This window comes from Cryptomeria japonica, chromosome 3 (assembly GCF_030272615.1).
Source record: "Cryptomeria japonica chromosome 3, Sugi_1.0, whole genome shotgun sequence".
Taxonomy (NCBI): Eukaryota; Viridiplantae; Streptophyta; class Pinopsida; order Cupressales; family Cupressaceae; genus Cryptomeria; species Cryptomeria japonica.
Window position 1 is genome coordinate 455,467,947 of NC_081407.1, and position 144,179 is coordinate 455,612,125.

Sequence of the window (144,179 nt, forward strand, 5' to 3'; positions counted from 1 at the left end):
TGGATACACACACACAACTTTTGCCAACAACCTCAAAAAGAGACACAACATCGACCTTATAGGAAAATAGATAGGTCGGTAGCATAAACCCTAAACCCTAAACCTGTTAGGTTAAGGAATTCAAATGGTTCAATCCTGATCATTGAGCACACTGCATTAAATGCAACAATTCTTGATCCAATCTCAAGACATTCTCCATCGTCCATTTCCACCGATTTCTTGGTGGCTGATAACCCATCACACATTATCACCATTTTACAGACTTTGCACATTCCCGAGGTAGATAGGAACAATCTCCTTCATGTAAGATCCTTCACTTGCACAAGGCTTACATGGCAACATGATCTGTTCTTTGTTACCATGCTAACTCATCACACAAAGTCATTGGTTGAGCCACACAGGCTTGAAGCACTTCAATCTGAAACCCTGAAGTTGAGACTACCAATTGGTAGTCATACAATGCTTCCATGTGCTGGTTCCCATAACCATATGCCGGTTCACCTTGGACAAACATACCGCTCTACTTTGGCACAAATGCCGGTTCACAATGTTATACCGGTTCTCACATATGCCGGTTCTCACCTCTTCAGCATATTGACATCAATGACAACATACAGTGTTATTATGTCCTCATACTGGTTCACATAATGCCAACAAAGGGTCCTTAAAAGCTTTGTGATCAACATTTGGTGGGTGATTCCCAACAACAATTTTACCAGCGTCATGAGATCTTGAATCTCATGCTTGAGCTTCATGCATTTGTTTGTGTTATGACCTTTGTTTCGATGGTACTCACAGAATTCATTTTCTCTCCACCATTTTGGTTTGACTTCGGTATCATATGGCCTAGAATTGTCTGGTAAGGTTATTAGATCGTTTGCCAATACAGTTCTGAAAGTAGATTCGTATGATTCTTCCAGAGGAGTGAATTCGCATCTAGGTTTCGAAAGTCAAGGTTTCTCTTTGAACCACTCTTTTACTATCTTTGGAGGATTTTCTGCTGCGGTTTCATCTTCTTTGAGTGCTTGTGTGCCACTAGCCAAGTTAAATATCGTGGATTTTGTTTTTTCTTTAATAGTGTCTACCACTCCATTATTATCGACGTTTTTGTTGTTGTCTTTGCCATATTTCCAATATTTGTTCTTTTCTTTGGAACTAGATCTCGGTTGTGTTTCTTTCCAAAGTGAGATATCTCCCTTCTTTATAAGCACATCTTCCATCCTGAGGGCATTATCTACCATTTTGTTGAATGAAGGATGCACTTGCATTTGGATACTATATTTCAATTCAGGGATTAAGTTGTTGATGAAGATATCCATCTTCTCAGAATCTGGAACAGGCTGTGAATATCTAGAGAACATCTTTCTCCATCATTGGAGAAAAGTGAGAAAAGGCTCCCCTGTTTTCTGTTTAGTATTGCAAAGCTCGATCATAGTAACGAGGTGTTGAATGTTATAGGAGTATTATTATAGAAACAGTTGGATTAATTCTTCAAAAGTTTTTATTCCCATAGGTAGGCTTGAGAACCATTCCATAGCTTGCCCCCCTAAACTTCTTAGGAAAAGGCACATGAGATACATTTGGTCGTGCATGAACTCCATACATAAAGAACACAATTCTCTAATATGGTCTTGGGGATCTGAGGTACCATCATATTTGTCAAATTTTGGGATCTCAACTTGTGAAGGAAATGGAGGCATGTATAGGTTTTTGTCAAATGGAAATGGGCATATTGTCTCCAGAGAATATTGTTTTGGGGATTTATCCTTGTTTTTCAGTTTTGTGATCTCAGTCCATAAGGCTTGTAATTGTACATAATTGTCCGTGTATAATTATTATAGGTGATTCTTCATTTTTAGTGATGAGAGTCTGAACGTCATAACTAGTAGGAAGTTTAGCGCCTTGTTTTGCTAGTTCTAGAAAATAGTCTTCTTGTTCTCTAGCCATGATAACCTTCATCATTTTTTCAGAAATCTTTATCCTTTTGACATCTATGAATATCAGTTTCTGGAGGTTCAGAGTCTTTAGATTCACTTGATGAGGAATCATTGTCAGTACCATTAATATTGAGGTTATCTTCGACATTTTGTTCTGTTCTAGGTATAGTGGGAGATAAAGGTTGATAAAAACTTGGCATATCTGATGATGAAGGTTTATCAGTGAAGGGGTCCTTTATGTAAAATGGGCTATCTTGATATGAAAAGGATTTCCCTTTGCCTTTGGCATCTTTCTTACGAGAACTTCTGGTTTGAATAGGCATTTTTCTTACTGATGTGACCTAAATATGTTTGTGATGCAGAAGTCAAGATCAAATTTGGAGCCCATTGTTCGTTTAACATACCGATTGAGAGAAGCAACTAAGATTTAGTTTGGTTTTAGGAACAATCTATCCTCTATAAGATGTTTATCTAAGTTATCTAGTTTGATTTAAGAGAAGCGACTAAGACTCAGTCTAGTTTCATGAACGATCTATCTTGTGTAAGACATTATCTAAGTGACTTAAGTTTGATAAATGTTTGATTGAACTAGCTGAAAGATGATCGACAAAATCGTGCAACACAAATAGAAAAGGTACACTGTTTTGATCTGTTTATGCTCAGGATGATGATAACCAATTTTATGCTCACTATAGACTATTTTAGGCAAGTTTGGTTGTTCTAGACTGACAAAATCAAAGATTCATACGACAACTTTTATAGGATCAGACGACATTGTAATAGCTTCAAGACGATGACAATAGTCTTTTGTACGAGTTGCTGCCTAGTACCGTACGACACATGGGTAAGTCTGAAATGACAAACTGATCAATGTAATAATTTATCGTATGATATAGAATGCATGCTCAAACGATAGTTCCCTAAATAGGACAACAGATAATTAGGTATCGTACGACATAGAATGCAGGCTCAAATGACAGACTGTTAGGATTGATGGAATTTCGTATGACACAAATATGTAATAGGATGATAAATCAGAAGACGTGTACAATTGTTTATTGGAAAGAGGCAAAATTCTTAGTTTTTAATGACTGAGTATGACCAGTTTTGAGGTGGAATGAGTTTTGACTAGGATAGACTAGTTTTTGACATGGACAAATTTTTGACTAAGATAAACTAGTTTTGACACGGACAAAGTTTTGACTAGGATAGACTAGTTTTGACACGGACATAGTTTCGACTAGGATAGACTAGTTTTAACATGGACAAAGTTTCGATCACTGAGTTTGTTTCTTGTTTTCTCTAGTTTTGGTATTCCAGTTTTAGTTTTAGGGATGAAAACACAAAAAAAATGTAATATGAATAATAACTCCAATCACGACATGCAAACCCTATGGAAATTGGTGAGAGAAGAAAACCTTTTCTTGTAGACTTAGGTAAACACCCAATAGCTAATCAGAATACGGCCACTGAGTCTCACACAATGGATTCTCAACGCCGTATTAGCCAACTCCAAACGCTAATGGGGGCACGAAATGATAAGTATCTTGGGAGAGTTACTATCTCTCTTGCACAAAGATTATCCCCCCTTTCAGAGGTGAACTAGGTAGCTTCTAATTTTAATTGGAACTAGTAAGGGATCCGTTCGGTGCATCAAGGTATAAATTCAATTAAGAGGTCTCCCAGCCTTGAAAACCAAGGTTTAATATACCCGAAGGTACAGAGAAGAGCTATTCCCGAGCACTACCGTTGACTTGATTTTCATCAAATCATGTTTGTTTTATAGTGGGTTGGAGTACTTGGCATTTAGCCATTCCCACTTGGGTCGTTCCCCTCTCACCAACCGTAATGGCTATAGAGTTATTAGCTCCTCCGGAGGGTAGGCCTGCTAAAGATATACAAATCTCAAACTTAAAGAAAATGCCTCAAGGGTCTAGATTTCTGATTGTCTATGCAGACAAGAGCATACTCTCCTACCTCTCAGAATTTTCTTAAAACATGAAATATAAATTTATTCTTTAACCAGATAGAAAGTTAGGTGCCTAAAAAATGAATTTAATGAATACATATTATTTACTTGAATCTCCCCAGGCAACCTGCAAAGACAACGAATCAATAGTCATATTGTCTTTGTGCATCAAGCATATTCTTCAACAGGCGTTCTGCAAAAACTGTTTACGCTGTAAACATTTCTCTGATAGATAGATAACAAGGTAGGGTCAACATCATTATAATTAAAATTGAATAGAGAACCTGAAGAATGAAATCTACTTTTTTTAACCAAAAAATATAGATCCGTACGACTATTTTCACCGACTTGTATGATAATTCATACAGGATCATACGATAATTGCAGTTTGTCGTCTGACACTGTGGGAAAACTCATATGATGATTCGCAGAAACTGTACAGATGAAAAATCTGAAAAAATAAAAATCTAAAAAAAAAAAAAGTTAGTCTCTGAGGCTGAAAAATGTAATCTTCTGCCCCACGGTGGGTACCAAAAATGTGTTTGTGAAAAAGTGGAATAAGTCTATAAGCTACAAGACACAACACTTCAATTAAGTCATTACATGTATGGTTAGACAGATATAAGCATGAATAATAAAACCATAACAAATCGACTAATTGCCTTCTAAAAGATGTGAGTATAAGATTGCTCTCAGATTTGTATAAGCAATACCAGTGACTAGGATACACCAAGATGAAGGATTTAATCTATATGAGCATGATATTAAGCTAAATGGATGCAATATGGATGAAAGATTCAAGCAATATGGATTCAAGCAATATGGAGTAAACTAAATATGCAAAAAAGCTAAACTAAGATGCAATAATCTCAAAAAGAAAGCACAATATATTCAATGACTCTAGAGCAAAAAGTGTATAATAATAAATCTCCAGGGTGTTCTGAATGAGAGATGAAGGCTGAATGTATAGAGAATCACAAGAGAGATGAAGAAAAAGCACAATTTAGGATTAATTGAAATAATTGAGAAATCAGATTCAGTTAACCTTGAGATAGATTCCATTTATAGTTTAATTGAAATGCATTCAGAAAAGAAGTTTGAGTTTGCATTAGAGATAAGAATTAATTAATTCCATGCACTTGAGATAAAAATAGGCAATTCTTTGATTTATTCAAGAAAAGAATCTTTTCAATGCAGTTGAACTTCTTTTCTCAAAAGCTTTGAGTTCCAATTTTAGAGAATGATTAAATTCGTTTTAATTGCTTTTTTGATTTCAAGTTATCAATTTAGAAGAAAAAAATAATATCTCAAGTTTGATTTCTCTCTCAATTTAATTATTTTATTTTATTTCCAATTTAACTCTTGCTTTGTGATTAATTCCTCTTTTGCAATAAATTAATTCCCTTTTTGCATGATTAAATGGCAAATTTATTAATTAATTAAATATGCTAGGATATTTAATAAATTAAACAGAATAATTGATCAAAATGATTTTCTTGGAATGATTCAATTAATTAAATAAATATTTAATTAATATTGAGTTATTGATTTGCCATGTGACATTTGATGATTAAAGAATTAATAATGTCCTCAAGATTGATTTAATTGCCTTTGGTTAGGACCTTGGTGATGCTGTCGAGATTAGGGGCCCATGGTTTAGATGACCAATTTTAGGGTATTACACTAATGAGCAAGTTAAATATTGAGGAATTTTCCAATGATAGCATAGGCTACAAAAATGGATATATATCTTTGAGAATCCTCATCACAAATGATGATCTCCACTCCATAACTTGCCTTGTTGGTGCCTTCATGGTCACTAACCTTATGTCCTTTGAATTTCAAGCTAATGCACTTTTCAGTGACCTTTAGAAGCATTTCAGTGGTATTCAAATTTTTGCCTTTTTTGGATGTGTGCAATATTTTTTTAACATATAAAATAAACATGCATAAAAGAAACATACTATTGGTTGATGAAAACAACACAATTATGATGTGTGATGAATTTGATAATAGATTGAAAGTTGAAAGATTTTTTTTGGTATGTGCCATATTTTTGTTATCCCCTTGTACCCCCATCACACACAAGAAGCAAATTATTGTTTGATGAAAATAACAAAAAGATGATGTGTAATAAATTTGGTATTGGGTTGAAGTTGGCAGTTCAAGATTTACTGGAGGTGAGTTGGAAGCTTTTGAATTCGTATGGGTAGCAGGGCACATTCCAAATGATAAATGGTCTTTCTTCAGATGAACTCTACATTTATATTCTAGTGCAATTTTCCCTTTTAATGGAGTGGTGGTGGACACTAATCATTTATTATAGAAGTGAGGACACAATAAACAAACTTAAAAAGAACTCATATATGCACTATGGGTGCATTTTTAGTTGTACATTTGTAGTCCATATTCACCTAGTTAAGTTGATATACAACTTTGTCCACACTCATTGTGAACTAACCCCTATTTGTATTTAGAATAAGAATTGAGAATTGTAGGCGAGTGTTGAAAATCATCCTTTATATCTATATATTTTTTAAATCAAATGAAAAATGAAAAATTGTAGGTGAGTTGAAGATATTCTTTATAATATGTAATAAATAATATCCACAAATAAAATGTATATCACATTACCAACTTAAAATGCTAGGTGACAATTTGACAACTACTAAATATGGTTAATGGGATATAATCTTATAAAAGAACTAGATGGATATCCAACACTAACTAAATATGGGTTAACTAGATAGATCCTAACGAGAGAACAATGAAAGGAAGGATTCATTTGTGTGAATTGTGATGTATTTTTACAAAGTTTGTAGATTATGAACAAGTAATTATGGGTAATGAGAATTAAATTAAATATTGAATGATTGCATTGTAGAATTTTTTTCATGACTCTTATGTTTTAATTTGACTGATAAATCATAATATATTCAACTTTATTTCTTATAGAAACAAGTTATATATATAATATATATATTTTAATTTATTTCTCATAAAAGTTTATAAAAAAAATTGTAATTTTATTTTCTTTGTAAAAGATGAGGTGGCAAACTAGCTGGTCATGACAACATATTACTGATATGTTTTAATGATGTGGTGATGAAAGAATGTAATGAAAAACATCCCCTAGGATGTGGGAATGTAATTGCCCTTATATGTGAAGATTGCTTGAAATTCACATGATGTGATGGAACAAGAAAGGAAGTACTTAGCTCACATTCTTCTACATCTTACTTTATAGTGTATATTTCTAGCCCAAAGTAGGTGTGCTTTGTGAAAGGAAAGTTCAAGGTAGGAAAGTCTAAGTTTTATTTTAATGTTAATGACCACTTGTTTTCCATCATTGGGAAGATTGAGGTATCATCATGTTATACTTCAATAATCAATTGTCGAATATTATAGTATATAAATTGTAACTACGAAACTAAGAAAGTTAGTTGATCTAAATGAACTTGTAGAGTTTGCATTTAGATTGATGCATGTGCAACAACCACCAAAGATTGAGAGAGGGTTGAGAGGGGAAGAAGTTCCAAAATTTATTTGAATAATATGGTTTACACAAACTTCTTTTGAGCCCAATTGAAAATCACCACCATTGATATTGAGAGTGAAATTATTAAGACAAGTAGATAATTTTTCATCTCTTTTTTTCTAGTGGGATAGTTGAAATATCTAAATGGTTTGATATGTTGGCAAGTTTTAGGTTTTGGTTTGCTTTAGCTATCTTGAAGCTGCATTTTTACTAGAAGGTGACTGATGTTGTTGTAATTTTTAATTTGTATAGATCTTATGGTCTTTTAAAAATCAACTTATTATTAATCAAAACAATTATGATATTTCCATATGTGTGGGTCTATAACTACCATATTTAATGAATTGGCACTAAATGGTTCCAACATCTATTTAACCATTATTGTCATTATTTGATGGATGAATTAGAAGGAGTATAACTATATCTGTATGTTCATCCATTTAATCCATCTAGACATACAATCTGTGTGAACCTACTCTATATCTTACTATTATATAAATGTTTTATTAAAGATTCCCTACATCTTCACAAATATTAAATTTTAATATATTAAAATATATTCATTATTATGCCAAAAATCTAATTATATTGTGAATATTATTGGGAGAACTTTCGGAAATGGCGAGCGAAGGTGGTGAATTCGGTAGAGGTAGCGGCAACAACAGGCTTCTAACTGGCGAGCAGATTGTAGTGGTTCTGATCAATGGTAAGGGAGGTCAGGGGAAGATCAGATCATGGAGTGATGAAGCTGATGAAGCCTTTCCAATCGAAGCAATAAGGAACCATACTACTGGCAAGCGACCAACTTTTAAATCATCAGCATGGAATGATCAAACCCCAGGTCAGCCGTAGAAGGTGGATGCACCTAATCCTATGTGGAGAGGAAGGAGGGATCTTAGAACATAGAAGAAATCATATATTAGTCACCACTACACAACTAGTAATCTCAAGCCAATAAATTCACAAGCATGGAAGAAGAATGACTTTTCTTGGAGCAATGATGGTTGGTTTCAATCTGTGAAGCTTCCTACTTCTGATTTAGCGCGCAATCGAAACTCAATCTTAAAACCTAATCCCTCTGTATTGGAGATGGGAATATTTAACATCCCTAATGGTCATTAGCAAGATTTCAACCCTCCTCTAGGTTATGGCCCTTATAAGTTTTAGAATGGGAGGTTTAGGCAAGATAGAGCCTCGCGAGCCGATCGAGAAGAGGCCTGACACTCCACTGCCCCAACCAGAAATCAACGATCTAATCTGGATTGAGTTGGGAAAAATGAACCCGAGAAAAGATACCAATCAACGGTTTATCTAGACATCCACAAACTAGTAAGGAAAATCGTGAGACCCACTACTATTTTGGATGACAACAAGATCAATTTGGCTAGGTCAAATCTTCAAGATTTCTATTTTTTTACTAAATGGGGTGGAGGCAAATGGTTAAGGGGCAATTTTGAGAAATGGTGTAGATCGCAATGGGGGGAGAATATTAACATTAATGTCCTTCCGAATGATTATTATCTTATTGATTTTATGAAAAATGAGGACATGTTTAAAGCTAAAAATAAAGGTCCTTATACTTTGTACGAGATTGGGGTGCACATCATTGATTGAAAACCAAATTTTAATCCCCGGCTCCATTCCTTACCAGAAAACACATTTTGGTTAAGGTTATACAACTGCCCATCGGACTATTGGCACATTTAGATTATTAAAGAAATCTGCAAAGAGCTTGGCACCTTTGTATTTGTGGATGATATTTTGGAGGATAGGGTTTGGGGTTGCTTTATTAGGATTTGCATTAACACCAGCCAAATTTCTAGTATCCCAAAGGAAGTCAAAATTGTTGGTGCCAGTAAGGCTTGGATTCAAAGGATTGACAGAGAAGATTAGTTGAACCTTTTCCCCAAATGCTTCTTAAGGGAGCACATAGGTCTTGATTGCGAAGTTTCAGCCTCCATCCTTAAAAGTTATGCTTGTGTGCAAACTAAGTCGACTGCCATGTAGTTATATAAGGAAAATACAAAAAAATGGGAAACAAATGATGTAGAACAATCCTCGGCTTCAAGTATGAAGGTGGGAGAAATGAATAACTCTATTATTAATTCTCCTCTTGTTGTGACTAGTCATCAACAAATCCTTACTGACAACAGTGAGAGTACTCAAGCTCTTCTGAATCTCTTGGATGATGCTAAATCCCTTCAAAAGGACATTACAAAAGAGCTTGCAACTTCTCTTTCCTTAGTACCCAATAAGGCCGATGATTTTAGTGTGATGGAGGATAAGATTATTTCCCCTTCGCCATCTGATCCAATCACCTCTAGTGATTTGGGCAAGAAAGACCCCACCATTGACCTGGAAGAAGGAGAAATTGATTCCTCTGCCTCAGAATGGGAAGAAGATCTTGAACCGGTTGCCAGCTTGATATTGGATAATACAACAAAAGGTTTTGGTAAGTCCGCATCAAATATTATTGTACGAAAATTCAATCCAAAGGGCAAAAGGGGGCGCAAATCAAGGAAAACAATGCTGAAAATCGTAGGCGCAACTAGTGGGTAGTCCAAACTTAATTTAGGGAAGGGGAAACCCCTTCCCCAGGACCCATGAGACTACTATCCTGGAATGTCAGGGGCCTCAATGCCCCTAACAAATGGCACTTAATTAAGCATCAGATTGATGAGACTAAGAGAGATATTTGGGTATTGTAGGAGACTAAATGGAGTCAATTTGAGATTATACTAAAAATGAAAGCATGGAAACAATGGAAAGGTCTATTTGATAACTCAATGATGAACGGATAGTACCAAACCGGTATGAAGAGGGGGGGGGGGAAGACACTGTGCATTGATAGACAAACAGTAACATCGGTCTTTAAATAAAGTACAACCGGCAAAACTCAGAAAAATCGAGACAAGCATAAACCGGTTGACACTTATCTTCTCATACAATCTAACACTTCATTTCCATTTCACCCTAATGCATGAACAAGTAATCTATCATCAAAGATATATATATCAACAACTAGATCAACATGATTCACCGCTTGATAGAAAACAACATAGCATCACATGAAGAAGACATCACATATGACACACATATTTTTCACATGGAAACCCAACTGGGAAAAACCACGGTGGGGATGAATACCCACAAGCTTGTTTTTGAACTCTTTAGAAGTCCACTCTGTTAGGAGCCTGTCCGGTTAAAGACTGATACAATAGTTTCTGTTAGGAACCGATCTTGTTAGGGATCACCCGGTTAAGGGATGGCAAGAATACCCGGTTAAGGGTTAAACCCTGTTAAAGGTTACCTTGTTAGAGGATTTCAAGAACTTAATGGTTTTGAGTCACCCTGTTAAAGGATTTACAACAAGCTAGTTAAAGCTACCCTGTTAAGGGATTTTCCAACTGTTGAGGTGGTTAGAGATCAACAGGTATTACAATGATCTGGTAACAGTACTAAATGCCAATGCAGATCCACTTTAGCTCCTCTTCACCTTCTGCACTTACACTCTGTAGGTATCACTTCTCTCCTCTAGTCTGGCAAGAATCACATATCACTTCTCTTGGATACACACACACAACTTTTGCCAACAACCTCATAAAGAAACACAACATCGACCTTATAGGAAAACAGATAGGTCGATAGCATAAACCCTAAACCCTAAACTTGTTAGGTTAAGGAATTCAAATGATTCAATCCTAACCGTTGAGCACACTACATTAAATGCAACAGTCTTGATCCAATCTCAAGACATTCTCTATCATTTGTTTTCCATTGATTTCATGGCGGTTGATAACCCATCACACATTATCACCGTTTACAGACTTTGCACATTCCTGAGGTAGATAGGAACAATCTCCTTCATGCACAATCCTTCATGCACACAAGGCTTATGTGGAAACATGATCTGTTCTTCATTACCATGCTAACTCATCACACAAAGTCACCGGTTGAGCCACACAAGCTTGAAGCACTTCAACCGGAAACCTTGAAGTTGAGACTACCAACTGGTAGTCATACAACGCTTCCATGTGCCAGTTCCCATAACCATATGCCAGTTCACCTTGAACAAACACACCACTTCACTTTGGCACCAATGTCGGTTCACAATGGTATACCGATTCTCTTCTCTTCATCATATTGACATCAATGACAACACACAATGTCATTATGTCCTCATACCGGTTCACATAATGCCAACAATCTCCCCCTTTGACATTGATGGCAATATACAAAGATATCTCTCCGCTTCACATCTTCTCCCCCAATTTCTGCAGATATCTTCTTTACTTCACATCTTCTCCCCCTTTGACAACAATGCCAAAGTGGAGGCACAAGCTTCCCTACTCCATTATGCTTCTCCCCCTAAGGAGTAGCACCCTTCAACACATCAATCCAAAAAAAAATTGACTATGCAATACCTGACTGATGTGGAGCATATGACTTTAGTTTACCTCCTGAAGGGGCAAAACCCCTAATTCACCTCTTAAGTACATAAATGTAGCCTTTGGGAGAGGCTTGGTGAATATTAATGCTAACTGCTCCTTACTGGAAACATGTTCCAGTGCAATCTCTTTGTTCTGAACCTTTTCCCTCAAGAAATGATACTTAAGCTCAAAGTGATTTGTTCTAGAATGTAAAACCAGATTCTTGGAGATGTTAATTGCACTAGTATTGTCACAAAATATACTTACCGGTTCAGATACAGGAACTTTGAAGCCATTTAACACATGCTTCATCCAAATTGTCTGAGTGCAGTTCATGAAAGCTGTAACATACTTTGCTTCTGCTGTGGACTGAGAGATACAACTTTGATTCTTACTCATCCATCAGACCAATCTACCACCGAGAAATAATGCACCACCGGTTGTGCTTTTCCAGTCATCTACATTACCTGCCCAATCAGCATCTGTGTACACTTTCAAGTTGAAATCCTTGCTATATGGATACCACAATCCATAATCAACAGTTCCCTTCAGATACCTAAGAATCCACTTGACTGCAACCAAGTGGGATTCTCTTGGGCTTTTCTGGAACCTTGCAGTAATGCCAACTGCATGTGTAATATCTGGTCTTGTATGCACTACATAATGTAACTTACCAATCATTGATCGGTATTCCTTCTCATCAACCGATGCTGAGTCATCCTCTTTGGATAGTTTACAACCAGTCACCATCGATGTACCAACCGGTTTGCTATCTTCCATACCAAAGGTCTTCACCACCTCTTTGACATACTTGGACTGAGTGATAAATATTCCATCTTTCATTTGCTGGATCTACAGTCCAATGAAGAACTTAATCTCCCCTATGAGTGACATCTCAAACTCTTTCTTCATCTCATCAGCAAACTCATGACTCATCTCCACCAAAGATAATGTCATCAACAAATACGTCACAAATCAGGATTTGATCTCCTTCAGACTTCAAGTAGATATTACTATCTTCACTTGTTCTCTCAAATCCAATCTTCACAAGATGGGAATGCAAGCATTCATACCATGCTCTAGGTACCTTCTTTAGACCATATAAGGCTTTATGTAGCTTACACACCATGTCACTATCTTTAGATAGGGCAAACCCATCTGGTTTCTCTATATACACTTCCTCTTCAAGTACACCATTTAGGAATGCAGATTTTACATCCATTTGATATACTTTGAATCCTTTAAAAGCTGCATATGCAAGAAGCATACAAACTCCTTCCAATCTGGCTATAGGAGCAAAGGTTTCTCCATAGTCATCTCCTTCTTCTTGGGCATATCCTTTGCACACCAATCTGGCTTTGTTCCTAATCACTGTGCCATCCTCATTCAGCTTATTTCTGAAGACCCATTTAGTACCAATGACTTTTTTATGCACCGGTCTGGGTACCAAAGACCATGTACCATTTTTCTCTATCTGGTCAAGTTCCTCTTCCATTGCCTTGATCCAGTCATCATCTTTATGTGCCTCTTTGAATGATTTAGGCTCAAATTCAGAGATCATACATGATTTTTCTCTGACCTTTCTTCTTGTAAGGATTCCTGCATCCTTATCTCCTATGATTTGCTTAGGATCATGATTCAACTTGACATACCAAGGAATGGTCTTGATAGATTCCTCTTGCTTTTCTTCTTCATCCTTATCTCCATCAGTATCAGCATCTACATCTATCGGTGCAGGAACACTGTTACTGGTACTTGATTGATAGAGAATCGGTTTCCAGAAGGTTACAACCGGTTCATTTACCACTTGCTCACTGCTGGTTTCCTCAGTTTTCTCAGAGGTTTAATCAACTCTTACATTGATGCTTTCCATAAATCTCTGAGTCCTATTATTGAAACACTTGAGAGCTTTGCTCTTGGTGGAATACCCTAGGAATATTCCTTCATCACATTTCGCATCAAATTTTCTTTGGTGTTCACTCCTCTTGATGTAACATTTGCTACCAAACACTCTAAAGTAGCTAATGATAGGTGTCTTACCAGTCCAATACTCATAAGGAGTTTTATCCTTACCTTTCTTGATGAGTACCCGGTTCATTATCTAGACTACAGTGCTCACCGCTTCTCTCCAAAAGGTGTGGGCTACCTTTCCTTGAATCAACATAGTTCTAGCTACTTCAACCACAGTCTAGTTATTCCTCTCTGCTAGGCCATTCTATTGTGGAGTCCGAGGGGTAGACAGTTGTCTCTTGATGCCATGTTCTTCACTGTACTTGTTGAATTCACCATAAGTGAATTTCCCTCCTTGATCACTTCTCAAGCACTTGATCCTTTTACCGCTTTCCTTCTCAAGTAATGCTCTGAAAGCTTTGAACTTTACAAAAGCTTTAGACTTATCTTTCAAGAATGTGACCCACATCATTCTAGAGCAGTCATTAGTGAGAATCATGAAGTACCTATCACCCTACACACTCCTAGTTTTCATAGGACCACACAAATCAGTATGCACAAGATCAAGCAAATTGTTAGTAGTTAATGATTTACCTTTAAAGGTTGAAGAAGAGATTCTCCCCTATTGACACTCTTTGCACAAGGTATTATCTGGTTTTCTTAGCACCGACAACCCTCTATCTGCCTTGATCTTACTAGCCTTCACAATGTTATCAAAGTTTACATGGCAGAGTCTCCTATGCCATATCCAACTATCATCAAATTTAGCCATAAGACATGTACTTATATTTGCATTTAGCTGAAATAGGTTACCTTTGGTCTGCATGCCGATGGCCACCAATTCACCATTCTTTCCTTTGATTCTGCACACTCCATTCTTGAATTCCAGAGTGAGACCATTGTCATTCAGTTGGGCAACACTCAGAAGGTTGTGTCTGGGACCATCAACCCAATACACATTGTTAGCACTACTCTTTCCATTCAGAGAGATGGACTCTCTGCCTTTGACCATGCATGATGCATCATTACCAAAGTGAACCACACCACCATCATACTCTTCCAAGGATAGAAACTTGCTCTGGTCACCAGTAATATGGTGAGAACAACCACTGTTAATAATCCACTTATTGGAGTTATCAAACTGGGAGACAAGAGCCTTCTTGTTTGACACATCTTCCTTGATAGCAACAAACACAATATCTTCATTTTCTTCATCTTCTGATTCTTCATCTGTGACACCTTCATCAACTGCCACAAAATAGTTTCTCCAGTTTCCTCCTTTGAATTTCTTGAACATTTCCAGTTTGTCCTTGTTGTTGCCATTAGGACAGTTTACAACAATATGTCCTATATGGTTATAAGAAAAGCATTTCAAAGGAAGCTTACCTCTATATTTACCGGTTCCCTTAGGAAGTTTCCTAGCAAGAAGAGCTTCAAATGCCATCAAAATCTCCTCATCGTCCAATTCTCTGCTTTGTCTTGGTTCACCACTAGTGCTAGCTTCTTTTCCTTTTCTGGATGGTACAACAAAAGCTTTGAAAGATGATTCAGTCTTTTGAACACTACCATCGAAACTGTTTAGCTCATAGGCTATCAACTTTGCAATGATGGAGTTTAGGGATACCTTAGTCTTGTCTATTGATCTCAGCTCCTGAATAGAAGCAACCCTTATTACATAGACCGATAATAAGGATTTCAGGACTTTGCTTACCACAATGGAGTCTTCCATTTTACCACCTACACTCTTGATATCTCCAACAACGGTTTTGATTCTTATTCCATACTGTTGAATGGTCTCACCTTCAACCATCTGCATGTCTTCAAACTTCCCTCTAAGGCTTTCTTCCTTGGCTTGTTTTACATGCTCATCACTGCCATAGATATTTTCAAGAGTATCCCATACCTCTTTGGGATTTACCTTATCTTGGATATCAATAAACTCAATGTCAGATAAACTACTAATTAGGGCTTCCATGACTTGCCCATTCTCCTGCATCTCTCTCTTTTGGTCATCGGTGAGAGTACCGGTAGGGGCAATATAGGCATTCTCAACATAGCTCCAGGGTTGAGCAGCCATGCTTCTAATGTATATCTTCATTCTGTCTTTCCATATACTGAAGTTTTCTCTATTAAACTTTGGACCTTCCCTCTTCATCATTAGACTGGGATCTTTACCTCAAGTGGTTAAGCTTATAACACTAAGGACCTGGAGGATGCTCTGATACCAATTGATAACTATATGATGAATGGATAGGACCAAACTGGTACTGAGAGGGGGGCTGAATCAGTACAGATAAAAACCCAATCTTAAATCGGTTTGTCAGCAGACACTGTGCATTGACAGATAAATACTAACACTAGTCTTTAAATAGAGTACAACCGACAAAACTCAAAATAACTGAGACAAGCATAAACCGGTTGACACTTATCTTCTCATACAATCTAACACTTTATTTCCATTTCACCCTAATGCATGAACAGGTAATCTATCATCAAAGATATATATATATATATATATATATATATATATATATATATATATATATATACAACTAGATCAACATGATTCACTGCTTGACAGAAAACAACATAGCATCACATGAAGAAGACATCACATATGACACACATATTTTTCACATGGAAACCCAACTGGGAAAAACCACGGTGGGGATGAATACCCACAACCTTGTTTTTGAACTCTTTAGAAGTTTGCTCTGTTAGGAGCCTTGTCCGGTTAAAGACTGATACAATAGGTTCTGTTAGGAACCTATCCTGTTAGGGATCACCTGGTTAAGGGATGGCTAGAATACCCGGTTAAGGGTTAAACCCTATTAAAGGTTACCTTGTTAGAGGGTTTCAAGAACTCAATGGTTTTGAGTCACCCTGTTAAAGGATTTACAGCAAGTCGGTTAAAGCTACCCTGTTAAGGGATTTTTGAACTATTGAGGTGGTTAGAGATCAACAGGTATTACAATGATCTGGTAACAACACTCAATGCCAATGCAGATCCGCTTTAGCTTCTCTTCACCTTCTGCACTTACACTTTGTAGGTATCACTTCTCTCTAGTCTGGCAAGAATCACGTATCACTTCTCTTGGATACACACCCACAATTTTTTCCAACAACCTTAGAAAGAAACACAACATTGACCTTATAGGAAAACAGATAGGTCGGTAGCATAAACCCTCAACCCTAAACCTGTTATATTAAGGAATTCAAATGGTTCAATCTTAACCATTGATTACACTACATTAAATGCAATAGTCTTGATCTATTCTCAAGACATTCTCTATTCTTCATTTTCCACCGATTTCATGGTGGTTGATAACCCATCACACGTTATCGCCATTTACAGACTTCGCACATTCCCGAGGTAGATAGGAACAATCTCCTTCATGCACGATCCTTCACGCACACAAGGCTTACGTGGCAACATGATCTATTCTTTCTTACCATGCTAACTCATCACACAAAGTCACCGGTTGAGCCACGTAGGATTGAAGCACTTTAACCGAAAACCTTGAAGTTGAGACTACCAACCGGTAGTCATACAATGCTTCCATGTGCCGGTTCCCATAACCATATGCCGGTTCACCTTGAACAAACACACCACTTGACTTTGGCACCAATGTCGGTTCATAGTGTTATACCAGTTCTCTTCTCTTCATCATATTGACATCAATGACAACACACAATGTCATTTTGTCCTCATACCGGTTCACATAAGGCCAACACTATTGAGGCAATCTAAGGGGGCATTAGGTGGCATGGGAATAATATGGAACCCTGTGAATGTTCATGTCACTCTCCTTTGCGAAGATAAATATTGGTAGCATTTTTTGGTCACTAGTTTATGCAAAAATGAGAGGTTCAACCTATTTAATGTCTACAGACCTTCTACTACCAATGACAAATGCGAACTTTGGGCAATCCTATCAGACAGATTCCAAAATATTCCTTTGGGCACCTGTGTGTTTGCTGGTGACTTTAATGCTATCTTGGTAGGTAATGAAAAGAAGGGTGGTATTCGGAGGATTGGTATGGCTTAGAAATATTTCCAAGAATTTATTGATAAGAATTAGTTATTGGATATTGTCCCAAAGAATGAGACCTTTACATGGTCAAATAGGCATATTGGTTTCACTGAAATTGCAGAACGTCTAGACTGGTTTCTGGTTGCCAGTGATTGGCTAGCAAAAAATCTTATTCTTGAATCATCTATTCTACCCCTTGTAGGGTCAGACCATTTCCCTATTTACCTAAATGTGTCTTTAGGACTATCCGAGGGTGGTAGTCCTTTTCAGTTTGAATTGATGTGGCTCAGAGTGCCGGACCTACATGATTTGATAACAACATGGTGGAATGAGCTAACTCTTGGAAACAACTCGAGGCTATTCAAGCTTAATAAGAAGCTCTAGTATATTAAGATCAAAATCAAAGAGTGGAATTTGAGTCAGTTCCAAAACATCCATAAGGAGACACTTAGGATTATGACAGAGCTGGAGGTTTTAACCAATTCTGTTATAAATTTAGGCATGAATGATTAACTTTTCAGAAGGGAGAACTCTCTCAAGTCTGAACTAAATGAAATTCTTCAGTCTGAGGAAATGCACTGGAGGCAAAAATCTAGGGAACTTTGGCTCAAGGACGGGGATAGAAATACCAAGTTCTTCCACAGATCGGCTATTGCCAACCGTAGCAGGACCAGAATTTTAGAGGTTGTGAGACCAGATGGCAGTATTGCCAGAGTTTATGAGGATATTGCCCAGGAAGTAGTAAGATATTTTGAATCTTTGATGAATGGCAATTGCCAGAATGTTCAGGAAGCAAGAAATAGAATTCTAGACTTAGTCCCCTCTATAATCATTGAAAGACACAATAAAGAACTCTTTAAACCTATTGACTTAGAAGAAGTCAGGAAAGTTACCTTCCAATTGAATCCTGACAAGACGCCAGGCCCTGATGTTTTTCCTGCAACCTTCTTTCAGCATTTTGGGACATTATTGCCCAGGATTTGCACCTAGCAGTAGAAGAATCGAGGAAAAAAATGACTATGCTGGGAGCCATCAATCACACCTTTCTAGCTTTAATACCGAAAAAGAAGAACCCTCAACAAATGGGTGATTTCAGACCAATTTATTTTTGCAATTTAGTATACAAAATATTAACAAAGATCATTGCTAACAGACTGAAACCTCTTCTAAAATATATTATTTCAGATGAGCAGAGTGGCTTTGCCCTTGGTCGCTCTATTGTTGAGGGCATAATTACTACTCATGAAACCCTCCACACTGCAAGGAAAACTAAAGCTTCTTGTATGATATTAAAGCTGGATATCATGAAAGCCTATGATATGGTGGACTGAGAATTTCTTATAGAAGTATTGAGGAAAATTGGCTTCTGCAATGAATGGATCACTTGGGTTAGGAATTGTATATCAACCCTGAATTCTCAGTTTTGATTAATAGTTCATCTCATGGTTTCTTCCATTCAATAAGAGATATTCATCTAGGGGATCCTATGTCACCATTTTTGTTTATAATTATGGCTGAAGCCTTAGGTTGGCTGATTAAATCTCTTCACCATGATGGTTGCTGGCTGGGAGTCAATGTGGCTACAGGAGTTGAACACTCAACCCACTTGTAATTTGTTGATGATACTATTATTTTTGGAGCCTCTAGTAGAAGGGAGGAAAGGACCATAAATACATGCTTGGAAGACTATTGCAAGGCATCAGGGCAAAAAATCAACTCGAATAAGTCATAAATTTTCTTTATCAATACGTTGCCAAATATGCAAGGTGTCATTTCAAGGATTCTCAATTTAAGAGTGGCAAAATTTCCAGTTAAATTCCTTGGGACTCATCTTTTTAGTGCCCGTTATAAGATTTTCTTTTTGTCACATCTTATTGAGAAATGTAAACCTAGGCTCGAAAATTGGAAAGGGAAGTGGTTATCTTCTGCCGGTAAACTTAGTATAATAAAATTAGTCCTCTCTGCCATACCAGTTTTCTCCATGGCTTGCGTGAAGTTACCGGTTGCTATAGAAGAAGACTTAATTACTTTAATGAGAAATTTCCTTTGGAGTGGATTAGATGACAAAGGGAAGTTTCCCTTGATTGCCTAGAAAAAAATAAGTCAACCAAAAAGTGTAGGGGGGTACCGGTATTCGACAGATTTCTATTATGAATCTGGCTATGGGAGATAAATTGGTGTGGGAAATTTGTAGAGGAGGTAATCAGAAGTGGGCAAGAATCCTAAAACACAAATATCTAGACTCACTTGAGCCCAAAAGGATTCTCATAGTTATCAACCCTCCCAGGGGCTTGGCCATTTGGAATTTTATTCTAGAGTGCAGAGAAATCATAAGCGATCATGTCACTTGGGATGTCAGAAATGGGAGGAATGCATCCTTCTAGCTAGATTCTTGGAGTGGTGAAGAAGCCTTGTGTCATAACTCGACCCTCCAATTTATAATGAGAGAAACATGCCAGCTTTGCGGATAGAAGGTCTGTGATTATGGTCATTCAATTAAGGAGAATGGTATTGATAAATGGGTGTGGAATTCTCTGGACCCCTTAGCCTTAACCCAAAATCAAAAAGATCTATTTTCCTATATTCTAAAGGATCAAATCATTCATCCATCCCTGAATGAGGATATCATTAGATAGTGTGGCTCCTCTGATGGTAAGTATAAGGTATGTTTTGGCTATAAATTGAAAGAAGCTACAGTAGACAAGAAGGATTGGCCGGTTAGTCTATTCTGGCACAAACATCTTCTTCCCAATGCAGGTTCCTTTGCTTGGATGGCTTTTCAGAAGAAAATATTAACCGGTGAAAGACTCCTTCAAATGGGTATTAATGGACCTAGTAGATGTGTATTATGTCAGAATCAAGAGGAAACAATTGACCACCTTTTGCTTCACTGCAAATTCTCCAGCAACTGTTGGTGGCATTTTATGGGGAAGCTAAATCTAGTATGCCCTTTTCCAAAAGGTTTGGATGATTGGTTTTTACTATGGCCTAAAAAAAAATACAAGGTGTTATTTGGGGACTTATTTGTTATCCTACCCTCATTGATGATTTGGGAAATTAGGTAAGAAAGGAACAAATTTTTTTTCCAAGATAAAGAAATGGGCCAGTTAGCACTCTGTGGGAAAATAGAGAACCACCTGGTTGATCTCCTGAATGAATCAGCCAAGTCCAAATCACTGAAAAAGAATCTATATACTGATTGGGATTGGAAGCTAAAGCTAGCATTCCCAAATTTGATCATTCTCTCGCTTTTCGGAAATGGCAATCTTGAAATACTGGCTAATCCAAGGTTGGATGTTAAATGGGTAGTCCCAGAACCAGGGTGGTATAAGATTAAATTTGATGGTGCCTCTACAAGGAATCCAAGGCGGAGTGGTATTGGCTGTATTATTAGAGATTCTGACAGCATCTGTATTGAGGAAATTTCTAAAGACATTGGTTTGGCCACTAACAATGAGGCTGAATTTTGAGCGGCATTAAGAGGTTTGTAGTTGGGGATAAAAAGAAATCTATTTGGAGGGTGATTCATTAAATGTTGTCAATGCTGTTCGTAGTAACCATACCCCTAATTGGCACCTCAACCTATGGCTTCGACCTATAGTGGGGTTACTTGAGACCTTTGAAGGTTTTGAGATTAGCCATATCTATAGAGAAGGCAATATGGAAGCAGACAGACTATCTAAGATGGCAATTGCAGATGGAGGTCTTGATCTGGGTATTCGGCTAGGGCATAGATAAATTTGATTACAATGATTATTAGGGTTAAATGCCGCATCTTTTGGCTGATGAATGAATTGCTTTGGTCCCCTGATGTCTTGGTTCCTACCGGTCGATTGTTTATACCGGGAGTTGAACTCTTACCAATTATGGGTCTCTCTTGATTATGGTATTTGGGCTCCTACTAGTAAGAGTATCCATCCCGACTGCTCAACCTCTTTCGGTTGGTGATTCTGTCACTCACATAGGTCTATTGTACTTGTCCCCAACTGGTACTTACTACATTTCAATATAGGATCTCATCGGGGTTACTATAGTCCTATTGTAGATGCTGCCAGAATGATAATCTAGCAAATCTCTGATAAGTGGCAGGAATCATTTCTTTCCTTAGATACCCTGTTCGGATTGAGGCACATCTTTATTTTGATTATGGTGGTTTATAAGGCTTAAGTGATGTAACCGATCTTGTTCTACGCATAAAATGTTTGTTTCCCTAATGTATTGGCCCCTACTGGTGGTAGCACTTACCGGGAGACGTATTCTTACTGGGTCTCTTGCTTAGACTCCTATCTGTATTCTTTATGGTTTCAGTAATTTGATCTTACCGAGGCCACCAACTCCAGCTCTGGTTGAGTTATTGTCAGAAGATAATCTAATTATCATCATTACTATTAGATATCATAAAGCTGGATGACGACTGACATCAAAGAGGAAATTAATAGCGATTAAAGGTGGCATGCTTGAGATGTGCCTTGTTTGTGGGAAATAATTTGTCTCAATTAGCTAAGTCCTCGAGGTCCTCAACCTTTATGAGATTGCCGAGATAAATAAAGAATGACCTGCATATTTTTAACATATCAAGCTCTCCCTCTTTCTTGATCTACTGTCCTTACAATGGAAACACCAATTTTGTTGGAAGCATCCTACCGTTAGATGGCATTCCTAGGAAAAATCTCTGATAAGCATCTGCAATCGGTTCTTTCCTCAAGCCACCCTTTGATTCTGCACTATGTTAAAATAATTTTGGGGGAGGAATTCCTTAGTGCATACCACAGATACAAAGCCAATGTAGACATCTCGACCTTCTTCCTAGATATGCTACTCTATATGAGGATTAGCAAACATAGGGCAAAACTTATCACCCAAATTGTGTTCGAGCACTGCTTTCTTGGGGAAACTGACGGAGTGTTGGACAATGTTGACGACAATCTCAGATTGCCCTTCCCCCATAATTATTATATGAGCTTGGGAAATGGTGTGGAGGTGCGAAAAAGGTGATTGTAAACTCTCTTGACTTCAATACCTTGGAGGCCTCCTGGCCTGTTATTAACATAAATATTGAGTTCCTCTGCAAGATTGCCGGTATATTGCCAGCCTTCATGACTATCAGGAGGAGCACCTTTATCCAGGAGGAATGTCTTTTGGGTAGAGAAGACATTGGCATTATGGCCAACGATGACATAGTTCAAGGCAACTCTTGGAATCTTGGCCACGACGAAGAATGGATTCCGGATGATGTCCGCCACTCCTGGGAAAAAGAAGAATCATTGGCTCATGCTGCTTGTGGGAGTGATTCCCCAGCTATTCTAGATGCAATCACTGCTCCTGCCCCTGATGATGAGGACCCAGATTTAAATGATGAAGAATCCTGAACGTGTCCTCCTCCTTGAACCTGTGCTATGACCCTCGTTGGTTTTCCACAACTCATTTTCTTGCACTGTTCAGATAATTGTAGGTTTTGGTTTCAACCGACTTTTGTTCTCCTCCGGTTGTTTTTTCTAGCTTTTTAGGATATTTGCCTGCTTGGCTAGCCCTTTTACTGTTGGAGCAATGGTGGGGGGTTTTCTTCCTGGCTCTTCCCCCCCACGACTCTTTCTGAACTAGGTATGTATCTCTCAATTTTGATTAATACAAGGGTGCTGCCCTTTTGCAACTATTAATCTATTAAAAAAATATAAAAAAATATAATTATATTTAATCACAATTACAATTTTTATATAATATAAATAATAATAGTTTTTTTAACAATAATTTTGTATGGATTTAATGAAGTTCCCATTTGATCTTTTAATTTGCAATGAAATTGGAGGGATCAAACAAACTAGATTTTATCTTGTTGCTAGTACAATAATTTAGTCCCTGATACTTGAAAATAGATATTGATAAGTATGCAAAGGTGTCTTGAGAAATGCTTGAGTAATCTATTAGCTTTGTGAACGAAATGTAGGTCTTTATAGTATTTTTCACATGTTATTTTTTATTATTATCTACAATCGAATCCTTTTCCCTTGGCAATGCCCTATTGATCAATATTGAATATTTTATTGTGTAGATGGGGTTCAAATGAAATTATACTTTATAGAGGATTTTACTATGTGGATATGTTAAAAGAAAACACTTTATTTGATTATTTATTGTTTCCAAATTACAATTTTTTTATGTTAGTATTTGATTGTAATTTATGTTTGTAACATTCAAAATATCGATAATCACATATAGATTGTATTCAAGGGTATAGCTGATTGGTTTTTTATTATAAGTGTATTATAATTAGAATTATACATAATGTAGGTGATGTTAGGGGAGTTATCTATATATACCCTTGATTTTATATTGAAGACATACATAAAGACTGAATATTCATAGAGTTCAAATCAATCAAAGCAAAGGGTGAATAGCTCAATGTGATTTAGGTGAGATAGGGAGATATGTTAGTATGTTTGAGATCTTAAGTACTTATCCATCAATAATTTGCATGAAATTAAGAAATGGATAATATTTTGGTTCTATTCTCAGGACTTTCTTAGACTCTATGCATTGCTCATTATCAAGGTGTGGGAGATCACACTCATAGATCTCCATGACTAGTGGGAACAAGGTAGATGAGTTCATGTAGAAAAAAGTCCTTACACGTGAAAATATCAGACAATAGAATGAGAAGGAGATTTTTGACACCATATATGTAGAATTAAGGGTTGAATTATAGAACACATCTTTGATTAGCTCAAGACATAGTTAATGCAAATGAATACAAAGCACTAAGGTAAAGTAGAGTAGATGAACAAGAAGCTCATGCATGTACATGGTCGAATATGGTGTAGACTTTATATTGGACACCTTTGGATAAGCATTACAGATAGTTATGTGTTGCACCTTATTATTTTGACATACAACTCAATTGATGAGCACTTGCAAATGTTTTTCATACTAGTCAAGAGAAGATTGTGTGTTAGATAAATTTACAGGTTTGAAGTGCATTGAATCCCTCACTATGGAGTAGTCACTCACTTATGCAAAAGAATGCACAATGGAGTGGGTTGCCAAATCAAAAGTTAGGGATAATATAATGAAGGCATGGAATGTAGTAGTTCAACTATGAGTTAGTTGGATCATATAAGGCTGAATAAAAAGAGGGAAGATGCACTACAAACCTTGTAGGAGTAGTGATGCAAGAAGACACAACTGATACAAACTGTAAAATTGAAAAGTGTTGGTAGAAGATATTACAAGCATGTGCTAGAATATAGTTTGTGTATACATAGAGGTAAATGTGAAGAGGAGATGTTTTTTATTAGGTAAATCGGTTTTGAAGGAACAAAACATCATTTATATTAGATAGAGCAACTCAAAGCATGCACACCAATCCCAAAAGGGATAAAAAAATAGCTGTAGGTATGCTACCAAATGAGAATCAATATAATTGCAACTAAGTTGCTAGCTTAAATTAGTGGAACCAATTTAAACAATGTTAGACTCAACCCTATTCAATGTCGCACCCTTCACTCTAGTGTGTGATTGAAAGAGAGTTTTGGTAAGACTTTTCTTTTGCCTTTGTACAATTGTCTAGGAAATGTTACCAATCAAATCCTCAAACTTGGAAGAAGGGGATTCTCCCTTGGGATCCAGTCGATCGGTGTAATAGAATTAATTGAATGTCTAGTAGGGGAAGCCAAATGTCAATCACCCTCCTCAGAAACAAGTAGATGCTTAATCGAAATTGAGGGAAAATTTGGAGTAGAGTAAATGAGGCACTAAATAACTGAATTAGATGGTGGATGAAACTCACCAAAAGGCATTGAAGAATCCAAAGGAGCAAGACTCTTTAGAGTTGCATCAACTATAAAAGGAGCCCCCTTAGGAACATGACACTCTATAAGGAGAACAAGAAGAGATGGCCCAACATCTTGAGAATTCTCATCTTCTAGAGAGGAACCAATAACCTAAGACTCATATGTATCAATAGTCAATTGATCTTCTCAAATATTCCTCTACCATGTAGCTGCCCCCTTACACAAGCAAGTGGATGACAAAACAACATCTGAAAGGGAGACCCTTATAGTCAAGAGATTGACTCCATGATCTATCCCACCATTAAAATAATATCCTATGTGAAGAACTTTGGAGATATCCACCAAGAACAAACATAGAGCTCCCCATGAAGTAGAGTCAACCTTCAAAAAAATCAATCAATAGCACTGTCAATGGCCTCATAGAAGGGATCTTCCTCAAGTTAGAAAGATTGATTTAAAAACCACACTCAAATTGACTGAACATTGCAAAGGTTTACAGAGGGTGTTGAAGGAAATGGACCAAAGCTTGATCAAGAGAGAGAAAGTGTTCTCTCCACAGCCACAAACTACTGTTATAAACCAAATCTCTACCATGATTTTAAGATGCATTTGTGGAGGTAAAGAAGAGAGCCATAAGTTGTTGAATCTACAGAACATGCACCAAGTACATCTTGTACTCCACAAACCATCACATGGGAGGAGCCATGGTTGCATAGGACTGCTGGTGACCCATGTTCGAACCACCCGGTAACAAACCACCACTAGCAAAGTGCCCAGGAGAAATCCCAGTGATAGGAACATAAATGCCATTGTTTGCACAAGGGATGACCAAACCCAGGAACATAAGAGACTTTGTAGCAGACAACGCCAGTCATATCTCCCAAACCACTCGTAAAGGGCATGTTGGGAAAATGGGCATTCATCGAAGAGAAACTTACATGAAGATGACCTTCAAACACCTGCAATAGAGGAGAATTTACTTCACCCAGAGTTTAATAGTATTAGATATGAACTACCACAATTTCTACCTAGTTACACATATACCATGCATAATATGGTTCTTGTGAAGTCCATGTTAACTAAATTAGACAATTTTATGGAGAAGGAATATGCCTTTCATATATGGAAGTTAATGTGATTGGTGAACAAAGAATGTGATTAATGTTCTAAACAATTTTTTTTTTCTACAACCATTTTAGGAGGATGCATGTAGGATTGCTATATGCGTATGATTTGGATGTCTTAAAAATGTTTTAGATGAGGTCACAAAAAAGTTTTTTTAGGAGTTTGAGTATCAAGAGCTTGAATATGTTGATATGGTTGTTCTTAAAGAGTTAAAAATACAATGGGGAGAAATCATTTCAAAGGTATGATTAGTGGCTCATAAGCTAGGTAGTCAAGATTACATATATAATCGATTTTGTTCTTCAATGAGAATGTTTTATTGGAGTTTTGATTGCATTCATACATTGTGAATTGGTTTGGAAGACTTCTATGATCCAAAAGGAAGTGATAGACCTTGCATTATGCCTTGAAGCAATTAGACAACCACATGAATAAGAGGCATTAGTGTGATTAGAAGAAAAATGGGTCTTATGGTTGTGCAAAATGGAATGATTTTTAGGTGCACAAAATACCAAACATGGTGCATGATGCCTATATCATCATTCAAAGGGGAATATGACATGATTTTTTAATGGTAAGTGCTCAAGTGGTTAGTATTGATTAACTCCCTCCACATATTCTAGACTGTATAATATGACATTAACACCATGATATCAAATCTTATATTTTTCTATAAAATGGAAGTAGGACATAAGAAGATATAATATAGACATACAAATTTTATACATTTCAACTATGATAAACACATATCACATCCTAATGCTCTCACACACGATATTGTTAAAACAACACAATATTGTGATCCAGATGCATGGTGACACCACCAAGAGTGTAATGATATAAGGTCAATGCACACCAACATAAAATAACACCAACAAAAGACTTACATAAACATCATGGGGTGAGATCAACACATTTAGAAACAAATATAGAGCCTCCTTATAGTTGATGATAGATTGATAGACACACATCATCCACACAACACATGACAAGAATGGAAAGGATAAGATGATGCTAAAGTCCCCCTAACACATTAAAGCCTACAAGAAAACAATTCAAGGATAAATTAACTACAACTAAGCATCTCTCAAACAAGTTGCGAGCAACCAAATACACGGAGAGTAAAAAATAGCCTTAGTCTCATTGGAGACTAATCAAACACACTTAGGGACATAACTACAAAAAAAGGATCACAACTAATAAATAACAAAGGGTAATACCAAATCAAGAATATAGGCATCCAAGGCAAACCCTAAAGAGTAGTTTTATTTATAAAAAAATATTGAATAAGGTCTAGAAGTGCTCACTATCCCAAAATCACTCCTACTCAGTTCAAATCACCCAGGTTGCCAATTAGGAATCTCCTAGATGATTTGCAAATCACCCATATTTCCAATCAAGTTATGTCTCTTGTGAGATAGGTGATTTGAGATAAAGAACATGGCCTAGAGAGGTAGTGGGATTCCAAGAAGCACAAAATATGGTTCCAAGACGACACAAAGGACTCTTAACAAGCCTATCAACAAAAATAACCACCAACACATGATTCTAAATTCACATGTTAAGAAAGAATGGAAAAAAACTTTGAGATATGTGAAGGGATAAACCATTACTAGCCTATGCAACCTACACTAAACATAACAACTTACTTCTTTCAAGAGTTGTTATGCAAGGATTCATTTTTGGCAAGAATACTACTATTTATATATTGATACTCATTTTTGAAAAGAATAATACTATTTATATGCAAGGATTCACTTAAAATATGATAATAATGCATGTAATTAAATACATCTTCGAATTACAAGAAATGAAAACATAAGCATGTAAATATTGATATCAAAATAATACTACACATTTAACTTCAGGTACAATATGCTTAATCCATCAATTTAATTCAAATAATAATATTTCATTCTAAATTTTATCAAATTTCAGAATTAAATCACGACTTTATTTACCTGGTTACAAAGAAGAGGTCACATCCTAAATGTGGATAGATCTTATTCTATTTCAAATATTAGGTACATATATACAATTACCACTTTTTCATGCCTTAACAAATGTTCACCAATAATCATATATTGCAACTTTATCAATCTGATAAATTGAGATACAATGAATCAAGGAGAAATGAGATCCCCACATGCTCTCCAAGGCACATCTCCATGATTCCATTCTGCATCCCAATGGTGATCAATTTTTTAGCTTGAACATGTGGGATCCTATATCCCATCCCTTTATACTAAGAGACAAACACATGTTGCAAGCATAAACATGATACATAAGTTGGACACACACACACACACACACACACACACACACACACACACACACGCACACACACACACACACACACACACACACACACACACACACACACACAAGCACACACACACACCCACAAACACATACACAGATAGATTCTAAAAAAATTGGAATTAAATAATCAAATTAACACAAGGAATAATAAGGGTATACAAAGGAGAGGAGTGACATATGGTGATATTTCAAAGTACAAGAAATGAGAATGAGACAACACATGGCCCTAAATTAGTACTCACCTCAAGGAATACTTTTCCAATAAATGCCACACATTGATCCCTCAATGATCATTATTAATGGAAGTTCATTTTATTTCTTATTTAACCCTTGTAAATTATGCAAACTATAGGTTGATAACAATGTAATTAATACTCATTAAGTTCTAACTCAATTTTAATTTATTTCACATTACGCATTGACCAAAATGGATTGTTATCAATGTGTGTGAATTCATCTTCTTATGTATTTTTAAGTGTTCCTAAAACATAGTGATGCGCTGCAAAAAGGAATGCTAGGAACACAAGACAAGTCAAACATTGGTGTTAGTAGTATCAATCATAAACGAAAGACAAAAGAAACTACAATCCTAAGCATGCATATCAAGAGAGATATCAAACATATTATAGAAAGCATACAAAAACGGAGGAAAGACACTAAACCCTCCCAAATGCTCTCCAAAATGCTCATAGTTGCTCCTCCCTTGTTCCTCTCCTCTCCAAGTTCCACATGAGTGTATCCCTCATCTTTTTGCACTACTATGGATGTCTTATGGAGATTCAAGATTTATGAATAATGAAGATAAAAGACTATGCAAGACAAATAATCTAGATATGAGAAAATGCCTAATTAATCTATATTGATTTTAGCCAAAATAACAATTTAGATATTATTTTCTCCTAAATGCACTCTCAATTTTACTATAGGTTAGATGCATACAAGATTTCTGGATCTGCATATGAAGGAAATGGGCTCTATTTATAGGAAAAATAGGGCAATGGATGGTTGAGATTGAGTAATCTCAACAAGGGTCAGGATTGATGGGTTTATGATCCATGTGAGAGCTTTCAACCCAATCCCAGGATGACAAATGTCATCATGAGATGGCTTGAGAGGAGATGGAAGAAGCATTAAATGCTTGAGATGACATGAAGGCTAGCTTGGGAGGTAAGGTTAGGCTTGAGTTGAATGAATAAAGCCTTTTCCAATGAATAATGCTTTTATCCAATAGACAAACTCTTGTGCAAGAGTTAGTTGGGATAACCATGGTCAAAGCAATGAATGCTTGAAGAGACCCATGAGTTAAATGGAGGTTGAGTTAGAGGGAAAGCCTCTAACCATGTGGGTGAGTTGAGTTTAACCATTAATGGTTATGTAAGAGCCATAAATGGTTATGCAAGAACCATTGATGGTTTGAAAGACTTTAGGGGTTAGATTGTTGGAGACATAATGCTCGATGATGAGTTTTTTAGGAATGTGACAATAATTAGGGAGAGTGATTAGGCTAATTAGGAATGGTTTAGAATAATCTAGAATGGGTTTAGGATGCAAGTGGGTTTGGTGGGTGAGAGAAAATAGGTTAATTAAAATAAAATTACTTTATTTCAACCAAATAGGTGCAACTTGCATTTGTAGGAGAATGCAAGTGGGGGGTAGTTTAGGGATTTAAATAAGTATTTTATTATTTATTTAAAAGAGGAAAGGGGGTTAAATTAAATAAATATGTGATTTATTCATTTAATTGATTTAGAGTGTGGCTTAATGAATTAATTTAAATAAATTGAATAATTTATTTAATTAATAGGAGAAGAGTTTGAGGATGAATTAATTAAATATTAGTTTGATTAACTGATTATTGATGGTTAAATAATCAAATAAATATTAAATATAAATATTAATTTAATTAAGTGGACAAATTTATGTGACTACATTTGCCCCTCTTTGAGACGATGCAGTTTATCGTGTCGTTTCAAAGAAAGAAAAAAAATAGGTATGAAGAAATATGGCCCATAAATGTTAATTTAGTGGGTGGTATGCCCCCTCGAGAGATGGGCCAAATTTTTTTGAAAAATCGGGCAATCTCTCGAAAAAGAGAAAGAATTTGGGTGGTATAGTATAGAAGAAATGAGAAATAATGGTGAAATAATGGGAGAAAACGAAGTGAATATGGAGAAACGACAAGCTAATGAGTACCCTTAGGTCATGCAGGAGATACAGTGCAAATGTAGTGTGTGCTTTTGATTGATGCTATACAATTGATCAAAATTGGTTGGACAATCTGGGGCAATTGGTTTAATTGCCCCGGTTGAGTCAAAGTGTGACAATTGATGTCAGTTGTTCACTTGGACATGATAAAGTCTAAGTAAGTGAATCAAAGTAACCTATTGTGACTTAGACAATTGATGTAATTTCTTGATGAAGTCAAGGTATCTGAAGCAAAATAATCATTGAGACTTAGACAATTGATGTAATTTTCCGTGTTGATTGTGTTTATGTTGTAGGTTGTGTGTGGTGATTCATAGCAGCCCCGTTGAGACTAGGTCATTGTGATAAATGCCTATTGTAGTCTAGGATTTCCATAATTGATTACCTATTGAGACCCAAAGATACTTGATCAAAAAGTATATGTTGATGGTCTAGGTGTGCGTGAGTCGATGTGCTTGTATAGACAGAGTAACTCACTTGATTTGTTGATGGGAAACAATGAAGGCTATGTGATGATGACCTAGATGGGTAGGGTGAGGGGGGATTCAATTTTAGATAGAAGATATGGAGGACCTAGGACTCATTCCTATAGAAGAAGATCAAAAAAAGAGAGTATCCATTGTCATTAGTATGTATGAATGATATGCAACAATATGGATATATGGATGGATGGAATGCAACATAATGCAATATATACCGATGAGATGAAATGACGATCCATAGAGTATTCATAGTGCTTTATTTTCATCATCGAGCATGGTAGTATCGTTCTTGGCCGAGGTAGCAGGAACTAAGTTTGAGCATTTCACCTGTAAGCAAGCATTTATAGACAAAGAAAAGTTACCCTCCATTCTGGTTCATGCATAAATGGTCGAGGTATACACTGTAGTCAGCAAGCCATAGTGATCCATGACTAGATTTTGTGTAGGATCACGTAGTGTAGTGAACTTCCCATGTAGACACTATTAGTACATGCCCCAGAACTTCATTGGAATAATCCGTAGATAGAAAACAAAATGATATTTAGGAACCATCCTAGCTACTCTAATCACTTGTGGATATCCTGGAGTAGTGTAGGAACCTGATATGAATAAATAAATAACAAACGGACCAAGTTCTTATTAGCTTAAACACAATTTTCTTGTCAAAGAAAATGTAATCATGTCTTTGTGTCATGAGGAAGGATGCATCCTTGCGAAGATGATTGTGTATAGATGTTTTGACTTGGTTGGTTGATTTGATAAGTGAGCATTGTTTGAGTAGCTCAAAATGTTTGTTTGGTCTCTGTAGTGATGCGTATGTACAAAGAATATTATATGCGTTTGCAATGTTTTTTATTTTTTGATGTTTTTGACATGTTTTTGGATGTTGTGAGTGTTTTTATATGTTTTTGGTATATTTCTGATTTTTTATGAATATTTTTGGTATTATTTCCAGCCAATTTTGAATGAGGAACTCAACAAATCACAAATAATGTAGAATCTACTTCCATTAGTAGGTTAAGGGTATTGCCCCCAGTTTAAATGTTTCTCTGAAAGCAAGATGCAAGACACATGAAGTACTGACCCTGATTATAGATCAATGACAAGCCATGGTTTGAATAATAGATGAATGGGTGTGATCCCAACAATTCTGAAAGACAATGGAGCCATAGCCTTTATGAGCGGCACCTGTTTGCCAAGTTTTCACCATCGTACTTACCCAAAGTGCCACCGTAGTGGTTTTCACCATTTTGGATGAATGATTTCTCTTTACTATTTTCTTTATTTTTTTGTATTTTCTTTAGGACATTTTTCTGAATGTTTTTGGTATTTTTGGATATATTTGGAGGAGCCTGATGCTCTATGTAGCTTATGTATGAAACCATTTGAGGTGCATGCTGTTGATCAGATCTGCTAGCGGTTCCCCTTCTGAAGTTGCCAAGTGATATGCCCCAGACCCAAATACAACTGTAATAACATATGGACCCAACCAGTTGGATTCAAACTTGCCCTAATGTTCTCTATTTGGTTGGTTGCAAGGATTCTCCCTGACAACAAGATCACCTACCTCAAATGTATGAGGTTTAACCCGATGTTTGTAGCTTCTTCTCATGCACTGTTGATAGGCCTTGAGGTGGTTGCATGCAACTTGTCACCGTTCATCAAGCAGTTCCAAGTCCTGAAGATGGGAGACCCGATATGCTTCATCATCTATCAGATTGTACAAAGAGACCCATAGAGATGGTATTTCAACCTCAATAGGTAGGATGGCTTCTGCTCCATAGACAAGTGAGTAGGGGGTTGCACCTATAGGGGTTCGAATGCTAGTTCAATATGCCCATAGTGCTAGATTTAATCAAATTTGCCAATCATGACCAACATGATTGACTATCTTTGTAAGGATTCTCAATATGTTTTTGTTTGATGCTTTGGCTTGACCATTTCCTTGTGGGTAATAGGGAGTGGAAAAATAGTGTTGGATGTGAAACTTCTCACAAAGCTCACAGACATCCTGATTTTTGAAAGGAAGCCCGTTAACTATGATGATGGACATTGGTACACCATACTAGCAAATGATGTAATTAAGGATGAATGAGGCGATCTTCTTGTCGGTGACTTGGGTAAGTGAAATGGCTTCGATCTAGTTTGTGAAGTATTCAGTGGCTGTAATGATAAATTTATGGCCGTTGGATGAAGGTGGATGGATTTTACCCACAAGGTCAAGTCCCCATTGACAAAAGGGCCATGGTGTCATGATTGGTTGCAATTCCTATGTTGGGGCATGCATTAGGTCTCTGTGAACTTGGCACTTCTTGCATTTTCTGACCAAATAGTAGGAGCCTTTTTCCATGGATGGCCAATAGTATCCAGTGGGCATGATCTTCTTTGCTAGTGAAGGATGACTTGAGTGATCCCCACAAATTCCTTCATGTACCTCTTCCAAGGCCCTTGCTATCTCATCTTGTTCCAGACATCGAAGGAGAGTACCATCAAGACTTCACCTGTATAGGGTTTTGACAATGATGGTGTATCAAGCGGTTTGGCAGATGAAGGTTTTTTGTTGGTTATTGGATTGGTTAGGAGGAAGTGTGTGATCATGGAGGTAAGTGAAGAACTCATCGTACCATGGGGATTCAGAACCGACTAGGAGACATATCATTTCAGTTTTGGGGATATCATACACGAGGACCCAAAGCTATTCTACCAAGAAATCGTAGCATGTTGAATTTTATGGAAGATCTAGGAGAGATGCAATTGTAGCCATTGCGTCGACAACTCAATTCTCATCTCTAGGTACTTGCTCAAATGTGATAGTTGTAAATGATTCTTTGTAACTATCCACCATCCTTTTATACGACATGAGCTTATCATCCTTAGTTTGATACTCATCGGTGACTTGTCGGATGACTAGCTGAGAATATCCATATACCTGTAGCTCTTTTAGATGCTATTGTATAGCCAATCTGAGCCCTGTGATCAAGGCCTCATATTCTGCTATATTATTGGTGCATGGGAAAGTGAGCCTGTATGACTTTGGGATGCTGTCTCCTTGAGGTGTGATGAAAAGAATACCTACCCCTGAGCCATGTCTAGTGTATGAGCCATCAAAATAGAGCTTCCAAGATTGTGTAGCTATGATCATGAAGATCTCTTCATATGGAAAGTTGGAAACAAGAGGATGGTCACCTACAAGGGGTGCATCGACCAACTAATCTGCAATAGCTTGCCCCTTGATAGCCTTGCGGTCCACATATTCTATTTCAAATTCACTCAAGATCATAACCCATTTGGCCAAGTAGCCTGTCAATGCTGCCTTGCTAAGTAGGTACTTGAGTGGATCTATTTTGGCGATGAGTTGTACCTTGTGCATTAACATGTAGTGCCTCAATTTGGTGGCTGCTAAGATAATTGCTAGGCAAGCTCGCTCAATAGGTGTGTAATTGAGTTCATAGCCTACCAATGTACGAGAGATATAGTATACAACACATTCTTTTCCTTTTGCATTTTGTTGTGGCAATAATACTCCTAATGTCGTATTTGTAGCTGAAATATATAGCGATAGAGGTCTATTTGGATCTTGTGGGATCAACAACGGTGTATGTATTAGGTAGTCTTTAAGCATTTGGAATGCTTGCTGGCACTTTGCATCCCAATGAAAGTGGATATTCTTGTGTAACATATGTGTGAAGGGATGACATTTATCAGCCAATTGCATAATGAATCTCTAAATTGATTGTAGCCACCCTTGTAGTGTCCTTAACTAATTGATGTTCTTGGGAGGTGGCATGCCCATGATTGCTTTGACTTTCACTGGATCTACTTCAATGCCTTTGCTTGAGATAATGTATCCTAAGAGTTTCCCAAAGGTTACTCCAAAGACACATTTCTTTGGATTAAGACGAACATGATATTGCTCTAATCTGTCAAAGATTTGACTGAGTATTGCCATATGACCTTCTCTTGTTAATAATTTAGCTAGTAAATCATTGACACAATCTTCCATTATGGTGTGCATCATAGCGGGAAAGATGGTAGTCATAGCTCTTTGATAGATTTCCCCTACATTCTTCAGACCAAATGGCATCACATTCCAACAGTAGCTTCCCCATGGGCATGTGAAGGTAGTTTTATGTTGATCCTCTAGAGCAATCTTGATCTGGTTGCACCTTGGAAAGCCATCCATAAGAGAAAGCATTGCATGACCCGTTGTTAGATTGATAATCATGTTGATGTTTCGTAAGGGTAATTCATCATTAGGGAATGCCTTGTTCAAACCTCTGAAGTCTGTACAGATACAGATGCCCCCATTATGTTTGCCGATAGGTACAATGTTGGAGATCCAATCTGCATAATCGATTGGTCGGATGAAACCAACGTCCAATAGCTTTTTGAGTTCTGCCTTGACAAGAACAACAATCTGTGGATGCATCTTTCTGAGGTTTTGTTTTATAGGTTTAGCTCCTTCTGCCATGGTTAGGTGATGCATGACCAAATCATGATCTAAGCCAGGCTACAAAAAGGAATGTTAGAAACACACAATCATGCCAAGTTTACCAAATGATGCACTACAAAAAGGAATGTTAGGAACACACATCACAAGTCAAATGTTAGTGTTAGTAGTATCAATCATAAATGAAAGACAAAAGAAACTACAATCCTAAGCATGCATATCAAGAGAGATATCAAACATATTATAGAAAGCATACAAAAATGGAGGAAAGACACTAAACCCTCCCAAATGCTCTCCAAAATGCTCATAGCTACTCCTCCCTTGTTCCTCTCCTCTCCAAGTTCCACATGAGTGTAGCCTTCATCTTTCTATACTACAATGGATGTCTTATAGAGATTCAAGATTTATGAATAATGAAGATAAAAGACTATGCAAATGCAAACAAACTAGATATGAGAAAATGCCTAATTAATCTATATTAATTTTAGCCAAAATAACAATTTATATATGATTTTCTCCTAAATGCTCTCTCAATTTTACTATAGGCTAGATGCATACAAGATTTCTGGATCTAGATATGAAGGAAATGGGCTCTATTTATAAGAAAAACAGGGCAATGGATGGTTGAGATTGAGTAATCTTAACAAGGGTCAAGATTGATGGGTTTATGATCCATGTGAGAGATTTCAACCCAATCCCAGGATGACAAAGTCATCATGAGATGGATTGAGAGGAGATGGAAGAAGAATTAAATGCTTGAGATGACATGAAGGTTAGCTTGGGAGGTAAGGTTAGGCTTGAGTTGAATGAATAAAGCCTTTATCCAATGACTAATGCTTTTATCCAATAGACAAACTCTTGTGCAAGAGTTAGTGGGGATAACCATGGTCAAAGCAATGAATTCTTGAAGAGACCCATGAGTTAAATGGAGGTTGAGTTAGAGGGAAAGTCTCTAACCATGTGTGTGAGTTGAGTTAACCATTAATGGTTATGTAAGAGCTATAAATGGTCATGTAAGAACCATTAATGGTTTGGAAGACTTTAGGGGTTAACTTGTTGGAGACATAAAGCATTTAATGCTTCTCAAAGTCTTTGGAGGCTTTGAAAAGTGACTTCAAGTTTCTTAGGAATGTGACAATAATTAGGGGATGGGTATAGGCTAATTGGGAATGGTTTAGAAGAATCTAGAATGGGTTTAGGATGCAAGTGGGTTTGGTGGGTGAGAGAAAATAGGATTTTAATTAAAATAAAATTACTTTATTTCAACCAAATAGGTGCAACTTGCATTTGTAGGAGAATGCAAGTGGGGGGTAGTTTAGGGGTTTAAATAAGTATTTTATTATTTATTTAAAAGAGGAAAGGGGGTTAAATTAAATAAATACACGCTTTATTCATTTAATTGATTTAGAGTGTGGCTTAATGAATTAATTTAAATAAATTGAATAATTTATTTAATTAATAGGAGAAGAGTTTGAGGATGAATTAATTGAATATTAATGTAACTAACCGATTATTGATGGTTAAATAATCAAATAAATATTAAATATTCATTGAATTAAGTGGACAAATTAATGTGACTACACATAGTAAATCAATACATCTAGGATTGTTACCTATGTTTGCTTAAAATTTCTCAAATATTACACATCAATCCCTCAAGGATCATTATCAATGTTTGTCATTGCAAGCCTCCAGCTTGACCATCATTCCTAAGATAATCGAAGAAAATAATTTTCATAAGAAATCTCAAGGATGGCTAAAGTTTGGTTTTCCATGAAAAAACACATCCAAAAGAAAAAGCACATCATTCTATGAAAAAAAAATAAACTCCAAAAAATAATAGATCAAATCACAATTTCTAAATTCTAAAAATAAAAAATATAATATTTTCCAAAAATCTGAATTTTTTTGAGTTCCTCCATTAAAGAACTTTTGATTATCTCAAAATTGAAATACAAAAAGTCTAAAAAATTCTAAATATATCTTTTTGATCCAAATTTTCCAAATAACACACTTATGCAATCATTTAAAAAAAATAGAATCTGAAAGGGTTTGAGTATAAAATCCATATTTTTAAAATTTAATTCTATAAAATTCAAATGAAATCTACCATCTATCACTTACGACACATTGAATTCAATTTTTTTACTACAGTGAATCACAAGAAAACAAAGCCACATGCATCATTAGAAGAAATGGTAGTGTAAACACCCCAACTTTATCATTGATTCACCATACTAACTTTCCCATAAATTAATTGAATAAATAATTATTTAATTAATTACCCTTTCCCCTTAGTTTCTATTTCTTTCCTAAGAATTAGTTAAACCAATTTAATTCAATAACCTTAAATCCTAATTCCTCTAACTCCATGATTAACAAATTAATTGAGGCCAATTAATCCCAGTACTATTCCATGAATATTTAAATCCCCACCATCATTGATCCTTGTCCTTTTAAACCTAGCCATTAGATCCATCTAAGTGTATTGAAATCTAAATCCACCATCATTTTCCATGTGTTCCCTAGCCTCCCTTGCTCCAACATGTGTGAACATGCCGCCTTATCTCACTTCTTTTCTCACACATGTGGGCACACTTATTTAAAAACATATTTGATTTCCACCACAACCCACTCCATGCTCCCACATGTGTGAGCATGATAACTCACCTTCACTTATTTATTTAGACACATGTGAACATGATAAGACTCTCTCTCCTTCTTGTGACACTTGTCACAAGGCTAAGCCTTCAATCCATACCTCTATCTTCTTCAAATCCTATCCCTCCATTGATTTTACATCTTGGTCCTTAAATTTCCTCATGGATATCTAAAAATTGAAGGACTCCCCTTTCATTTTCATAATCTAATTATATGTTAAATACACATCCATTTGATCACCTACCCATACAATATTTGTTCATTGGTTCTCATGTTGGAATGCACCCTTTGGAGGATTGATGGAGTAATTTTCCTTCTAATTGACACAATGAAAACACTCCTAAGTTGCAGGTGACCTAAAAATTTGATTGAATCTCCAAAGAGAGTTGGTTCCCCTAGTGTAGCACCTAAAAATAACCTATTCTATTACTATTGCAAGGAAAAGGAATTGAAATAAGTCTGAAAATAAACTTGAAACATGAAAAAAAAGAGGTGATGCACCAAAACAATTTAGTGAATTGGACTTGCTTATGATTGCACAATAAGACCAACTAATCCAACTAACATACACAACTCATACCTGACATGTTCTTTTCATGTGTTTCATAGTAAAGTTTAAAATATATGACAACATTTGCAAGGAAGGTTTTGTCACATCTAAAACTTGCATAAATTTGATAAACATAAACAATGAGCTACAAAAAAAAATGTACTATTGAATGAAGGCAAAGAGAATGAGACAAATATTAAAGATAAAAATATCTTCTATCCCCCAAAAAGATCAATCATTCTATTATTTTGCACAAAATATAACTTATGAGAAGACAATTTGGTTCTTTATTTATAAAAAAGGCATAATATAGCCAAGAACAAGTCTATTACAATGTCTTTACTCAAGTCAAAAAAAGTTTGAAAATTGATAACAATGTCCTAGTACATCTATAGTTGTTATGTTCTAATACAATTATTTTTTTCTAACTAGGGATCCACTTTTCAAATCTAACCAACATGAGAGAATATAGCATACATGTCTTCGAAAAATTAATACATTCCTTGTCTTGACATGCCTAGTCAACCTTCTTTGGGGCTCTTAGAAAATTGATTCTTCATTTGATTATTGTGAAAGCTCCAAGAAAGGATATTTCTATGAATTGAGGAAAAGAAAACTTTAATCTTTCAAATTCTATCTCCTTTGGATGATTCTAAAATTATCCAATCAATAACTTTCACCTCGTAGATGCTTTAAAGATGTTGGAACTACTGTTACAAGCGTCTTAATTGCCTAACTTGACCCTTATTCCACTTAATTTACCTTTAATACCTTAAAATTTTTACTTGCATACATATAGGACATTTTAAAATGTTTTTGAACAAAATAGGACTCCTTGAGGATTTGGATAAGGCTTCACCATCAAGGAATCTTCTTGAAATATCTCAAGGTAAACTACATCCTTCAAACTTTGTCTCAAAACTATGTAAGTTTTTTTCTTGGAAAAGGTATTATTTATGCTATTTCATTCTATATCACACATTGTTTCATGATACAACATTGCTACTTACAACTAAGTAAGGTCATTCATAGTTGGGGAGATGTGTAGGTTCTTGACATCTTTTCCATGGATTGTCATGATATGCCTGTATGTTGTCTTAAAAATGTCTCTTAGTAATTGGGGAACAATATCTGGTATTTCTCATAGGCAAATGAACAATCATGTCACTCATAGCCTTTTCATTAGTGATAACTATCACCTATCTTTATATCATGTTTTTGGTTTGGTGTTTTGCCACAAGGTCCTTAAGCTGCCATTTTTTAGTGCATAAAATCTTTATCGTACAATTACTTGTAGGTGTGCAATATTTAAAATAAAATTTATTAACTATCTTATTCTTGATGGATTCTAGAATATTTTTTGCATACTAAGTTCCTTGACCTTGCATTGGCTAGATTTCTCTACTATTATGTTATTGCCTTCTCTGCACACTAGGCTATTACCTCATAGGACTACGTTTTGTCTCATGACTCTACTATAACTAGATTGTGTATTTAATCTTCACAAACCATTACTTGAATCATTGTATTTTTTACTTGATAAATTTTTTTTCTTTGTTGTCTTCTCTTTATTAGACGTATCTATTAATGACTACCCCTCTTATAAATTGTTGATCGTAAATCATCCTATCATCATTGGTGTAGATTGGATAACATTTTAGCCTTATATAGTAAATTGGAGTGACCTCAATATCATCTTCAAAGAATATACCAAATTATCATTAGAAGATGGATACGATCTTCCACTAATTGCCCTTAGGAGATTACCTCTTGACCTATCCTAGCTTGATGGTCATATTCCTTTCATGAGTTATCGAGTTATTCTTCTCACACTTCAAAAATGAATAAGATGGTCATGTATGAATCTTGTCAACACCACTATCATGACCTTTTCATGTGAACGGTTCAATAAAGTTCTTGTCATTTCCTTATTTCATAGTGAGCATCATTATCATATCTCATCTAACTACTTTAAGATTGTCACACTATCATTGAAGGCACACCATTGTACTAACCTCTTCATATCATGTACATGATAGAAATGGTTATGTTACCCTCTTCATATAGTCATTTTCATAATCATCTCCCATGCACTATCTTCTATGGACTATCATACCTCATTTGACTATTTCCTTTGAAGGACTACCACTATTCTTATGGATTGTCACTCATTTGACAATTCAGTTTTGGATAAACCCTTTCATAATTTTCCCTGATGATGATTTGAGTATACTCCCTTAGTTCCATGTGGTTAACTACACTTCTTTTGTGGGAAATAAACAATTTCAATACCAAAGATTGTGAAGATTGATCTTTATCCAATAAACCAATGAAAGGATGAGATTCAAGGCTTGGATGGTAGCAACATGAAAAGCTGAAACTCATATGCAAATCTAAAAATCAAGTTGCCTTAATTATATAAAACCTATAATTAGATCCTTCTTTATGATGCCAAAAAATAACCTATCAACTATTTTAGGTACTCCAAATTATCATTTTTTTGATACAATCAAAATACTAATGTAATGATGGCAACCAACAACAAGGGTTTACCAAACCAAATCCTCATCAAACAATATACAAGATCAACACATATATAACATCTCAAAGAAGAAATACATAATCAATGCTTTGATCTCAAATAACTGAGATTCGACCTCATGTTAGTATTATGCATAACAAAGATAATAAAAGATAACATGTGAATTTCCAAGACTCAAACACAAGAATCAACACTAGACCCAATTTTCCAAACAAACCCACATAGGAGTAGCCATAAATCAATAAGAACCTTCCAAGAAACCATGCAAACCTGTAAATCTCACCATCCAAAATACCTTGAATCCAGTCATACCACAAATTTTAGTTACAACCCAAGAAAGGAAGGGAAATTTGTCCAAGAGCTTAAACCATATGAAACATATCAGCTCCACGTATGTCAAAGAGGTTAGTGGCTTATCTTCTAGTACTTTCATGTAACCATGGGCTAAAACCATGAACCCAACACAAGCACCCCATTTTGTAGTCCAAACAACTGGTGTATCTCCATGTGACCAAAATGTCCAAAATCATCCAACATGAACACCTTCCCATTACATATGACCACAAGGTAAAGGGAAAAAACCACCAAACAAGAGGATACACACATATTATTAAATAAGATCTCCAAGTTACTAAACCATAACCAAATCCATGAAGCTCCACAAACATGAGCTTCAAATGCCCAACATAGATCACATTGATAATATCCATGGTTTCCAATCTCACAAATCTATAAAATAAATTTAACTCACATAACATTAATTACAGCCCCAAAAGCCACCCAACAACCTTTAATTCCTTCTAAATGATTCCCACAATCTTGCCAAGCTAAGAAACCAAAAATAGGGGAATACCCAAAACCAATAACCTTAAGCTTTGATACCAAATGTTGGGAAATAAATGGGTTCAATACCAAATATTGTGAAGATCAATCTCTATCAAATAAACTAAACAAAGGATGAGATTCAAGGCTTGGATAACAACAACATGAAAATATGAAACTCATATGCAAATTTGAAAATTAAGTTGCCTTAATTGTAGAAAACCCATGATTAGATCCTTCTTCTTTATGAGGCCAAAAATCATTCTATTAACCATGCTTAATAAACCTATCTTATGTGAAATTATAATAGTCACAAATAATACTTAACATCAACAAAAGATAGCAGCAATAAGGCATAAAAGAGCAATATAACATCTACACATAACATAGGGTTTACGTGGAGAAACCCTTGCGGGAAAAAACTCCACCAAGAAGAGAGGACAAGCTTGTACTAACAACAATAAAAATGCTTACAATACAATCAATTCCATTCTCCTCTTTGCTTTCACCATAGCAGAACCTATGTAAATGTGAAAAACCTACTTATGGCTCCCATCCATCCTTCATTCCTGCAGAGAAAGTTACATCTAACTATTCCCAATTGTTTTGTTCCACATAAAATCTACACCCAAAGGTTGAATTTATACAATGACAATAGCTCGAAAACCACCAATAAAGGTTCCCAAAGAAGAATCTTCATTACTCATGACCAAAAACCCTTGGAATGCCTCCACAAAACTGGAAAAGACATCAGTTTAGCTTCCAATACCTTATGTGCATAAGAGAAAATCTGCATATTAATAAGATCAATAGGCAACCACTAAACTTGAATCTAGTTAACTAATTCAATTGCAACTCAATAGAGAATAAAAATTGAAATCAACACAAAAGAATGAAATCATAAAATGATGAAACCAATATTGACTGCAATATTCTTTCTCTCCATTGCCCTTCTCCTTCTTGTTGGAATGTGGCTCTCAAAGCCGCACTTTGGAAGATACTTGCAATGTTATTAACACAAGAATTATAAAGATCATGGTTATCAAAAAGGGAAGATTAATGCTCAATTTATAAATTTCAAAAGGTTTGATTCAATGGCTGAGAACAATTTGGAGGCATGATTGATCAATGGTCAAGACTAGATGAGAAAGGTTGGTAGGAGAGAGTTACTCATCCTGACTAGATATGATTGAGATATTCACTCATGTGACTGAACAAGCGAGTGGAATGACTGGGGAGTGAAACTGAATTGATTGATTAGTTAAGAGAGTTGATTGATTTGTTAATTGATTTGATTGATTCCAAGACATAAATGATTTGCATTTGAGTTTTCAAAAATCTTAAATGAAATTAAAATTAATGGAAGGTGAATTGAATTTGAATTTGGAGGAAAATTTGATTTATTCAAAATGAAGGGAAATTAGATTAAATAAATTTAAGAAATTTATTTAATCAAGAGGACATGGTTAGATATAAATTGATTTAATTAAACAATACAGATCATTTAATTAAATTGAGAAATCAAAATTAAATAAGAAAATTATTTAATTAATTTAAAGGAGGAAGGGTTAATTGATTAAATGATTAAGAAGGAAATTGAATAATTAAACTGAGATGAAAAGGGGACATATTGAATTAGAAGAATGAAATTAGATTAATTAAATAATTAAAATTATTTAATTAATTTAAAATAATCATTAGCAATATTGACATAATGTAGAAGCAGGACAATTTTGAGTATCTATATTTTTCCCCTTTTTGAGACAATGCATTAATAGGCATTGTTTCAAAGAATAATCAAGAAAAACATGCCCCTATCCCAATAATAGTTGTGCCCCTTGAGAAATTGGTCAAAAAATTATGATGTGAAGACCAATTTAACGATAATGTGAATAGGATAAAAAATATGCAGTTTGGAGAAGTTTCGAGCTCATATGAATGACCTACAAGGCATTTGAAGCTGAATTTCACTGCGACAAATAGGGTGAAAAACCCTAATTAGGGTTCAATTTTGGCTATAAATAAGAATATAAGGCTTAATTTTCACCATTTGCACCCTTGGAGCTAATAGTTTTTTCAGAGTGAATTTTGAGTTAAATTTGAGCATTTCAGGAGCAATGATGGGCATCAAGAGGAGGCAACACCTATCTGTGCGAGTCAAGACATTCGATAGACCAACGAGCTTAGGCATTATGGTAAGTACCTCCTTCGTACTTGTCAATTTTTGCATTAATTTCTCATTCAAAATCTTGTGCCTAATATTAGTTTTTAAAGAATTGCCTAGTCTTAATGTGATTTTTTTTGCAATTGTGATTTCATTTTCACAATTGTTCATAGTCTTTTGCATTTGTAAACATTATGCATCTAATTGTTGATTTTCACAATTGTTTACTTGGAATTTCACAAGTGTTATTTTATTTTCGTATTTGTTTATTATGCGTTGCATTTGTTTGTAGAATCTCACAACTATGTAAGCATTTCAAATTTGATTATGAGGATTCTTGCAATTGTAAAATTAGGGCTTTTTGACAATTGCTCTTGTAATTAGGTATTTGCACTGGGTTGATTAGGGATTTTGATTGGTTTAGGATGACAACAAAATGCATTTGCAGACCGTTCTCCCAATGTTTGGTGCATGGAAGAATAGGCGTAAGGGCCTCACCTAGCATCATCAGTTGGATGAGGAGTGAGATTTCTTTTGTCAACTTGGTCTCTATCATATTTTATATGTGCCCAAGGTTACGATCAATAGAGGCTTGATTACAACACTTGCTGAGTGGTGGAATTATGAGACATGCTCCTTTCATTTACCTATTGGGGAGGCATCTATGACTCTAGAGGAGGTATGGTGGATACTTCATATTCCCATCCATGGAAAGAGGGTTATGTATGGTTGTCAATCGAAGATCGCAACATTGTGTGACTTGTATGAGTGCCAGGTGGATGAGATTGGCATAGAGGCTCTTTATGAGATTGGGTGGGGGATTATGATGATAGAGTATGACAGACTTAGTGTAGTTCTTTGTAGCTTGATTGCTAGCACTTTGGTTTTGGATCAATGAAATCATGGTTTTCCTGTTAGTTGGGATCAAGTACTTTATGGAATGATGTTTGATTGCCAATTTTATGCCTGGGGTCCCTACATTCTCGCAATGTTGTATTATTATCTTCACATAATATTTTATCTAGTTGCTTAGTCTATTAGCTATGGGATCACACTCCTTCAGGTGTGGGCTTGGGAGCATTGGTTGTTCATGTACAGTTAGAGGGTGAATAGTCTTACACCTATAGATAATCAAGTGCAACCTGTTAAAGACATATGGGTTACACCTTATATTGGTGGCACGAGATTTATGTTCTACAATATTTCATATGGAGGCCGTATAGATTGCCCCAGATGAGCAGATGATGTGCAACATTTGCCCTATTATAGGCAATAGAGGTACTTGATAAGATGGATTATGAGGTCATAGATGATTATTTATGTGCAGTTGTCAGACCATATTCTCAAATAGTTTGGGAAGGTATAGGGTGTTCCTCAAGGCACAACCTTTGATCACTTAGCTAGGGAGGTATCAGATTGTGGTCCTTGCATTAGTGAATAGGCTGCATCTACAAAATTTGATAGTATACTTCTAGTATAGTGGGGATGGGGGTCCACAATGATTGATGCTAACACGACACCATGATATGACATGCAGTGGGTGACAGACAAACCTACTCTAATAGATCTGGCAATTCCCATTATTGGTGGTATTGGGCAGTGGATGAGACAAAGGTGAGACAAACAAGGTGATGGTGGTAATGATGGTGAGGGTGGGGACAAAAGGGATTATGGATGACAAGGTAATAGATTCCAAGGGAGAGGGAGGAGGAGAGGTAAGGGGAGAGTTAGAGATGGAGGAAAAGAGGGACGTGGAGATGGAGGTGATGATGTTGTGGGGGGGGGGGATGAAGGAAAGGTTCCATGATAGGATGCCCAAATGATAGTGTCATTTTAGGTAGCAAGAGGGGGAGAGGATAGGATAGATGTGGAGATTGAGGATATGGAGGAGACAAAGGAGAATAGTGATGATAGTGATGGTACTTCCTTAGGATCTTCTAGCTCAAATGGGTTAGATTCTATTGATGATGATGATTATGAGGGGGACAATGAGGGTGAGGAGGATGATGGTGAGGATCAAGGTAATGTTGCTATGCTTGATGTATAGGTGCCAGTTGTTGGATTATAGGATACAGAAGTAGGTGGCGATGTCGCTCAGATCCTCGATCCATAAGCAGTGAGAGCACAAATATAGACTCTACAAAAATCAAATTATTGAACTTAATCTATAATTATCTACAAAGTGACATGACTGGTCCAAGGGAAGGTCATCCTTCATGTAGGATTAGGATGCATGGATACAAGACCATGATACCATTTTTATTGGGAGGTACAATTTATATATTTAGTGAGATATTATTGTTTTTTGAAAGAGATCTTTTCCTAACTAGGAGAGATGATGGAGTGGCTAGAGCATAGTATTTTTCCAACTCTTATCACCAGTACTTCATTGTGAGAATTGATGGAAAAGCCATGGCTAACTGACTTTTTGATGTTGGTAGATAGCTTATTGGAGGAGGCTTTATGAGGGTGTAGTACTTGTAGATCAGATGGCACCAAGCTACTAATATGTTTGATAGAAGAATCGGTCATAGACTCAACCATAGTCACGAGTTACTACCAGTAGTGTGGGTGTCATGGGTCCACCAACTAGGCCTCCATCACCTTCATGACATCCAAGGGTGGGTAGCAGTGATCATTGTAATGCATGTTCATGAAACATAACAACAAGTATTAACCTTCCCTAATCACATGATTCCATTTAGGTCTACATATACAAGTCTATACCATTCTTAAACATAATGAACATTTCCATAATATAAAGCATATAATATTACATCATCTTATTACATTCCAAGATCATAGTCTTTACAATATCATGTTACATGATTTTACAAATACAAGAGTACATAATCTTCTTTCATATTCACAATGCCATCATGAATACAATGTTATCCCAAATAAATAGAAATCAGCTCCACAGATCATCTGCATAATGAAGAACAATAGATTCCATAGCCATGCACGCTAACACCAATGAAAAATATCCCAATGGAAGAATACATCAAACCACCTGATCATGTGGAACCAAATAGGAACCACCCCCTATGCTAGGAGATGACATGAGGTTCCAACTCTCACTCAAGACCGATGATGACACTTGACAACCAAGGGACTCAACATGACATTACAAAGGTAAGTAACAAGAGTAAGATAACCAAATCAATTCAAAAGGCTAAACAATAAAAACCAACAAACTCTCCCAGAGGTGTAACAACAAATCAAGATATAAGGACCATGGTCATATGTAGGAGTGGAGTGTCATCACATGCTATCCTCACATAGAAGGGAACATGGCCAACCATGATAGACACATCTCTATGTGTTATCCTCACAAAGAAGGTAAATATATACCCATCGTAGTCATGCATGCTATCCTCATATAGAAGAGTAATCTATACTCCTGATATACATACAAGCTACTCTCACATAGAAGGGTAAAATCAATCCTCGATAGACATGTGGAGTCATCTCAACCTATGTGAGAACAAGGGAGATTATCCTACCATCTCAATGGCCTAAATCCAATTATTATTATCTTATTAAGTGAATCCCAACCCAATCAATTAATTGTTAATGTTATCACTTGTTTATATCAAAGAAACTTTCAATGTGCCCTGTTGGTTTAGGTTCTAAACAACCTATCTCCTTGACCTCGGTCCTCACATGAAACTCCACTCACCCTACCATATTAAAAGACCTTGGGGTGGATAATACATAAAATAACATCATCACCACATAAAGAAGGCTCACAAGTAACATAAAAGTGCTCACAACATCACTGAGAACAATCTAAACATAAAAGGGTACATATGGCCACATACAATGCGAGAGCCTTCACCAAGGCATATAAATCATGAACAAAAGAATAAACATGATTCAAAGATAATTCCAAATCAATTTATAATCCTCAATAGTGAGGTGATATGCATCCCATTGGAGCTCTAAAAATCATACCTCAACAATATGGAATTCTCCCTCTTGCTGGAGCGAAACACATATATGCAACCTCCTCAAGAGTAAGGCACAAAACCTCTTATCGGAGAATAAAAATAAATATGCAAGATCAAATGACATCAAATCCAACTTAGAGAAGATCAAAGAAATCCAAACATTCCTCTTAAGAATGCACAAATCCTAGAAAACCACTCACATAGGTCAAACTCACATTCCTTGCACCTTCGGAGAAATTCAACGCTCTTGATTCACTACTTAGCACTCTTGGAACACAAATTAGAATTTTTGGTTGATTCCCCAACATTATGTGTCTAAGGAATAGCGTTTTGGGTTGATAAGACAACATTTTGGGTTGGTGAAACAACGTTTTTGGTAAAAGTGTAGAAAATCAGGTAAAACTTGCAAATGAGGAAGGGGCACTTACCCAGGTCTACATAGGGGCTCAAGATAACATAATAGAACACCCCTGAAGATTCAATAACTCTAAAAATTATAAAGGAAACACAATGTTATGGAATTACATACTTGCAGAATAAAAATATCCTAAAAAATCTCTCTCCCACAGTGCTCAGTTTGACACTCCATTTGCACAACAAGAAGTGGGGACTAAATAACCCTGCAAAAGCTACAAGGAAGTATCAATAAGGCCACCCCAAGCCAATACACACTCCCAAACCTTCCAAATGGTCTTTTCCCAAAAATTGCAAGTCTCAGAGAAACCAAAATAACTCCCGACAAGCTACATGAAGCCCAAAACTCACCATTTCAACACTGTGACAAAAGGGAATGCAAAAAGAATAATGAAAAGTGAAATTTAATTCCATTATAATTCTATTCATCCAATATAATCATAGGAAAAATAGAAGCATGAAACTCACAGAGAAGAGATACAGGGGAACACTCCCGACAAACACAATTTCAGAATTTAAAATCAAACAATAGAATAAGATTCTCAACTTTCCCAAATCATTTCCTCAAGACAAATTGAATTCTCTAAACTCCATTCATAATTCCCAAATCAATATTTAATCAGGCATGGTGTATACAAGCTTTTTAAAATTAAAATTTTCAAAGAAGGGAACAAAAGCTCCAACCTGGAGATTGCAATCCAAACAAATGTAGATTCGAAGAAGAGAAAATCCAATAATCCAAGCAAGACAATCTTCAATCCAAGCTCCCAATCGAATTCAGAAACTAGAATGCAAATCAGAATCTTTTGAATGATAACCCGACAACATTAAGAGAATGCTCAATAAATAAAAATTGAACTCCAACTATAGAGAAATTCCAATCAATCAGAAAATTTGGAGAAACAATATATTGTACCTACCTTGTATAGTTCCGAGGCAAGTATTATTAAATAATATTATTCACTTACCTATTCGAAAATAACCAATCAAATAGAAGGGTAGGTAACTTTATAATATATCTGTTTATACAAACAATACTAATGTAACAATACAGTTACAAATAGATTATTAATCAATGATAAATAGTTAAATAATCAAAGTAAGTATTAAATCAATAGTAAAACAATAAAAAAATAATACAACTATATTAATTCAAATAAATTAATGTCAACAATAAATTTAATTATCAATAAATCAAAGCAATAAATAAATAGATAAATAAATAAATAAATCATTAAACAATAAATCAAATAAATAAATAAAATTAATCTCAATTAAATAAATACAAACCTTAATAATAAATAATTATCAATTATTTAATTAACCAAATAAATAAGCAATAGTCATACTATAGGATAAATTAATTTAAACATTAATCTTATGCCATTAATTAATCAAATAATAAACACACACCCACATCACTTCAAGCAACTCGACGAAAGGGGAACATTGACACAAGACTAGCCACCAACTTACACCATAACACAACTGACAAGGTGAACAACTAAGCCTAGAGTAAGTAAGGGAAATGTATGCCATCTCCAACAACTTGCCATTGGGATAGGACATGCTCAGACCTATGAGACCAGGTGGAGTTGATTTTTGGTACCTGCAATCTTGCAACCACAATACGATACATATACAACATATATTCATCATGATAAATAGGCAAGTGAAAAGAGAATCACAACACCTTATCATGCTTACAATGAGTGATAAGGTAGCATCTCTTTCATTAAGGCAGTCACGCAATAACAACATCAATACATTGCATGAAACCATAACAATGAAATAGGGGTTAGAACCATCATAACATCATATAGTCCACATAGGAGTATCAAGTGCACATAATCCATCCAATATAAATCCATTCATTGAGTAATCTAGAATGTTTCATGAATCACATGAATCACCAAATAGCATATGTCCATATAAAGTTTCTAGCATCATCAGTATCATCTAAATAGAAATAGAGTCATAAGTAATCATCAATACATCATTCATAAGTCTAAATAGGTCTAATAAAGGATAAATTAAAATGTGAGTCTAGGAGGGACACTACATCCTCCCACCCTTTGCTTAGGCTTACTCCTGGAAGCCTGAGAATAAATGGTGGTACAACTTTCTCATCCATACAACATCTTCCCATGTTGTTGAAGAATCATCACTTGGGTCCCACTAGACCCTTACTTGCCCTATGTCTCGATCCCTGAGGGTTAGCCCTCAATGCTAAAGAATGCACACAGGCTCCAAAGAAAGTTTCCCATCCTCGACTTGCAATGAATGCCAATCCAAAATATGTGATATATTAGGATGATAAGGTCTCAACACAGACACATGAAACACATCATGGATATAGAACAAGCTATGTAGCAAGGCAAGGTGATATGCTACAGGATAATTCTACTCCAAAATCTCAAATGGTCCAACAAATCGAGGCACCAACTTAGAGCCTTTTCCATAACAAATAGGACTCTTTTGTGGATGCACTCTCAAAAACACATTATCTCCAACCATAAATGACCCATCCACACAATGAGCATCTGCATATTTCTTCTATCTATCCTATGTTGCTGTCAAATGCTCTCTAATGTGTGCCACCTATTGGTCCATGTCCTGCAAAATCTCTGAAACAATAAGCACTCTATCCTCCAATCTATCCCAACTCAAGGGTGTACGACGCGACCGACCATATAATGCTTGGAAAGGTGACATGCCAATCAAACTATGATATCCAATGTTGTAGGAAAAATCCACCAAATAGATCTAATCCTCCCATCTAAACTGTTGATCCATGATGTACATCTGCAACATATCCAACACCTAGTTAACCCTATCCATTTGACCATCCATCTTAGGATGATATGCCGAAATAAAGTTTAGTTGTGCTCCTAAATCATGTTGAAGGGAAGTCCATAATGCTAAAGTGAACACCAGATCATGATTTGATATAATTCATCAAGGAATACCATGCAACCTCACTATCTACTCCAAGAAAATACGAGCCACCTTAGTTGTTGTGTATGAAGATCTGATCGGAGAGAAGTGTGCCACCTTGGTCAACCTATCAATGGTGACCGTGATAGAATCATAATAATGTGAAGACATAGGTAAAACAACCATAAAATCCATAGATATAATGTCCCATTTCCACTTTGGAACCATGTTTGACTGCAAAAAACCTACTGGATGTTGGTACTCTACCTTCACACACTGACACTCTATGCAACATGACACATAATCTACTATATCTCTCATCATGCCTACTCAATGATACAACTGTCATAAATCTACGCGCATCTTCTTGACACCTGGATGTGTCGAGTAAGGTGCACGATGGGACTATGATAAGACCAATGATCACAAACCATCTGAATGTGGAACATATATACGTCCCAAATGTCAAAGAAGACCATTAGACTCCAAAGAGTAACCTGCATATCTGCCATCAAAAGCTCTCCCTGATGCAATCTCTGTAGTGACCTCTTGATACCAACTATCTGAATGAAGGGCACTAAGAATCCTACTCCTCAAATCTATGCTGAGAGTCATTGTTGAAACCTCATGCCTCCTGCAACTCAAGGCATCTGCTACCACATTCTCCTTACCCTAGATGTATCTCACCTCAAAATCATACTCACACAAGACCTCCATCCAACGTCACTGCTTAGCATTCAAGTTCAATTTGTATGAAAATGTACTGCAAACTATGGTGATCACTATGCAAATCGAACCGATGCCCAAGAAGAAAATGCCTCTAATGAACCAAAGCATGAACCACTGCCACTAGCTCTAAATCATGAGTTAGATAATTCAACTCATGATCTTTGAGCTTACACAACTCATATGCTATCACTCTACAATTCTGCATCAAAATTGCTCCAAGACCCTCCAAGGATGCATTCGTACACACCACAAAATATCGCAAAGGATCTAGCTCTACTAGAATAGGTGCACTAGTCAGACGCTCCTTGAGGATTTGAAAAGTTGTCTCACACTATTCTGACCACATGAACTTCTTCCCTTTCCTCTGAAGAGAAGTGATAGGGTGAGAAATCCTTGAGAAATCCTAAACAAATTTGTGATAGTAACTTGCAAGACCCATGAAGCTATGAACCTCACCCACATTAGTGGGTATTGGCCAATCCACTATAGTCTAAATCTTAGAGTGATCCACTACGATACCCTCTCTTGATATGACATGGGCAAGATATCTCACTTGTGACTGGAAGAACTCACACTTTTCCATATTGGTGTACAAATGATTATCCTAAACACACTGCAAAACCTTCCTCATGTGCTCCTTATGCTCCTCCACCATCCTCGAGAAAACCAATATATTATCCAAGAATACAAGAACAAACCTGTTGAGATACGTCCTGAAAACTCCATTCATCAAGCTCATAAAAACTGATGGAGAATAATTAGAGAGACCAAAAGGTACCATTGTGAACTCATAGTGTCCATATGTAGTGCGGAATGTGGTACAATGAATATCCACCTCATGAATCAATAACTGATGATACCCTGAATTAAGTTCTATCTTGGAGAAGACCTTCACATCATTAATCTAATCAAACAAATCATCAATCCTCAACAAAGGATATCGATTCTTCACCGTCACCTTATTAAGTTGTCTGTAATCAATACACAACCTAAGAGATCCATCCTTCTTCACAAACAATACTAGCGCACCCCATGGAGAGACACTAGGGTGAATGAATCCCTTAGCCAACAACTCCTCCAGCTACAGTCTCAACTCGCTCAACTCCTAAATGGTCATCCGATAAGGAGCCTTAGATATAGGCTCTGCATCTAGAACCAAATCTATCTGAAAATCAATGTCTTGCTTTGATGACATACTTGGAATCTCACTAGGGAAAACATCTAAAAACTCCTGGAGAATGGGATGATGACAAAAGATATCATCACGATTCCCTCCTCCATCCAAATCATCTACTCCCATCACAAAAAACTAACAACCCTTCCATGCACACCGCTTCAACTGCATAGTAGAGATCATGAGAAGAGAAATAGGTCTCTGAACTCCCACTATCATCTATACATTGCATCCTCTTGCCACAACAACCAATACTAGCCTGATGAGACTCAAGCCAATCCATGCTTAGCACACCATCATAAGAACCCAAAGAGAGAACACGAAGATCCACTAAGGTGGTACAAACTCCCAAATCCAACTCACAACCATGTACCATGGAATTAACTGCCACCTATCATCTTTCTTTGCCACAACAAGCCCATGTTGCTCTACTACTAAAGGAGAAATGAAAGAATCAAAAGCACTTGAATCAAATAACACTGAGTAAGAGATACCATCTATCTCACCTATAGTCTAAACAACTGTAGCTCGATGCTCTTCCTAATGGTTATCAACCACCACAAATACATGATGGGACCTCCTTGCATCGCCTATTGTAGGCTCTAAAGCTGCTGGCCTTTGTCCTGACATCTATGTGGATCTCTGAGGGAAATGGGATGCATAGTGGTCCTACTGTCCACAACTAAAGAAAATCCCTCTACTAAATCCTCGAGTATTTAGACATGCATTGGACTGCCGAAACACTACCTTTACTCAACTGCTGAAAACTCTGTGCTGGCCAAGAGGGGGCTAATCGCCTATCACATTGCCTACCATGATCTCTATCCTACTGAGGTCTAGAACCACACACAAAACTCTGACTATGGGGATACTTCTTCTAATACCACAGGCCACTCTGAAGAGAAGAGAGATAACTCCTAGCAACTCCTAAAGACCACGACTGTGCACCCCACACAACTAATCTAGAAACTAGAGTACTTATTGTCTAAACACCTAGCACACCTCCCAATGCCAAAGTTAGGTTCTCCTTTGCTAAACATGCCTTCTCTATGATTTCCTCTAATGTCTATTATCTCATCATTCATCCTTCATAGCAGGAGTAAGCCACCCTATAAAATTTTATTTGGAAGTCCTTATCTTTCTAGAAATTCCTCGGTTCAATCCTTATTTTGTTTGTTAATTTGTCTTTTAATCTAAAACGCCAAGTTTAAATGGTTAGTTTGAACCCCGTGAACTCATTGAACCTTTTTGAAGCAAGTTCATAATGTTCATTTAGGTTTTGTAGGTTCTTAGGTGTCTAGGAGGTTTTCATACTAACATTCACTCAAAGTGTTTTGCAGTGGTTCTTTTTATGGTCATGTTCGGTGATGTGTTATATCATCTCTCTCCAGCTATGAACTCTTTGAACCTAGTTCAAACGGTTCGGGGGTGTTCAACATGTTCAATGTGGTTCAAAGGGTCAACAACACTTAAGATAGTTAATTCTTTCAGAAGAGAATTTTCTTGGCATGGTGTACACCTTGAACTACTTGAACTCTGGTGAAGTCAGTTCAGATTGTTCATGCGTGTTCAAATCAGGTGGTTCCCATGAGCTAAAAGACATGATGGTGAACTTATTGCCATGTATGATGAATATTGAACCATATCTCAGGTGACATCAACTATTTGAGTTTTTTAGGCAAGTAATCATTTCAGGAACTGGCGGTTACTCCAAAAATGCCGCCATGCATTCAATGCATGTATGCGATGTCCAATCCAAAAGCTCAACACATTTAAACTGACAATTGGATTTAATGCACTTAATAAGTATGTATCACTGCTTTTGCTATAAGCTATGAAGGGATTAGTTTTCTAAAAATTTGTTCCTCATTGCTGCGGAGTTACTTTTCTTGGATAGAAGGTTTTTTTGCTGGTAGTTGTCTGATTGCTCTCAACTGTGAAGGTGAGTTTCTTTCCTGTCCTCTCCAGTGATTTTTACCTTCTTTTCCTCTCTCGTAATAAGATTTTCTGAGAAAATAAGGCTTGTCATTTATGAATTATGAAGTCCACATTGCACCTTTTCGGGAACATTTTTAGTCTTGCATGTACAGAGCCCATAGTCAGTGATATAGACTTAAAAGGCGAAAATCTTGAAGTTTTAAAGGAAAGGGTGTTCAAGGGAATTGATGGTTCCTTTGGTCTGGAAATTTTGAGTAGTGGTCACATAGAAGAAACAACCTTCCCTCCATCTATCCCTGCACAAAACTGGTTAGAGAGTGTATTCCTAGGTATGATCCAATTTTCGAGACCATCAAAAGAGATAATGGTGAAACCCTCCTTCCCATTAACCACGAAGTTATTTCCTCCATTTTCAAAGTACCTGATTATCAGCTCTTCAACTTTTCTCCTGCCCAATCAATTATTGAGTTCAACGCAAATAGAACCAGGCACCAGAATAATGTAGCAAAATATTGGTTTAAGGTTCCCCAAAGGGGTGGCTCTAGGTTACCCAAGAATCCTAACAAGAACCATATGCTTCCCCACATTCATGATGTCATGTTACTATTGCACTGAGTTAGAGGCTCGGTGGAGGCCTATGGTTTCGATGATTGGATTTATTGCTATGCACAACTGGTACTAGAAGGAAAGCAATACCTTGATTGGGCAGAGCTGATTGCCGATTCCATGAGGGAGCAGCTAAGTATGGCCAATTAGTTCAAGTAGAATTTCTTCATGTCTTCATATCTAATATATTGCTTGGCATGTGTTAAGGAGATAGTGGGAATACCTAGGCACCTCACTGAGAGAGAGGTCTCTGTATATGATTTTTACCCTATGTTGCAAAAGGATAATTCTTTACAAGACTTTAGGAGGGTACATAATGCCTTCTTGGGAGATTTGTATTACGAATTAAATAACATGAAAACCAAGAGGATGTCTAAGGATGCAAGAGCATTAGTGAAGAGATTTGATAGTTTCTTTATCCAGTTCCCTCGCTTTTGCTACATAAGAGTTGGCAGTTTTGAGGAAGAGCCCTTTAAGCTTCCTCATTTTTGTTCAGATTGTTTTGTTTTGGCAAAGATTTGTAGGCAGTTGGCTACCGTGATCAAGAAGGATCAACCCAGGGATAAATGGGAGGATCATTTTCTCATTTAGTTGGGTAATTTATCCTACAGTTCAATGTCAGATGCTTTGAGCATTGGAGCGGACTTGAAAAACTTCAATTTTCCACTGTATCACAAAAGAAAAGGCTTTGACAATAAAGGTTTCTCACAAAGTCTTGGTCTGAGCCGTACCTCCCAATTCCACATCTAGAGGACTTTTGGGAAGATTGCAATGATGAGCTCGAGGTGTTCAAGAGGGCAAACATGAGAATGGTGTTGGAGCAAGTAATTTCACTGCAGGTGAAGCTCGAAATAAGTGGGCTTGAAGAAGATTATCTGGAGCTTTTTGAACTCAGATACTTAGACCAAGCTGAAATCAAAGTATCCTGCATCAAATGGGATATGGAAGAAGAGGATGACATACAGCTAGAAACAAAAAGGGTTTTGGAGAGAACCACATAATGGGTTGGCAGGAAGAGAGCAGTGAGATTAGGCACCAAGTCTAACTCTGTGAGAAATAGTGAGGTTACTCTGTGTTCACCAAAGCATTTTTCTAATCACACTTCTATGCTTGTTCATGTAGGTAAGGATAAAAATCCATCTCACATTAGGCACAAGCCTAATCCAGCTCTGGACTTCTCTGCTCCTCAACATACTAGGTCACAAAGTGCTGCGCAGAAAAGAATGGACCAAACCAAAGATATAGAGGCAAAGGATGAAATTATTGATGCTCAGATATTTGAAGTTTAAGATCTTGATAGTGACATTGTAAACACCATGGATTCCCATGCAGTTACCATAGCCATGACGCCACCCCCTAAAGTGACCAGAGGAACAACCAGTTGGAGTGCAACTCCTAAGTCGCTAACCACTTCAGTAAGAAAAAAATGGAGTTTCATTCCCATCACCATTTAGATTTAGGACATGGTAGTTAAGTACATAGAGAAGGGCCCCAAGCCAAAAAAGTTCAAAACAACTACGCGATTGGATAATGATGAAGGAACTGGAAAGTGGGTTGCCAAGATTGTCTCTTACAAGCCCAAAGATGAAGATAAGGAAGTCAGTGTAGAGGACTTTGAGATCACCAAGGTGGAGCTCAGGAACATGAGTAGGGATTCAGATAATCATTTCTTCTAGGTATCTACTAAGAAATTGCTCACCAGGTCAGAAAAAGATGGCGGGAGAGGAGAGAGCTAAAGCGTCATATAAACATTCTCGCTCAATTCATTGATAACATCGATTGCTTCAGAGAACTTCCCATATCCCATGCTACAGAGAGATTTGACCCTACTTCACCAGAGAATAAAAAGCTAATGAGTCAGGTTCAATGAGCTAAAAGCATTACAGAGGCTGTGGAGAGATGGATTGGAGGAGTAATTAAAGATGGAGAAAAGTATATCACAAGCTCCAGGAAGTTATGTGATGAGATGTAGAGCCTCATTGCAGAAATTCAAAACCATATTTTGCCATGGGAAAAAGAGGAATATAAATGGGAAAATGTCTTGCCTATGCTCACCAAAATAGAAGAGTACGGAGCCACCAGATTCCTAGCAGAACATTCAATCAACTTGATAACCGATGAATGCCAACTCTTTGTATTGAAAAATACCATAATGTGCAAGTGACTCACATTCAAGTCTATGATTTCTGATGCCAAGACTTTTATTTATGAACTTCAGGACCTCAAATGCAGTTTAGTTAATGACAACAAAGTAGTTAATCCGAATGATGATTGGCAGCTGGGGATTTGTGGGCTGAACACGTAAGATATGATAAAGGCTTTTAGAGTATACGTGGAGAAAGTTAAAGCTAAAGGCAATTTCACCCCTGAAGATATAACACAAGTCGCCCGGATCAAGTCCATTTTGTTATCAGTAACAATTAGTTACCGAAGCATGCCGTGAAAATGGTGAAGCACAGATGGGACAAAGAAGCCACAAAGGCAAAAATCAATGCTATGAAGAATCCAAGCCAATCTATAATCTAGGAACTTGCAATTGCCCACGACGCCCAGGAAAGCGGAGGAGAAGATGTCGATGGAAAAGGAGCATAATGTGTTGATAATGCTCTGTTTTTATTTTATGTATTTTTCTTGATCTTGCAAATGACTTCAGGACATCTATCCCAAATATACTCTGTTGGTTTTCATAACTGATTCAGAGGAGGTCAAGTTTTTAGGGAGACTTCTCAAGATGATAAATTAGATTTAGATGGACGGAATAGGGGTTGGATTTTGGTTAGAATTTTGTTAGTTTTTACTTACTTTTTCTAGTTTTTAGAAGTTCTATTTTGTTGAAGGAATTCATCAGACTTTAAAAATCTTGAATTGAAAAGGATTTATAAATGTATTGTTGTGTCTTTGTCACATAAGATATATATATATATATATATATATATACAATCATATTGTTTTTGGGAGAAGGAAAACCTTTGAGTTTTGAATCTGTGTAGTGATATATCTTTGCATATATTGATCTAATCAAACGATAGTGATCACCTTTACGATGCAGAATATTATTATTATTCTGGGACTCCTTCCTGTGAGATTGTAAAAGATATGTGCTTGAAAAGAGATTTTATTTCTCTTATCTGTTTTTATGAACTGTCAAACTGGTGTTCTGAACTTTGTTTCAATCACTTCCATTTCTCATGTTGAAGCATTTTGAAGAATAATTTTTCTCTAAAATATGTGTAAATCATTAGCCTCTCATCTAAGAATGAAGTAGGTAGCCTTACATGCTTTCAGGTTAAAAGCATACCAATTAAATTTAACTAGATTATTCCTTGAATAACTAATGGAGGGAGCTGTACCTATCAAAAATTTAGAGGGAAGTAGTATATGTTACACTTACCCAACTATTTCGTTGAACTTTTGTCATTTAATGAAGGTGACAAAGTTTGAAATTAATTAATTTGAAGAAAGGCAAAAATCTGTTCACTAACAGATTTTTGGTGACTTTGTTGGGGAGACGTTGAACATTTGATAGATTAGCGTGCTACGCGCATGTTATAATTGAACTCATAATCAACAATATCAACAGGTTTGCTTTGTCTGAGACAAATTTCCATAACTTGGTAATATTGTTGAGGTTGAAAGAATTATTTAAAGACCTTAGAAACCCTAGAGACGACAACACTGGATTCTCATCCTTATACCAGATCACAAAGGAGAGAGGGAGTAATTGATAATTATTTTGAAGAATTGCAAGGGTTATCATTTGCCACAAATTTCACTCTTAAGAGGAACGCTAAAAGTAGACCTTCCTCTCCTACCAGAAGCACTCCTATACCTTCCTCTTCTAGCCACTAGCAAGCACTAATGCTTACTGGAGTCCAAGCCCCTCCCCTTGTAACTATTTACCCTATTTTCATTATGGCTCAACCATGGGGTGCTGTAGTCAGACCTCTTGCCCTTGGAGCCCATAATCCACTTCCAAAAGGGGCAAGGGATGTTGTACCTAAGTTTAATGGAGATGGAAAAGTCCCAGTTGAAGAACACTTGAATTTTTTTAATGTAGCTACTGGGATACTGGCAGTACAACATGAGGATGTGGCTATTAGGCTTTTTGCTCAAACTCTTACCGAGGGAGCAGCAAATTGGTTTAGTCATTTGCAAGCGGGATCTATAACTAATTGGAAAACAAAGAAAACTAATTTTGAGAAATGGTTCAAGAGTGCTGATGATGAGCACTCACTATTGGCTCAGCTCACACAAATGAAAAAAGAAATTCATGAGCCAATGAGGGACTATGTAGCCAAGTATAATAAGATTATCCATAAAGTTCCCCAGGATAAAAGACCAACTGCTGATAATCAACAATGCTTCTTTATAAACTCTATGCCTCCTGATGTTGGTTTCTATCTCAGAAGAAATAGGCCAGCCGATCTTGATAGTGCACAAAATCAGGCTATAAAACTCGAATATGATCTAATAACAACCGGGAAATGGAGAAAGGATGTGCAAATTCCTCAAGGTCAACCTCAAGCTTCCACCTCTTCAACTGATCTAGTTGTTCAAAGGCTAGTCAATGATATGATTGCTTTGAAGAGGCAGATGTTGAAAATTGGAGTTTCCTACCCACAACCCTATCAAAATATAAGCAAAAAACAACCAAACCAGTATAATTATGGGCTATCTTTGCAATTGTCTGCTGCCCTGCAAAGATTGCAAATAGAGGCTCCTCCTGATAAGGGTGCTATGTGCTCTTTTCACCTCACTACAAATCATCATGGGAGTTCTTGTCCTGATATGATAAGGCATGTTCAAATGAAAAACACAAAGGACGAACTAGGTGATTTCACTGAAGCAGAGAAAATTCAAGAAGTACCTGGTGACTTTGGATCATTCTACCTTGAATATGAGTTAGATTCAGAAAGAGGTGGTAATATTATGGTAACTCTTGAAGACTCTGCATGTGCAATCCTTACAAGGAATCAACGAACCTCCTAACCTGCTCCTTTTGCGAGCTCTTCTGGATCTAATTTCAAAGGTAAGGACCCCACAAGTAATGATTTTTCCTCTCATGCAAAGACTCTTGAAGTTAAGATTTTACAAAGAAATCTTGAAAGTAAAAATAATTCTTCTTCTTTCTCCTCCTTTGACATAATTGAATTTTGTAAAGCTTCAACTATTTCTACTGCTAAATATTTGAAACTGAACCCGAAGGAACTAGACAAACTGGTCAAGTATGTAAAAGGAGATTCTTCTTCAGAGTCCTCAGTGCATAAATGTGTGGTGGATAGTGATTTGTTTACTGCTGAAAAACCTGCATCTGTTCCATGCCCTTCTACTGATTTGATTAATCCCTGTGCTTTTCACAATGCTGAAGATAGGCTTGACATTGAAGTTCTGAAACCCGAACCTTTTTACATCTCTCTTCTTCTAAATGGTCAGAAGCTTAGCAATTGTGTAATAGATTCAGGAGCATCAGATAACATAATGCCTTCATCTATTTCTAGGTCTTTAGGTTTAACACTCACTAAGACATTTGGGAGATGTTATTCAATGGATGGGAAGCAGGTCCCTCTTATTAAATAGGTAAAGGATGCTCAGGCAGTGCTAGCAGCATGTCTTGATAAAAGGGTAAAATTGACTATTTTGGTTGCTGACATTCCTGCAAGTTATGGGATGCTCTTAAGTATAACTTTATATAAATAACTTGGAGGTGAAATTAAGATGGATTGGTCAGAAGCTATCATCCCACTAGGAAAATAGAAAATCAAACTTGAACCCGAACTGAAAAATAAATACACAGTCTTTCCCTCCGATAATCCCAAAGCCCAGATTCTATTCCAAGAATGTGAATCTGGAAACTATCTCATCCTTGCACCTGATAAAAAAGAATTTGAAGAAGCAGTTGATGAACATGACGGATTATGGTAGATGGAATTTGATGGAAGTTGTGCCAACTCTGGCTCTGGAGCAGGGGTAGTTTTGTTGTCCCCTAATGGTAACATTTTTCCTTTTTTTTCAAGTTGGATTTCAAGAATACTAATAACATTGCAGAGTATGAGGCATTACTGTTAGGTTTAAATGAAGCCAAGTGTAAGGGTATAAAATTGCTCAAGGTTAAAGGGGATGCAGAGCTGATTGTCAGATAGGTAAGAAATGTCTATTCAGTTAAGAATGATAGATTGAAACATTATAGAAATAGGGTTTGGGATGAGATAGAGTTTTTTGATGCTTTCTCAATTGAAGCTATACCAAGGGATCAAAACACTAGGGTAGATTCATTGGCCATTTCAGCTTCTCTTTTGTTACCTCACCCAGACTTTAAGGATGATTGTTATAGGATTGAAATGATTTATAGGCCTAGTGTCCCTGATAATGTAAACCATTGGCAAGTATTTGATAGAGATGCTCAGATTAAACATTTTTTGGAGTACACTCATTCATTTACCCAATCATATTTTGAAGGTTCCGAAGATAGTTGCAAGGAATTTAGTCCAGATCTGGGTATTGATTCTGATGAGAATTTCATTCAGCTTAAAGGGAATGAAATTTCGAAAGGGATAGTGACTCTAGAGAGGTTTTTCACCTATAATGATGTGTTCAAAGGCAAGAAAGCTCCTAATGATGGCGGAAAAAGGAAGTTGTGAAAAGATTAATCTTGGTGATGAATCTAATCCTAAAATGGTAACAAATGGAAAATGTTTCTCTTCTGAGGAAATATGAATACTTAGTGGGTTACTGAAGGAATACATTGATGTATTCGCTTGGTCTTATGATGATTTGAAGGAGTTTAGGAATGGGTAGTTTCAACATCAAATTCTGTTGAAGCCTAGTGTTTCTCCTTTTAGACAAAAATTGAGAAATTTCAATCCCATGATGCCAGGCACAATTTTTAAAGAGGTAGATAAAATGCTTAAAGCCAAAATTATACATCCAATTCATCACTCTACCTAGGTAGCCAATATTGTGCTTGTGAGGAAGAAGAATGGGGAAATTTGAATTTGTGTAGATTTTCGCAATCTAAATCAGGCAAGTCTTAAGGATAACTATGCTTTACCCAATATGGATCATATTTTGCAGACAGTATCTAGGTCAGAAATGATGTCAATGTTAGATGGTTTTTCTGGTTACAATCAAATTAGTGTTGAAGAGAATGAACAACACAAGAGAGCATTCATCACTCCATGGGGAACATTTGCATATAATCGTATGCCATTTGGTTTGATAAATGTCGGAGCAACTTTTCAAAGGGCCATGGATTCTTCTTTTAGGGATTTTCATGACAGAATTATTGTTGTTTACCTAGATGACTTGACAGTGTTTTCTAAAGATAAGAAGAATCATCTCAAAGATCTGAGGGCAGTTCTGCAACGTTGTCGAGAGCATGGTATCTCCTTGAACCCAAAGAAGTCAGTTTTCTGTGTAACTGAGGGTAAATTATTGGGGCATATCGTTTCAAAAGAAGGTGTCAAGATTGATCCTGAGAGAGTCAATGTAATTCAACATCTTAGCTTACCTTCAGATCAAACTGGAGTAAGGTCTTTCTTTGGCTAGGTGAATTTCCTAAGATGATTTGTACCTGAATTTGTAGAAACTACCAAGCATATCATCAACTTGTTGAGCGAAAGGCATCCTTTCAAATGGATTGAAGAAGCCAAAGAATCTTTTGAAAGAATCAAGAGTTCAGTTGCTAATGTGCCAACTCTCATCAACCTGGATTTCAAAAAGGATTTCATTATATACTGCTATGCCTCAAAACATACAATGTCGGGAATATTGTTACAGGTAGATGAATCTGGGATTGAAGCACCTATAGCATTCGTGAGTGTTCCTCTCAAGAAGCATGAGCTTAAGTATTCACTCTTAGAGAAATAAGCCTTTGTTGTGGTTAAAGCTATAAAAAAATTTTGGTATTCCTTTTTGCACTCTCATTTTGTGATTTTTGTTCTAGATTTTGCAGTGAAAAGCATTTTAACTCAACAAGAAGTCGGACTCAATAAAAGAGTGACATGGGTAACAAAAATTCAGGAATATGATCTAGACATTCACCCTACAAAGACTGTTAAAGGACAAGGCTTAACTAATAGCAAAAAATAAGATGGAAACAGAAAAAGAGTTACCATTGACCCTATTTATTGGATTGCAAGATACGTGGTTTTTTGATGTAGCCTACTATTTGACTTACGATAGCTGCCCAAGTCATTTGTCAGCTAAAGAGCAAAGGAATCTCAAGTTAAAAGTAGCTAAGTATGTTATTTGGCAAGATGTTCTATACAAAAAAGGTTTGGATGGTACTTATTTAAGGTGTGTGGATAAGCCTCAACAGCAAAAGCTTCTGGAAATTTATCATGGTGAATCCTGTGGCGGGCATTTCTCATCCTCTGTGATTTCTTTTAAGATTTTAAGAAATTGCTTTTATTGGCTTGGTATGTTTCGAGATGCATATGTTTATGTTAAGGGATGTGAAAAATGCCAACTCTTTTTCGGGAAACCACATTTAGAAGCTCTGCCTTTAAGGCCTGTGGTAATAGATGAACCCTTCAAACAATGGGGTATTGATTTCATTGGGCCAATAAATCCTCATTCCAGTGCTGGTCATATGTACATTTTGATAGCAACGAATTATTTTACTAAGTGGGTGGAGGTTGTTCCTACTAAGAAGGCGAATTCAAAGGTCGTATGTAACTTTCTTAAGGATTGCATTTTGGTCCATTTTGGGGTCCCTCAGAAGATTGTTGCAGATAATGCATCATATTTCTCCTCTGAAGAACTGACTATGTTTTGCTATGAATATCAAATTACTCTCTCACATTCCTCCGATTACTTTCCACAAGGTAATGGATTGGCAGAATCAAGCAACAAGAACCTGGTAGCAATTATGAAGAAGTTGGTTGATGAAAATGCTTGAAACTAGCATAAGAAGGTATATGAAGCCTTATGGGCAGACAAAATTATGCCTAAAAGAGCCATTGGAATGGCACCTTTTGAGATTGTGTATGGGATTGGCGTGAAAATTTCTTTACCCCTGGAATTATCGGCAACCAAACTTCAAACAGTAATCGAAGATTCCTTTTTCCAGAATGCTCTAGATAAGAGGGTTATGTATTTGATGAAGTTGGAACAAGAATGAGAAATGTTAGTGGATAGAATTACTAAGCATCAGAATAGGGTGAAGAAGATCTTTGACATGAGAGCTCGGCCAAGAGGTTTCCTTAAAGGAGATGAAGTACTGTTATGGGATAAAAGGAAAGAACCAAAGGGTGCCCAAGGTAAATTTGACTCATTGTGGAAAGGCCCATTCAAGATCTATGAAGTGGTGGGACAAAATGATTTTAGACTCAACTATTCCGATGGAATGGTTATGCCCTATACCTACAATGGGCAGGACCTCAAGCTCTACAAACTGTGAAATCTATGAATAAGAGTCCCTGTATATAGTAGTTTAGGTGTTTTGTTTTGTGTCTGTTTGGTGTGAGTCCTCTTTTGTCCCCCTTTTTATTTTTGCTGTGCGAACCAGAGATTTAGGGTTCTTTGCATTTTCCTTCACAAAATACAATCCCCAGTCAAAGCCAATGTTATCTCGTCATTCATCCTTCATAGCAGGAGTAAGCCACCCTATAAAATTTTATTTGGAAGTTCTTATCTTTCTAGAAATTCCTCGGTTCAATCCTTATTTCATTTGTTAAATTGTCTTTTAATCTGAAATGCCAAGTTTTAATGGTCGGTTTGAACCCCGTGAAATCATTGAACCTTTTTGAAGCAAGTTCATAACATTCATTTAGGTTCCGCAGGATCTTAGGTGTCTAGGAGGTTTTCATACTAACATTCACTCAAAGTGTTTTGCAACAGTTCTTTTTATGGTCATGTTCGGTGATGTGTTATATCATCTCTCTCTAGCTGTGAACTCTTTGAACCTAGTTCAAATGGTTTGGGGGTGTTCAACATGTTTAACGTGGCTCAAAGGGCCAACAACACTTAACATAGTTAATCCTTTCAGAAGATAATTTTCTTGGTACGGTGTACGCATTGAACTACTTGAACTCTGGTGAAGTCAGTTCAGATTGTTCATGCGTGTTCAAATCAGGTGGGTCCCATGAGCTAAAAGACATGATGGTGCACTTATTGCCAAGTATGATGAATATTGAACCATATCTCAGGTGATGTCAACTGTTTGAGTTTTGGAGGCAAGTAATCATTTCGGGAACTGACGGTTACTCCAAAAACACCACCATGCATTCAATGCATACGTGCAATGTCCAATCCAAAAGCTCAGGACATTTAAACTAATGATTGGAATTAATGCACTTAATAAGTACGTAACACTGCTTTTGCTATAACATATGAAGGGATTAATTTTCTGAAAATTTGTTCCTCATTGCTACGGAGTTACTTTTCTTGGGTAGAAGGTTTGTTTGCTAGTAGTCGTCTGATTGCTCTCAATTGTGAAGGTGAGTTTGTTTCCTGTCCTCTCTAGTGATTTTTACCTGCTTTTCCTCTCTCGTAATAAGATTTTCTGAGAAAATAAGGCTTGTCATTTATGAATTATGAAGTCCACATTGCACCTTTTCGGGAACATTTTTAGTCTTGCATGTACAGAGCCCATAGTCAGTGATACAGACTTAAAAGCGGAAAATCTTGAAGTTTTAAAGGAAAGGGTGCTCAAGGGAATTTATGGTTCCTTTGGTGTAGAAATTTTGAGTAGTGGTCTCATAGAAGCAGCAACCTTCCCTCTAGCTATCCCTTGCCCAGAACTGGTTAGAGAGTGTATTGCTAGGTATGATCCAATTTCTGAGACCATCAAAAGAGATAATGGTGAAACTCTCCTTGCCATTAATTGCGAAGTTATTTCCTCCATTTTCAAACTACCTGATTATTAGTTCTCAAACTTTTCTCCTACCCAATCAATTACTGAGTTCAACACAGATAGAACTGGGCACCGGAATAATATAGCAAAATATTGGTCAAAGGTTCCCCAAAGGGGTGGCTCCAGGTTACCCAAGATTCCTTACAAGAACCATATGCTTCCCCAGATTCATGATGTCATGTTACTCCAAGTCAGAGGCTCGGCAGAGGCCTACAGTTTTGATGACTGGATTTATTTCTATGTACAACTGGTACTAGAAAGAAAGAAATACCTCAATTGGGCAGAGCTGATTGGCGATTCCATGAGGGAGCAATTGAGTATGGCCAAATAGTTCAAGCAGAATTTCTTCATGTCCTCATATCTGATATATTTCTTGGCATGTGTTGAGGAGATAGTGGGAATACCTAGGCACCTCACGAAGGGAGAGGTATCTGTATATGATTTTTACCCTCTGTTACAAAAGGATAATGCTTTACAAGACTTTAGGAGGGTACATAATGCCTTCCTGGGAGATTTGTGTTATGAATTAAAGAACATGAAAATGAAGAGGATGTCTGAGGATGCACAGGCATTAGTGAAGAGATTCGATAGTTTCTTTATCCAGTTCCCTCGCTTTTGCTACATAAGAGTTGGCAGTTTTGAGGAAGAGCCCTTCAAGCTTCCTTGTTTTTGTTCAAATTATTTTGTTTTGGCATAGATCTGTAGGCAGTTGGCTATCATGATAAAGAAGGCTCAACCTAGGGATAAATGGGAGGATCATTTTCCCATTCAGTTGGGTATTTTATCCTATAGTTCAATGTCAGATGCTTTGAGCATTGGAGTGGACTTGAAAAACTTCAATTTTACACTGTATCACGAAAGAAAAGGCTTTGACAATAAAGGTTTCTCACAAAGTCTTGGTCTGATGCCGTACCTCCCAATTCCACATCTAGAGGACTTCTGGGAAGATTGCAGTGATGAGCTCAAGGTGTTCAAGAGGGCAAACATGAGAATGGTGTTGCAGCAAGTAATTTCATTGCAGGTGAAGTTTGACATAAGTGGGCTTGAAGAAGATTATCTGGAGCTTTTTGAACTCGGATACTTAGACCAAGCTGAAACTGAAGTATCCTACATCAACTAGGATGTGGAAGAAGAGGACGTCATATGGCTAAAAACAAAAATTGTTTTGTAGAGAACCGCAGAATGGGTTGGTAGGAAGAGAGAAGTGAGATTAGGTGCCAAGTCTAACTCTGCGAGAAATAGTGAGGTTACTCTATGTTCACCAAAGCATTTTTCTAATCACACTTCTATGCCTATTCATGTAGGTAAGGATAAAAAGCCATTTGACATTAGGCACAAGCCTAATCTACCTCTGGACTTCTCTACTTCTCGACATACTAGGTCATGAAGTGCTACGCAGAAAAGAATGGACCAAACCAAAGATGCAGAGGCAAAGGATAAAATTCTTGATGCTCACATATTTGAAGTTGAAGATCTTGATAGTGACATTGTCAACTCCATGGATTCCCATGCGGTTACCGTAGCCATGACGCCACCCCCTAAATTGACTGGAGGAACAACCAGTTCGAGTGCAACTCCTAAGTGGCTAACCACTTCAGTAAGAAAAGAACAGAGTTTCATTCCCATCACCATTCCAATTCAGGACATGGTAGTTAAGTACACAAAGAAGGGCCCCAAGCCAAAAAATTTCAAAATAACTGCCCGACTGGATAATGATGAAGGAACTAGAAAGTGGGTTGCCGAGATTGTCTCTTACAAGCCCAAAGATGAAGATAATGAAGTCAATGCAGAGGACTTTGAGATCACCTAGGTGGAGCTCGGGAACATGAGTAGGGATTTGAATAATCATTTCTTCCAGGTATCTGCTAAGAAAATGCTCACCAGGTCGAAAAAAGATGGGCGGAAGAAGAGAGAGCTAAAGTGACATATAAATATTCTCGCTCAATTCATTGATAGCATCGGTTGCTTCAGAGAACTTCCCATATCCCATGCTACAGAGAGATTTGACCCTGCTTCACCAGAGAATAAAAATCTAATGAGTCAGGTTCAATGAGCTAAAAGCATTGCAGAGGCCGTGGAGAGATGGATTGAAGGATTAATTAAAGACGGAGAAAAGTATATCACAAGCTCTAGGAAGTTATGCGATGAGATGTAGAGCCTCATTGCAAAAATTCAAAACCATATTTTTCCATGGGAAAAAGAGGAATATAAATGGGAAAATGTCTTGCCTATGCTCACCAAAATAGAAGAGTACAAAGCCACCAGATTCCTGGCAGAACATTCAATCAAGTTGGTAACCGATGAATGCCAACTCTTTGTATTGAAAAAGACCATAATGTGGTGGGTACTCACATTCAAGTCTGTGATTTCTGATGCCAAGACTTCTGTTTATGAACTTTAGGACCTCCAATGCAGTTTAGTTAATGACAACAAAGTGGTTAATCCAGACCACGATTGGTAGCTGGGAATTTGTGGGCTGAACATGCAGGACGCGATAAAGGCTTTTAGGGTATACATGGAGAAAGTTAAAGCTAAAGGCAATTTCACCTGTGAAGATATAACACAAGTCACCCAGATCGAGTCCATGACGTTTATCAGTAACGATCAGTTACCGAAGCATGCTGAGAAAATGGTGAAGGATAGATGGGACAAAGAAGCTGCAAAGGCAAAAATCAATGCTATGAAGAATCCAAGCCAATCTATAATCCAGGAACTTGCAACTACCCACGACACCCAGGAAAGCGAAGGAGAAGATGCTGATGGAAAAGGAGCATAATGTGTTGATAATGCTCTATTTTTATTTTATGTATTTTTCTTGATCTTGCAAATGACTTCGGGACATCTGTCCCAAATATACTCTGTTGGTTTTCATAACTGATTCAGAGGAGGTCAATTTTTTAGGGAGACCTCCTCTGTTCTAAAGACGATAAATTAGATTAAGATGGATGGAATAGGGGTTGGATTTTGGTTAGAATTTTGTTAGTTTTTACTTACTTTTTCTAGTTTTTAGAAGTTCTGTTTTGTTGAAGGAAGTCATTAGACTTTAAAAATCTGGAATTGAAAAGGATTTATACATGTATTGTTGTGTCTTTGTCACATAAGATATATATATATATATATATATATATATGTATATATATATATATATCTATATATATGTATATACATATATGTACATATATGTACATATATGTACATATGTACATATATATGTACATATGTACATATATCTATATGTACACATATATATATATGTACATATATATATACATAACCTTTGAGTTTTGAATCTGTGTAGTGATATATCTTTGCATATATTGATCTAATCAAATGACAGTGATCGCCTTTCCGATGCAGAATATTATTATTATTCTGGGACTTCTTCCTATGATATTTTAAAAGATATGTGCTTGAAAAGATATTTTATTTCTTATATCTATTTTTATGAACTGTCAAACTGGTGTTCTAAAATTTGTTTTGATCACTTCCATTTCTCATGTTGAAGCATTTTGAAGAATAATTTTTCTCTGAAATATGTGTAAATCATTAGCCTCTCATCTAAGAATGAAGTAGGTAGCCTTACGTGCTTTCAGGTTAAAAGCATACCAATTAAATTTAATTAGATTATTCCCTGAATAACTAATGGAGGGAGCTGTACCTATCAAAAATTCAGAGGGAAGTAGTATATGTTACACTTACCCAACTGTTTAGTTGAACTTTTGTCTTTTAAAGAACGCGACAAAGTTTGAAATTAATTAATTTGAATAAAGGCAATAATCTATTCACTAACAATGTCTTAGGCTCATGCATTTGAACCCCACCATTGATACAGTCATTGAGACCTCTAAGAAAATGTTGAATCAACATCATCTCATCATAAATGATCCTAATGTACTTTTTAAGTTCAAAAAACTTATGCGCATACTTCTCAACTGACATACTTTGCTACCTCAAATCATGAAACTCATCAACCTTCCTATGCCTCTAATGATTTGATAGGAAACTGGCACTAAACCGCTCAAGAAACAACTCCCATGAAATTGTTGCAATATCAAGACACAACTTTTGCTCCTCCTTACGCCACCAGGTAGATGCAAATTCATGAATATGCACAATCACACACCTCACCTTGGTGTTACTACTATACGGGTGCATAGAAAAACACCTACCTAAATCCAACAACCAATTCTCAGGACAAGGATTCCATTGAGTACCCATGCGACCACCATGACCACTACCTCTACCTCTAGTGGGCATATTTTCTAACCAAGACAAAAAAGAGACTATAAACTAAAGCTTGGATAACAAGGCAAGAAAAATAACAAGCATGGATAAACTGCTGGGCTACCCTATGCCAAGTGCTAATACACACAATGATCTCAAACGAAACTAGAGTACCCAGTGTATGAACATGGGCTCTGATACCAGATGTAATACCGCCAAGATACCCTAGAGAGATAAACACAATCTAACCACAAATAGAGATAATTTTTTTTCAAAACATCTATACATCAACATATGCAGCTATAATTATCTACCATATACATGTCAAATGCATCATTTACTAGTTACAAGAATGCATTGGACATCATAAACATGATCATAGCAACATACTACGCAAGAAAAAATAATGATAACATAACATCTATCATCTCATTACATATATCATCATGCATCCATTCCCTAGGGTATCTCAACATCACTACTCACTAGCAACATCTTCAAAACATACTATGATAATTTCCATTTATCCTCAATCTCTAAGTTCATTTTATTGCACCAAAACCAAACATTCCTAACTACCATACTTGCATTAATCATCTAACATTTCATGAATCCATATATCCATATCCATAAATAGAATCCAAATATCATCATGCATCCATTCACTAGGGTATCTCAATGTCACTACTCACTAGCAACATCTTCATAACATACTATGATAATCTCCATTTATCCTCAATCTCTAAGTTCATTTTATTGCACCAATACCAAATGTTCCTTACTACCATATTTGCATTAATCATCTAAAATTTCATGAATCCATATATCCATCTCCATAAATAGGACTAGATCATTTCCTTAATAATTTACATTACATATCATCAAGATTACTATTCATATGCATGTTCATGAAACATAACAACAAGTCTTAACCTTCCCTAATCACATGATTCCATTTAGGTCTACATATACAAGTCTATCCCAATCTTAAACATAATGAAAATTTCCATAATATAAACCATATCATATTACATCATCTTATTACATTCCAAGATCATAGTCTTTACAACATCATGTTACATGATATTACAAATACCATATTGAGTACATAATCTTCTTTCATATTTGCAATGCCATCATGAATACAATGTCATCCCAAATACATAGAAATCAGCTGCATAGATCATCTGCATAATGAAGAATAATAGAATCCATATCCACGCACACTCACCAATGAATAATATCCCAATGGAAGAAGACATCAAACTACTTGACATTGTGGAACCAAATAGGAACCACCACCCATGCTAGGAGATGACATGAGGTTCCAACTCTCACTCAAGACCTAGGCTGACACCTAACAACCAAGGGACTCAACATTATATTACAAAGGTAAACAACAAGAGTAAGATAACCAAATCACTTCACAAGGCTAAACAACACAAACCAATAAACTCTCCCGTAGGCGTAACAACAAATGAAGATATAAGGTCCATGGTCATATGTAGGAGTGGAGTGTCATCACATTCTATCCTCACATAGAAGGGGACATGGCCAACCATGATAGAAATGTATCTACGTGCTATCCTCACAAATAAGGTAAATCTATATGATAACTCGATGATGAACGAATAGTACCAAATCAGTACTAAGAGGGGGGGGGGGTGAATCAGTATAGACAAAATATAGACCTATACTAGTTCAGCATAAATCACTCCAAATGACTGGAAAACAGTGACACTGGTTTGAAATAGAGTGCAACCAGTAAAACTCAGAACAACTAAAACAATCATAAACCGGTTACTCACTGAGCTTTCCACTCAACTCAGAACTACACTACCATTTCACCCTTATGTATGAACATGTAATCTATCATCATATCTTCACAACAGCTAGTTCAACATGTTTTATTGACAGGCATAAAACACAGAACCATCATATGCTTAACAAGTAATAACAAAGCATCACAAGATAAAAGCATCACACATGACACACATATTTTTCACATAGAAACACAACTGGGAAAAACCACGGTGGGGATGAATACCCACAAGCTTGTTGTTGAACTCTTTGGAAGTTTGCTTTGTTAGAAGCCTTGTCTTGTTAAAGACATTACAAAAGGTTCTGCTAGGAACCAATCTTGTTAGAGATCACCCGGTTAAGGGATGGCTACAATACCCGGTTAAGGGTTAAACCCTGTTATGGGTACCTTGTTAGAGGATTTCAAGAACTCAATAGCTAAAGGATTTCTAGAGCTCTCTAGCTTTCCAGATCTCAATAACTTTGAGTTACCCTGTTAAGGTATTTACAGCAAGCTGGTTAAGGCTACCCTATTAGGGGATTTTCCAACTGTTGAGGTGGTTAGAGATCAACAGGTATTACAATGACCTGGTAACAACACTCAATGTCAATGTAGATCCACTTAATTTCCTCTTCACCTTCTGCACTTACACTCTGCAGGTATCACTTCTCTCCTCTAGTTTGGCAAAGATCTCGTATCCCTTCTCTTGGATACTCACACACAACTTTTGCCAACAACTTCTAAAAGAATCACAACATCGACCTTATAGGACAACAGACAGGTCGATAGCATAAACCCTAAACCCTAGACCTATTAGGTTAAGGAATTCAAATAGTTCAATCCTGATCATTGATCATACTGTATTAAATGTAGTAGATCTTGAATAAATCTCAAGACATTCTCCATCGTTCATTATCCACCGATTTCATGGTGGCTGATAATCCATCACACATTTTCATCATTTACAAACTTCGCACATTCTCGAGGTAGATAGGGATAGTCTTCTTCATGCAAGATCCTTCACGCGCGCAAGGCTGACATGGCAACATGATCTGTTCTTTGTTATACTACTTACTCATTACACAAAGATCACTGGTTGAGCCATACAAGCTTGAAGCACTTCAACCGAAAACCCTGAAGTTGAGACTACCAACCGATAGTCATACAACGCTTCCAAGTGTCGGTTCCCATAACCATATGTTGGTTCATCTTGAACAAGCACACCACTTCACTTTGGCACAAATGTCGGTTCACAGTGTTATACCGGTTCTCACATATGCCAGTTCATACCTCTTCAACATATTGACATCAATGACAACACACAATGTCATTATGTCCACATACCGGTTCTTATAATGCCGACAATCTACCCCTTTGGCATTGATTGCAATATACAAAGATATCTCTCCGCTTCACATTTTCTACCCCAATTTCTGTAGATATCTTCTCTGCTTGACATCTTCTCCCCCTTTGACAACAATGCCAAAGTGGAGGCACAAGCTTCTCGGTTCCATTATGCTACTCCCCCTGAGGAGTAGTATCCTTCAACACATCAATCCTGAAGAAAGATTTGACTATGCAATACATGATTGATGTGGAGAATATACCTTTAGTTCACCTCTTGAAGGGGTAGTACCCCTAATTCACCTCTTAAGTGTGTAAATGTAGTCTTTGGAAGAGGCTTGGTGAATATGTCTGCTAACTGCTCCTTACTGGACACATGCTTCAGTGCAATCTCTTTGTTCTGAACCTTTTCCCTTAAGAAATGAAACTTAAGCTCAAAGTGCTTGGTTCTAGAATGTAAAACCGGATTCTTTGAAATATTGATAGCACTTGTGTTATCACAGAATATACTTACTGGTTCAGGTACAGGGATTTTCATGCCTTTCAATACATGCTTCATCCAAATTGACTGAGTGCACTTCATGAAAGCTACAACATACTCCGCTTCCGCTGTAGACTAAGAGATACAACTCTTCTTTTTACTCATCCATGAGACTAGTCTACCACCAAGGAAGAATGCACCACCGGTTGTGCTCTTCCGATCATCTACATTACCAGCCCAATCAGCATCTGTGAACACTTTCAAGTTGAAGTCCTTGCTATATGGATACCACAATCCATAGTCAATAGTTCCCTTCAGATACCTAAGAATCCGCTTGACTGCAACCAAAGTGGGATTCTCTTGGAATTTTCTGGAACCTTGCAGTAATGCCAACTACATGTGCAATATCCAATCTGCTATGTATTACATAATGCAACTTACCAGTCATTGATCGGTATTCCTTCTCATCAACCAATGCAAAGTCATTGTCTTTGGATAGTTTACAACCGGTCACCATTGGTGTACCAACCGGTTTGCTATCTTCCATGCCAAATGTCTTCAACACCTCTTTGACATATTTGGACTGAGTGATAAAGATTCCATCCTTCATTTGTTGAATCTGTAGTCCAATGAAGAACTTAATCTCCCCTATGAGTAACATCTCAAACTCTTCCTTCACCTCATCAGAAAACTCATGACTCATCTTGTCATCACCACCAAAGATAATGTCATCAACAAATACCTCACAGATCGAGATCTGATCTCCTTCAGACTTCAAGTAGATATTGCTATCTTCACTTGTTTTCTCAAATCCAATCTTCACAAGATGGGAATGTAGGTGCTCATACCATGCCCTAGGTGCTTGCTTTAGACCATATAAGGCTTTATATAGCCTACATACCATGTCACTGTCTTCAGATAGGGCAAACCCATTTGGTTGCTCAATATACACCTCCTCTTCAAGTACACCATTTAGGAATGCAGATTTTACATCCATTTGATATACTTTGAAGCCTTTAAAAGCTGTATATGCAAGAAGCATACAAACTCCTTCCTATCTGGCTATAGGAGCAAAAGTTTCTTTAGAGTCTTCCCCTTCTTCTTGAGCATATCCTTTGCACACCAATCTGGCTGTATTCCTAATCAATGTGCCATACTCATTCAGCTTGTTTCTGAACACCCATTTGGTGCCAATGACAATTTTATGCTCTGGTCTAGGTACCAAGGACCATGTACCATTTTTCTCTATCTGGTCAAGTTCCTCTTCCATTGCCGTGATCTAGTCTTCATCTTTATGAGCCTCTTTGAATGATTTAGGCTCAAATTCAGAGATCATACATGAGTTTTCTCTGATCTTTCTTCTTGTAAGGATTCCTGCATCCTTATCTCCTATGATTTGCTTAGGATCATGATTCAACTTGACATACCAAGGAATGGTCTCGATTGGTTCTTCTTTCTTTTCCTCTTCATCCTCATCTTCATCAGTATCAGTATTCATCGGTTTAGGAACACTGTTACTGGTACTTGGTTGACTAACAACTGGTTCCTAGAAGGTTGCAACCGGTTCATTTACAGCTTGCTCACTACCGGTTTCCTCAGTTTTCTTAGAGGATTCATCAACTCTTACATTGATACTTTCCACAATTCTTTGAGTCCTATTGTTGTAACACTTGAGAGCTTTACTCTTGGTGGGATATCCTAGGAATATTCCCTCATCACATTTAGCTTCAAATTTGCCTTGATGTTCACTCCTCTTGATGTAACATTTGCTACCAAATACCCTAAAGTAGCTAACCACAGGTGTCTTACTGTTCCAATACTCATAAGGAGTTTTGTCCTTACCTTTCTTGATGAGTACCCGGTTCATTGTGTAGACTATAGTGCTCACCGCTTCTCTCCAAAAGGTGTGAGCTACCTTTCCTTGAATCAACATGGTTCTAGCTACTTCAACCATAGTTTGGTTATTCCTCTCTGCTAGGCTATTCTGTTGTGGAGTCCAGGGGACAGACAGTTGCCTCTTGATGCCAAATTCTTCACAATACTTGTTGAATTCACCGGAAGTGAATTCCCCTCCTTGATCAGTTCTAAGACACTTGATCCTTTTACCACTTTCCTTCTCCACTAATGCTTTGAAAGCTTTGAACTTCACAAAGGCTTCAGACTTGTGTTTCAAGAATGTGACCCACATCATTCTTGAGCAGTCATCAATGAGAATCATGAAGTACCTATCAACCTGCACACTTCTAGTTTTCTTAGGACCACACAAATTAGTATGCACAAGATCAAGCAAGTTGTTAGCAGTGAAAGATTTACCTTTAAAGGTTGAGGAAGACATTTTCCCCAATTGACACTCTCTGCACAAGGTATTATCCAATTTGCTTAGCACTGGCAACCCTCTAACTTCCTTGATCTTACTAGCCTTCACAATGTTATACAAGTTTACATGGCAGAGTCTCCTATGCCATATCCAGCTATCATCAAACTTAGCCATAAGACATGTACTTATATTTGCATTCAAATGAAATAGGTTACCTTTGGTCTGCATGCCAATGGCCACCAATTCACCATCTTTTCCTTTGATTTTGCAAACTCCATTCTTGAATTCTAGAGTGAGGCCACTGTCATTCAGCTGGGCAACACTCAGAAGGTTGTGTCTGAGACCATCAACCCAGTACACATTGTCAGCACTGCTCTTTCCATTAAGAGAGATGGACCCTCTACCTTTGACCATGCATGGTGCATCATTGCCAAAGCGAACCACACCTCCATCATACTCCTCCAAGAATAGAAACTTGCTTCGGTCACCAGTCATATGGTGAGAACAGCCACTGTCAATGATCCAGTCATTGGAATTATCAAACCGGGAGATAAGAGCCTTCTTGTCTGACACATCTTCTTTGACAGCAACAAACACAATATCTTCATTTTCTTCATCCTCTGATTCTTCATCTGTGACACCTTCATCAACTTCCACAAAATAGTTTCTCTGGTTTCTTCCTTTGAATTTCCTCAACCTTTTTGGTTTGTCCTTGTTATCACCATTAGGATAGTTTATAGCAATATGTCCTATCCGGTTACAAGAAAAGCATTTCAAAGGTAGCTTACCTTTGTATTTACTAGTTCCTTTATGAAGCTTCCTGGCAAGGAGAGCTTCAAATGCCATCAAAATCTCCTCATCATCCATTTCTCTGCTCTGTCTAGGTTCACCACTAGTGCTAGCTTCTTTTCCTTTTTTGGATGGTATAGTAGAGGCTTTAAAATTTGATTCAGTCTTTTGAACACTACCATCAAAACTATTTAGCTCATAGGCTGTCAACTTGGCTATGATGGAGTCCAAGGATACCTTAGTCTTGTCTATTGATCTCAGCTCCTGAATAGGAGCAACCCTTATTGCATAGACCGGCAATGGGGATCTCAGGACTTTGCTTACCATAGTGGAATCTTCTATTTTAGCACTTGCACTCTTGATTTCTCCAACAACTATTTTGATTCTTATTCCATAGTGTTGAATGGTCTCACCTTCAACCATCCACATATCTTCAAACTTCCCTCTCAGGCTTTCTTCCTTAGCTTGTTTTACATGTTCATCACCACCATAGATATTTTCAAGAGCATCCCATACCTCTTTGGGATTTACCTTGTCCTGAACATCAATAAACTCAATGTCAAATAGACTACTAATAAGGGCTTCCATGACTCGCCCATTTTCTTGTATCTCTCTCTTTTGGTCATCAATGAGAGTACCGGTAGGGACAACATAGACATTCTCAACATAACTCCAGTGTTGAGCACCCATGCTTCTGATGAATATTTTCATCCTATCTTTCCATATACCAAAATTTTCCCTATTAAACTTTGGACCTTCCCTCTTCATCATTTGATTGGGATCTTTACCTCAAGCGGTTAAGCTTACAACACAGAGGACCTAGAGGATGCTCTGATACCAATTGATAACTCAATGATGAATGAATAGTACCAAACCGGTACTGAGAGGGGGGGGTGATTCAGTATAGACAAAATATAGACCTAAACCGGTTCAGCATAAATCACTCCAAATGACTGGCAAACAGTGACACTGATTTGAAACAAAGTGCAATTGGTAAAACTCAGAACAACTAAAACAATCATAAACTAGTTACTTACTGATCTTTCCACTCAACTCAGAACTACACTACCATTTCACCCTTATGTATGAATGGGTAATCTATCATCATATCTTCACAACAGCTAGTTCAACATGTTTTATTGATAGGCATAAAACACAGAACCATCATATGCTTAACAAGTAATAACAAAGCATCACAAGATAAAAGCATCACACATGACACACATATTTTTCACGTGGAAACCCAACTGGGAAAAACCACGGTGGGGATGAATACCCACAAGCTTGTTGTTGAACTCTTTAGAAGTCCGCTTTGTTAGAAGCCTTGTCCGGTTAAAGAAATTACAAAAGGTTTTGCTAGGAACCGATCCTGTTAGAGATCACCCAGTTAAGGGATGGCTACAATACCCGGTTAAGGGTTAAACCCTGTTATGGGTACCTTGTTAGAGGATTTCAAGAACTCAATAGCTAAAGGATTTCCAGAGCTCTCTAGCTTTCCAGATCTCAATAACTTTGAGTTACCCTATTAAGGGATTTACAACAAGCCGGTTAAGGCTACCCTGTTAGGGGATTTTCCAATTGCTGAGGTGGTTAGAGATCAATAGGTATTACAATGATCTGGTAACAACACTCAATGCCAATGCAGATCCGCTTAAGCTCCTCTTCACCTTCTGCACTTACACTCTGCAAGTATCACTTCTCTCCTCTGGTCTAGCAAGGATCTCGTATCCCTTCTCTTGGATACTCACACATAGCTTTTGCCAACAACTTCTGAAAGAATCACAACATCGACCTTATAGGACAACAAACAGGCCAGTAACATAAACCCTAAACCCTAAACCTGTTAGGTTAAGGAATTCAAATAGTTCAATCTTGATCATTGATCATACTATATTAAATGTAGCAGATCTTGAATAAATCTCAAGACATTCTCCATCGTTCATTATCCACCAATTTCATGGTGGCTGATAATCCATCACGTGTTTTCACCGCTTACAAACTTCGCACATTCCTGAGGTAGATAGGGATAGTCTTCTTCATGCAAGATCCTTCACACGCACAAGGTTGCCATGGCAAAATGATTTGTTCTTTGTTATACTGCTTACTCATTACACAAAGATCACCAGTTGAGCCATATAGGCTTGAAGCACTTCAACCGGAAACCCTAAAGTTGAGACTACCAACCGGTAGTCATACAACGCTTCCAAGTGCCAGTTCCCATAACCATATGTCAGTTCATCTTGAACAAGCACACCACTTCACTTTGGCACAAATGCCGGTTCATGGTGTTATACTGGTTCTAACATATGCCGGTTCATACCTCTTCAATATATTGACATCAGTGACAACATACAATGTCATTATATCCACATACTGGTTCACATAATGCCAACACTATACCCATAGTAGTCATGCATTCTATCCTTATATAGAAGAGTAATATGTACTCCTGATATACATACAAGCTACTCTCACATAGAAGAGTAAAATGAATCCCCAATAGACATATGGATCCATCTCAACCTATGTGAGAACAAGGGAGATTAGCTTGCTATATCAATGGCCTCAATCCAATTATTATTATATTATTAAGTGAATCCCAATCCAATCAGTTAATTGTTAATTTTATCACTTGTTTATATCAAAGAAGCTTTCAATGTGCCCTGGCGGTCTAGGTTCTAAACAACCTATCTCACTTGACCTTGGTAATCTCATGAAATCCCAGTCCCCCTACCATATGCCAAGACCTTGGGGTAGAACATAAATCAAATAACATCATGACCACATAATGAAGGCTCACAAGTAACATAAAAGTTCTCACAACATCACTGAGAATAATCTAAACATAAAAGGGTACATATGGCCACATACAATGCAATAGCACTCACCAAGGCATAGAAATCATGAAAAAATGCATAAAAATGATTCAAATATCATTCCAAATCCATTTATAATCCTCAAGAGTGAGGTAATATGCAACCCACTGAAGCTCTAAAAATTATACCTAAAAAGCAAGGAATTCTGCCTCTTGTTGGAGCGAAACACATATGTGCAACCTCCTCAACAGTAAGGCACAAAACCTCTTACTAAAGCACAAAAATCAATATGCAAGATCAAATGACATAAAAGACAACTTAGATAAGATCAAAGCAATCCAAACATGCCTTTGGAGAATGCACAAATCCTGAAAAACCACTCATATAGGTCAAACTGACATTCCTTGCATCTTCAAAGCAAATCAGTGCTCTTGATTCACTATTTAGCACCCTTGGAACCCAAATTGGCTTTTTTGGTCGATTCTCAAGCATTTTGGTCCTAAAGAATAGCGTTTTGGGTTGATAAGATAGCATTTTGGGTTTTTGTAAAAGTGTAGTAAATCAGGTAAAAATTGCAAATGAGGAAGGGGCACTTACCTAGGTCTACATAGGGGCTCAAGCCGACACAATAGCACACCCTAGAAGGTTAGAGAGCTTGAAAAATCATAAAGGAAACACAATGTTAAGGAATTACATACTTGCAGAGTGAAAATATTCTCAAAATCACTCTCCTACAATGCTTAGTTTGACACCTTGTTTGCACAACAAGAAATGGAGACTAAACAACACTAAAAAAGCTACAAGGAAGGATCACTAAGGCTATCTCAAGCCCATACACACTCCCAGACCTTCCAAATGGTCTTTTCCCAAAAGTTGTAAGTCTCGGAGAAACCAAAATAACTCCCGACAAGCTACATGAAGCCCAAAACTCACCATTTCAACACTGTGACAAAAGGGAATGCAGAAAACATAATGAAAAGGGAAATTTAATTCCATTCTAATGTTATTCACCTAATATAATCACAAGAAAAATAGAAGCATGAAACTCACAGAGAAGAGATATAGGAGAACACTCTTGACAAACACATTTTCAGAATTTGAAATCAAACAATAGAATAAGATTCTCAACCTTCCCAAATCATTTCCTCAACACAAATTGAATTCCCAAATAAATCTTTTAATCAGGCATAATGCATTCAAGCTTTTCAAAAATGAAATTTTCAAAGAAGGGAACAAAAGCTCCAACCTAGAGATCACAATCCAAACAAATGTAGATTTGAAGACGAGAAGATCCAATAATCCAAGAAAGCCAATCTTGAATCCAAGCAAGCCAATCTTCAATCCAAGCTACCAATCAAATTCAAAAACCAAAATGCAAATTGAAATCTTTCGGATGGTAACCCAACAACATTCACAAAATGCTCAATAAATAAAAATTGAACTCCAACTATAGAGAAATTCCAACCAATCAGAAAATTTGGAGAAACAATATATTATGCCTACCTTGTATTGTTTTGAGGCAAGTATTATTTAATAATATTATTCACTTACCCATTCAAAAATAACCAACCAAATAGAAGGGTAGGTAACTTTATAATATATATGTTTATACAAACAATACTAATGTAACAATATAGTTACAAAAAATTTATTAATCAATGATAAATAGTTAAATAATCAAATTAAGTAATAAATCAATAAATAAATAATACAACTTAATTAAATCTAATAAATTAATCTCAACAATAAATTTAATTATCAATAAATCAAAGCAATAAATAAATAGATAAATAAATAAATAAATCATTAAATAATAGATCAAATAAATAAATTAAATTAATCTCAATTAAGTAAATACAAACCTCAATAGTAAATAATTATTAATTAATTAATTAACCAAATAAATAAACAATAGTCATACTATAGGATAAATTAATTTAAACATTAATAAATTATCTTATCCCATTAATTAATCAGATAATAAACATACACTCACATCACTTCAAGCAACTCGACGAAAGGGGAACATTGACACAAGCCTAGCCACCAACTTACGCCACAACACAACTGACAAGGTGAACAACCAAGCCTAGAGTGAGTGAGGGAAACTCATTCCATCTCCAACAACTTGCGATTGGGATAGGACACACTCAGACCCATGAGACGACGTGGAGTCGATGTCCGATACCTGCAATCCTGCAACTACAATACGATACATATACAACATATATCCATCATGATAAATAGGCAAGTAAAAAGAGAATATCAACATCTTATCATGCTTGCAAAGAGTGATAAGGCATTGTGTCTTTCACAAAGATAGTCACGCAATAACAACATCAATACACCGCATGAAACCATAACCATGAAATAGGGGTTAGAACCATCATAACATCATAAATCATATAGTCCACACAAGAGTATCAAGTGCATATAATCCATCCAATATAAATCCATCCATCGTGTAATCTAGAATGTTTCATCAATCACATGAATCACTAGATAGCATATGTCCATATAAGGTGTCTAGCATCATCAATATCATCTGAATAGAAATAGTCATAAGTAATCATCAAAACATCATCCTTATGTCTAAATAGGTCTAATAAAGCATAAATCAAAATGTTAGTCTAGGAGGGACACTACAATTATGCCAAGGACACACATATTAAGAACATAGGGAGTATCGGTTGGCACCTTTTGTTATAGACCGTTGATCATTTTGATTAAGCCTACAGGTCATTTCTTATATTATGGCATTGTACTCTGACACATTTTGATATGTGTATGTGTATGTGTATGTGTATGTTTATGTGCATGTGTATGTGTATGTTTATGTGTATGTGTATGTGTGTGTGTGTGTATGTGTATGTGTATGCATATGTTTATATGTATATGGGTGAATTCACAAAGCTGGTTCCCACTTTTGCCAACGAAGGAATTTGGCAAAAGTGGGAATTTCGGATTTGCCAGTGTTCGAGCGAAATACAAATGTTCGCTCGGACTACCCCTGGGAGTCCGAGCGAACCAAACTGTTCAGTTGGGTTCGCTCGAACATCGAGTGGGTTCGCTCGAACATCGAGCATGCCAAAATCAAGCTCACTTGTTTGAGCAAATGGGGGTTCACTCGAACCCCTTTTGGTTCGAGCGAACCCAATCCGATCGAACTCGTGTTCGTTCGAACCCCAAAAATTAGAAGTTTCTCCCAAAAAATTTCAGAGTTCTGAAGAATTAATGACTTTGGAGCTCTGGTTCAATGCACGAATGAAATCATCTTGATAACCCAAAAATATTAGATGGTAGTACTCGAAGAAAGCTTTCCAACGAATATAATTTTGTAATATTTTGAATTTATTATGTTCTTGATTTTTTAATTTTATTAAAAATTGGTTTTTCACCGAACATGAACTTCTCTGTTCAACGCATTGGGAAAAATAAGAAACTAATTCAAAAAAATTCTGAAAAATATCTATGCCCTTGGTATTGATGTCTTCTTTCTAACAAAAATAAATAAATTGAATTTTGATTTATATAGAACAAGTTATGTGTTCAAACGTAAACCTATGTTTGAATTATGACTAGTCGGACTTCAAAACTTTATAAAATGAAAAATATTGAACATATCGCTATAAAACCAAATGCAAGCCCTGGATATTGATGTTACAAACCAAAATTCGAAAGAATTGAGTTTTTATCATTTATAGAAAAAAAGTTATGCGTTTCGGGAGGCACATCACTCTTAAAAAATGTAGTTTGTTGTAAAAAACTACTTTTCAAGGGAGATGGGAAATTTTAAAAAAAATCTTTCAAAAAAATTTGAAAAAAATGTATATAGAATCTACAAACAAAATGCTAGAAATCACTAATTTACATTATCTTCAAATTTTTAATAGTTTAAAAGTTATAGTTCTCGGAAGTTGAAGATTATTTTAAAAATGTACATCTCAGTGTCAAAAGTGGCAAAAAAGTGGGAATCATTATTGTGAGTTCACCCATATGTATATGTATATGTATATGTGTATGTATATGTATATGTACATGTGTTGGTGTAATTAATTATTCATGTTGGATATAATTACACCTTACTTAAGTTTACATAGGTACATGCACCACATAGCAGTTTGCATATGAGACACTTAGGGAGATGTGCTACATTGGGAGAGTGTATGTAGGAGAATTTCCACCTTTTACGGTGTGATCTTGTTATTACTTTATCATATCCACTTATTGTGGAGTGATAATTCCACCTTTGGTGGGTGATCCACCTCATGTGGAATATTTTACTATTTCTCCTACCTACCCCTACCTACCCTTCCATCTCATTGAGCCACATTTCATCATTGTGTGCTCTTGTCTCTCAGCCTTGCCTTTATAAGCAGACTCATCTACATTGTATGTAATTTCTTGATGATCCAGTTAATCAGTATTTTCATCTTGATTAGGATACAGTTTATTCTTATCAAATATTTTGTCTCTCTATTGTGCTATACATTGTGCCCTAGATCTTGGCTATTTTCAACAAATTATCACATGGTATCAGAGCCTATAGGGCTTCATTGGTTAGTCATTTTGGAGAGCTTTTTGAGACTTCTATTTTTGGAGCGGGGAGCTACTCATTTTAGGTGCATCCTATGGCGATTTCGACCTCACGATTGTGTCTGGGTGGCCATTTCGATGAATTTTTAGTATAAATTTGTCCATATTTGGCGAAAATCAAATTTTGAGCTTGGAGGAAAAATTTAACCAATTTTGGCTATGTATGATACGATTTTATAAAAAAAAAAATATTAAATTTTTTTTCCTACGAAAATTAAATTTCAATTTTCATTTAATAATTATCACAGTTTTTTTTTACGAGTTGTAAAAGTTTTATTTAAAAATAAATAAAATTATTATTGTATTTTTTGGGGGGGACATTACCCCACCCCCTGTACCGTTCGATCCTGGGATTTTGTAGGGACATTAGTCCCGACACCCACTGTACCAGGGATTTTGCAGGACGTTCAGTTTTCAGCGGCCACCCACTATCCTCCCGATGACCACCTGCACTTCTCCCACCGTTGCCTCCCACTGTCCATGCCAGCCACCAGCCCGTGCTCCGATAACTGCCGACCTCCTCCTTGCTGGTTGCCTCGCTCCTCCAACAGCCCCCGACCAGACTGCTCTTCCGCCAAGCCATCTCTTTTTTGGCCTGCTAGTTGCTCATTGCTCCTCTCTTCGACATTGCCTGCTAAGACTTCCCAGGGTCCATTGCCACATCAACCATGTGGGCACCACTGCGACATCAGGACACTCCACGCAGGCAACAATCGACCCACGTCCGCGCCACGTGACACTCCTTGATTTTCCCATGCAACAATTCTTTTGCAAAGGGAGACACGTGGCATACAACTATTAGTCCACACAACATACGAATTTACCGAGTCAACAACACTCAATCAGCTTGTCATATCGCCAGGTCAGCGTGACACATCATCATACGTCCGATGCAGTCAACAGCCCTATCATCACCATGTAAGTACTCGTACAATGCACGTCAATTGTTACACATCATCACTTTTGTATATCAAAAGTTGCATCATGTCACAGTCCATACTGTACAGACAATCTGTGCATTTGGGAGCGACGATCAAACGATCATCAAATTTAGCATCATGAAATGCTGACATCAGCACTACATCAGCAAATTTTGAAAATTTTGGAGCCCCCTCTCATTTGGCTTTTTTATTTTGCAGTTCAACTTCAAAAAGCCATATCTTGCTCATTTTTGCTCCTTTTTTGGTGCAATTTTTTTTTATTTGGGATAATTTTTTATGCTCTTCACAATGGTGTAGGAATTTTCTGATTTTGATGGACAAATGTTTCACAATTTTCAGTTTTTGATGACTGTACCTGTCTAATCCTCAATTTTGAAACTTCAGAGGCTTTATTTGGGGTCATACGACCTCATTTTTAGGTTTCGTTTATTTTGAAAGTGCATAATTTTTTGTCTACTTTCATAATCTACCATCAATTTGCGGTGATTTTGAGCAGAAATTGTAATTTCAATATTTGGTCATTTTTGGCCTATTTGGTACTTGGATCTTAGTTTAGATCACTTGCAGTATTTTTTTAGGTCTCTTATAGCCTATTTGAGGAAGTTGTAAAGTTGAAATCAGAAGTCCAATTTTCCATTTTTTGCAAGTGGCCCATTGTACATGCACTAAGTATAAAGTGCCAAATGGGGGGGGGGGTGTCTTGTTTGATTATGCCTCTCTCTATCTTGTGTTTTTTCATTTTGGTGCTATGGGTTCTCCTAAATTTCAACTTTTAAATCCTCATAATTATGCATCATGGAAGATTAAGACATGGAAAAAACTAATGGAAAAAAGACTCATTCATTATGTAAATGGAACAATTACAACACCACTTGATCCTAAGGCTGATCCTAATGCTCAAATTGAATGGCTCACAAAAAAATGTATGGCACTTGGAACCTTAAGAAAGTATGTATCAGATGACCTCATTTTTCACATTGATAAGTGTACTACAGTTAAAGAGGATTGGGATATTTATGAGAAATTGTATGGTCAAGTTGATGAGATTAAGGGCTACAAGCTTGATAGTGAACTCACAACATTGGATCCCAAGGATTTTGATACAATCCAAGATTATGTCACAAAAGCAAATGAGCTAAGAGAAAAGCTTAATGATTGTGGCATTGACACAAAGGATGCTCAATTGGTTTACAACTTGTTGGACAAGCTTCCATCAGAGTATGCAGCCTTTGCCTCTAGTTGTCACACCCATTGATTGGCTCAAGATGCCTCCTACACTCCACCATCCTTTGATGCATTCACAAAGATGGATACTTGATTAATCTAATTTGACTAAGATGGGGATTCTCAAATCTTCAAAGTCACAAGCATTGGTGGCTAATAAAGGGAATCAAAGCAATCAAGGAAAATGAAAGAACCAAAAGCAACCTAAGCCTAATCCACAACAAGATGGATCACAATCCTCCTCTCCACAACAAGGTGATTCTACATCCTCACCTAAGAGGAAATAAAATAAAAACAATCTTTTTTGTGCATATTGCAAGAAGTCGGGACATGATGAACAACGTTGTTACAAAAAGGATATTGATGAATTGAAACATCTTCTTGAGAAGAAAAAAATCAATTTACCTTCTAGAATGTCTACATCAGCTTTTTCTTCCAAAGAAAAGGATAAAGGAAAGGATCACTCTTTTGGGATAGATAAAGGAAAGAGAAAATCTCTTTGTGCTACTACAAGTCATGATTTAGGGAGATGGATTCTAGATTCAGGGTCTTCTCATCATATGGCATCTTTGTAGTCTATGTTCTCTTCATTTGAGCCTTCCACCATGCCACATATTTTGATGGGAAATCATACATACATGGATGCTATTGGGAAGGGATCTATTTCCATTGGGGATAACTCCTTCAATGATGTGTTGTGTGTACCCCACTTGACAAAACAATCTTCTTTCCATCTATCAAATCACACATGGGGCAACAAGGAAAACTATGGAGTTCACACCTAATTCAGTTATCATTAGAGACTTCAAGACTAGAGCTATCATTGTGACTGGGTTGGTTGATCATGCATCTCGGTTGTACTCCTTTTCATAATTTGGTCCTATTGGTGAGGTTGATTCTTCACATGGTGATTTGGATTTTGAGGAGAACTTTGGGTACTTGAACTTGGTGATTCTCACATGTGAACCCATTCTTGAGCCTTGCATTTCATCTCCTCCTATTGATATCACATCACCTCTTGCATCTGATAATGTAGATAGTGTGAGAGTTTTTCCTTCTTGTGATTCAGTGCAGTAGGATATTCCTTTTCTTCTAGCTTCAGTTCATTGGGATGACTACTTGACAAACATTGCAAGTTTGTTTGTAGAGTCCTACATTGCAGATTTGGGAGACATCATTGATGACATTCATCTTCTCTTTGATGAAGATGATCCTTCTTCGATTGTTGCGAGGGAACACTCTAACCCTCTTGCCCATTCTCTACATGATCATTCTTTCGAGGTTGACATGATTGTGGATACTTTTGTACAACAATTGGAGGAGGTCTCTTTATACTTCAATGAGACATGTGAGTCTTTGGATATTGTTCTGCATTCATCTCCACTAGATCTTGGAGTTCCTTTTTCAGTAGTGTGGATCAGTACACCACCTTTGGAGGGGATAACCTTCAGCATCGACATGGGAACACTTGAGCAGTTTTCAGAAACTTCATTCATCATGAGTTTTTTTCCTACCTCTTCCATTCATGATTGGGGAGACTTCATGGATACACCTTTGGTTTTGTTTCTTCCTAAGGGGAGGAACATTGTTTGACGTTCGTGGAGCAATTTCTTCATTCAACTTTGAACTTCTACCATTGGTGCAAATTTTACATTGAGGGGGGGGGGGGGCTACTTGGTCTCTCTTCTTCTCTCATATGGGGGGACTTTTTCCTCACATGGGGTTTTGTCCTTCTCATACTTCTTTGAGAGTTCCTTTGTATATAGTTTTCATCTCTCTTTTGGGGGAGGTTTTTTTCCCATTGGGTTTTTCTCTCTTTCCCCAGTTTATGGGAGATTGCATTTGCATTTGTACATGGGTACCTAACATGGCCTTGTTGCCGAGACCCAGCTTGCATTACTTAGTTGCATTGTAGACTTAAGTGCATTCCCCCGAGTTTCACTTAAGGGGGGGTGTTGGTGTAATTAATTATTCATATTGGATATATCTTACTTAACTTTACTTAGGTACATGCACCACATAGTAGTTTGCATATGAGACACTTAGGGAGATGTGCTACATTGGGAGAGTGTATGTAGGAGAATTTCTAGCTTTTATGATGTGATCTTGTTATTACTTTATCATATCTACTTATTGTGGAGTGATAATTCCACCTTCAATGGGTGATCCACCTCATGTGGAATATTTTACTATTTCTCCTACCCCTACCTACCCTTGCATCTCATTGAGCCACATGTCATCATTGTGTGCTCTCTTGCCTCTCAGCCTTGCCTTTACAAGTAGACTTATCTACATTGTATGTAATTTCTTGATGATCCAGTTGATTAGTATTTTAATCTTGATTAGAATATAATTTATTCTTATCAAATATTTTGTCCCTCTATTGTGCTATTTTTGTGCCCTAGATCTTGGTTATTTTCAAAAAATTCTCACAATATTTATATGTGTGTGTACACACACACACACACACATACACATACATATACATATATTTATGTATATATACATACACGCACACTATATATGTATGTATGTATGTATGTATGTATGTATGTATGTACATACATACATACATACATACATACATACATAAATACATATATGTATACATGTATATATATACATATACATGTATATACACACATATATACACATATATACATATATACATATATGTATACATACATACATATATATACATACATACATATATATACATGTGTATATATACATATATATATATATATATGCATGTGTATATATATATATGCATGTGTATATACATATATACATATATATATATATATATATGTATGTATATGTATGTATATATACATATATATATACATATATATACATGTATATATATGTATATAGACATGCATATATGCACGTGTATATATATACATGTGTATATAGATACATATATATATGTATATATATATGTATATATATATATATATGTATATATACATATTTATATATATACATATATATGTATATATACATGTGTGTGTAAGATGCAGTTACGACAGTGATCCTATATGATGTGTTTGATGTTCCTATATGCATTATGGTTCTCTTTATGGTGTTTATTATGCGATGCATGATTTATGATATCTCTGTAATGTTTTATATATATGTGTGTAATGATGGATTTATGCATTATGTGATGTTTCTAATGGTCATGTTCCTATATAATATGCACTCTATATTTTGGAAATTTTGGACTTTATTATGGATGCAAACTATTGTATACACTTATGTGATGGCCATTATGCAAACTAACATTACTCTATATGCAAGATAGTATGCCATTTTATTGTTTGTCTTTATGATAATGTGATGGAATGTAGATGTTATGCTATGATGTCATTATGGTATGCTTATATTATAACATGTGATTGAATGCAATATGAATTTCTCTTTTTTGTGTATCAGAGTACTATGCCAACATGGACACTTATTCGATAGAAGAATTGTTGGTGAGGAAGATGGATTAGTGAGTAATGATCAAATAATGGGGTTGATTGGTCAATAGAAGAGGTGATGTGATGAAATGGATCATCATGAATTCTTGTGTCTTTTCTAGGTAGTGCAACGGTTTTATCATCAAGCCTTATTATGTACTAATGGATTTTTTGTACACCAAGGTATGAAAGACCAAGGTGTAAGTGCTAACCCAATGTAGTAATAGACATGAAGCAAACAAGGAATTGATGCATCCATTCTAGGGTTGTTGTACTAAGGGTTGAGGTATGTGTGATAGTCACAAGCATAGTTATCCTTGACTTTTCATTTTTCAATAGGATACTTGCCGAATGAACGTACCAACACAACCACCCAAAATACCTATGCCCCAAAACTTCGTGGAAACACACCACAAACAACAAACAAAGAAAAAGGATCATGAACAATGTCAACTCCTCTAGTCACTTGTGGACATCCTTGAGTAGCATAGGAACATGACCCGCAACAAATCGATAAAAGATCAAACTAACTAGAACAAGAAGCCAACAATCATACTGATCTTTGTCTTTGCTGATTTCTTGATGTGACGATTGATTAAGATGAAGATAGAGGTGGAGATGTCTAGTTTTAGAGAGTTAATACCCCGTATAAGACTGATCTATCTATTTTTTAGTGTGCCCTTCCCTATATAAGACAAGTTGATGATTGATTGATAGGGATTGATGGATTGATCGACAAGGAATGTGATTGGTTTGATTGTAGACTTTGATTGATTGATAGTTCATCTATTGTTGACTTGATTGATAGTCTATGCTTGTTATGTATATGCTTAGGTGTTTGTTCTTGTGAGTGATACTTTATTTCTTGGATTTTCAAATTATGTGAATTTTTTGGTCGTCCAAGACATTTTATGGATTTTTGTAGAACTTTTTTTTATTATTTTTTAGATTTTTTCAAGAAATTTTTATGATTTTTTTTGCATTTTTAAGGACTTTTTATGATTTTATGGATTTTTTCGGACATTTTATGATTTTTAAAATTTTTTTTAGGATATTTAATGATTATTTATGGATTTTTTCAAGACATTTTATGATTTTTTTAATGGATTTTTCAAGATTTTTATGTTTTTTATGGATTTTTTCAAGATATTTTATGATTTTTTAGATTTTTTAAGGATATTGTATGATTTGTTTGGATTTTTTAGCTTTATTTATGATTTTTTAAAATATTTTAAAGATATTTTATGATTTTTTCAGCAATGATTAAGGGTTTTCCCCCAGTCATACTAGATTAATGTAGCATGATGAGTGTAAGTGGGACTGACATTGTAGGCATGATGGGTTTTTTCATCTACATGAATGCATATCAAGCCATGCGGATATCTTACTAGGTCTTATTGGTGTGATGAAAATAAATGGATAGGTTTTACAAGGTGAACTACTAATAGATAGTAGAGCTGTAATCTCTACGCATGGTGCTTGTTTGCTAGGTTTTCACCATGGTACTTACCCAAAGCACCTATTTACTAGGTTTTCACTATAGGGTAAATTATTTCTCTTTTCTTCTTTTTTTAAATATTTTCTTTATTTTTTTAATTTTTTTTGGTGGTCACATAAGACGCTTGTTGCCAAGTTTCCATCAAGGTACCTTTTTTTTTTTTTTAATGACTTTTTTCATTTTTGGGGGGATTTTTTCGATAGTGGGATCCTCTGAGCATTAAATGCAATACTTCTTCAGGTGAATGATATTGATTGGGTTAGGTAGTGGCTCACCTTCTATTGTATATAACTGATATGAACCATTTCCAAAAGCTCCTGTAATGATAGGGTCCCAAGTAGTTTGGCTCAAACTTCCATGGTCTCTCTCATTCTACTAAGTTTCTCTGATTTTCTCTTAGGACCAGGTATCCAATTTCAAAGAATTAGACCCATACCCTCTTGTTGTATCTCCTCCTTAGTTGGTTCTGGTGTGATTGAAGATGATTAAGGGTATTCTATTACTTTTCATCATAAATTTCTAGCTCTTGCAGTCAAGCAACTTGGTACTCTTCTTCTGAGATAAGATGTTGCAATGAGACCCAAAGTGATGGTAGCTTGATATCAAAGGGGAGAATGGACTCTAATCCATATACACGGGAGAAGGGAGTAGCACCTATGGGAGTGCAGACACAGGATCTATAAACCCAAAGGGAGAGATTTAGTTATATATGCCAATCACGACCAACGTTGTTCACAACCTTTTCAAGGATTTTCAAGGTAGTCTTGTTTGTTTCCTTGGCTTGACCATTTCTCTTTGGATAATAGGGAGTTACGAAGCAGTGTTGGGTATTAATTGGTGACAAAGTTTGTGGATGTCTTGGTTTTTGAATGGATGACCATTATCTATGACAATGGACTAAGGGACTCTATATCGACATATGATATAGTTGAGGAGGAATTTACCTATTTGTTTGTTGGTTCTATAAGTAAGTGGAATTTCTTCCACCCACTCAGTGGCCATAACTATGAATTGGTGTCTATTAGAGGAGGTAGGATTGATCTTCCCCATGAGGTCAAGTCCCCATTGGGAAAAGGGCCACAGTGACATTATTGGTTGGAGATCCTATGTTGGAACATGAATGAGATCACCATGCATTTGACACTACCAAACTTTCTAAACAAACTTATATGCATCCTTCTCCATGGTTGGCTAGTAATATCCAGTATGCATGATTTTTTTTGCCAAAGAGGGACCACTAGAGTGAGCCCCATAAATACCTTCATGTACGTCCCTTAATGTTGTTTGAGCTTCTTCTGAATCAAGACATTAGAGGAGAGTCTCATCAAGTCTTTTTTGATATAAGTTTTTTGCGATGATGATGTATCTAGAGGCTTGTTAGATAAGGGTCTTTTGTTGGTTACATGATATGTAGGTAAGTATTGGTCATAAAGGTAAGAATAGACTTATTCGTACCAAGATGAGTTTTAACCAACAATATCACACACACATTCGGATTGGAGAACATTATAAGCAATGACCATTAGCTACTCTAATAAGAACTCAAAATGTGTCACATTGCTTGACATGTCTAATAGAGATCTTTCTATTTCCATTGCTTGTGTTGCCTTATTTTGGATACAAGGGACTTGCTCAAAGATAATATGATCAAAATATTTCTTAAAATCATCTACCATATGCTTGTACTGCAACATATTGCCATCATTGGTTAAGTAATCATCATTGACCTGCTTTATTATTAGTTGAGAGTCTCTATACACATGAAGGTCCTTGATTTTTGTCACACCCTACTAAGAAACTATAGAGGAATAAACTAACATTTTAGAAAAAGAGTGAAAATATTTTTTTGAACTATTAAGCGAACGTTTTATAACATAAGAAGGATAAAATTTAACCATAATGCACAAGTGAAAGAAATCAACAACTTTCACCTAAGGTTTCTCAATGTTGTTACTAATCTAACCATACCACATTTGAGGAAAATAAACTAAACAAAGATAACCTTGATACATAGACAAGCATATTCCAAAATAACAACTAAAGTAATCCATTAAAGCCATTCATTGAACCATACAATTGAATTTCATCATATAAATATTTTCTAAAGTTGCATTCATTGAAAACCAATAATGATAGTCTAACATAAGATACAAAGTAATGTATAATGAACATGGACACATTTAATTTCAATATAAAGGTTTCCATTAACTGACATAGAAAACCTATCATCTAAAACTCATTCCACTTACATAAGATAACACCATCAATACGTCATAATTACATCATTTGCCATGTAGGCATGAACATACATAATTACATCTGATATAAGCATAGGTACAACATGATAGAAGTATAAATATCCATCTGACTTACTCAGTTGACTAAATCCAAGAGAGGCATCTGGGAATTGAACAAAGCTAATCCACGCATAGACAGGATCAAAATCCCTGATGGAAGAAGGCAACTACCACTTGATCATGTGGATCCAAAAGGTCCACCCCCCGTGATAGGAGATAACATAAGATCCTCAAGCATACAAACAAGGAAATACGACACATGGTCTAAACACACTTCGATCGGGTAAAGACACAATCCAATCATACAAAGGTAAAACTCCAAATAGAAATGCTCCAGAGACTACAATGATAGAGTCAGGACACTAGTGCTCACAAGGGGAGAGTGTCATCACATAGCTTGATATGAGTTATCCTGGCAAGTCTCCATAGGTCTCGACCCCCATCCTGGGTTATCCTGGCAGCCTCTCCTGACCCTCGACCCCCATTCAAGTCTCATGTAAAACCAACATACCTTTCAAAAAGATAAGGTAATTGATCATGCCATTCTAGGCCTTCCCACCTCATCTTGAGCCTAAACAAGCACTCAAGCCATGAGAAGGGAACACTTAATCTTATTTAATGTGTTTAACTACCCAATCCCCCTAATAAATTAGTTAGGTTATCAATTATTAAGCAAAACTTCCAATGGGTTATCTTGACAGCTACTTTGGACCCCGAAACCCACATGGAAGCCACTCCCCCTTTTGACACTAATCCTACCGAGATCCAAATTCAATGAAATAGATGAAACACCATCAAATAACCAATATAATGAGATCCATACAAGTCATGAATAATATCACATCTCAACCACATAACCAACAAATACAATAACTTCCATCAAAGAGCACAACATGGCTCATTCCCATAAGGAGAATAATGTTATAATACCAAGAGACTGATAAGCCACCATAGCCATCCACAAGTAAAGCCCATGCAGAAATAAGAACATAACATTACTATCAATAAAGACAAAGCTCAAGGACCAACCTCTAGAGCCTCAAAGAAATACGAGCCAAAACAACATAAAATGCACAAAACCCTGTCACCTATTGGTTTAGGTTACTAAAACAATAAAGGTGAAGAGCTTGATTTAATTAAACATATTAACATCAAGGCATATAGTAACTATGGCCAATTAACTTCTCAAAAAGCTTCAATACAAAAACCACTATTACACTAAGCCACATTCATCATCTACTCAGGTATAGCACACAAGAGGAAACCAAGATGACTAATACAAGAAATCTCCTATATACAAAACCATTGATGGGAAATGGCGAGTGCTGACATAAAAATAAACATCATGACTATAACATCCTCATAAACATTAATACAAATTTATTTTCATTAAAAGCCATAAACTTAATTCTTAATTTAATAAAACATATAAAACACTATAGCACACACATTCTTATTAAAAAAACATCATTTCAAAATAATCCTCCAAACAAATAATTTGACCAAATAACAAATAATTCATTACTTTGTAAATTTTTCAACATAATAATTTACAAAATATTAAAATAAACATTTTATACAAAAATATACAGGTCTATATTTTTCATCGAATTCCATATTAAAACACCATTTAACCATTATAAATATATAAATATATATATATATATATATATATATATATATATATATATATATATATATATATATATATATATATATATATATATATATATATATATATATATATATATATATATATATATATATATATATATATATATATATATATATATATAGTGTATGTATGTATGTATATGTATATGTATATGTATATACATGTATATGTATGTATATATATGTATGTATGTATGTATGTATGTATGTGTGTGTGTATATATATATATATATATATATATCAGTTATAAATAATTTATTAAAATAAAAAATATACAGGCTGCTGGTTTTTTTTCACAGACCCCACGACAGGCAGAGATATCGTGGGTGCCATTGTGACATATCCCCAAACAAACCAATTTCTTCCAAACCCTTCTCTTTGTAAAATTTTCAAAAACATCTCAATTTCTTTTCCCTAGAACTTCACCAAAAGGCAAGCACGAAAAATACCCCCCCACTTTTGGAAAATTTCTAGAATATAAATGTGTCACTTCTAGAACTCTTCACGGGAGATATAAACTTTCCCCAAAAATCAACACTTCACAATAGTACAAAAATAACATTACTAAAATAATTTAATGAGTTCAATTTAAATTTCTTTAAATTTATTTAGTAATTAATTTATTCTAACTTACAAATAATAACTTAATTTATTAACTAATAAAGCTTTTATTTTAATTTATTTAATAAAGCACTAATATTAAATTAATTTATTAAAAGCATTAATACTAATTTATTTATCTAAAACATCAATATTAATTTATTAATAAATTATAAAGGTATTATTACTACAACACACACATATATATATGTTATTAATAACTCACAAGCAATTAATAATTTAATCTCTAATATGAATAAAACTTTATAGTAAATTTAAAATTAAAATCTACCAACACACTAAAACAATAAAACTCACATGAACACCAATAAAGACACATACACAACATACCAAGGATATGTTAGCATCAATCAAGGAGGAAGACTGTGAGGGAGGGGGGGTGAATCAGTCTTCACCGGGTCTAGAAAATTAAACTTCAAAACAAGAATTGATAAACTACAACAATACTCAAATAACCAAATTAACAACACAACACACAAAACCAAGATTTTTGACGTGAAAAACCTGGTTAAGGGAAAAACCATGGAGGGAACCTACCCATAGTAAGATGATACTCTATAGTAGTATATGAAAATATTACAATGGGGATTGCACATGCATTCATGCACATTTCCTAGAGCTCACTGCTCAAAAGATATTTGCCCGGAAGGCTACAACCCTTAGGAAAGTCTCACTAGCTTACAAAATGATCCGAACTACAATCCAGAAGGAATGAAATGCAATGATAGCATCTACAGATGCTTGATGACAGTTCCGATTAAGTACAATTGTCTACTATACAACACCAAACTCATCTTAACACTTTGTTGAATAATATATCCTTGTTCACATATTCATCTCTCTCTGATAATGTAGACACAATACCAACACACAAATTACATAAGCATCTCACCTATATATGCAAGTCATCAACCTTGATAACAAGGCCAACTAAACCCTCAACCCTCATCTTATAATTACAAAAATTACATTGCACAATACAAAGATCAACCACCAGTTCATAAAAATCACTAAAACTCACACAACGATCAATGCGGATCACCAAAACAAATAGGAAACACCATCAAACATGTTAGAACAATCCATAATAGCTGCACCAACACCACTTTTCAAATCTTCATTGATCAACATCTAGAAGCTCAAGAACACAACCAATTAACAACTATCACAAAGAAAGATGGTTTGTGGAGCACCAAATCATGAACCATGTGAAATGAAGATTCATAAGATCATCCAAGACAATATCCTAAAGTCTCAACACAAGATCTGATCATACTGGAATATACTAGAGGAAATACCGAATTCTACAAAACAATGATCAGAAACTCTTTCGAAACTCATCGGAATGAATCATAGGAATATGTTGACATCAATGACAACAACCAAATCCAACAATCTCCCCCTTTGGCATTGATGGCAACATATGAATGTGAAAAATAATCAATGCAAAGAAAGAAGATATCACCAACAAACTCCAACAGATCAAGATAGATAAAGCAGTTTTTCACATTATCTCTCTCCCCCTTTGATAGAAATGCCAAAGATATCCAAAACAAAAAATCAAAACTCTCAATACAGAATCACGAATCTCTCCCTTTGGGACACACAACCAAATCAATAGACTTCTCTAGTAGAGGAGCAACACCAACTCATCAATCTAGATAAAAGAATAATGCTCAGAATTCCATCGAATTGATGCAACTCAATGCATCTAGTTCTCATCAGGAGGGGCGGATAACCCTAAATTGTCTCTCAAATAGACAAATGTATCTATAGACAAAGGTTTAGTGCAAATATCAGCAAATTGTTCCTTTGTAGATACATACTCCAGCTTTACCTTCCCTTCATTGACTTGCTCTTTCAAGTAATTATATTTGATTGATATATGCTTAGTCTTTGAATGTTGCACTAGATTCTTTGACATGTTTATAACACTGAAATTATCACAGTATATAACACTAGGCTCATTATGCATAACTCTGATATCTTTCAACATTTGCTTCATCCAAACTATTTGAGTGCAATTACTGGCAACAACAATGTACTCAGCTTCAGCAGTAGATAAAGATACTAAATCTTGTTTCTTTCTAGCTCATGAAACTAACTTCTTACCTAAAAAGAATGCTCCACCGATAGTACTCTTCCGTTCATAAACATCACTTGCCCAATCTGAATTAGTGTAAGCACATAACATGAAATCATCATTCTTCAGATACCATAAACCATAATCCACAGTTCCCTTTAGATATCTGAATATTCTTTTAACAACAGTGACATGACTCTCCTTCGGATCAACTTGATATCTAGCAGCCATACACACAACATGCATAATGTTAGGCCTATTTTGAGTAAGATATAGTGTCCACCAACCATAGATCTATACAAACTCTGATTAGCTTAGAGGATTCATCATTTTTAGACAATTTGCAACCAGTCACCATCATCTAATCCAAACTTCTTCAACAGTCCCTTCACATACTTAATTTGAGATATAAAGATACCTTTTCCTATTTGTGCAATCTGCAAACCTAAGAAAAACTTCATCTCACCAATCATAGACATCTCAAATTCTTTTTGCATATCATCGGCGAACTTCATACTCATATCATCATCACCACCAAAGATAATGTCATCAACAAAGACTTCAATAATTAAAATGTTATCATTTTTAATCTTAAAGTATTTATTACTGTCAACAACACCTTTAGTAAATCCTAATTTCAACAAATTTTGGTCTAACCTAGCATACCATGCTCTAGGAGCTTGTTTCAATCCATAAAGTGCTTTCTTCAACTTACATACCATGTCTCCATCATTCGACAGTGAAAATCCATCAGGTTGCTCAATGTAAACCTCTTCCTCTAGACCACCATTAAAAAATGCAGATTTGACATCCATCTAATACACCTTGAAATCTTTATAAGCAGAATAAGCAAGTAACAGTCCGGCAACTTCAATTCTGGCAACCAGAGAAAAAGTTTCTTCATAATCAATCCCTTCTTGCTATGAGTATCCTTTATAGACCAGTCTAGCTTTATTTCTAACTACTTCACTGACCATTCAATTTGTTCCTAAAAACCCATTTAGTAGCAACAACATTTTTATCCTTAGGTCTAGGCACAAGTTCCCAAGTGTTTTTCTTTTCAATCTGGTCTAACTCTTCTTCCATAGCTCTCATCTAGTTTTCATCTTTACAAGATTCAACAACATATTTAGGTTCAACTTTGGAAATTAAACATACTTCTTCTGCAACTAACCTTCATCTAGTCATCACACCTTTACTCTTGTCACCAATAATCTGATTCATAGAATGATTCAATCTTACATACCTTGGATTCTTCTAAAAGTTCTGAACATCAGGTTCCTGCACATCATCACCTACAGCAACAACATCTAGACTAACAATCTCTAGAAAACCATTCTACTTAGGCTCTTCATGATGAATAGGAGCTAAAACAACATGTTGACCATCATCATAAGCTCCGATCTCCTTCCTAAGGTTCTCATCCACCTTCACATTTTCACTTTGAACTATCTTTCTCAGTCTCTCGTTATAGCATCGGTAGGCTTTACTCTTTGTGGAATATCCCAAAAAGATACCTTCATCACTTCTAGCATCAAAATTTCCAAGATCCTCATCTCTCTTAATATAAAATTTTCTACCAAAAAAATTCAAATATTTCATAGTAGGAATATGACCAAACCAAAGCTCATGAGGGGTCTTACAGGTATCACCTTTGATATGAAATCTATTGAATGTATAAACTGTAGTGCTAATAGCTTCTAACCAGAAAATCTTTATAACATTTCCTTCAATCAATATGGTTCTTCCTTTCAACAACTCCATTCTATTGTGGGGTCCTAGGAGAAGATAGTTGTCTTCAGATTCCATGCATCTCACAAAATGAGTTGAACTCATTGGAACATAATCACAGGAATATGTTGACATAAATGACAACAACCTAATCCAACAATCTCCCCAACAATCCAACAAGATATCAGATTTTTGCCTAAGTGGAAATCCGATTAGGTTGACAAAAGGAAAATGACATTTCTCTAAAACCAAGCAAGGATAAGGGTATAAACATCGGACCTTACATTATCTCTCACAACTTCCATCAAGATAATCTAGGCATGCTCAAACCTGAGAACTAGGTGGAGTCGATGCCTTGTACTTGCAATCCTACATCACCGAAAAAAAGCACATATAAAAATAACATACCTATGACCAACAATTACATGCACACTGGTGAAGGAGAATCATGACATTTTGTGTCTCTCCAAAGTGAGTGACGGAAGATCATCCCCTCACACCCCATACAAAATCAAACACATGACATAAAATCTAAAAAAAATACATCTCATAAGTTAAGCAAATATGTCAGTCCATGGGTTAGTACACATAATAAAATCTAACATCTAATCATCCAAAAAAATAAAGTGCATAACCAACATATATCAAATCAAAACATCATAACATATATCAATTAAGAGGAATTCGACCATCGATAAGGAAGTCTAAAGAACACATGAGATTCATTAGCATTTAACATAACTATTATAAGAATGATTCCTGGAGGGGCATTACATCCTCCCCTCCTAGGGCTTGACTTACTCTTGGAATTCGCAAGGCTAAGATGGGAAAACAAGAACACATTAGTCATAATACTTATATTAAATAATACTAAATCATGTTATTTCTTTAAGAAAATACAATCCACATAATCAATCTACGAACGAATAGATATCACTATGCAATTATACTATCTTAATATAATTATCTCCTTCCTTTTCTAACTCAAGTGAAGTAGTATTCAGAAAATTTTCCCTTCGTACTCCCTAATTACTTGAAATCTAAGCACTACAAAAGAATTACAACAAGATGCACATCTTTCACTACCTAGGTTTAGCATACTAATTCTCTCATTCACCTTCTAGAAACCTTCATTCCAACAAGCATCCTTGCATGACAATTTTTTTTTAACTGAATTCCTTATCCAAAAGTAGACATATCATAATGTATAAAACATCACAACTTGCACTTTTCAAACATGAAAACACTTCCTTAACATCTATATGCACCATTAAGATGATTGATATACATCTAATACGAAATCCTACACATATACTCCTTCCCACATTACTAGGGAAAACACAACATACTCTCAAAATAAGTTCAAATTCAGTCATAACTAATGTATCATACCATTGGCAACAACAATGAAGGAAAACTGACAGGGGGGGTGAATTAGTTTTCACCAGATCTACAAATTTAATCACAAATAAAGATTTGATAATAACAAAGATAAGAATATTGATAACACAACACACAACACCAAGATTTTTGATGTGGAAAACTCGGTTAAGGGAAAAACCACGGTGGGAACTTACCCATAATAAGATGATACTCTGTAGTAGTATGTGAAAATATTACAATGGGGAATGACATGCATTTAGGCACACTACCTAGAGCTTAGTGCTCAAAATATAATGACCCGAAAGGCTACAAACCTCAGGGAAGCCTCACTGACTTACAACAAGATTCAGACTATAATTCGAAAGGAATGAACTCCAATAATAGCATCTACAAATGCCTGATGATAGTTTCGGTTAAGCATAATTGTCTTCTCTGCAACACCAATCTCTACTCAATACACCACACTGAAAGATGAATCCTTGTTCGCACATACACCACTCTCTGATAAGGCAGACACAACCTTGATACCTAAATTACATGACAATATCACCTATTTATACAATTCATCAACCTTGACAACAAGGTCGGCTAAACCCTCAATTCATAATTATAAAATTACATCATACATTACAAATATCGACCACTAGACTAATATAATGATATACATGACATAACATGGACCTAATTCAAATTTCCAAACATGCAACACCACCAAAAATCATACCAAGACCAACCACAACACACTACACCACCAGGAAATCCACATAATATGAAGAACATCACTGATTCAACAAAATCACCAAGATCTCACACAACGATCAATGTGGATCATCAAAATAAATAGGACACAATTAGGAAACACCAGTAAGCACGTTATAATCATCAGTAACAACTGCACCAACACGACTTATCAAATCTTCATATGTCAACGTCTGAAACTCAAGAACACTCAAACAACAACAACTGTCATGAAGAAAAATAATGTGTGGAGCACCAAATCACAAACCATCTGAAAAGAAGATACACAAGACCATTCCAAACAATATCCCAAAATCTCAACTCAAGATCTGATCACACCAGAATATACCAAAGGAAATACTAAACTCTGCAAAGCACTGATAAAAAAACAAAACTACAAACTGGATCATATGATATGATCAATTAAGATTCCCGGATCACCAAAGCCAATACAAAAGAGTATCATGATATTATAAATACTCCATACACCAAACTAAAATCCCAATAAACCAATCTGCAAGCATCAGAGAAATAAATCATAGGAATATGTTGACATAAATGACAACAACATATCCTAGCAGCAACAATTCCCAACACATACATCATCTAAGGTCCATAATCCATTCACATTGGATGAAGAAATATTCATGGTATATAAATCATATCATCATTAACACCAAAACACCAATCATAAAGCACAATACAATCTCAATCTAAGAGAGGAAGTGAATATAATTACATACAACAACCACCTAATGCTAACTTAACTCAAATAGAATCCATGTAAGCATACCCGAACACTTGTCAAAACAATAAGTCTGTAGATCATTATCTAATGCATATCACCCAATCTACTAAATCCATTTCACACTTTTTCCTAATATATTTTATGATACAAATTATTACAAATGAATTTCATCAAAGAAAACACATTTTATTGCCTTAAATTAATATTAATACTATTTGATTACCCAACATGCCTAGATCCAATCTCCGCAGTGTTCTCCCTTAACACAACATCAGAGGTTCAAACGTACATGATAGAAATAACACTTAACACATAGTTAGGTCCCGATTTATCAAACATTCAGAACGACCATGACAAACTTCACAAGAAAATAATCCAAAAATTAAAATTGTCAAGTTTGACATTAAATAATAAAAAATATCAGCAATTTCGACAACCAACAACACCAAAAACATGACAAGTGTCATAAATTAAATGGAAAGTAAAGAGAATTTAGTGGTCATTCCTTTCATAAAAAATTTCAAAAGAATAATGATAGCCCCATAATCACAAAACACAATTCATAATTAAGTCAAAACCATCACTATCATAACAAAATCTCAAAATGAGGTAACCAATTTCAGCCACACCATAGGGAGTAAGTTCTACACAAAACCCAAGATCACACATCCTAGGTGTGTTAGAGAATGTATAATAGACACCTTAGGCTATTATGTTAACTACATATCTTTTAATACAATGTAATTTTTTTATACACATGAAATTTTATGTAATTATCATTTACGTAAGAAAACATATGCAAGAAAGGGAAAGGTACGATATTTCACACATATAGGGAATACACTCAATACATAAATCATTCTTTATGATATCACAATTACAGTAATCATATTCCTAACAGTACCATTTCTAGTAGCTCTTAAGCATAAACTTCTATCCACTTAATGTTTTCAATGACTACCATTAAAAATAATAATATATGGATGCACTATTCCTATCATCATTTATCCATTCTACTAAAATTTTCATTAAACAACACATCCTTTACAACTCAAATAAGGTAAGGAAGTAGCATCATTTCTAAATCTTTCACTAATCAAACACAACACTCGTATACTTCTTTATAACCATGCAAATTTTTTACAAAGCTAAAGACTTCTATCTTTCAACATTAAACAAAACCACAAAAGAATAACTTCATATTCTCTATACACATTCTACATGCAGTGCATAACTTTATCTTAATCAATACTTATTCTCTATCATGATCTGTCAAACAACTAAATCATATGAACTACTTATAGTATTTATGCAAAAAGGTATTTTACCTACTTACTCACTTTACATGAAATCCTAAATGCAATACAAACATTTTAGGTCTTTAATGTAGAAATTAATCAAACATTCCTTAATGCAAGCCACATAATAGTCCTTAATAAGTATTAAATACTTCTATTTAATATCAAATACATGATTTAGTAGATTCTCTATGAATTCTTATATCTAGATAGATAGAAGAGGGAGATAATTTGATAGTCAAACAATACATATATATGCATGTAAACCAACAAGATCATACAAAGATGATTGCATTTTCCCCCTATGCATTTCACCTTTATTGTACTATACTTCATTTCACTACCTACTTAGAAGCATGCAAATTGGCCTATCATGACATTTCATAATATTAGAGATGCAACTTAAGGTCCTAATTTACAAGATGAGATCTATACAAACAATCTTTTTTTACATACAAAACCTCTTGCGAAAATACTCACTACTTCTCATTGGCATAAATACATCATTAACTATCATCTTTCATTGAATATCAAGATACAAGAAGAAGAGAAAAGAGAGAAATATCAATCAGATAGTATAAGAATATGTATACACCTCAAAAATGGTCTTCACTTACACACCTATTTATAAAAAGTCAATTCCATAGGTCAAATGCAAGCATATTATCATACTATTCATAAAAAATGATCAATTGGGTTTGTCATACAAAAACACATGGTGGAATCCTTAAATAAAACACACACAATTCCCTCCTAATCTACAACATGATAATTTTATACACCGAAAGCCTCCTTTATCATTCAAGTAAACACTAGAATCTCCAAGGCATGCACAAGGGTCTCATAAAATAACAAACATTCACTCACAACAAGAAGACATACACAAGAAATAAGTACACATGATGTAGATAGTCTTAATTTATAGAGAGAAGGAGAAAGAGGGAAATACATTCAATTCACTATATAAATACACTCAATATCTTCCATGCAAGTTCTCGTGATCTGTATTAAGTCAACTTACATGAATATCATAAGCACCTCACAATACTATTTAGGATTAAGGCAATACCTTATCCATCGTGATAAGCTATTCCTAAGAATATAATATTGGATAGGGAGGCATAGGCAATTTCCTCTAAATAAAAAACAATCATATATCTAAAACAAGTGAAGGGTTTGAGTAAATACTAGAAATTTCAAAGCAACCAAAGACACATATCGTCATATAACTAGTACTAATATCAAGTAGGTAAGAGAAAGAAGTGAATACACATGATATGTTCAATTAATATCTTCAAAATAATGAGCAACGAGAGAGCATGAAACATCTAAGATTTTCAAGGTCCTATACATCACTCCCAAGCATAACTTCCGAAGAACAAGCACACGATAGAAAAACTACCTACACCATACCAGACGAAGGGCACAACCTTAACCAAAGATCCTAGTTTTTGCAACATGGGCTCCGATACCAAGTGTAACACCCCAAAAAAAGACTCAACAGTCGACAATTCCAAACAAATCTCCAAAAACTTTCAAAATTTCTTCCGAACCCTTCTCTTTGTAAATTTTTCCAAAACTTCTCAATTTTTTTTCCCCAAAACTTCACCAAAAGGCAAGCATGAAAAATCCCCCCTCCCCACTTTTGGAAAATTTCCAGAACATTAATGTGTCGCTTCTAGAACTCTTCACGGGAGATAGAAACTTTCCCCAAAAATCAACACTTCACAATAGTACAATAATAAAATTACTAAAATAATTTAATGAGTTCAATTTAATTTTCATTAAATTTATTTAGTAATTAATTTATTCCAACTTACAAATAATAACTTAATTTATTAACCAATAAATCTTTTATTTTAATTTATTTAATAAAGCACTATAATTAAATTAATTTAATAAAAGCATTAATACTAACTTATTTATCTAAAACATTAATATTAATTTATTAATAAATTATAAATGTATTATTACGACAACACATATATACCTACTTATATATATAACTCACAAGCAATTAATAATCTAATCTGCAATGTGAATAAAACTTTATAGTAAATTTAAAATTGTATACACGAAAAATCAGTCTGGAGAATTGAATTAATTAAATACAAAAAATATTTAATTAATATGGCCTTCATTCCTCTACTATATAAATAAATTCAATAATTTATTTATATGGTTCATTTATTCCTATTATTCCCACTTTAGTTATCTTTTTCCATTTTCCAATTAAATATGCAAATTAATTAATTTATATATTTAAATTCTCCCTTTCATAAAATTTGAATTTAAAATTCAAATTTAGGCATATGGCTCCTACTCCTAATCACCTAGCCTAACCACATGCTAATATAACCCACCAATCTAACTAAGGGTTTAACAAATCCTATCCCCTCCAACCTCTTATCCTAACCATCTCTTTAGTGTCTACCCTTTCTTAGAGTCACGTGGCACTTATGCCACATGCCTCTCATCTCCATGCCACTTGCCCCTTTTTTGGCATATGGTTGGATATTATTTGCCACTTGTCTCCTTAGGAATGACAAGTGTCCATCTCCTCAACTTATTTCCAACTTCTTCGATCTCGATTGTCGATTTCTCTAGACTAAATATGTACCATCGATTCTTGCCACCTCACCTCTGGTCATGGAAATCCTATATATACCCCCTCTTTTGGCAATGAGAGGGAACCTTAGCATCTTATCAAATTTAGCATTCTATCATCATTTTAAATAATTTTTCAGCAATCATAGCATAGTTATCATAGCATCGTAGAGTAGTATTAGCATCATTTATGGCTTTCATGGTAGCTTAATCATAATGTAGATTTCCAAAAAAATAGATATTGCATTATCTTGTAGATCATAATTGCATAATCACTTTCCATCTCTTGAGTTGTCACTTTGTTGAAATCATGCATCTGAGAGCCGTCAATTGAGCCAACAAAGTCCTCAAGACTAGGGATCAATGAGACGACATTGGGGAGTGTTTTGATGTTTTCTTTTATTTCCTCAATATAATGTTTCATTGAGTATGTGTGATTTATATGCCTATAAATGGATTAAACACAATAATTTTGCACACATAAATTAAAAACTACCAACACACTAAAACAATAAAACCCACATGAACACCAATAAAGACACATACACAGTATACCAAGGATATAAGATTTTTGCCTATGGAAATTCGATTAGGTTGACATAAGGAAAATGGAATTGCTCTAAAACCAAGCAAGGCTAAGGGTATAATAATCAGGCCTTGTGATATCTCCCACAACTTCCATCGAGATTATGTAGGAACACTCAGACCTGAGAACCAGGTGGAGTCGATGCCTTGTACCTACAACCCTGCATCATCAAGAAAACACATATACAAATGACATACATATGACGACCAACAATTACACACACACAAGTGAAGGAGAATCATGACATTTTGTGTATCTCTGAAGTGAGTGACGAAAGATCATCCCCTTGCCCCCCATATGGAATAAAAAACATGACATTAAATCTAAAACATAATAAATCTCATAAGTTAAGAAAATATGCCATTCCATGGGTAAGTACACATAAATAAAATCTAACATCTAATCATCCAAAAAAATAAAGTGCATAACCAACATATATCAAATCAAAACATCATAACATATCTCAATCAAGAGGAATTCAATCATCAATAAGGAAGTCAAAAGCACACATGAGATTCATTAGCATCTAGCATAACTATCATAAGAATAATTCTTGGAGGGGCATTATAATTTTCCATTGCATTGTTGTATGAAGCCCACTAACAAGAGCTTCATATTCTACCATGTTATTACTGTAAAAGAAGTTGATTCTGTAAGACTTCAGGATTGTATCCCCTTGTGGCATACTAAATAAGACTCCTGCACCCACTCCAGGGTTTGTATAAAATCCATCAAAGTATAATTTCCACTTTGTCGAGGAAACTATGACGAATAGTAATTTATTAGTGAAATCAGTTAGTTTAGGATGATCAACTGGAATTGGAGCTTTTGTTAGTTGATATGCTATTATTTGTAGCATAATGGCCTTTCTATCCTCATACTCGATGTCAAACTCACTAAGGATCATAACTCATTTAGCTAGCCTGCTAATGAGAGCTGCTTTGTTAGGAGATATTTAAGTGGATCTATGCTTGCAATGAGCTTCACTTTATGACTTAACATGTAATGCTATAATTTTTATGATGCAAAGATAACGGCAAGGCATGCACATTTGATAAGAGTATAATTCAGCTTGTAGCCAACCAATGTCCTTCTACTGTAGTAAATAACTTGTTCTCTCCCTTGGTCATCATGTTGTGCTAAGAGAGCCCATAGAGATGATTTTATAGCAAAGATATACATCAACAGGGTTTTCTAGGTGTTAGCAGAACTAATACTAGTGGTCCAAGCAAGGAATCCTTTAATGCTTTAAAAGCTTCCTGACACTATTATGTCCATTGAAATGTTACTCCTTTTCTGAGGAGATCTTGAAGGTTGGCACTTATTTTCTAATTGAGAAAAAAACCTCCTAATGGACTATAATTTCCCTTGTAGTCTTCTCAACTATTCCAGGTTTGATAGAGGAAGCATCTCACGAATAACTTTCACTTTAGTTGAGTCTACCTCAATTCATCTATTTGATACGATGAACCCAAGCAACTTTCTTGATGTAACACCAAAGACACAATTCTTTAGATTTAGCTAGAAATTATATTATTCTAGTCTATCAAAGATTCAGGCTAGAACAACAAGGCAATTTTCTTTTGTTGTATATTTGGCCAACAAATCTTCTATATAGTCTTCTATGATAGTATATATCATGTCACGAAACAGTGTGGCCATGGCTCTTTGATAAGTCACTCTAGAATTTTTGAGTCCAAAGGGCATTGCATTCCAAAAATAGGTTCCCCATTGACAGGTAAAAGCAGTTTTGTGTTGATCTTCTAGTGCTATTCTTATTTAATTATATCTTGAAAATTCATTGATTAATGAGATCATTTTGTGCCCAACTATACGATCTACAATCATGTCAATGTTGGGTAGTGGGAAATCATTCTTGGGACAAGCTTTATTCAAGTATCTAAAATCAGTACATATTTGGATGGCCCCATTCAATTTTGTCACTATTACTGGATTTAAAATCCACCCAACATAGTCTAATTGTCTAATGAGGCCTACATCGAGCAACTTTTTCAACTCAAGCTTGACCAATAGGGCTATCTAAGGATTGCAATCTTCAATAGTTTCTATTTGTATGGCTTCATTATTGGAAGGAGAGGCAGATGATAAAGAACCAATTCAAGGTCTAGACCTAGCATATCTACATAAGACCAGGCAAAGTTCAGTTTTATTTCTTTCAAACATTTGATGAAATTCTATTTTTCCTCTAGCTAGAAAGACTCTGCAAGATGAATTTTCTTTACAATTTCACTATCTCCTAGGTTCACCTCTTCTAACTGTTCAACTAGTAGTAAGGATTTTTCTTGATCAATAGGTATGTTGTCCATTATTCCATCCTCTATCACCTCAAATAGCTTTTCTCCATTGGATACACCATTTGTTATTATTGTTTTATGGTCAGAGAGTACCTTCTGATTTTCACCCCGAGACCTATTATTTTTGTTAACTTTTTTATTTTTCTTTTTGTTTTCTTGGTTAGAAGATGGACTAGCTTCCCCAAAATAATATGATTTGTCAAGATCTATAGCGAAGCTGGATTTATGGTCCCCACATGGTATTCCATCTTGAACTCTTAAGAATTTAGCTATTGCTTCATCACTTTTAAAACAATCTAAACACGACAAATTTTGTTGAGCCCAGTTGATAAGGTGAGGGAATACAAGACACATGTCATCATCATTGGTTGAATATGTTGTTGAGGTTGATTTTAGGGTTAGGGTCTAGCTCTTTGTCTTCATAGACAATATTGTCACTGTTGAGTTTTTGACTGCCATAGGGTTTATTGGGCATATAGATGCTAGCAATACATAGAAAATCCCATTCATAATCATGGGAATCCATCTTGACATCACTCTCCTCTTCAGATCACTCATTAGTAACTACATTAACTTTTTTAGAAGGAGACAATGGGGTATTAATGGTCCCACTACTAAGGGTATGTTGTTTTGAATTGTAGAACCTTCCTTTATGTGCTAGTATCCCAATCCTTGATTTCTTGGATTAATTGTAGGAAGGATTGGTTCTAGTTCTCCTTGTAGTTTTGCACCAAGGCCAGTGGTGCCATCATATCCATTCCTTTGCAACATTGTAAACCCTTTCCCATACTGATCTAGGTGGATTTAAATTGGAGGTGTATCTTCTTCATCTTGGTATAACCATTTACATATGTCTTGTTCTAGGGACATCATTCAATTCTCCACATCTAATAAAGGACGAGGCAAGTGTTATGCCCTGCATACTCACCCCTGCATTTTTCCTTAGAAAAATTCACATCCCCCTTTTTTTGTTTTTGTTTCCCTTTTACTTTATTTCTTTTCCCCTTTGTTCCTTTTTGAGATCCCAGAGTCCCAGGTTCAAGAGGTTTTCCTCCTTCTAACTTGAGAACCTCAGTTTTCTGAGTTTCCTTTTTGTTTTGTCTTAATTTTCTTTTCTTGTTTTTATTTTATTTGTTTTGTTTTTGAAATCCCAAAATTTGGGGTTCCTAATTTTGAAAAATCAGAACCTCCAAACCTCGAGTTCCTCGATTTTGTTTTGTTTTGGTTTGGTGTTTGGAATTTTGGGTCTCCAGATTTCTAGGTTTTCATTAACATTTAAGTTTTTGAGACCTTGGGACTCCTGAACTTTGAAATCCCCCAAAGTTTGTTTCTATTCCCCTTGGTCCTTGGGACCCTACGATTATGGGTTCTTGAGTTTTACTTTGTTTTGTTTGGAGCCTCAGAACCCCATAATACTAGGATCCCTAGTTCTCTGTGTTCTATTGGTTTGGAGCCTCAGAACCCCAGAAACCTAGGGTCTTGGGTTCTCCTTGTTTCATTTTTTTTATTCAGAGTTCAAAACCTTGGGTTCCCGAGGTTTATCATGAATTGTAGTCATGTGAGCTCAGGACCTCGAGGTCCCAAAACCCCAGGTTCGATTGTGTCATTACCTGGGTATTCATGATCACATTAAGAGTATAAATACTTTCATGTAGTTCATTATTCTTGTTTTCCCATTTGATCTCATGTGTATCTAAGCTCCTTGCTTTGACAATCTTGGCAAATTTGTGAGAGAGGCTTCTAGGGTGTTGGCGTTTTGGCTTTGACAATCTTGGCAAATTTGTGAGAGAGGCTTCTAGGGTGTTGGCGTTTTGGCTTTCTTGTTTGTGTTGAGGTAGGATCTTTGTTCTCCTTGTGTTTTCCTCATTTTTTCATTTCATTTCGGCTCGTTCTTGTTTTTCTTTTCTTCGACGTGCCTCTTAGTTTAGGTTTTTGTTATTTTTGTTAGGTTAGTGAATAAGTCGATTGTTTTGGAATTTTGGTCTCTTTGAGATTAGTTTTCAATCCTTTCATTTGATTCCCCCCCTTGGATTTTACATTTTATGGCTGAACTTTGTGATGTCCTAGTTACTGGTTTGTACCTTGGGAGTTTTGGGATCTCAAAATCCCAAGCCCCGTAGAGTTTGGAAGTTTTCTTTCTCTGGCTTAGGGACTCCGAAATCCTAGAGTTTTGGAGCATGGTCTTTCGTAGGATTCAAAATTTTAAGACTCTAAGATTCTGAAGCTCATTTTATTGTTGAGATTTTGAGACTCGAAACCCTGGAATCTCAAAGTTTTGGAGAGTGACCTTTGCACAACTTTAGAATCTCAGGATCCTAGGATCCCAAGGTGTGATCTTATTTTCAAGCTTCCATCTGAGAACCCCAGAGTTCTAGAGTTTTGAACTTCTTGTGTTTATTGCACTTGAGATCCTGGAATTTGGAGATTTTTGAGTTCTCAAACCTAGAACCCTGGAATCCCGAGATTCTAGATTCAGACCTTTGTTCTTTGCAAAAGCCCTTTAGGGACCCCAAAACCCTGAGTTTCTGAAGTCCATTATTTTATTAAAATATAATAGGGTAAATTACGTTTTAAGTATTGATTAGTAGATTTTTCTTTTTCAGATTAAGAAGATCATATGGAAGTAGTGGATGCTCCAGGGAGCTTGAGGAAGCAGACAAGGCCTAAGATAAGGCTGGAAAAGGTTCCCATCACAATGAAATGCTAATATCAAGGCCAAACCAATGTTTTCAAGTTTGAGAATAAAGTGCAATGGATCACAAACATTGAGATTGGACATATTAAACTGGAAGCAAATAGACACGAAGTATATGCTTTCCTCAAGCAATTCAAACCCTTGAATTGATTTTAGCCATTTCACAACACTATGCCAAAGATACAAGGATATGTATGGATACCAAAGGGAATGTATTTGTGGACTTATCTCCAGACATATTGGCTTTGACCTTTGGGATCTCACAATTTGAACAAGTATTGCAGAACATAGAAGATGAATATGTAAGGGAATTCAATAGTAATATGAGCACAAATAGAGTATGTAAACAATATTTGGCTCAAGGAACCTAGAAAGATAGGTTTGAAGGAAATAGACAACATCCATAGGATAGAATTCAAGGATTCTCCTTGTGATCTAATTATCATGTTGAACAGAGATTTTTGGAAGGAGGAGTCTAGGAACTACCACTTATAGATGTATTATTTTATTTTCACCATCCTCAAAAGAAATCTCTACATTGATTGGGCTTTGATCATTTCTGATAATATTCATGAGAAGATTTGGTTGCTGGGAATGGTGTATATTGAGGTTTAAACACCCAGGGAATATTTGGATAAGGTCAAGATGAAAAGAAGGTGTGGGAATATTACACTCAATTACCCTTTAGTGTGGCAAAAGATCATTTCAAAGGAATAAATGATGCCTTCATAATTGCAGTTATATGTAGATTGACCAATGATGTTGTGTACTGACTATGTCTATAAGCCATGAGATTATTTGATACTTGGGGAATCTATTTCATTCAAAACCCAAGATCAACCTATATCAGTTTGAGTGGGTATACAAGAAATTATTTCCTCCTTCCTTGATATTGTAGAAATAAGATTATACTTCATCAATTCTACAAATAGATTGTAGAAGTATAGGCCTTGATGACACAAAAGCACAAGACTAAGGTGAGTTTCCCATATACTCTCAAGCATTACAAATGTCATAATTTATAGACTACCAAAACAACAGTTCATGAACTTCAAGACTTGAATATCAAGGAGTTTTATTATGCTTGATATTACTATGATCCCTTTGGGAATTTGAAAGGTATGATGCCAAACTCAGATGATGGACATAAGCCTGCACTAGAAAAATTTTGGGCAAGTATACAATATAGATTTGAAGCAAGAAAGAAGAAGTTTTGTAGGCCTACTACTTTTGAGATGAGAAATTTTGATGTAGAAAATAATATTCCTAAAGACTTCAGGGATGATGGAATAATTTTAGACCCACTTTATGAAGAATATAAAGTAGATCAAAGACATCTTTCCCCCATTAGATGGTTAGAGCTAGAGAATATAACAATAGACTTTGATTCTCAAGAGGTGGTCTAGAGGAGTAAACAATGGATAGGACTTAGGCTTCGTAGTAGTATATCTAAAAGGGAGAATAAGAACAAGGCCACAAGAAATACTCAATCTAAGGAAACACAAGAGTATGTGAGGAGAAGAAGAAGTGACTCTAGAAATCCTACCCCAATTGAGGGGGACACTCCTATGTCCGCAACAAAGAAAGAAGAATTGCAAAGATAGTTGGACAAGAAAATCAAGGAATATAAGTCTTTGAAGGTAGCATCTGAACAAGGAGTAACCATTGGGTTGCTCACCACTCCTTAGGATTCAATTGTTCTTGTGTTGCCTACCATTGGTATCATTATAGGAGAAGGGACCTCTCAAGACCCAGGGTCAGGACATGAAGCCACCCCTTCTTATGTCCCTATTGCCACAACAAAGCCATCAACTCAAGGGAAGGTCATAATTCACAATATTGATATTAATTCAGAATCTGACAATGAACCAATATCAGTTATAACTTGGAAGAAAGAGATCCCAAATCAAGAACAAGCTATTCTAAGTCAAGACTTGGAGGAACCTGTGCTTACTCAAGTGAAAATTGTTTCTCAAGATGAACAGTCTATTCAAACACCCATTTTTTATACAAAAGGACCAAACTAATGAAGTTACCCAACCACACAGGGGTGAGCAACAAAAGGAAGCCATTGAAATGGATGATCAAGATGATCATTTAGTACTAACACCACATGATCAAGATGAAATCCTCATAAAGGTTGAAGAAAGTGTAAGGAAGCAAAAGGAAAAGATAGACGTGGAAGCTCTTGTACATGAGGTGGGAGAAAAACTTGAAGAGATTTCCAAAGAAAAACAACAACAAGAGAATCTCTCATAGCCACCATCATAGTATAAAGAACCCAAACAACAAAAACAAGTGGAACACCATGATGGAGATGAAAAACAAAAAGAACAAGAAGAAGAGTAGGAACAAGAGCCGGTAACTCAAATCTATGCAATGGATACTAAGGTCACTCCTCAAGGTGAACAACAAGATGCAATTATGCCACAATGGTTGAGCTTCAACTTTGAGAGGAAAAGAAAGATTTTACTGCCAAAGGTGACTATACAATATGTAGCCACTAAATCTCCTAGGAAAGCTAAGAAGGTGAAAACCATACACCACTTTGCAAGGAGTGAATAAAGAGAGCTCTTGGCAAGCATAGCAACTCCAGTGCCTACAAAAGAAGGTGAAGAGTGCATTCCCACTAGCTATCAAGTTTATCAAGTGAACCTAGGGTGGTAGACCAAATGGGGAGAAATAGATTCTTTGGATGTTGCTACTACAACCATTAAAACCATAATTGAAAAGGAGAACAAGTCAAAATAGGAGGTCAAGGCTAAGATAGAGCAATATAGACAATTGCTCATGGAATTGTCATGTCCACTTGATTCTAGGCCTCCAGACACACAACCTTCTTCCTCTATGATTCATCAACAAGAAGTAAAATCTTTATACACTATGAAAGAGAAGGCAACAATTATAGATACTTGGGCAAAGAATCAGTTGAGGAAGGTAAAGTTGTTTTTGCATGAAACTATGGAAATATATGTGGATGCTTGCCTCCTTTATAAGGGTCTGATCTTCTTCTTAACTCAATGGGAAACCAAGTCCAAAAAGTTTTTAAAAAAAACCAAGGTATTAAAGAAAATTAAGGACCTAGGAAAAGATATTATTAAGAAGGAAGATTTGTTGGGGGGAGAAGATCTCGCTATATTACAAAGTTGCATTGACATGTTACAATTTAAGAAGGATATTCTTGATCAATATAGAGCTGAAGTGTTAAAAGGACACCCATCTTTCTTGGAGATGTTAGAAGGTTATGCATAATATGTAGTGAAGATGTTGCGAAAACATGGACTTATAGTTACTCAATCAAGTTTGCTTGATCAGGACTCAGTGTTCAAAGAATGGGAGAGATATGTATCAGAAACTTTCTCTTCAAAAGCTAAGTTTGATACTATATTGATGGAGAGATACATGTATCTCATCTTGCAATCTTACTAGGAAACCCAACTGGTGGATAACTTGGTAGATAGAATGGAAGGGTTCAGAGAAAACATCAGAAAACTACATGTGTATCTCTAGTTGTTCTAGATGAAAGAAAGTAGTCGCATCACAACCACCAGTATCACTACAGTTTTGACAGAACACTTGAGGACAATCTATTTAACATGCATGGCTCCATGACACCCCAAGAGGATAAAATCACGCCCAAATGAGAGTGTAACTATTGAGTCCTAGTTAGTGATGGAACAAACTACTCCTTTTGGAAGATGAGGATAGAATCATATTTTAATTTTATATCGTTTAGGGTTTTGAACTCTATGGTAGATGGTTATACTCCTCCCTCTACACCACCTGTTACTTTGGATAAAATGAGAATGCATGAGAATAATAGAAATGCAAGGAATGTAATCATAAGTGGATTGCTTGATATAGAACTCTTGAAGGTGGTTAACTACAAATTTACCAAATAAGTCGGGGAGAATCTTAGCAGCATGTGTGAAGGATAAAACAAGATAAAGCAAGTAAAGCTATAGAAGCTCAAAAGAAAATTTGAGAATATAAGGATGTCTAAAGACAAGAATATTGATAGCTACATGCATCGAGTAACTAAAGCGGTTAGTAGGATCAAAGGAGTTGGTGAAAAACTAGAAGATGAGTTAGGAAATAAGGTACTTAGAAATCTCCCTAAATCGTTTGTTCCTAAGTTGTCTTCTATTAAAGAAAGTAAGGATTTAGACACTTATACAATGGATCAACTCTATGGAGTACTTACTACATTGGATATGAGAGATTATAAGTTGGAAAATTCTAAGAAGGAAGTTACAATCAAAGCCAGTAAGAAAGTGGAAGACAATATTGATCCTAATTAAGAGTTTAATGCAAAAGCAAAATTCACAAAAAACTAAAGAAAGGCACATACAAATATAAAGGTAATTTACCCTTCAAATGCTTTTCTATGGAAGAATTGTTCATTATGCTTCTAGTTGTACTTTTAAGGATAATGCCAATAGTAAAGGAGAAGATAGAAACAAAAGAGAAGACAAAGATGGAAGAGACATGCCTAAAAGAAGGTTTTACTCCAAAGAATGTTACTCTTCTTAGGATGAGGATTGTGAGGATTCAAATAATGAAGTATTTTTCATGGCTATGAAAGTTGACAACGATGAAGAATGTAAGGAATTCAATACTCTACATGTTGATGAAAATAATGAAAGATCCTTGATTGTTTGGAATGCTTTTCATGCAAAAGAAGACCCAAATGCTTGGGTAATTGATGGTGTTGCTCCAATCACATGATCGGTGATAAAAGAAAGTTCATAAACCTTACAAAATGGTATGGTGGATCAATTAAATTTTGTGGAGTGGAAAGGGCACTATTACAATTGATGGAAAGTGTGGAACAAAGGATGTTCTATATATTGAATATCTAAAACATAACTTGCTCAATGTTAGTCATATGTGCAACAAAGGATACAAACTTATATTTGACTGTGGGAGGGCCATGGTTGTGGCTCCCCACAGTCATGGGTTCCATGACTGTGGGGAAGCCATAGTCATGGCTCCCCACAGGGGAGCCCCTCAATAATTTTTTTTATTTTTTATTTTTTAAAATAGTAACTTATAAAATAGAAATGCCCAAAAAATTTTAAACTAGAAAATTTAACAACAAACTCCCAGGTTTGTTAAAAACATAAAAATTTGGACAACATAACCCCCCAAAATAATCAATTGAAAATTTATTTTCTTTCAGAACTGGAGGATAGAAAAAATTTTAAAACAAAATCATGAACTCATAGTTGTATCTAAACTCAGGTTAACAAAATTATATTTCCTGAGACTCACATGGAGATATTAAACCAACAAACAGAGGATTTCCATTGCCAAAATAAAATTCAAACCCCTCTTTCTTTTTTTTTCCTCTACAAAATTCTAAAATAAATTCCTCTTCAAAACACAGAACACAAACAAATCACAGAGAGTTTATTTTCAACATTAAACTTTCTAAAACAAAAGTTAAAAATATCCAACCTAATAAGCTTTCCTAGATGGAATTTTGGAGAAGAGCACACCAATCCCTTTCCAATACAAGAGTTCTCCAACATAGGGAGTAAGATTTTCCAAAACACCAAAACCTCCAACAAAACCACTTTCAAACACAGAGAGGAAAATTTTTTCAAAATGCAAAGACCCATAATCTGAAAAAAATTCCCAATTATAAAGGATTTTGCCCCAAAAATATCTTTTAGGGCAAATTTTTTTCCTTAAGAAAATTTCCCCTTTTTAAAATGAAAAATAAATTCTTTTTCTCCAAAACAGTACATTTACATTTTTTTAAAATTTGAATTCATTTTCCTCACACACTAAAAAGTCAATTTAGATATTTTAAATTACAAAAAGGTAAAAATGACTTTCTTCCTTTTTTTAAACAAAAGAACAAGACATAATATAAATTCCACTAATAAATTTAAAACAATCAATTTAACTAACCAATTAAGAATAATTGATTTATTTGTTTAGCCATAAAAAGATGCCTATAATACTTTTCCCTTAATTTAATTTAATAAACGCAATACCCATTAATTATTAATAACCATAAGGTATTAATAATTAATTTCTCATTATATAACATAAGAAGAGAATAATTAAATTCATAAAACACATAACATGCAACTCAACTAAACAAAGTAGAGACATGACCCACATACCAACATAAGGAAGGTTGACAAACGACTAACAATGCTCACTATCGAGTAAGGCTAGAGGTAACATTTAGGGCCTTAAGACTACCTCCTCCACTTCCATCAGAATAATTAGGTACGCTCAGACCTATGGAACCAGGTGAAGTCAGTACCTTGTACCTACAATTCCTGCATCACTAAACCACAAATACATACATACATACATACATACATACATATATATACATATATATACATATATATATATATATATATATATATATATATATATATATATATATATATATATATATATATATATATATATATATATATATATATATACACAAACACGGTAAACACACTGGTGAAGGAGAGTCATGACTTTCTGCGTCTCACTAAAGTGAGTGATGGGAAATCATCTCCTCGCACCCCATACACTTTCCACACATACATGATGACATATACATAAAACATCTCATGCATAAGGTAAATGTGTTAGTCCATGATCAATAAAGCATAATAAAATTAACATCTAATCATCTATAAGGAAATAAAGCATAAACAACATTCACTGAACCTCAAATCAAAGCATAAACCAACATAGCATAATATCTTAATAAAAAGATCACCGCATAGTGTATCCACAATATCCACTAAAAATTCAACCATGGTCAAAATAAGTACCGAAAAAGTCTGATCAAGGGAGGGGTACTACATCCTCCCCCCCCCCCCCCCCCCAAAAAAAAAAGGTTTACTCCTGGAAGCCTAAAATAGATATGAATAAAGCTCTCTCATCTTCACTGCATCCTCCCACGTAGCCGAGGTCTCATCATTCGTGTCCCATAGGACCCTTACCTTGTTGATGGTATGACCCCTGAGGGTCAAACCCTGATGTTGAAGAATGCACACGGGCTCCATGGAAAGTTGCCCATCCTCAACCTACAATGCATTCCAATCAAGAACATGGGTCACATCAGGATGATATGGTCAAAGAATAGAAACATGAAAGACATCGTGGATGCAAGATAGGCTCAGTAGCAAGGCAAGATGGTAGGCAACATGTCCTATCCTCTCAAGGATCTCAAAAGGGCCAACAAAGGGAGGAGCCAACTTAGAACCCTTTCAATAATGGATCAAACTCTTTCGCGGATGCACTCTCAAGAATACTCGGTGTCCAACATAAAACTAATGATCCACTCTGTGAGCATCGACATACTTCTTCTTCCTATCCTGCATTGCTACCAAATTCTCATAAATCCATTTCACCTGCTGCTCCATCTCTCAAATCATATTCAGACCTATACGCACCCTGTTCTCTAACCGATCCTAGGTCAAAGGAGTACGTTAAGGATGATCATACAACACCTGGAAGGGAGACATACCTATGGAGCTATGATATTAATTGTTATAAGAAAACTCCATAAGATAAAGATAGTCCTCCCAGCGTGATTGTTGGTCCATAACATACATGCAAAGCATGTCCTCCAAAATTTGATTCATGAGCTCAGTCTAACCATCAGTCTTTGGGTGATAAGTTGAACTAAAGTTCAACTGGGTTCCTAAAGCATGCTGAAGTGAGGTCCACAATGCTGAAGTAAAGACAAGATCCCTATCTGAAATGATCTACCTAGGAATCCCATGTAGCCTCACTACATCTTCCATGAAAACTCATGCCACCACTACTGCTATATAAGAAGATTGAATAGGAACAAAATGAGAAACTTTGGTCAAACTATCAACAATGACCATGATGATGTCATGACAACGTGAAGATACCGGCAACCCAGCTATGAAATCCATGGAAATGATGTCCCATTTCCAATCTGATACTAAATTAGGTTGTAAAAGCCCTACAGGGTTCTGATGCTAAGCCTTAACCCACTAACATTCCAAACACTTCGACACAAAATCAGCAATTTCATGTTTTATGCCAGCCCAATGATATATCTATCTCAGATCTGCATGCATCTTCTTGACACCAAGATGTGCCGAGTAAGGTGCACGATGGGCCTCAGTCATGATCAAAGTATGAAGTCCATCTAAATGAGGTACATAGATACGCCCAAGATGTCGAAGAAGATCATCTACCTCAAGGTTATATCTAGAATATCTTTCCTCTAATGGTCTTCCAATCTCAGTCACGACTCTAACCTCTTGATACCAGGTGTCCTATAGAATAATCCCAAGGATTTTCTCTCTCAAAGCCACCCCAAGGGACAATGTTGCAACCTCATGCCATCTATGAATCAAAGAGTATACCACTACATTCTCTTTCCCCTGAATATATCGAACCTCAAAATCATATTTGCAAAGGAATTCCATCCATCTCTGTTGTCGAGCGTTCAAGTTTGGCTAAGTAAAAATGTACTGCAAGCTACGGTGATCACTGTGCAGCTCAAACTGATGCCCTAACAGAAAATGTTGTCACCTGACTAAAGCATGAACTACAACTGCCAACGCTAAGTCATGAACTAGATAGTTTATCCTGTAGTCCTTGAGTTTGCAAGACTCATAGGCTACCACATGACCATCCTGCATAAGCATTGCCCCTATGCCTTCTAGAGAGGCATCAATACAAACCATGAAGTCTCTGGATGGATCAGGAACTACTAAAATTGGTGCACTAAGAAGGAGTTCCTTTAGAGTATGAAGGGCTGCCTCACACTACTCCGACCAAACATACTTCCTCCCTTTCCTCTGAAGAGAAGTGATCAAGTGACCTATCCGAGAAAAAATCTAAACAAAACAATGGTAGTATCCGGCCAAGCCCATGAAACTCCGAACCTCAAAAACATTAGTCAAAGTTGGCCAATCTATAATGGCTTGGATCTTAGAAGGATCCATGGATATACCTTCTCCCGAAACCACATGACCAAGATAGTTCACCTCAGATTGGAAGAAATCACACTTAGCCAAGTTGGCATAAAGTTGATTCTCCCCCAAACACTACAATAACTACCTCAAATGGTCCTCATGCTCTTCTATAGTTTTAGAGTAAATCAAAATATCATCCAAGAACACAAGGATGAATCGATCAACGTAGGTACAAAAAACCCCATTCATGAGGCTCATGAATACTGAAGGCACATTGTCAACCCAAATGGCACCACTGTAAAATAGTGACAATAACGGGTATGAAAAGTTGTCCTATGAATTTATGCGTCATAGATACACAACTGATGATACCAAGATTTTAGATTGATCTTAGAGAACAACATGTCTCCCTTTACCTGATCAAAGAGATCATTTAATGAGGAAATGGATACCAATTCCTAATGGTCACCTTGTTCAACTGTCGGTAGTCAATGCATGACTGAAGGAAACCATCCTTCTTCTTCACGAAGATCACTGGCACACCCCAAGGAGAAACACCAGGACAAATGAACCCCTTGGCCAACAATTCCTCAATCTGGAAATTTAACTCACTCAACTCCTAAGTGGTCTTCTAATATGATGCTCTCAAAATAGGTTCTGCTCCAGGAACTAAGTCAATGTGAAAGTCTATATCTCGCTTCAAAGGCATACCAGGAATGTCACTAGGGGACACATAGACATACTCCCAAATAAGAGGGTGACTATCAAAAGTGACTTCCCGACTTCTCTCCTCATCCAAGTCCTCAAGAGAAACTACAAAAAGTTGGCACCCTTGACACATACACCACTTAATCTACATAGCGGAGATCATACAGAGTGATATCAGTCTAGGAATCCCAACTATCTCCACCTTCCTGCCATGATCATCTAAACACTCTATGGTCTTCTAATGACATTTCACACTAGCACTATTTGATGCTAACCAATCCATCCCCAACACAACTCCATAAGACCCCAAAGGAATAATTTGAAGGTCAAATATGGTAGCAAAGGGTCCTAGGTCCAACTCATACCTGGGAATGAAGAAATCTACAGCCACATGAAAACTGATAGCCAACTCTACTTGCTAGCTATCTGCCTATCTAGCAGACGCAAGTCCAAACCACTCCCACTCCCATAATGGAGGAAGCTATAAAGGAATTAGAAGCACACAAATCAAATAGTACTGAAATAGATATACCACCCAACACACCTATGGTCTCAATCATGGTGCCTTGATGCTCTCCTTAGCGGTTATCAACTGTTGCAAAAATTCTGTGAGATCGGCCTACATCCCCAACAATAGGCTTTGAAGCTGATGATCTTTGAATAGATGTCTGATGTGATCTTTAAGGATAATGCGCAGCTATGTGACCATATTGGCCATAGGAGAACCATGCTCCTCTGTTGAGTCCTCTACCTCCAGTCGGTCCATTGGACTGTTGAAAAATACCCCTACTAGGGGCCTGAGAAACACTCTATGAGGACTGTCCCAGAAAACTCTACCTAGCTCTTTGCTAGTTCCTATCCTTCCTGAACTGAGGATAACCCCCATCCTGACCTTGAAACTGCTTCCCCCTAGGTTGGAACTTCTGCTGTTGTTGCTGTTGACCACCCTTGGCATGTCTCTGAAAACTTCTATATGGTGCAACAACTTGAGACTGACTACCTCTAGCCCCAGATCCACCGAATGGTGCACTACCAATTTGAACCCCTAGCTGACCACCATGTTCATGGGAAAGGTTCTGCTCCACTAGTCGAGCTTTCACTACAGCTAACTCGATAGATGTCAGCTCAAATACCCAAACTCCTCCACTGATATGGTCATTCAAACCTCTCATGAAGTGTTGTACCAACATCGCCTCATCATTTCGTATACCAACATACTGTTTGAGCTCATTAAATCTGTACTCATACTGCTCTATAGTCATACCCAACTGGCAAAACTCATGGAACTCATCTACACGATGCTACCTCCACTATACTGATAGGAAATGAGCCCTGAACCTCTCCAAAAACAACTCTCATGATGTTGAACCTATATCCACATTGATATTTTTCTCCTCAAGTCTCCACCAGGTGGAAACAAAATCTCTGAAATGCATGATGGTGCATCTGTCCTTGGTGTTACTGCAATACGGATGCATGGCAAAACACCGATCCAAATCTATAAGCCAAGTCTCAGCCTCTAGTCCATTGCCTGAACCATCAAAAGTAGGAGCGCATGATCTCAACAAATCCCTCATGTGACCAATGGTTACTTCCTCCTAGTCAACTGCATACTCTCTCCTCCTAGGAGACCTCTCCCTCTCTCTATCCACATGATCATGTTGGTACGATTCCTTGAACTGTATATTGCCTTGCTACTCGGCCTCAAGTCTAGAATCTAGTCGAGCCAAGACCTCCTAGAACATCTGACACAACTCTTCCCTTTCAGGGACCTGCTGAACAATAGGTTGCTCACCATGCTGACTAGAATCCATGTGCTCACTTTGGTGAATGGACTAAAGCTTCTCATCACTCTCATATGTAGGCTGAGGTGAAGGATTCTAATGACCTGCACTACAACCCTGACCTCTACCTCTACCACAATCATGATCACGACCATGACCTTTACCCTTCCCAGCCATAATCCTAACAACAACACTGCAAGAACAAAAGTTTAGATCTACAACAAGGATATTAACAAGGAAGACACAAGCACTAAGACTTAGCAATAGGTCTAGTTAGATGGCTCAAATAAAACTAGAGTACCTAGTGTTGAAACTTGGGCTCTGATACCAATTGTAATGCCCCACCATGAAACCCTAAAGGATTAAATTAAAATAATTGAAAAAGAGTGTAAACTTAAATTAAATTTAAAAAAAAAGTTAAATTAAAAAAAACATTTATTAATGCCACGTAACATAATGGGAGGGGGATGTGGGCCACGTTGTGGGCCACCCCATAGGTCGTGGGTTACCCACGGACTGTGGGTCACCATAGTTGTGGCTGCCCAAAGCCCATGGGCTCCCCACAACCCGTGGGAGGGCCACAATTGTGGCTCCCCACAACTATGGGTTCCATGACTGTGGAGAAGCCACAGTCGTGGCTCCCTATAAGGGAACCCCTCAATAATTTATTTTTTATTTTTTATTTTTTAAAACAATAACTTATAAAATAGAAATGCCTAGAAAATTTTAAACATGAAACTTTAACAGAAAAATCTCAAGTTTGCTAAAAGCATAAAAATCTAGACAACATAACTCCCCCCAAAACAATCAACTGAAAATTTATTTTTCTTTTAGAACTGGAGGATTCAAAAAAAATTTAAATAAAATCATGAACTCACAACTGTATATAAACAACAACCATTCAATTTTGAATTCTTAAAAATTTCCAAAGTCAAGTTAACAAAATTATATTTCCTAAGACTCACATGGAGATATTAAACCAACAAACAAAGGATTTACATTGCTAAAATAAAAATAAAATCGTCTTCAAAACACAGAACACAAACAAATCACAGAGAGTTTATTTTCAATATTAAACTTTCTAAAACAGAAGTTAAAAATATCCAACCTGATAAGCTTTCCTGGATTAAATCCTGGAGAAGAGCACACCAATCCCTTTCCAATGCAAGAGTTCTTCAACACATGAAGTAAGATTTTCCGAAACACCAAAACCTTCAACAAAACCACTTTCAAACATAGAGAGGAAAAAATTTCTAAAATACAAAGACCCACAATCTGAAAAAATTTCCCAATTATAAAGGATTTTGCCTCAAAAATATCTTTTAGGGCAAAATTGTTTTCCTTAAGAAAATTTCACCATTTTAAAATGAAAAATAAATTCTTTCTCCAAAATAATATATTTACATTTTTAAAAAAATTTGAATTCATTTTCCTCACACACTAAAAAGTCAATTTAGATGTTTTTAAATTACAAAAAGGTAAAAATGACTTTCTCCCTTTTTTTTTAAACAAAAGAACAAGACATAATATAAATTCCACTAATAAATAAAACCATCAATTTAACTAACCAATTAAGAATAATTGATTTATTTGTTTAGCCATAAAAAAATGCCTAGAATACTTTTTCCTTAATTTAATTTACTAAATGCAATACCCATTAATTATTAATAACCATAAGGTATTAATACTTAATTTCTCATTAAATAACATAAGAAGAGAATAATTATTTTCACAAAATGCATAACATGCAACTCAACTAAACAAAGTAGAGACATGACCCGCATACCAACATAGAGAAGGTTGACAAATGTCTGACAATGCTCACTATCGAGCAAGCCACACACACACACACACACACACACACACACACATACATATATATACAAACACGGTAAACACACTAGTGAAGGAGCATCATGAATTTTTGTGTCTCACCGAAGTGAGTGACAAAAAATCATCTCCTCGTACCCCATACACTTTCCACACATACATGATGACATATACATAAAGAATCTCATGCATAAGGTAAATGTGTTAGTCCATGATCAATAACACATAATAAAATTAACATCTAATCATCTATAAAGAAATAAAGCATAAACAACATTCACTGAATCTCAAATCAAAGCATAAACCAACATAGCATAATATCTGAATAAAAACATCACCACATAGTGTATCCACAATATCCACTGAAAAGTCAACCATGGTCAAAATAAGTATCAAAAAAGTTTGATTGAGGGAGGGGTACTACAAAATCTCTAGTCTACTTTTGATGACCTTGCTATTGCAAAGACTAAATGTGAAGAATACAAGACTGAAAAGGTAAAAGATAAAATTATCAAGCTAAAGTAAAAAACTGGAGAAAATAAAGAATATGAGGACAAACTCAGAAGGGATGAAATAATCAACCTAAAGATGTATATTGACGAAGAAAATATTGTGGATTGTTTGGATTCCAAGCTTCATAAAAAAATCACTGAGTGCACCAAGCTTGAGGAAAACTTGTTGCTTTGAAGAAAGAATTGGAGGAAGCTAAAAATACTTGTATACCTGATAGAAATAAAGATGACTCAAATGCTCTTAGACAACATGGTGGATATAAAGGATGCGGAAGAAAAAAAAATGAATGAAAGAAGACTAATGTAGATGTAAATAATTTCAAATAGTTCTAAAGCCAAAGGAAGAACTTTAGAAAACTTACTCCAGATCAAACTACTCCAACTAGGTATCTTCAATCTAAGAATGACAATTATTTCTCTTGTAAAAGGAATAGACATAAGGCTATAGAATTTAGAAGTAGAATGAACATACATTCAATTAAGGCTTCTAGGCTTCAATCCTTTAATGGTTAGTCTAATGCATGCAACAAATATGGTCATAGAGCAAGTGAATACAAAAGTAGAATTGTGAGGAATGATGTTATGGGTATGAGAAATTTTGTATCTTTCAATGGTTATTATTACATGTGTAACATGTTTGGTGATAAGGCTACAAATTATCGATCCAATGTAGGAAAAAAGTGTCTCACAGTGAAATATTACCTATTATAATTGTAAAATTTCTAAATGTGTTGCTAGATTCTGTAGAGGAAAGAATGTCAGGATAGTTGATTTACAAAAGAAGCTTGATCAGGTTAAGAGAGAAATGGAAAAGATGTGGGTAAAGAATATGGACGATAAGGAAAATGATAATGTGGAGAATGAATCTGTAACCTTGGATGGTGCAGATGGATCTTTCATAAACTAAAAGGATAGCAAATGGTGAAGGGGAAGTATCCACTGTATATATTTTATCCCCCTTAAGTAGTGTGGCTTCTATTTGGAAAGATCTCTAGTCTGCATGATTCAGAACATGGCAAAAACTTATTTAAGGTGTATATTATTTATCTATGGCAATATGTGTTCATGATTTGACTATCTTAGCAGAAGATGTAGAAGGATGAGAATAGGAGGGTTGATGTTTTCCTTTAGGGGGAGATAGTAGTTTATTGGTTTAATACTAATAGGGGGAGAAAATGAAAAGTATGTGCACAAGGAAGAAAAGAATACAAGCCAAATGAAGAACATTAGGCTATATCTGACATTCAAGATTGATGTGGATTGCTACTCTCAAGGGGAGCATATGGTTGGCCAGTAGCTATTAAAAGAGAAGAATATAAATCAGAGATTGCATTGCTAAATATGAATCCTAAATCATGTAATGACATGCATCGTTTGTCCTTGATGTCAAAGGGGGAGAGATATTATGGGAGATGTTGATATGGAAGGAGAGATCATTGTATTATACATATATCAGTGAGTGTTGACATCAATGACAAAGGGTGAGGTTGTTGGGAATTATGTATTGTCATTCATGTCAACCTGATGTTTGGCAATATATGTTGTGTAGTTGTGGATATGGTAATTGTGTTTTCCTACTTGTTGTCTTTCTTGTTGAAGTAATGGTTAATTGTATGATGTCTACAAATAGATTAGTTGATGGTTCTTTATGGAGATTGTCTACCTACTTGTTATTGATGTTCTTGGTCAGTTTTGTAACATGGTGCAACTAAACGAGAAATTGTTAGAAGACTATGGATAGTAAAAAATGTACCTAATATATTTTCATGTAGAGGATTGATGCAGATTGTGTTGAGGGGGTGCTTTGTTTTAGATTGTGTTGTAGTGGTATAGATTATTCTATTGGAAAACAATTGTTGAGGGTGTTTATTGGTAGTTGTGACTGAAATGAGAATCTATATGTATGGCTCATTATATCATTGAGGATGTGATGATGAGACTACATTTCCTACTATTTGGATGATAAAGAGGTCAATGAGAGGAACATATGGATATCAGTTACAAATGGTCTATGGATGTCCACCTCCTTGGTGTCTAGTGTTCGCACCGAGTTGGTTGTATTGACACTATTGATAATGATAATGATGGTGATGATATGTTGATGTTTAGTTAGGTTGATATATTAATATGAGAATTAGATGCAAATGCATGACAATATAATTAAAATGATGTACAAAATGAGAAGGTGATGTTTTCAAGACAGTTTGGTTCTTGGAATCCTGATGAAGCAAGTTAGTATAAGAAGTATGTATGTATGTGTTCGTAAAGAATGCTTTACATTCCACCTCTTTTACAAATATGGTCTTGTGGACTTGGATATAATTTTTATGCTCTATGGATATTACACTTCTATCTTTCCAAGTCCTTAGTGTTACAAATAGTTTGGTTAGTAATTGTTGTTGGTCGACAGTCTAGTTCTCTATTAAAAATTGTTTAAGAAATGCTCTACATTTTTTTCATTGGTTTTTTCGGTGTTGCCACTTGGAGGACATGTTTACAATATCTATGATATGTCTCAGTTCAATTATCAGACAATGTTGTGGTCTGCAAGTAATGATATTGTGTTTTGTGTTTGACTGGCTTTGTGAAATGAAGTGTTCAGTATCAATTATGTTGTGCTAGTATGATATTTATATGAAGAAGTGAAGGAAGGATTTGATAATATTGATGTATGTTCATGGAACATCCTAGTGTGCTCTATTTAATATGAGAATATTTATTTGATAATGCATGGTGATTCGAACATGTGTTTCAAGGTAACTTCTTTGGTTCGATCGACTAGTGTGGTTCCTTGGTGTGCAATGAATCCTCGGATGTCATCACTCGCTTAGAAGTTTGTGTTGTATTGATTTAGGGCCCTACCTTTGTGTGTGGGGATCCACATTGGAATTTTTCATCTAAAAGATATCTTTTGGGCCAACTTGTGGCATTTGGTTTGGTGTATCTACATGTTACCTTATTTCCAACCTTTCGAGGATGATTGATTGCATGTGAATTGTTCCTCCCTACTTGGAAAGAAGTGTTAAGATGTTTTAGGTCCTCTCTATCTCCTAGATTGGACTACTTTGACCATAATTATATTTTGGTAGTCAATTTGATAAGACCTATGTTTGTCCTCTATTCGACCAACCTAATTGATGTTTGCAATGAAGATGATGGTATTTATAGAAGATCAAATTAATGTTGAAAGTGTGAGTGGGAATTTGAATGTAGATGTGTGCATGGATCAATGCATATGTTGTGCCTATTTGATTATATGATTTGAAAAGGTTAGTTTTGACAAATTTAGTGTGTTGTGATTTCAATGGAGTTGGTCACTCAAGAGAGAGATTTAAGGGAAACTTCATGTTTGGAGATTCCTAGAGGTAGTTGTTGGCAATTGACACTCATTCGGGTTATAGGTGTTGTCATTGCTAGAAACACACTTCAAGGGAGGTCCGATAATCAAGGTAACCAGAATTCACTTCACCGACATTCAGGGAACCGACAAGCATGTAATCAACAAACTTGGAACCAATATTCTAAGGCCGACATAGGAGATTGATCCGGCAAGCATGTAAGCAGAAACAATCATATTGTTTCATGTTTATATTTTGTTTGGGCTGACATGTGTCTTATCATTTGAAATATGGTTGTAAGCTCACATAAGGCATTTGTGTTTATTAATGTAATTGGGTATATAAGTCAGTCCGGGTTAGGTCATTTTGTGGATATGACATATAAGAGATGCGATAGGTTATGTGATGGTATGTGAGTGAGATCTTGATTGATAGAATGTGAATGCAAAGATTTGTAATCTATCTTGATTATTTTTCGAGAGGTTAGGGAAGCGATCTAGGCTACTGACAAGGGAGGTCACAATATAACCCGTACAAATAGTGCTTTAACCAGAACTCATCTAACATAGAAAATGCTCAGTTTGAGTTCAGTTTTTGTTTGTAATCCAGTTATTTGGATCTATAGTCAATGATGTTGCTTTTGTGATGAGTAGTGTGTTCTAGGCAGTGTGTCTTCCTACATGTCCAGGCCCCTCTTGTAATATTTATTCAGTTGGCCAATGTATAGATATTGTAGGTCTCCAATCCCACCATGTTTTTTCCTCTTTGAGGTTTTCCATGTATAAATATATGTGTTATGGTGTTAATTCATGTGGTTGCATTAATATTACTTGTTGTTACTTTCTTTTATACATATTGATTATTAAGTGGATTTGTTAATAAGGTTAAAAATATTATATCTGACAGAACACTAATTCACCCGCCCCCCCTCTCAGTGTTCTTGGATTCCAACAATTAGTATCCAAGCTTGGTGCCCTAGAATAAGCCTAACAACTTGAGGAAGATCCTGTATCCAGAATCCATGGAGTTGAGTCTACATAAGGAACTTGAAGTAGCACTTGAAGACTATGATGCTGAAAGGTTGAAGATTTTGAAGCTGCAAGATGAGCTAAATTTTGCAAAGGAATTCATCCTTACCCTGCAAATTAGGTTGTCATCTGCTCAAGCTAAAATGAAGGAACTTTTACAAAATCCAAATGATGAAGAGAAGAATGCCCTTAAGAAATTATGTTAGAAGCTGAGTTAGGAGAATAATGTCATGAAGAATGAGATGCAAGTCATGACCATGAGGATGTACAAGGAAATTGAAGACTAGAAGAATAATGAAGAAAATATTGCTATATCTCTAAAAGACAGATCCGAGGAATGCATTAGGCTGGTGCATGTGAATGATGTGTTGAGAACTGAGTTAGTGCAATCACACAACAAAGAGAAAGAGTTGGAAAGAATGGTGACAGTCCTAAGAAGTGATCTGGATGCTGCAAATGAATACAAAGAAAAGTTCAGGGTTAGTTCTGCAAGGCTTGATGAATTATTGAAGGATCAAAGAGATACTGGAGACACTAGAGGTCTTGGATTTGAGCATGGAGAAAGCTCCGATATTGTAAATCAGGGGAATCTACTAGACAACCAAAATTTGAAATCATTGGTAAGGAAACCCAATGCACACAAATTTAATGGTATATGCTTTGTTTGTAATAAGTTTGGTCATAGAGAAAGTCAATGCAAGAATAGAGAAAATCAAAATCATAATGCAGTTCCTGGTCAATGTTCAAATTGTAAGTATGGTCATAGGACAAAAGATTGTAGAATGAATGCGAGTTTTCATGCATGTGGAAAGTTTGGACATATGACTGATCAATGTAGGTCAAAGAACGGTCAATGACTCAACAAGGAAATTCAAAAGAACAATGCTATGCATGAAACAAAATAGGACACATTGCTAAATATTGTAGAAGCAAGAATACACCAGAAGGGAATGCAAAATCTAATGAGAAGGGAAAGAAAAAAGTTGATGAAATCTAGTAAGCTCATGCTAAAAAATGGGCTAGGAAATATGATAATCAATTGGCAGAGGAAAATTCACCAGTTACTCAACCGACATAGTGAATTCAGTTTGGAGGATAACTGGCGTTGAGTTAATGGATTTTGAATCCGACATGATATGTCAGCATGCATTAATGTCATTAAGGAATTAGGGTTTCACAGGATAAAAAGGATAAGTTGCTTCATTTTTGATTATACAAAACTTAGAGCAAAGCAGAGCGAGTTTAAGGCAATCAAGGCGATTAAGAGAATTTTCCATCGATTTCTAGTATTTTCTGAGCAGATTTTCAAAGGTTTTCATCGACTTAGGTTAAGAGGTATTTTTTTTTTTTTTCACGCTACTTTTTTTAAATCACAATGGCTTCTAGATATGCTCCCACTTTGGCAGATGTGGCTACCCCTACTATGGTGGATAATAAGGATCATCCATGTCCAAAATTTAAGCAATACCCTCAAATTGCAAATGTCGATGATTCAATCGACGCATTTTCTAGGGTTCCTGACAAAGTTCTTTATGTGGAAGATGTGAGAGCATATATTCACTGAATCACAATGGCTTCTAGATATGCTCCCACTTTGGCAGATGTGGCTACCCCTACTATGGTGGATAATAAGGATCATCCATGTCCAAAATTTAAGCAATACCCTCAAATTGCAAATGTCGATGATTCAATCGACGCATTTTCTAGGGTTCCTGACAAAGTTCTTTATGTGGAAGATGTGAGAGCATATATTCAATGTACTTGTCCACTTTTTTGAACAAGGATGGATTGATCAAACCAGAATTTCAAATTCTAAAGGATCAGGCTTTCACCGATATTCTAGAGACGCCTGAGTTTGAGGATGAAATGATTCGGTACGTGCTAAGCCAAGTCCATGGTGAGTTCATATGGATTTACCGACCCTACAAAATCACTAAGGAGGTGATTTGTGCTATCACCAATTTACCCCAGGTCGGACAGACACCGGGTAGGAGGAAGATTCTGAACAATGAAGTGAGCAAGCTAATTGGTGCCAGTTTTGGCAACTGGTCGATGCGGATTAGCACTATTAGAGATAAAGATGTTTAATTTGCAAGCATGGTGATCAGATACAAGGTAACCCAATCCAACCAGTTGAACTCTATTTCTAGTTCTTGTATCTAATGGTATGAAGAAAGAATAAGAATCTGGTCAACTACTGAGAGCGGGGGGGTGAATCAATAGATAGAAAAACTGATACTAACTTCACCAATCTCAAAATCAATCTCTTAAAGTAAACTTATAATTATCAATGTAATATCACTGTCAAGATAAAAACTCATAAGATAAATTGGTTGACTGTTACAACAAATTAGTAGTAAACAACTTCAAACTCATAAACATCCAAATGCTTTTTCATATGTCAAAAGACTTCATTTCTCAATGCTTTTGGTTATCATGACTTATCAAAGTAGTTAAGTAAACCAACCATAAGAACATAACCACAAAAACATTCACCAGTTGACACAAATATTTTTGACATGGAAACCCAAATGGCAAAAACCATGGTGAGATGAGACTCACAAGATAACTATCTGAACTCTTCTGAAGTTTGCCCTATTAGGATCCTAGCATGTTAAAGCTTTACAAAAGTCCTATTAAGAATAGATTCTGTTAAGAACCACCCAGTTAACGGATTGACTACAATGCCTTGTTAGAAGCAATGCCTTGTAAGGAGTAACCTTGGTAGAGGATTTGAAAATCCAAGCTAATGGATCACCTTGTTAGAGGATTTGAATAGCACTAATCTTGTTAGAGCTTACCCAGTTAGGGGATTTCAATTCTGCTATAATTGTTAGAAAGCAACAAGAGTTTGCTAATATGTTTGAATAACACTACACTTGCTTGATCAGATCCTTTCCATGCTCCTATCTGCCTTTACTCAAACTGCAGACACATCATCCGGTTCGGAAACCACACACTCAACTGATCTTTGCCAACCCTAAAACTAAACAACTTCATCGACCTTATAAACAAATCAATTAGGTCGGTAACACAACAAAAAACTAATTCTCATAGAGATTACGAACAAGCCAATTTAAGTATGACCGTCAGATTACATAGCAATATCTACACATCAATCAAGAAAACCTCGATCTCTCCTTGATCACCACTTCATCGATCTTAGTAAATCATCATGCGATTTGCATTATATGAAATATACTTGCTCATTCCCTAGATAAAAACCGTTACATCAATGTGCCAAAATCACTTGAAATTGTCTTCATACAATAATCATACATGTCATAATCATTACTGCTCATCATCAGATCATAAACCAATATAACCAATTCACCAAACTTAATCAGTTAGGGTTTATCAAAAACAACAGGTAGGGTTTACCAATTACTGGTTCAACTCTCCATTATATAGCAATACTTGTTCACTCCACAAATTCTTCCTACTGGTTATAGTTTCCTTCACTAGCTCTTCCTACCAGTTAAAAAACAATATCATTACCAATTAATTGACATCAATGACAACATAACATATCATTAATGCAATCTTCATGCAAATGCCAACAATATCTACTGTGCACACAAGATGTTAAAGGAAAATGTGAAATATGATCTATGTCAGTGGATGTGCAGTGAATTGATTTCAAATTTGGGAAAGATTAAGGGAAAAGTGAAAGGTACATTCTGGTATGGGAATCTCATTGTTTGTTTAATTCTTTTTTTTTTGAATGAGATACCGGGATCCGGTAAGAGGTAATGGGCCTTTGATATACTGGTAGGAAAATAGATCAAGGATGTCTTGAGGAATTTGAGAAAGGACAGAGACTCCATTATGTGGGGATATTTCAAAGAATTTCAGAAAGCAATGAAGAAGAGGGACAGGATACCTAAGTGACGCCCTCCTAAATGGCACAAGGTTAGTCTATGATAAAATAACACAAAAACATACAAAACATTAGTGTTAGTCAATCTAAAACTAAACATATGAAGGCATTCCAAAAGAGACACAAAGAGACATGCTAATATATCAAATAAGTAAAACAAAGATCATGAGACATCTCCAACTGCCTCTTAGCATGGCCTTAGCTTCTTCTCCCTTGTTCCTCTCCTCTCCAAGTTCCAAAATAGTGTAGCTCTCAGCAGCTTTTTGCACTATGGATGCTTGTGGAGGATTGAGATTTGTAGTATAGCTCTAAATGTGAAATAAAAAGCTATTTTTATGCTAAAATGATATATTTTAACCAAAAAGACAAGATTTAGTTATGCTATGCTAAAATGCTCTCTAAAATGTCTATAGCTTAGATGCATACAAGTTTTCAGGATCTGGATTATGAAGGAATGGGCTCTATTTATAGGAAAAATGGAGTAATGGATGGCCAGAATTGAAAGGTTTAATCAAGGGTCAAGCTTGAAAGTTGGGGATCCATGTGCCCAATTGGCACCAATAAAATAGTGACAAGTGTCAACATAGGATTGGGTTGAGAAAAGAGGTTGGAGGCATTAAAGGCCTGAGAAGACCTCATGGTTATCTAAAGGCTAAGGGTCAAGCCTAAATTAAGATTATCCATTGGATTAAGAGTTAATCCAAGGATAAACCTTTGTGCAAATGATTAAGAGATAATCATGGTCAAAGCATTAAAGGCTTGATGAGACCCTTGGGTTGGGTAGAGGTTGAGTCAAAATAAATGTTTTAACCATGTGGAAGGGTTTGGGTTAACCATTAATGGTTTTTGGAGACTTTGGGGATTAAGTGGTTGAAAGTTGGAAGCCTTCAATGGTTATCAAAGACTTTGAGGAATTAAGTGGTTGAAGGTTGAAAGCCTTTAATGGTTATCAAAGACTTTTAGGACTCCATTTTGCTTAGGAATGTGACAATATTTAGGGGATGGATTAGGCTAATTAGGAAGGGGTTAGAAGAATCTAGAAGGTGATTAGATTTTGCAAGTGGATTTGGTGGGTGAGGGAAAATAGGATTTTATTTAAAATAAAAATTCATTTATTTCAAAATGTGTGCAAGTTGCATTTGTAGGAAAATGCAAGTGGGGGAGGTTTTAAAATGATTTAAATAAATGTTAATTTATTTAAAAGAGGAATAGGGGGATTTTAATTAAATAAATTGATTTTATTTATTTAATTGATTTGAATTGGATTTAATGAATTAATTAAAATAAATTGAATAATTTATTTAATTAATAGAAGAATGTTTGGGGATGAATTAATTAAATATTAATTTAATTAATTGGTGGCTAGTGGATTTTTAATCAAATAAATACGAAATATTCATTTAATTAAAATGGACAGATTTATGTGACTACATTTGCCCCTCTTTGAGACGGTGCGGTTTATCGCATTGTTTCAAAGAAAGAAAAACTGGTGTGAAGAAATGCCCCATAAAATGTAAATTTAATGGGTGGTATGCCCCCTCGAGAGATGGGCCGAAAAATTTTGAAAAATCGAGCGATCTCTCGAAAAAGAATGAAAATTGGCAGGGTGGTAGAAGAGAAGAAGTTAGGCATACTGGGGAAAAATAGAAGAAAACGGGGGAAACATGGAGAAATGGGGGGCTCGGGAAGTTCACAGGGACCACGGTGATGAGCGGGGCAAAGTTACGGGGACGGCGGGAGGTATAAATGGGGTGAAAGGGGTGAAAATAGGATCATTTGTGATCGCGACCAGTTGAAAACGAGAGCTCTGACCATGACATTTAGAGGAGCAAGGAGGAGCTACGATGCCGATTCCGATTACCGAGCACCGATTCGAGCGAGTCTGACGGTTCCAGCGCCCAGACGACTACGGACCAGTGGTACGCAAATTCGAAAACTTACTTTTTATGCATTTTTGATAGGTTTTTAGCTGAGTCCAAGTCAAGTCAGAGCAAGAGCGCTGGAATTATGGTTTTAGCGCTTTTGCTCCATGAATTAGTGCTTTTGTGCCGCAATAGCACTATTGTGGTTGGGTTTGAGCATTTTTGTATTCATTAGCGCTAAAGTAAGCAAGTTTTAGCGCTCTTGACCAAGTAGCACTATGGTAGGGTTAATTGAGCGCTATTGACGTGTAATAGCGCTATTGTATAGTGGATTGAGCGCTTTTGTTTTTGTAGCACTTTTGCTAGGGTTGTAGTGCTATTGTGTAAAATAGCGCTCTTGTAGATAAAATAGCGCTTTTGCTTAAGATAAAGAGATGCCCCAGTGTTTGGACAAAACAAATCTCCGGATGCCAATGATTGATGGATGGCGAGGTTAAGTGGGAGTTGTTTTGAACCATAGCAGCCCGATGAGACTTAGGTCATTTGTTAGGATAAATGCCTGTTGAAGTCTAGGTGGCCATGATTGCTTACCTGTTGAGACCCGAAGATACTTGATCAAAGTATCTGATGATAGTCTAGGTTTAAACTTAAGAAAGTTTGATAACAAAACAACTGATGGTGATGTGATGAATGTCTATGTGCAGGAGGATCTGTGCATGTTGGAGTTACGCGAGCGTCATCCTACGACACAGGGGTTGCGGGATCGATTGACGCAGATAGAGATAGACTGTATTGCAGCTACTGGCCTGTACGAGGTGATGCACATGCCCGTGATTTGGATGAATCATGGCCTGATTACAACCTTGGCAGAGTGATGGCACAGTGAGACATGCACATTTCATCTAGCCCAGGGAGAGATGACGGTGACCTTAGAGGATGTGTGGCGTATCCTTCGGATTCCGATTCGGGGGGAGCTGGTGACATATGATAGATCCTGGGGGACGGTGTCTTGTCAGAGGATTTTTGAGGAGGATGTATACATTGATGATGGCTCGATCGCATGGGAGGATATAGCGGCACTATATGAGCCCCTTCCAACAGTGTTATCAGGGATCGTGGGAGGACTTCTGTGTCCAGATAGGCGGTCACATGGATTGGCAGTGGGATGGGGACAGGTGATAGAGATGATGATGACTGAGGGGACCCGATTTGCATGGGGGTCGTGCGTGCTAGCGCACATGTATCAGGAGCTACACGAGGTAGTGTATAGGGGGAGAGGTTCTCTTGCAGTGGGCATGACGCTGCTGCATGTGTGGGCATGGGAGCACTTACCAGTGACTCGACCAGTGAGTCTCAGATTCCGAGCCGTGGACCAGCCATACATGTTTATGTACAGTGGCATGATGAGTCAGCCCCACTTGGGGAAGTTAGAGTGGTGGCGGCGAGCATTGGATGACCTGGATGCAGTGATCTGGTGGCCATACTTGGAGTGTGTGCCATGGGAGGATGATGCGGAGGCACTACCGTATTGCTTCATGACCCGATTCCTCATTGGGAGGACCTCTTATCATGTAGAGAGACAGGTGCCGGGACAGGTGATGAGGCAATTTGGATGGTAGCAGGGACTGCCTAGCGGATCAGGGGAGTATGCACGAGTGATCCGAGAGCGGTATGCATGGGGTCCAGTGCTACCTTATGATCAGGCACTAGCAGAGTTTCGGACACTGCAAGCGAGGCCATGGGACTTACGACCGAGGGTCGTTGATGCAGGGGTGACAGCGGAGTATACACAGTATCGAGCGGCACACCCGATCCGACGGATATCAGACCCGGCAGAGCCGATCCCATCTTTTGAGGATGAGAGAGGATGGGGACGAGGATGGAGAGCAGGAGGCCAAGGAGGAGGAGGAGATGGAGGAGGAGGTGGAGGTGGAGGAGGAGGAGGAGGAGGTGGGGGTGGAGGAGGAGGAGGAGGTGGAGGAGGTGGAGGAGGTTTTGGGATGCCGAGACAGCGAAGAGGGAGAGGTGGACTACCTCTTCAAATATCATAGGGACCTTTGATGTAGGGAGGAGTGCAGCTGAGTGGGAGGGGGATGGAGAGAGAGATCCCGATGGATACAGGTGCAGGAGAGGGTGGTGCAGGGGAGGGACCTAGTGGAGGGGGTGATACAGGTGCGGCTGCCATGGACATGGGGGAGGGAGCTACTGGGGATCTGCGGGAGTATATGATAGGTTATTTGCAGACCCGGGTGGAGAGATTAGAGGAGGAGATAACAACTAGGGATGTGCAGCTATTTGCACATGAGTCAGAGCTGACAGTGGTGCTGCGGGAGAGAGATACTACGGTGGAGAGATTGGCGGAGCTGTAGGAGAGAGTGTGGACTGGTGCATAGGGGCCTTTAGGGGAGATTATGAGGGAGATGCGGCGAGCTCAGGCGGAGATAGAGTACTGGCGGGGGTTATATGAGCAGGTGGTACCAATTAGCCAGCGAGCTCTTAGCTATTCACATATGCGACAGGCCAGATCCGAGCGATCACAGAGGATGCAGAGCAGTGGGGGTGTGATGGGTCCTCTACGGCAGGAGAGATCAGGGGATGCAGGAGGGAGTGGGGGTTCGATGAGGCCTCCACGGAGAGATGGATCAGGTGGTGTAGGCACCAGTGGTGGAGCAGGTAGAGGTGGTGGTGGTGGTACAACATCTGGCCAAAGCGGTATTTGAGAGAGCATTTTTGCATATATGTATTGTATCATTGTCTATTTTTGGACTGTATCTTGGATGGCTCTTTGGTAGCCGATTTTTGTAGACTTCATTGTACTCTGATATATGAGATGATATATATGAGGAGATCCCATATTGTGATGATTATGCATGTGATGATGGATGGATGTTTATGCATGATGATGATTTATTGCTTAGATGTATATGTGTACATGTACGCATTTGATGAGATGTTTCTTTTATGCATGTTTTTATGATGTTGGATACTGACATATGAATGCAGGTTTATATATATATGATGTATTTGATTTGTGATGTAATGCTTTATGTATGGAATGCCATGATGATATATGCTTATGCTTTGATGTATGAACAGGATTTTTGGTGTTTCCTATTGCGATGCAATGATAAGATGATTTATGTGACGATGTTTGAATGAATGATGTTATGTATGAATATGCATCTAGATGTTTTTAAATGAATGTAACATGGATAAACAAAATGTAAAGTGCAAATGTTTATATGATAATGTGTTTTAAATGATTGCATACGGATAAACAAAATGTAAAGGACAAATGTGTATATGATGATGTGTAGAATGAATGTATACGTAAAAATGGATATATTAGATGGTATGAACCAATGTTGTGAACAAATGGACTTATGAATCTAAATGCTTTTAAATATGTTTGTAAGGACAAATGATAATGGGATGATACGATAACTTATGGGTATAATAACTGCACCTTTATGTAATGATAATGAATGCAATGTGAATGAATTTTACAACGAGCAAAATAAGATACTTAGTAATGAATGAATGCATCTTTTAACTATAAAGAAATGTATGCAAATGATAAATGATGAAAAGATTAATAACATGATAATGGATAATTTACACTGGATGAAATGCTTAGTAAATGATTTTAAAACAAACAAAGACAAGTTAATCTCATGAATGAATCTATTTATTTATGATTGATGCAATGATGAAAATGATTTTGTTAATGAAAACTAATGTCAATAATGAACTATATGCAATGTTTAAGTTTAAAAATGACATGAATGGTCGCAATGCAAGATGCACCTAAATGCGATGATGATATGACCATGAGGAATGCAAGGTTTTTAAGACTTTGCATGATGCATTAATGATGTATCAGAGTACTCGGTCGTGATGTGTATCCAAGACCAGCTTTTATTAGTCATTCATGTAAAAGCCTACATATGAATGAATGAATGGATGATATGCAACGAAATGCAATATATAAACAGATGAGGTGAAATGACGATCCATAGTGCTCTTTTTTCATCATTGAGCTTTAAAATGTTGTAAGAGAATACAAGCATCTTGACACAATAATTCAAGATGACCTGAGTATTTCTTTCATGGATTTTAATATAGCAAGTTAATACAAACGACTTGATATAAGGGTCAAGTCGACCAGAGTATTGCTTGTGGAACAGACAAGGATTATCTCCTTTCATGCATGACTTGGATCGTCCTCCTTGATCTTAGGCTGATCAGATCTTGAGACAAGTGCATACCATACTAAGAAATAAAACCTTTATCCAATTTTGGAGGAAGAGGAACAAAAGGATGAGCATTGTACTTGCAACCAAATAGTATATACATAAAGAATAAAGAATAAATATCCTTGGTAATGGTTCATGCCCATATGGTCGAGGTATACGCTGTAGTCAGCAAGCCGTAGTGATCTATGACTGCATTTGGTATAAGATCACGTAGCTTAGTGAACTTCCCACGTAGACACCATTAGTACATGCCCCAGAACTTCATCGGAAATAATGCGCAAATGATACAAAACAATGCTAAAAGATTCCGATACAGATAAACAAACGATTATACTCACAAATCAACCAAGTATTTGATAGCCTAACAGAATTTTCTTGTCAAAGAAAATGTCATCTTGTCTTTGTTTTGGTAAGGAAGGATGCATCCTTGTTTAAAGACAGGTTTGGATTGTTGATGTTGATTGTGTGGTCGATTGATAAGTGGTCATTGTGTGAGTATTGTGTCAATGTTGGTTTTGCATCTGCTTGAATGAATATGTACAAGGTGTTGCCATGTTTTTGTGTGATTTTCGATGGGTTTCTGATGTTTTTGGATTTTGTATTGTTTTTGAATGTTTTTGGTATTTTGCGAGACATTTTTGAATGTTTTTGGTATTTTGCGAGACATTTTTGAATGTTTTTGCCAATGAATCACCAGTAATGTAGAATCCACTTCCATCATCTAGATTGTAAGGGCATTGCCCCCAAGTTGGACATGATTTATGAAAAAGCGGGATGCCAGACGCATGAAGTACTTTCTTGGATTACAGATCAAATAACAAGCCATGGTTAGATGGATGGATGTGTGTATGTATGAATGTGATCGCAACGAGCCTGAAAGATAATGGAGCCATAGCCTTTACGAGTGGCGCCTGTTTGCCAGGTTTTCACCACCGTACTTACCCAAGGTGCCACCGGAGTGGTTGTTCACCGTTTGGATGCATGATTTTACTTTTTTTTGAATGTTTTTGTATTTCTTCATGACATTTTTCTGAATGTTTTTGGTATTTTCTGATATGCAGGGGATCCTGATGCTCTATACACCTTAGGTATAAAACCGTTTGAGGTGCATGCTGTTGATTGGATCTACAAGCGGTTCTCCTTCTGATGTAGCCAACTGATATGCCCCGGACCCGAACACAGCAGTGACAACATATGGGCCGAGCCAATTTGATTCAAACTTGCCTTGATGTTCTCTATTTGGTTGGTTGCGAGGATTCTCTCGTAGAACAAGATCACCTACCTCAAATGTACGAGATCTAACTCGGTGATTGTAGTTTCTACTCATGCGCTGCTGATAGGCTTTGAGATGATTGTATGCAGCTTGTCGCTTCTCATCAAGTAATTCTAAGTCCTGAAGATGGGATACTCTGTATGCTTCATCATCGATGAGATTGTGCAAGGAAACCCGTAATGATGGTATCTCAACCTCAATAGGTAAGATAGCTTCAGCACCATAGACCAATGAATAAGGAGTTGCACCTGTAGGGGTCCGAATGCTAGTTTGATATGCCCATAGCGCTGGATTTAATTGAACATGCCAATCACGATCGGCATCATTGACTGTCTTCTTTAGGATTCTCAATATGTTTTTATTGGATGCTTCAGCCTGACCATTGCCTTGTGGGTAATAGGGAGTGGAAAAGCGGTGTTGGATATGAAATTTCTCACAAAGCTCACGGACATCCTGATTTTTGAAAGGAAGACCATTATCTATGATGATGGACATGGGCACACCATACCGGCAGATGATGTAGTTGAGGATGAATGAGGCGATCTGCTTGCCGGTGACTTGGGTAAGTGGAACAGCTTCGATCCACTTTGTGAAATATTCGGTGGCGGTAATAATGAATTTATGGCCGTTAGATGAAGATGGATGAATTTTACCCACAAGGTCAAGGCCCCATTGACAAAAAGGCCATGGTGTTGTGATTGGTTGCAGTTCCTGTGCTGGTGCATGTATCAAGTCGCCATGAACTTGACATTTCTTGCATTTCCTGACAAAGTAGTAGGAATCCTTTTCCATAGATGGCCAATAATATCCAGCTCGCATGAGTTTCTTGGCTAGTGACGGACCACTTGAATGAGTCCCGCAAATTCCTTCATGTACCTCTTCCAAGGCCTTTGCTATCTCATCTTGTTCCAGACATCGAAGGAGAGTAC